The following is a 144179-nucleotide window of genomic DNA, read 5'->3' on the forward strand; positions in this document are numbered from 1 at the left end:
GGAACACCAGTATATATTTTTTGGATAACCTTTTTCACTCAACCTGTTAGAACTTGTGAAAAAAAATGTGTATATATATATATATATATATATATATATATATATATATTACACTTTGGTAATTGCATCTTTATCCAGGTTAATAAATCATTGCCTCCAGAATGAATAACAAAATAGAAAATCACCTTGCATAAAGATTATCTATGTAATTTTTGGTTTAGTAGCCTATTTATATAAGTATTTTTAAAAATCCTAGAGATTGGTTACTGAAAAAAAAAGACCCAACTCTGGGTTTCTGTGCAGTAAGAGCTTAATAATTGTCTGTTACATGCAGTTTTTCAATTCAGTTTTTGACAGTAATTGAATTTAGGCTTTTTGTGAGACACTATAGTACTTTGAAAAGAGGCTTCAGTCATGTCGGTGACAGATGGTCACTATTTATATTTATTTATGTTTATGTTTATATTTATTTATATTTATATTTATATTTATATTTATATTTATATTTATATTTATATTTATATTTATATTTATATTTATATTTATGAAGCCGGAAGGGGTGCCTGGATGGCTCAGTAAGTTAAGTGTGGGGCTTCTGATTTTAGGTCAGGTCATGATGTCACAATTCATGAGATGGCGCCCCGCAAGGGACTCTGTGCTGACAGTGTGGTCTGCTTGGGATTCTCTGTCTGCCTCTCTCTGCCCCTGTGTTGTTTGTGTGCGAGCTGGAGCACTGTGCTCTCTCTCTTTCTCAAAATAAATATTTAAAAATAAATAAATGAGGGGCGCCTGGGTGGCTCAGTCGGTTAAGCGTCTGACTTCAGCTCAGGTCATGATCTTGAGGTTTGTGAGTTTGAGCCCTGTGTGCGGCTGTGTGCTGACAGCTCAGAGCCTGGAGCCTGCTTCCGATTCTGTGTCTCCCTCTCTGTCTGCCCCTCCCCTGTTCACACTCTGTCTCTTAATAATAAATGTTAAAAAAATTACAATAAATAAATAAACTTTAAGAAAATAACAGGCAGGAAGATCACAAAAAATTGAAGTTCACGGGGCACCTGGGTGGCTCACTTGGTTGAGTGTCAGAATTTGGCTCACAGGATGATCTCTCTGTTCGTGACTTCGAGCCCCACATCGAGCTTGCTGCTGTCAGTGCAGAGCCCACTTTAGATCCTCTGTCCCCCTCTTTCTACCCCTCCCCTCCTTGCACTCGCTTTCTCTCAAAAATAAACATACATTAAAAAAAAAAAAAAGACTAAATTCTCCTTTGGTCCCACCAACATTTCCCTCTTGAGAGCAAAACATTTTCAGCAAGAAGCTAAATGCTTACCTACACATTTGTATAATGTCAAGAAATTAAAAAAAAAAAAAAGTGAAGTTCACAAAGAATTCACACTCTATCATCTGCAAGTTTTTATTATTGCCCTTAAATCCACATTTATGATAGTATAGAAAGTTTACAGTTTCCAGAATTTTTTTCCACATATATTATCTCATTAGATTTTTTTTAAAGCCTCTTAGGAACTAGAGAAGAAAGCTATTTATTTCCCCATTTTATAAGTAAATAGATCAGTTGGATTAATTTTTTAAAGTTCCCACAGCAAGTAAAAGCATAACTGGGCTAGATGCAGGGTGAGGATTTGTCAAACGTTTTTGCCCAATACCTATACAAAGAAATCACATTTTACGTGTGTGTGTATTTACTTTCATATATGTTGACTTTCATACATATTCAGGCTCTTTCTCTAACATTTTCTATTAAGAAAATTGTATTTAAAGAGAACTGGGTAGTTTTGACTCACAAAGTTGACCAGAGCTTCCCTGGTGTAGGGAAAAAACCCAGTGTTTTCAAATAGTCACACCTGAATCCCATATGTGTATGTGACTTTACCTCCCTAAGGATGTTTCCTAATTTGTAAAATTGGGATGTTACTAATACTTAACCCTACAAGATTCTTGTGAAGTTCAAATGAGTTAACATAAAGCACAGTATTCTATCAACTGTATGTAAGTTATAATTTACACTAATGTAATTATAATGTGGATGGTTTTGTGAGTGATAATTAGCTACTAATTTGACACAGTGGCAAAATGTGATTTTATATGTTTGTGGTTTTTAAAAATGCCTTTCATTGGGAGAGTTTAAAATGTTTTCTGTGTGCAGCATCTTAATTTCAGGCTACCCTTCTAGCTGTTGAAATGGCATTTGAAAAAGCGAGAAAAAAAAGGTAAGGATGTGGAGCGCTTCAACGATGTTTTGAGCAACGATGTCTTAAGTAGGCATTATGCTAAGTGATTCACATATGCACACTTCATTTTATCTTCCCAACAGTCTTAAGAAGTAGGTTTGATGAAATGTCTATTATATGCACAAAGAAACAAAGGATGACCTGAGCTCACAGTATGAATGGAAGAGTTGGAATTTAGACCTAGGCCATTATCACTATGTTATATTTCCTTCTTTTTTAGGGCAAAGAAGAAAAGCTAAGCCAACCATAAATCACTTTGAAAATTCAAAAGAATCAAAACTCCTACTACTCATAATACTTCCTATTATTCATAACTCCTACAACATTCATAACACCTCCCTCTCATACCATTAGGTAACTTAATCCCTAATAGGCATTTGAGCGCAGCTATTAAAACAAGGATTTTTTAAAAATATAATTTATTGTCAAACTGGCTTACATACAACACCCAGTACTCATCCCAACAAGTGGCCTCCTCAATGCCCATCACCCATGTTCCTCTCTCCCCACCCCCCCTTCAACCCTCAGTTTGTTCTCTGTGTTTAAGAGTCTCTTGTGTTTTGCCTTCCTCCCTCCCTCTCTGTTTGTAACTATTTTTTTCGCCTTCTTTTCCCCCATGGAATTCTTTTAAGTTTCTCAAGATCCACATACGAGTGAAAACATATGCTATCTCTCTTTCTCTGACTTACTTCACTCAGCATAATATCCTCCAGTTCTATCCATGTTGCCACAAATAGCAGGATTTCATTCTTTCTCATTACCAAGTAGTATTCCATTGTATATATAAATCACATCTTCTTTATCCATTCATCAGGTAATGGGCATTTAGGTTCTTTCCATAATTTGGCTACTGTTGAAAGTGCTGCTACAAACATTGGGGTACACCTGCCCCTATGCATCAGCACTTCTGTATCCCTTGGATAAATTCCTAGTATTGCTGTTGCTGAGTCATAGGGTAGGTCTATTTTCGATTTTGAGGAACCTCCACACTGTTTTCCAGAGCGGCTCCACCAGTTTGCATTCCCACCAACAGTGCAAGAGGGTTCCTGTTTCTCCACATCCTTGCCAGCATCTATAGTCTCCTGATTTGTTCATTTTAGCCACTCTGACCGGTGTGAGGTGGTATCTCAGTGTGGCATTGATTTGTATTTCCCTGATGAGTGACGTTGTGTATCTTTGCATGTGTCTGTTGGCTATCTGGATATCTTCTTTGGAAAAGTGTCTAAAAACAAGGATTTTGAATTCCTGCCATTTTTTTTTATCAGCTATGTGATACCTGGTTAATTATTTACCCTCCCCTGAGGTCTCAGTTACTTCATCTGTAAAATGGGTATAATAGCAGCTTGGTTGAGTAAATGAGATATTTACAAAGCATAGAGCATGACACCTTACATACAAATATACTTAATGAATGATAGCTATTACTGTATCTTAACCAGCCATCAGTAAGAGGTTTATGTTTGCAAGGCTGGCTCTGTAGAATGCTAGTGGATTCAGAAGGAAAGGTCGCTGTACTTATCAATTATATAGGCCAATAAAGAACAGTCACTTTTCTTTTTCCCCGTTATTCTAAAGAACACTGAGGAAGAACACTCAGAAATGATTGCCAGACTGTGCTAAAGGAGGTAATTCCAATAGTTTTTCAGTCATTCTGGGATAGAAGCCTTCATACTTGGTTCTGAGGTCTGAATTTTAGAGCGGGAGGGTGTCAGAAATTAACTTGTCCAAGCATATTTTTTAAAAAAGTCATGAATCTATGAATTCAAAGTAATGACTATATCTGGTTTAAAAATGGTTCAAAGGTGCAGATAATAAAAAGACACAGTTCTGAGTCCCATCCTTGTCTAATTCTTCAGATGAACTCCTTAAAAAAATTTTTTTTTACATTTATTTATTTTTGAGAGACCAGCACAGAGCCCAACACAGGGCTTGAACTCACAAAGTGTGAGATCATGACCTAAGCTGAAGTTGAGCCACCCAGGTGTCCCAGATAAACTACTTTTAATCTATTTAACTATCTCTTGCAGAATTGATTCCATGCCTCTAATAAAAGCTTACAGTGTCATTTCTTGGTTAATCAATAGTAGACATTTTAAAAAAATTTTCTTTTGTATTTATTTATTTATTTTTGAGAGACAGAGAGAGACAGAGCACCAGCGGGGGAGGAACAGAGAGAGGCAGACACAGAATCTGAAACAGGCTCCAGGCTCTGAGCTGTCAGCACAGAGTCCGAAGTTGGGCTTGAACTCACAAATCATGAGATCATGACCTGAGCTGAAGTCAGACATTCAACTGACTGAGCCACCCAGGTGCCCCAATAATAGACATTATTAATTGATTTTCTTCTATGACAGCTGAGGATGTAGCTCACTTATTCCTCCCCTAATAACCTTCTCCTTATATATTCCCAATATAAATTATGTTATTATCCTTACTACTTTTGTTTGGTTATATTTAAAACTTTTACACTTTTTATGTCTTATTTATGCCACTGTATGATGAAACTTTCAGTTTCCCATTCTGTAAAAGGAGGGTAAGCCCTATTCTTTTCCTCAGGAGTCCATTCCACTTCTACTTCCCAATTTCTAATACCTGGTTTACTTTCATATTCTCAGGACTTATCATGCTGACTTTCTATTTTGTAACTGTAACATTTTCTGTGCTTGGTCTATGGTTGATTCTGAAAGGTAAAAGTCAAAAGATAGTATTTACATTCTTGTGACTAAACAGTGGCCTTCGTTAGCAAAAGGCTCTTACTAGAGTAACTGGGACAGACTGGATCAGAAGAAATCACTGTCATCTTGAAACTATTCACCCTTGGCCTTTATGAAATCTGAGGCAGCATAATGTTAAAGCAAAAACTCTGAAGTTAGGTTGGAATCCAGCTCTGTCACTCTCTAGGTGTGTGATTTTGAACAAATCATTTAAATTCTTTGTTTTAATTTCCTTCAGCATGCATTAACTTATTAAGAGACAGGACTGGTGGGTGTGACGTTTCCACTGATTGAAAGAACACAAATGATATGAAGAAAATTCTTGCCACAAGCAAAGAAAAAGAGGAAAGTAGGCTTCTTCTGACCCAGGGGTTTATGGAAAAGGAGAGATAATAGCAGTGAAGGTAAGTATTAAGAATGTAATAACTTGACTTCGACTCCAACCCCTACCCCTATATTACGGTTTGTCCAGTTCCAGCTTTTATAATACCTATTTCTCTATGTTGTGAGGAATAAAGTTTCGTACAGTATTAATGGCTTTCTGTCGCACTTGGGATAAACTCCTAATTCCTTACCACAGACCATTAAGCCTTATATGATATGGCTCTTGTGTCAGGATTTTTACATAAAATAAACCCGACCATTGTAGCTTAGTCAATAGGGGCTTATTTTCCTTATTAACCCAGAACCACGCTATGCAGGACTGGTGCAACTACTTAAGGAAGTCATAAAAAACTCAGTCTCCTTCTTATACCCAATTCTGCCATCTATATGTGTGGCTTTTATCAATAGGATCTCAAGATGGCTGCTCCTTCTCTAGGAAATGTGCCCTCCCTTCAAGCAGGAATAAAGGAGGGAGGGGAAATTGTGAAGGGTTACTAGTTCCTGCTAAATCAGCCAGTCTCTTTTGCCCAGGAAAATAATGGCCTTCCTAGAAAACCCACACAGTAGGCTACCCACATTCTTCTCATTGGCCAGGAAGGGTCCTGTGGCCCCTTTAGCTGCAGGGAGCACAGGGAGGTAAGTTTTTAACCGGACACATTTCTACATAGGACATGGAAGAAGGGAGAATGAATAAATGGGTACTGGGAAGCAGAGAGCTATGTCCAGCATACTGGCCCACCTCTCTGGCTTCACTGCAGATCACACTTTCCCCAGTTTACTACGATGCTTTAGCACATTGACCTTTCTGTTCCTTGATTATGGCCAAGCCCTTTCCTGCCTTAGAGATGTTGCACTTGCAGTCCTCTCTGCCTGGAATGCTCTCTACCCAGCTTTTCCAGCGGCTGGCAGCTTCATGTCCTTAGGTGTCTCTCAAATGTGACCTCCTCAGAAAAGTCTTTGCTGACACACTTCTCCTGTAATATAGTTACTCCAGCCTCAATTATTATTTTACACAGTAAGTTATCTACTTCCTTCATAATATGCAATTCCTAGTTGGCTTAGTTATTTATAGTTGATTTATCTTCCCTAGAAAGTAAGTTTCATGAGAGCAGGACCTTGTTCATCTTGTTCCCAACTTTATTCCTGCCACCCAGGGCAGTGCTTGGTAAACAGTAATTAATCCATAAATATTTGTTATATAAAGAAATGGATAGAAAAAGGGGGAAACAGTTGGGATTATTTTTTTTGAAGTTTTAAGCTTATTTGAGACAGAGAGAGAGAGAGAGAGAGAGAGAGAGAGAGAGAGAGAATGTGAGTGAGGGGCAGAGAGAGAGGGAGAGAGAATCCTAACCAGATTCCACACTGTCAGCATGGAACCCAAAGAGGGGCTCGAACTGTAAGATTATCACCTGAGCCAAGATCAAGAGTCAGACACTTAACTGATTGAGCCCCCCAGGTGCCCCAACAGTTGGAATTAATAATCACTCTTATTTTTAGCATATGTAAAATTGATATCAGTAATTACATACACTGCTTTCCTATTTCAAAACATTCATTAGGTAGCTTAGTTGGTAAAGCTTCTGACTCTTGATTTTGGCTCAGGTAGTGATCTCACAGTTGTGAGATCAAGCCCTGTGTTGGGCTCCACGCTGAGTGTGGAGTCTGCTTGGGATTCTCTCTCTCCCTCTCAAAATAAATATTTTAAAACATTCTTTATTGAGGATCTTTTGCCTGTCTAACTATTGTAAGAAGCCCTTAGAGTTGGTATGTGGTTACTACATTAAAAAAAAAACAACAAAACCTTCACTTCTCTCTACTTAAGTTCTAATGATACCCATTTAATTTGGGATGTGGATAAATGGATGGTAATATAAAACAGTAAATATTCGAGATGGCATTTGGGTTCTACCCAAGAGTGGACTACAGGGCATGCTCACTACTCTAGCAGACTCTAGTACATGTCCCTGCAGGAAGGAACCCTGGAGACCCACTATCTGAGCTAATTATGGTACAGTCCTAGTACCAAGAAGTTGGTTTTGCTTGCATAGTTGTATAGTTCTTTAAGCTAAGTCTGCTCCAATCTCTCCTTAAGGAATGTAGAGGTAGAGGGGTGCCTGGGGGGCTCAGTCAAACAACTGACTCTTGATTTCAGCTGAGGTCATGATCTCAAGTTTTGTGAGATCAAGCCCTGCATCGGGCTCTGTGCTGGTAGTGTGGAGCCTGCTTGGGATTCTCTCTCTCCTGTCTCCCTGCCTCTCCCTAAAAAATAAATTAGAAAAAAAAAAAAAAGAAAAAGGAATGTGGAGTTAGAAAACCAGAGCTTGAAGAACTTTCTATGAGAATTCCTTCCTGTCTCTTGTTCCTGGTCAGAGGTTTTGCAGCGCACTGCCTTCTCTTCTTCTTAATGACATTTCAGAGGGGCTGAATCTTTTAAACAGAGCCTGACTAATTACATTTCCAGTTTAAGCAGAGTTTAATGGCTGTCAATGACAAGAAGGGCAAAATTTATCCGACCAGAGGAAGACATGTCCAGATATTTATTTTTAAAAAAGCAAACACACTTTAATAATAGTACTAGAAGAACTGCCAAAAAATAAACAAACCTAGATACTAGTTAAAGCAATAAGGACACATTTTATTCAGTAATACTATTGCATGAATGAACTCAACTTCCCTGAAATAGAAGGCTGGAGGGTGCTAAGGGAAAGACACTGAGGGGTGTTAAGGGGCTGAGTTGATGATTCATGTGAGTAGGCCACCTGAGATGAAAGAAACTTCTATCTTTACCATAAAAGGCAGCAGTGCAAGTTGAAGAAAGATGCCCACTAAAGTTAGGCCCTTACCCTTTCACAGGCACTGGGAACTAACACAGAGTTATCTCCCTGAATGACTGCATTTCAAAGTGAAGATTTCTCAGGTCCTTGAGGAAACAGTTCTGGCTGGTAGATTTATACATCACAAAGGTCAGGAAAAATATTCCTAACTCCAAGTCTAAAGAAACTGCTCTAAGAGAGGGGTCTAGGTTACTATTTGACTACTGCAAGGTTTTTTCCTGGAAGTCAATTCTCCTTAGCTTTTCCATGCAGGCATCTTAAGGGGGTCTCGGATTATCCTGCGGACAAAGCCTTAAACTGCTAGAAGCCATACTGGTTTCGCTGAGTCTCTTAGTGTAGAGGTTGTGATGGAGCTGTTATATGCCAAGAGTTCTGCATTCTGTAGTCATCAGAATACTTGTAAAAGTTTGATTAATCTGGTTTTTCAGACAAAACTTTACAATGTGTGTCTATACCACACCATTGAGATTGTATGTTATGTACTTAAAAGTTGACTATTTGCCACATTAATAAAATAGTGAATATAAAAGATGAAAGCCAGATTACAAACTGTTTTAGACAATCTGAATTACCAATTTTCAGCCTGGCAGTTTAATTGTTGCCCCTTGTTTGTGCGGGGTGTTGCCTTGTATTCCTGCTCCAAGCTGCGTTCTTGGCTCACAGCTGGTTTACTCTTCCACAGGTTTGCTAAGGTCACATCCGGCAAAGCCTTGTCAAACTTAGCATTTGCAGTCAACAACTTGGTGAAAAAGGAAGAGAAAGCCTTAGGTGGAGTGCGAATCTCTTAACTACCTCCTTTTCGGGCAACCACTTATTCAGATACTAGGTCCCCGATGGTTCACCACAAGAGCTGCTTGTAACTCCTTCCAGCCGATTAAAAAAAACAAAAACAGGTAAACAACGTTCAATCCCTTTTTTTACTTTTTTTTTTTTTTTCAACGTTTATTTATTTTTGGGACAGAGAGAGACAGAGCATGAACGGGGGAGGGGCAGAGAGAGAGGGAGACACAGAATCGGAAACAGGCTCCAGGCTCTGAGCCATCAGCACAGAGCCCGACGCGGGGCTCGAACTCACGGACCGCGAGATCGTGACCTGGCTGAAGTCGGACGCTTAACCGACTGCGCCACCCAGGCGCCCCCCTTTTTTTACTTTCTGCATTCCTCTCCCGCCCCCGTTCCAGCTCCCCATCTTCTTTTGTTTTCTCCTTTTTCTTGAGTTTTCCGGGTACATTTTCCCTCCGCCCAGCCCCAAGTACGCCTGCGCACACTGAGACGCCAAAGATCGCGAGCGCTGCGAGGTCGGCACTGTAGTTGCTTTACGGCGGGGTCGTAAAGTGCTGTTACGCACTTGGGACGCCACTGGGGTCCGCGTCGCTGCTACGCAGCGGTAGGCGCTGGGAGTGACCAAGCGCTCTGCTGGTTTGGTTGCCTGCGTCTCACTGTTGGAAGTGGGGGATTATTTGGGGAGGGCTCCTGGTTTTGTGTATTTTTGAGAAGAACGTAGATAGTCCTTTCCTGGAACGGGAGAGCGGCCCGGTCCTAGTGCCCGCTAATACTAGGGGCTGTGGAGCGGACGGAGGTTGTGGCCCTACCTAAGCGTGACCTCGCTCCGCGAAGCCGCCCGCGGGGCGCTGATGGCCGAACGCATTCTGGGAAAGACTTTAGCCACGGTGTCTCTCTCTGTGGCCTTGGCCTCTGTGACTGTCAAGTCCTCGGGCTGTTGCAGCATTCCGGCGTGCAGGTATTCCCCCTCCTAGTGCTGCTGGCTTCTCCTGAGCCCTTGCGTATGGGTGGGAACCAGCGTCCAGTGCTGCGGATTCCATAGGCTTTACTTGCGTCCAGGGTTTTTATAGTTGTATTTACGTTTTCAAAAAGGCTCCAAAATGTTTTATCTGCCTTTTGAGGAAAACTAGTGGTAGTGATATTTCTTGGTGTCTGATATTGAAACTTGCCATCCTGCCTAAGCCACCAACGTTATTGTTCTCCGAGAGTTTGGATGTGGTGGTGTCCCGTGTCACTTTTTTTTCGGATTAGTACTTAAAATATTATTAAAATTAATACATGCATAAAGCTTAAAGAAGTGAACAGTAGAAATGGTGTAAAATGAAAAGTATAAGTTGTCATTCCTCCCTTCCACCTCTTATTTCAAATGTAGATATCTTTATCTACCTCTTTTTCTTGTTTTACCAACTCGATAAATTTAGGGTTTTTTGTATCTCACACTGCCTCCTACGTTTTTTCTGTTTTTTTTTTCTTCTCTTAATTCATTCTCCAGTAAACACGGTGTCCTAGGTATTATATTAGGCACATAGTAATGAACGAGTTTTATGAGGCTGTCCCTCATTAAAAAAAGGAGTGGTTTAAAAAAAAAATTCCTGTTTGGCATGTCATGTTTCCTTTTGGCACAAAGAAATTCTCTTATATTCCCTCCCCGCCCCATTTTTGTCTTGTCCCTTTTTCTCTGGAACTCCTGTGATAGTTGTTGGACCTTCTGGATTAAATCTCTTCTCTTTTTCTCTCATTTTACATTCATCTTTTTGTACGATGTTCTTAGCGATTTTACTCAAATTTATCTTCCAGATTACTAATTCAGATTTAAGTCCTGTGCATTGTTAGTCATTTCTTCTATTGAATTGTAAATTTTGACATCCTTTTTTTTCCTGTAATTGCTCTTTTTAATAGCAGCCTTTTCTTATTTTATGGATATAAAAGTTCATGAATCTATAAAAACAGTCATCAAAATAAAAAAAAGTATCTTCTGTTTCTTGAATTATCTGTTATAGGTCATGGTTCTGTTAATTTTCAGTACTTTTGCCTTCTGTTTTTTCTCAAATATCTGGTGGACACAGGTTTTTCACTTATATTTTGATTCATGTAGGTAATAGATATTATTTTCTCTAAACGGGATGATTGATAGAATATTGGTGTCATGTGCCAGGGCACGTAGACTGGAAGGTTTCAGTTGAAGGTGTGTGAGCAGGTAACAGGTGGACAGGCTGGGAATCCTCCTCTTTCCCGTTTCTTCCAGACTAGCAAATTCTCTGCTGAGCATAGCTGCCTTAACTTTATTTCCTAGTGTGAACTGTAGTCCTATTAAGCCTAAATTGGTGCTATATTCTCTAACACCAATATTCACAATAGAGGTCCTAATCTTTCATTTTAACTTTTGGCTTTATCCCAGGGGCAAACGTGACTGTTGCTAACTTGTTATTTGGGGAAGGAGGACTGATTTCCATGTTACTGTCCCGCTGCCCATGACATTTGGGCCCACTTATTTCAAGCCTAAAACCTCTCAGCCCTCCTTTTATAGGAATGGCATCTCTCATTCACCCTCTTGTTCATATTTTCAAATATAATTTGTTTTACTTTGGTTTTTGGTCAGTATGAGTCCATTTACTGTCTATCTTCCTGAACAATTTCTTATTCACTGGTGGTATCCTATTCTATCTCCTACCGTGGGTTTTGTTGCCTTTTATACATCTTTATCACTTTTCAGTAAGTTTTGGGGAGGGAAGGAATAAACATCTATGCTTTTTATAATGTAACATGGGTCAACCAAACTCCTATTAAAAAACATAAAATTAAAAATTACAAAATATTCTAGTTAAAGACAAAAAATCAAACTGTAAATTTTTTATAAGACTGTTATTTACTTTTGAGAGACAGAGAGGGGGGGGGAATCCCAGGCATGCTCCATTCTATCATCATCAAGCCCCATGTGGGGCTCAATCCCATGAACTGTGAGAGCATGACCTCAGCTGAAATCAAGAGTCAGACACTCCACTCACCAAGCCACCCAAGTGCCCCCAAACTATATTCTTTGGAAGTGATGAATACTGTTTTTGATAGATGCTGCTAGAACAATGTAAAATTGCTTGGCAATTATTTTGCATATTTATAATGCTGGGAACCCTAGGTGAACTGGGCTATATCTAAAACTAGTGACTAATTACTGACTTTCAAGAAAAAGCCAAAAGTGAAGCCAACAAGTACGTGTTCAGTGTTGGTATCTTATATTGCAAGGCATTCTGGAAGAGATGTAAGACATTTATCATTGAGAATTTTACCACTCTTAATTTGGGCAAATCCAGAAAGTCAGAATTTTGCAGTTGATTTTTGTGATTTGCCTCAACGGTTACAAATGTCTATTTTCTAGAAAAAAGTGATAGAACATAAAGATGTAGGGAGTGGTTTCAAATTTCCCAACAGCAGCTATCAGTGACATGTGGAGAACAGTGTGTATTTTATTCCTGTGAAGACTTACAAATGTGTAACCTAAAAATGAAGTCAGGATACTGTAGCCTAATCTTAGGAGCCTGGAATTCGAAACCAACTTATTTGGGATTGCATCCTGATTCTGCTATCAGTTGTGTGAGCTTGGTAAATTTATGTGGTCTTTCTGGGCCTTGGGGGTCTTATTTCTAGAATAAGGTTAATAGTATCTAACCTTAGAGTTGTGAGGACAAATGAGTATATATTATAGCACAAGAACAGTAACTTGCACATAGCATGCACTATATACATTTAGTTACTATCATGGCTATTAGTATTATTGTAAATTTGCTTTATTTTATTTTATTTTATTTTATTTAAAAAAAAATTTTTTTTTCGTTTATTTATTTTTGGGACAGAGAGAGACAGAGCATGAACAGAGGAGGGGCAGAGAGAGAGGGAGTCACAGAGTCGGAAACAGGCTCCAGGCTCTGAGCCATCAGCCCAGAGCCCGACGCGGGGCTCGAACTCACGGACCGCGAGATCGTGACCTGGCTGAAGTCGGACGCTTAACCGACTGCGCCACCCAGGCGCCCCAAATTTGCTTTATTTTAAAGCACTGTATCGATGTTGTATTTCTTCAAGTTTGACCATTTTGGGAACTTTTTTTTGCTTTGTGAAATGAACTTTATAAGCTACTGAATTCTCACGTGCTTGGTTAGGTGTATTTCTTGCACCAATTCATTTGTATAATAAAAGAACCTAGGCTGTATATGTATATATTACATTTATTCTTGTTCTGTTTCCTTTTGGTGTATCATGTTTAAACTGTGGATATAGTAGCAGCTCAGCACTTCTCAATGTGGTAAGATAGAGTCTGAATTTTTACTGTTTTTTTACAAGTTTTTAAAATTAAATTTGTTTTGGAAAAGTAAACAATTAGGCATGTAAGTTTCTCTTGTCAGAGTGGGTAGCAGATTTGTGCTTGCTGAACAGAGAGTCTCATACTTGGGAAAGAAATTTGGTACTTGGTTGGCATAGACTGGAACAAAATCAGTGTTTCCTGTTCAGCATCTCATCAGTACTCTTACTTTACCCCTGAACCATGAAAAGTAACTAATTTTATAACAATTCATTAGATACTAGGGCTCCATATGTAAAATTCTGCCTTTTTTTTTTTTTTAAGTTTATTTATTTTGGGACTGAGAAAGAGAAAGAGCATGTGTGTGCACAGGGGAGGAGCAGAGAGAGAGGGAGAGAGAATCCTAAGCAGGCTACCCTCAGCATAGATCCCTGAGATCATGACCTGAGCCAAAATCAAGAGTCTGAAGCTCAACTGACTGTGGCACCCAAGCACCCCATATAAAATTTTTCTTTTTAACACACACATACCTGAAATCTGTTTGCCACTTTTGGTAAATACATGTGTTCCGTATCTGTTCCCTTTTATTGAGTATGAGTTTAGGGTGGGTGAGGAAGATCTTATTTTGAGAGTTCATTGTTTGGATTTCCAACGCTGTGGCAACTTAGGCATGTACAGGTCATCATAATCTGAAAATAATGATTCTACCACTTTTGTTTTTTTAATTTTCTTTTTAAATGTTTTATTTATTTTTGAGACAGAAAGAGACAGAGCATGAGCAGGGGAGGGGCAGAGAGAGACGGAGACACAGAATCCGACGCAGGCTCCAGGCTCTGAGCTGTCAGCACAGAGCCCAACGCGGGGCTTGAACTCACGGACTGTGAGATCAGGACCTGAGCTGAAGTCGGATGCCTAACCAACTGAGCCACCCAGGGGCCCCATGATTCTACCACTTTTAATAAAATTAGTCACATGTCAAGTATTCTCCCACCTCACACTCATGAATAGACTTTTACTGTTTAAGTTTTCCCTGATTGTTGGCTGTTTGACAGTACTTCACAGATGCAAGGTGAGCGTAAGATGAAATAGCAATTGTTTCAAAGTTTTTAAGTGGGATAAACGGAACAGTTGAATTACATATAAAGCTGTAGACAAACAATATGAAAGAAACCGTTTAGGAAGAAGAAAAGCTTGATAGTTTCTTAAAAAAACTAAATATACTCTTAGCATATGATCCAGCAGTTGCCCTCTTTGGATTTATTCAAATGTGTTGAAAAATTTAGATCCACACAAAAACTTGCATACTTACGTTTACAGCTGCTTCATAATTGCTGAAACTTGGAAACAACCAAGATGTTTTTCAGTAGGTGTGTGGATAAATAAACTGGTATACACAGACAATAGTATATTACTCAGCTCTGAAAAGAAATGAGCTCTTAAGCCATGAAAAGATGTGGAGAAACCTTAGATGTACATTGCTAAGTGGAAGAAACCAATGTGAAAGGGCTACATACTGTGTGATTACAACTACATAAGGTCTTGGAAAAGGCAAACCACTGGAGACAGTAAAAATACCCTTGGCTGCCAGGGGTTGGACAGGTAGGGGTGAACTGGCAGAGCTCAGGATTTTTAGCACAGTGAAACTATTACACTATAATGGTGGATTCATGTCATTATACATTGTTCAAACTAGTAAATGTGCTGAGAATGAAACCTAGTGTAAACTGTGGACTTTGGGTGATAATGTGTCATTGTAGGTGAATTGATTGAAACAAATCTCTTCAGTGGGGCATGTTGGTAGTGGGGGAGGCTGTGTGTGGGTGGGGTGTAGGTATAGGGGGTGGGGCTGAGGATATTTAGGTGTACTTTGGGCTCAATTTTGCTGTGAACCTAAAACTATTCTAAAAAAGTCTATTTAAAAAAGGGCAAGTAGGACCCCCTTGGCTACTTCTTCAATTTACACAGAGACAGGTAAATGGAAAATAAAACACATACCGCTCTTGTTAAAAAAGGTTGACAGAGTCTGGGCGCCTGGGTGACTCAGTCCTTTAAACATCTGACTCTTGGTTTTGGCTTAGGTCATGATATCACGGTTTATGAATTTGAGCCCCACATTGGGCTCTGTGCTGCCTGTGCGGAGCCTGCTTGAGATTCTTTCTCTCTGTTCCGTCTTCTCTCTCTCTCTCTCTCAACAAATAAACTTAAAAAAAGTTGACAAAGTCAGTGAAAGGATAGTGTTTCCAACAAGAATGGTGTATCAAAAGATTGATTAAAGGAGGTCTTGGGGAAATTTTGATGAAGGCTTTTAATATTTTTGCCAAAATTATCCCTTATGATTTGACTGTGAAGGTAAAAGCAAAGGTTGCTATATTATGCAGTTACATAAGTTTCTTAATTTTTTTTTTTGATTTTTTTGTTCTAAGGCTTAGTGTATAGATTTGGTTATAACTTATTGAACTATAATGTTGACATTTATTTTCATAATTTAAAATTTCATTTTAAAAGGTGAAGCTACATATTCAAACTCTTTTTCACTACAGTGAAAATTTGTTTGGTCTCTAAGTGGCCCTCTGTTACTTTCATGTGAGGAAGGACTTCTTGCATCTATGGTTGGCGGGGCATTATGCCAAACAAGGGATATAATGTTTAGCTAAAACAGGTGTGCTCCTTGTTCTCCATTTGTTTACAGTCATGTGGCACCCTAACAAGTGTAAAATCACAATCGTAATTCAATGAAGAAAAAGAAAATAGAGCTCTGATAGCATGTAGCAGGGAGAACTTATTTCTCCTAGTAGTTAACGAGGAAGACTTGCTTGAGGAAGTGAACTTAGAAGTTCACTGAAGGAAGAATGTAGGTTAGTAAGGTAGAGGAGGAAGCTGTTGCTGGTCAGTGTTATGCCCAGAATTCGTGATCCCCAAAGACCACCAGGGAGCCGAGTCCGATGCAAAAGCAAAGAGCCTTTATTCGAGCTAGCTCGAGCTCCATCCCCTACCTGCACCGACGCAGTGGTGAGATACCAGGGAGAGAGAGCGAGTTTCAAAAGGACAAAGGTTTTATTGGGGCCTGGAGGCAGTTGGTGAGGTAATGGCTATGGCCTCAGCTGATTGGCTGGGGAAGGGTCCGAGTCCTGTTAGGCAGGTGAGGGGGGGTTACTCAAGGGGAGAAGGTGTGGTCAAGGTGAAGGACACAGAACAAGATGGAGTCGGCCGGCGTAGGCCCACCCTTTCAGTCAGGCCATGTATGGAGAGGGAATGTGGGCGTTTTTAGGCACTGACAGGTCATTTGGCAAAAGCACAAAGGAGCGAGGTGGAGGGTGATAGGCAGTCCTTGTAGGTCAAGTTAAGAATTTAATTTTTGGGGGGGCACCTGGGTGGCTCAGTCAGTTAAGTATTCGACTTCGGCTTAGGTCATGATCTCACAGTTTGTGAGTTCAAGCCCCGCATCAGGCTCTGTGCTGTCAGTTTAGAACCTGCAGCTTGCTTTGGATTCTGTGTCTCCCTCTGTCTCTTCCCCTCCCCCACTCTCTCTCTGTCAAAAAATGAATAAATGTTAAAAAATTTAAAAAAAAGAATTTAATGTTTTAAATAATTTTTTTCTATGCAAATATAAATACATAAATTGACCTAAATGCATAAATGTGATCACTCGTACTTCCTTTTACTGGTATGTTTGGGTAGTTTTCTTTTTCTTTCTTTCTTTTGCTCACTTCCTTTTCTCCTCTCTTTTTCCTGTTGTTAAAAAGCAGAATTCAGCCAAGTAAATTGAGAGATCTAATAGACTTAATGATTTGTGAATTGAGCAGCATGGGGTCTAGCAAGTAGAGGGGAGTAGGGAGGTGTTAAAATGGAAGGTTTTTATAGAAAGGAAGTGGAGGCAAGAAGGTTATTAGCACAAGAAAAGGATTGTTCCAGCCTAGGTTGCTTTTCCTTAGGGGGTAGAGGAGGGGGTGTTACTTTGAGGATTACCTCGTCTACCTTTGGAAGACAGAGAGGGCCCAGGTGTCAGATTACCTCATTAGCTGATTAGACTGGTAAAGACTACATTTTTGGTGGAGGTTGAAGCTTCGATTAGATTAGGTATTAAGACTCAGTTTGAGGACTTGGCCTAAGTGACACCATTTTGGGCCAGTAGTTTTCTTTTTAACACTTTCTTATCCCTTCTTCCAAACCTCTTCCCTTTCAGAAAAAGGGTGAAGGGGAGAACCACCCCCCTGTTTTCTTCCCTCCACCTTTTCCCTCCTTCCCTTCTTCCTCCCTCCCCTTTACTTGTCTTTCCTTCTTCTACCCACATTCACACCACATTCTCTAACCCATATTAAGAACTTGATGATATGGATCCTTTTATATTATTCCCATGCTCGTGAAACAAATAGTATAGACATTTGAGTAGGCAAAATAATGGCTCCTAAAGATGTCCACATCGTAACCCCTGAGACCTGTGAATACTTTGCCTTATGTAGCAGAGAAGACTTGACACATGATTAAAGTTAAGGACTTTGAGATGGAAAGGGTATCTTGGCTTTTCCATGTGGGCACAATCTGATCATGAGTTAAAAAAAAATGGAAAAATGTTTCCAGCTGTGGTCAGGGAGGACTATACTGAAAAAGGATCAAAGAAAGATTTGTTGTGTGTTTTGAAGGAGGAGGGAGGGAACTGTGAGCCACAGAATAGGGGTGGTTTCTGGAAGCTGGGAAGGGCAAGCAAACGGATTTTTCTCTAGAGCCTCCAGAAAGGAATCCAGCCTTGACAACGTGTTGATTTAACATTGGGTGCCAAAATGATGCCGTTTTAAGTGTTGGGGTTCCGAGCATATGGCCAAGAAAGAATTCTTGAGACTTCTTTGGTGCAAAAAGGTGATTTTATTAAAGCACAGGGACAGGATCTATGGGTGGGAAAAGCTGCCCCAGCATTGTGAGGAGAGACTGATTATACACTTGGGAGTTGGGGGAGGTAAAGTCAAGGGAAGTTCCCAAAGGGATTTTCAAATGCTCAAAAAGACTCAAAGGATACTGGAGGCCTAGATTGTCCTGCTGAGGTTATTTTTCCCTCTAGCAAAGCCTTAACATTAAGATGTAGGGAGTTCCTGGAGAAATGTTATACTCTGCCTGCCTGAAGTAGTTGTTGATAGGCTGCAGGTTATCAGGAAATTTAATTTTATCTGCCATTTCTTTCTGCCTTTGTTTCCCACATCATTGTGAGACCTGTGTCTGACTTATAACCTGTAGAACTGTAAGATAATAATTTTGCATTGTTTTCAGCTGCTGAGTTTGTGGGAGTCTGTTATGCAGCAATAGAAAACTAATAACATTATGTACATACTCTTAAATATGTACTTATTTTTTGTTACTGCTTTTTAAAAATGGGATCATATTATACATACTATTCTCCATCTTGCTTTTTCTTTTCAACAATACCTTGTGAAAATACTGACAGGGGCGCCTGGGTGGCGCAGTCGGTTAAGCGTCCGACTTCAGCCAGGTCACGATCTCGCGGTCCGTGAGTTCGAGCCCCGCGTCAGGCTCTGGGCTGATGGCTCAGAGCCTGGAGCCTGTTTCCGATTCTGTGTCTCCCTCTCTCTCTGCCCCTCCCCCGTTCATGCTCTGTCTCTCTCTGTCCCAAAAATAAAATAAACGTTGAAAAAAAAAAAATTAAAAAAAAAAAAAAAAGAAAATACTGACAAATTACTTTATGTCATTATTTTTAATAGCTACTTAATGTTTAATCCATGGTGTGGCTCTTCTAAACCATCCCCATATTATTACGCATTTCTTTTACTTCCCATTGAACACTGCTGAAATAAGCATCTTTTATATATATAACTGTTTCGTTGTTGTTGTTGTTTGTGGGATAGATTACCAGGAATGAAATTACTGGGTTGAAAGATATAAATATATTAATCGTTGCCAGATTACTTCTGAGAAAGTCAGTAACAGTTCACATCTCTACCAGCAATATTTGGGAGGTGGTGTTAACCTTTTTGAAGGTTTGTCAGTCTAGTTGGTAAAAAGAATTTAATGTTACTTTAATTTTCATTTTTTCATTGCTAGTAATTATAAATCATCTTTTTTTTTTTTTTCAACGTTTTTTATTTATTTTTGGGACAGAGAGAGACAGAGCATGAACGGGGGAGGGGCAGAGAGAGAGGGAGACACAGAGTCGGAAACAGGCTCCAGGCTCTGAGCCATCAGCCCAGAGCCCGACGCGGGGCTCGAACTCACGGACCGCGAGATCGTGACCTGGCTGAAGTCGGACGCTTAACCGACTGCGCCACCCAGGCGCCCCTAAATCATCTTTTTAAAAAATAATCTTTTCATGTTTCTTGGCTCTTGGATCTGCTTTTCTGTAACTGTTTAGTCCTGTAATTTGCCCAATTTTCTATTCCAATTTAGCCTTTTCTTGCAATTTGTAACAATGCTGTATATTATAGATATTAATCCTTTGAATGTCATCTACATTACAGTCTATAGTTTGCCTTTCCCCTCTGTTGATTGAGTCATTAGTGCACAGCAGTTCTTAATTTTGATGTAGTCCAATTTATCTTTTTCTTTGTTGCCTGTGCTTTTGGTTATATCCAAGAAATTATTGCCAATTTTAATGTCATGAAAGTTTCCCTGTATGTTTTCTTCTAAGAGTTTTATAGTTTTAGGTTTTATGTTTGGGTCTTTGAACATTTTGAATTAGTGTTTGCATGTGCTATAAAGTAAGGGACAATCTTCATTTGCAGGTGCATGTCTCATTTTCCCAGCACCATTTGTTGAAAAGACTGTCCTTTCCCGTTGAATAGTCTTGGTGCCCTTGTTGGATATCATTTGACCATATGTGTGAGGTTTTATGTGTGAGTTCTCTGTTCTATCCCACTGGTCTCTATGTCTGTCTTTATGCCTGTATGATACTGTTATCATTACTGTAGCTTTGCAGTAAGTTTTGAAATTAGGAAGTATGGCACCTCCATCTTTTTCTTTTTCAGGATCGTTTTGGCTATTTGGGGTCCCTTGTTCCTGATCTTAGAGAAAAAGCTTTCAGTCTTTCACCATCACTCCAAAAAGTTGTGGGCTTTTCATATATGGCCTTTATTATGTTGAAGTAGTTTTCTTCTAGTTTGTTAAATGTTTTTGTGAAAGGGTGTTGAATTAGGACAGACTTTCTGCATTACTTGGGATGATCATGTGTTTTTTTCCTTCATTCTGTTAATGTGTATTACATTGATTGGTTTTTGTATGTTTAAAGATGCTTGTATTCCAGGAATAAATCCCACTTAGTCATAGTGTATAATCCTTTGAATGTGCTATTGAATTCTGTTTGCTACTATTTTGTTGAAGATTTTTGCATTGATATGCATCAAGGATATTGGTCTGTAGTTTTCTGATAGTCTCTTTGTCTAGCTTTGGTGTCACAGTAATAATGCTGGCCTCATAGAAAAAACTTGGGAAGTATTCCTTCCTCTTCACTTTTTTGGAAGAGTTTGAGTTTTAATTCTTTAAATGGTTCATAGAATTCACCAATGAAGCCATTGTCTTTCAAGCTTTTCTTTGTTGGAAATAAATAAGGTTTGGTATCACCTTTTAAAATTATTCATATAACCCTTTCAAGTTTCACCATCTGCCCACAATTTTTTTTTTCTTTTTTGGTTCAAGAACCAATCCAAGATCACTGATTGCATTTAGTTTTTCTTTTTCGTGTCTTTTTAGTCTGCATCTATCTGGAAGAGTTCCTCTGTCTTTCATGATGTTACCAGTTGAAAGAGTACAGACATTTACTCTGCAAGTTGTCCCTTGACCTGGATCTGTTCTATATTTCATGATTAGATTCTGGTCATATATTCTTGTGAGGAGTACCTCAGAAATGATCCCTGTGTACTTCTCAGTGTATGGTGTCAGGAGGCACAGGATGTTGACTTATTTTACCATCCTGTCACATTTTGTTTGTCTTAACCATTTGTCTCAAAGCATAGTGAGAGCAGGGGAAGGGAGCTGTCATCAGTTCACCATGTTCTCAGAATCCTTTTTCCACTTTAGATGTCATCACTTAGGGTCGTTAGGGAATTTAGCCTTTATTTTAAGAATAATGAGAAGCCATTTAAGTTTTTAGGCAGAAGACAGGAAACATTTTTGTGTATGCTGTGAGGTAGAGGTTCAGTTTGTTTTTGTATATATTTTCTACTTACTTCAGCTCTGTGCCTTTTTTTCTTTTAATGTTTATTTATTTTTGAGAAAGAGAGCAAGCACAAGGAGGGGAGGGGCAGAGAGAGAGGGAGACACAGAATCTGAAGCAGGCTTCAGGCTCTGCACTGTCAGCCCAGAGCTGGACCTGGGGCTTGGACCCATGAACCATGAGATCACGACCTCAGCTGAAGTCAGAGGGTTAACCCACTGAGCCACCCAGGCACCCCTCAGTTCTGTGCCTCCTAATGTTACTTTAAATTTTATTCTGAAGTTTACAATTTGTATATTCATTATAGTCTGACTTCAAGTAATATTACATTACTTCATGTACAATGTAAGAACCTGGCAACCTATATTTTCATTATCTTGTCCTTTGTGTCATCTTTGCCATACATTTTACACGTGTGTTAGACTGTAGACCATTTAAAAAAAATGTATTCCCTCACATCGACTTACAGTTTTCTTTTACATTTGTTTTTATGTAATTTTCACAACAAACTTCTCCAACTTTTGTGCTAACGAAAGTAAACCTGTTCCTTTTTCTCAGCTAAAAGAAATTCAGTGAGTAGATTCAACTAAGATCTAGCAATATTAAAAAAATTTTCATATTTGAAAATAATTTTCTCAGATGTTGGGCTTCCATACGTTGAAGTTCAAAAGTATGTTTTGGGGTCTTTGAATTAGGTTCTTTATTTTTTAATTTTAATTTTAAAAAATGTTTTAATGTTTATTTTTGAGAGAGACAGAGCATGAGTGGGGGAGGGGCAGAGAGCAAGGGAGACACAGAATAAGAAGCAGGATCCAGGCTCTGAGCTGTACGCACAAAATCCAACATGGGTGTGGACCGTGAACCATGAGATTGTGACCTGAACCAAAGTTGGATGCTTAACTGACTGAGCCACCCAGGTGCCCCATAGGTTCTTTATTTTTTCTATTTTGGTATGTATGTAAAACATTTTTCTTTTCTTTGTTTTTTGATTGTTTTTTTTTTTTCTTTCCAGAAGCTCATTTTTATCCTGTGGGTTTCATCTTAACTCCAACATCATGTCTAGTTCTAATGGTGCCAAAGAGAATTCACACAACAAGGCTCGAACATCTCCGTATCCTGGTTCAAAAGTCCAACGCAGCCAGGTTCCAAATGAGAAAGTAGGATGGTTTGTTGAGTGGCAAGACTATAATCCTGTGGAATACACTGCTGTCTCTGTCTTGGCAGGACCCAGGTGGGCCGATCCTCAGATCAGGTGAGCAAACTAGCCAGTGTTAGCTGGTAGCTGGGTGTAAGACGGAGAAGAGAATGATTGTATTTGTAAATTACCATTTTGATAGCTGAAAAATCATTTTCATCTAGTGCTTGACTTTGTTATAAAGCAGTTTCCAACATTTGGCTGGGATTCTTGCTAAAGCTAGACAGTCCATGTTTGCTTATTCTTTTGGGAGTTTTATGATCCTTCCAAAAAGGTAAATCTATTTTACTATGGAGATTTTTGTTTTATGAGGTGACAGGTAGTGGTATCTGTTTTCATTTGTTCTGTTTAGGTTATCAGTAGAACATCTCTTATTGTTATTTTCCACCATAGCTAGACTTGTATTTGAAGTAGTGAAAATATTTTTCAGAAATTTTTCAGATTACCAAGAACAGCATGATGATAAAATTGGAGTAATGTGATAAAATAGAAAAGGGATAAAGAAGAAGAAAACTCAAGCAAAAATCCTTTGACTGAATTCATAGAAGTACATTGATTCACATTTTCTATTTATGTTCTTTTTAATGAACACGTAGAGTGTTTAAATGTACTGAGTATGAACTAGGTACTGTACTAAACGTTTTATAAACATTATTTTATTCTTACAACTATTCTGGAAGATAGGGTTATTTGTGCTTTATAGAAAAACAAAACACACACAAATGGAAGCACACTAAGTTTGTCCTTTACATATTGTCACAGAGCTGCTAGTAGATGGTATAGTGTGGACTTGAACTCAGTCTGACTCCAGAATTCATGCTCTTAATCACTCTGCTAAGCTGCTACCCTAATTTTAGAACAGCTTTACAAATTTGATTCCATGGGAAAATTTATTATAAATGCCTCGAGGCATAATTTAGTCAAGTAAGTAAAAACTGTTGCAAGTTGGATAGATCCAGTATTAGTTCTAGGTTAAACTTTACTATGTGACTAGATTTTGACATACAGTTTCCCTATTTTGTTCAAAGATGTGTTTGTCATTTTGTGATACTACTTGGATTTTAATTAATCATGAAGCTAATCTGTAGAGAAATTTGTAGCTTTAATAAGTTGCATTTTCCCCATTTTGAGTATTTACATATTTGCACATACATTATACATATACATTATACACAAAATTGATGTTGGTAGGGGTGCTATATAGTGTAAATAGAGGAAGATTGCATACATTTTCTTATTTTTCATTCAGCTTAATTTTTAAGAGTTGAATTTATATCACCATCTAAAATCAAGCTTTACTACCAATATTAATATTTCAATTATGATTATGTTCATGTTTTTTTTTTTCCTCTGGTGAATTTCTAGAGTCCCAAGAGCATTGTAACCCTGGCTGTATAATTTCATGATTTTTACCATTTAATTATTTTTTATTTGTGTGTTAGATGGAAGATTGGTTAGAAGTTTTGAGAGAGTTTTTGGATCATTCAAATTGGAAATTATTTCCAAAATAGAGCAGAAATATTTCTATGTTCTCTTAACTGATATTAAAGCAAGGAAAAAAGTGAAACTTCTGTCAGAACCACCTATGAATTATGTAGTGCTATACAACTCTTTATTCACTATCAACACAGTTATATCAGTGATTTTGTAATGGTGAGGAAAGTAGTATATTTATGTCTACTTTGAAAATAAATATTTTTTAAAGTTTATTTTGAGAGAGAGTATGAGCAGGGGAGGGGCAGAGAGAGAGAGGGAGAGAGAGGATACTAAGCAGGCTCTGCACTGTCAGCACAGAGTCCGACATGGGGCTTGAACTCAGGAACTGTGAGATCATGACTTGAGCTGAGATCAAGAGTTGGATGCTTAACCAACTGAGCCACCCAGGTGCCCCAAAAATATTTTTATTGAGGTATGACAAATGAAATAAAATGCACACTTAAGTGTGCAGCTATAGCTCAGAACAACTTTTTATTTCTATAGCTGTAACTACCATCCAGATTAAAATTCAGAACATTTCTAACATATAACATTGATTTTAATCTAGATCATAGTTATTATGAAGTTTTGGGGTAAATTCACGGTTTTGTGGATTTATTTGATGAAAATATTAACCAGTGTACATTTGAGGAAATTAAAATTACTTTGAGACCGTAAAAACATCAAGATATCACAGAGAATATTATTTCTGGAAACCACATAGGAACCATTAATTGCAATATTGTGCCCACAGACAATTCTTCCATGCTGATAAATGATGTAGACTTTTTTTGTACCGTGTGGGAGGAACTGTGGTTTCTCTGCCTAGTCCTTCCCAGAGGGATTATAATATGCATCCTTGTATTGTAAGGTGTTTTGGTTAACTTTTTTCTTTTTTTTCCAGAAACTGTTTTGAAGGACTAAATGGATTTGTAAATGAAAACTAACTCTTAAAAATTTTAGTTTCAGGGATACTTTATTATAAATAACAGGCTGACTGGCGTTAGTAAGCTGTTGGTAGTATTGGGCCATTATTTCTTATTTTGCTTTGGTATTCTTATTACAGTGAAAGTAACTTCTTTCCCAAGTTTAATGAAAAGGATGGGCATGTTGAGAGAAAGAGCCAGAACGGTCTATATGAGATTGAAAATGGAAGACCCAGGTAGGTACTGGGGATGGATATCTTACAATAAATAGGTCTTCAAAAGGTAGAAAATGTAATTAACATTTATTGAGTGTTTGTGTGTGCCAGACAATGTACAAAAGAATTTATATATGTGATCTGATTAAATCATTACAATAACCCTGTGGGTGGATATTTTTAGTTCCATTTACAGATAAGGAGAGAGAATGTAAGCAATTTGCATATAGTAAGTGGCAGAGGCAGTATTTGAGTGCATTTTTTTGTAACTCCACTTTGAAGGTAGAAATAATTAGTTGAATAAATTAACAGAGGAAGGATTGAGAATTGTATGTTTATTAGTTCTTTGTTAAATTTATTAAATTAGTGCCTTAAACTAAGAATTTACCCAAACATGTAAGAGTAAAAATAAAAATAACCCAGTAATTTAACATCAAGATTCTTTCTGTACTTTTAAAAATGATTTTTATACACAACTCCAACAATTTCCATTTTCCTTAAGACATTATAAAAGTTAGGAAAAAATGTAAAAATTAGCATGCCCCAAATAAAACAAAGAAGGATCAGATTCTGTAATCATGGTTTTTGTCTTGCAAAAATGTTGCAACTTGTATTCTTCCTTCCTCAAGGACAAGGCAATGATCTGGCTTCTCTCACCACAACCTGGTCCTTTAGTTTTGCTAACTCTTTCTTTGGTCATAATTTCACTTTTCTGTCTTTTTAAGTCAGACCTTCTTTGCATTTGACTTATTCCTTAGGTTCTTTTCTGGATAAAAAAATATATTAAAAGATATTTATCCATGAAAAAGGATAGGCAGCAAAGGCAAGACAGCATGTTGTTTTAGTCAAGAGTCTAATGGAAACAATTCTAGCTTGCCTTAGTAAAAAGTGAACTTTAGGATTATGGGGTCATCTCAAGCAGTCCGAAGTGTAAATGCAGCTAACTTTAGGTAGAATTGAAAATCTGTCTCTGCTTTTCTTTCTATGTTGCCTTTATTTCTCTTTCACTGCAAACAACTTTCTCTGCTTCTCAGACTATAGGGTAGTCTGTGTGTCTTTTCCATAGTTTCTGATTTACCAGTTATAAGCTTGGTCATCTATAAAAATGAACTTTCACTCTTTAAATATTGGCTTTGATCATTTGTGTTCAGGGATGTATACTTATTTGGAATAAAACATAGTTGCTGGCCACCCTGCCCCTCCTCCTGTGAATTTGAAAAGTAAAATTATTGTCACCTGGGCAGGTGCCTTGTCTTAATTGAAAGTCTTGCTGATATATTTTTGGGTCTAGTACAGTATAAAAATTCATTCAACTTGAATAACAGTCACAAGGAAGACCAGAATAAAAACAGATGGCTGACAGGGAAAATTTTGGCTGTTTGTGTATTTACTTTCATATATTGGGAGGACAAAAGATATAATCTTAAAAAGGTAAGATTGTAGATTAGCGCATTTTACTGGGACATAATGAAAGTTGAACATTTAAGGAATATTCATTGGAAGAAAATTACTCAGGCCTGAGTGTTGCTATGTTCACCTGACAGACTTTTTAACATTGGGTTGTGCTAGTGGTTAAATAGTTGGCGTTTTTATAAAATTGTTTTCTTTAAAACTTGAATTTTGGTATATTTGAAATCTTGAAATATTGAATACTACTACCTCATTATATGCTACAAGATATATATTATTGGTAATAAACATCCAGAACCCACTGAGAAAACATTTTCTTTAAAAAGTAACAAAAATAATGGAAAGGGTTGTATGAGATGAGAGTAAGAAAAGGGGATGTTGAGAAGTGGAGAGAAATGTGGGTATCTTGAATGATAAATCATCATTGTTGTAGAGCTAGAGGATCATTAGGTGCAGACCATTCATCTGCCCTGTTGTAAGAGTCCAGTAAGGTGTTAGTTTGAATTTACGAGTATACGTGAAAACTGAAACAAATTCTCTTATAGAACAACTTCAGAAATGAGATCATCCTCCTGGATCAAGCCCAAAGCTTAAGACGTGCACAAAAGAAAAGTTAAATAACAGCATAAGGAAATGTGTGATTTTAGTGGCAGATATGTGATAGCGTTCCTGGATTTGGGAGGAGATACTATTTCCCTCTTATTGCACTTACTGCCTTCTTTTGGGCCATGTCAAGTTGGGTTTAAAAAGATGAACATATTCAATTGATTTTCTATATTCTTTTCCCAGAAATCCTGCAGGACGGACAGGACTGATTGGCCGGGGGCTTTTGGGGCGATGGGGCCCAAATCATGCTGCAGATCCCATCATAACCAGGTAAGAATGAAAAAAACCATTCAATAGCAAAGAGCCAGGTGATTGGAGAAATATGGACTGTAACTATGTGTTTATACACACACACACACACACACACACATGTATGTATGTATATGTACACATGTATAAATATATGCGTTTGTATACATATATGTACATGTGTATGTATATGCTCATAAGCGCAAACACTGGAAATGTATGTTAAAAAAATTTTTTTAATGTTTTTATTTATTTTTGAGACAGAGAGAGACAGAGCATGAGCAGGGGAGGGGCAGAGAGAGAGGGAGACACAGAATCTGAAGCAGGCTCCAGGCTCTGAACTGTCAGCACAGAGCCCAATCTGGGGCTCGAACTCACAGACTGTGAGATCATGACCTGAGCTGAAGTCGGACGCTTAACTGACTGAGCCACCCAGGCGCCCCTTGAAATGTATATTTTAAAGGGTCTTGATGTGAAATCATACTGATGTGATACAAGTGTAAAGTTGTAGTTTGATATGAGTAGTTATCTGAACAAAGTTAATTCACATAGTGAATTTACTGAACATCTGTTTGTTCTCAAAATTGAGTAGGTGCTTTGGAGGATATAAAAAAAATAAAAGAATTCTATGTTTCAGCTCCCTATCACAGAAGAGCTATGGCTTCATTTGTAAGATGAAAAATATGAAATAAGAAAACGTGTCAAGGTACAATGGGTGAGACAGTCTGCTTTAAAAATTAGATTAGATGTGGGTTGTGATGACGGTAAACTGGAACACCGAAGAAAGGCATTATGAAGGAGGCAGACTTGAGCTGAACTTGAAGCTTGGATAGGGGGACAACAGGAGGCCTAAGAAAAAAAGCTTATAGTAGTATCTATTTGAGTTTTTTTTTTTAATATGAAATTTATTGTCAAATTGGTTTCCATTCAAAACCCAGTGCTCATCCCAAAAGGTGCCTTCCTCAATACCCATCCCCCACCCTCCCCTCCCTCCCATCGCCAATCAAACCTCAGTTCTCAGTTTTTAAGAGTCTCTTATGCTTTGGCTCTCTTCCTCTCTAAACTCTTTTTTTTTTCCTTCCCCTCCCTCATGGACTTCTGTTAAGTTTCTTAGGATCCACATAAGAATGAAAACATATGGTTATCTTTCTCTGTATGACTTATTTCACTTGGCATAACACTCTCCAGTTCCATCTACGTTGCTACAAAAGGCCATATTTCATTCTTTCTCATTGCCACGTAGTATTCCATTGTGTATATAAACCACAATTTCTTTATCCATTCATCAGTTGATGGACATTTAGGCTCTTTCCATAATTTGGCTATTGTTGAAAATGCTGCTATAAACATTGGGGTACAAGTGCCCCTATGCATCAGCACTCCTGTATCCCTTGGGTAAATTCCTAGCAGTGCTACTGCTGGGTCATAGGGTAGGTCTATTTTTAACTTTTTGAGGAACCTCCACACTGTTTTCCAGAGCAGCTGCACCAGTTTGCATTCCCACCAACAGTGCAAGAAGGTTCCCATTACTGCACATCCTCACCAGCATGTATAGTCTCCTGATTTGTTCATTTTGGCCACTCTGACTGGCGTGAGGTGATATCTGAGTGTGGTTTTGATTTGTATTTCCCTGATGAGGAGCGACGTTGACCATCTTTTCATGTGCCTGTTGGCCATCTGGATGTCTTCTTTAGAGAAGTGTCTATTCATGTTTTCTGCCCATTTCTTCACTGGATTATTTTTCGGGTGTGGAGTTTGGTGAGCTCTTTATAGATTTTGGATACTAGCCCTTTGTCCGATATGTCATTTACAAATACCTTTTCCCATTCCATTGGTTGCCTTTTAGTTCTATTGATTGCTTCCTTTGCTGTGCAGGAGCTTTTTATCTTGATGAGGTCCCAATAGTTCATTTTTGCTTTTAATTCCCTTGCCTTTGAGGATGTATCAAGTAAGAAATTGCTGCGGCTGAGGTCACAGAGGTTTTTTTCCTGCTTTCTCCTCGAGGGTTTTGATGGTTTCGTGTCTCACATTCAGGTCCTTTATTCATTTTGAGTTTGTTTTTGTGAATGGTGTAAGAAAGTGGTCTAGTTTCATCCTTCTGCATGTTGCTGTCCAGTTCTCCCAGAACCATTTGTTAAAGAGACTTTTTTCCATTGGATATTCTTTCCTGCTTTGTCAAAGATTAGTTGGCCATACTCTTGTGGGTCTAGTTCTGGGATTTCTATTGTATTCCGTTGGTCTATGTGTCTGTTTTTGTGCCAATACCATGCTATCTTGATGATTACAACTTTGTAATAGAGACTAAGGTCTGGGATTGTGATGCCTCCTGCTTTGGTCTTGTTCTTCAAAATTACTTTGGCTATTCGGGGCCTTTTGTGGTTCCATACAAATTTTAGGATTGCTTGTTCTAGTTTCTAGAAGAATGCTGGTGCAGTTTTGATTGGGATCGCATCAAATGTGCAGATAGCTTTGGGTAGTATTGACATTTTAACAATATTTATTCTTCCAGTCCGTGAGCACAGAATGTTTTTCCATCTCTTTATATCTTCTTCAGTATCCTTCATGAGCTTTCTATAGTTTTCAGCATACAGATCTTTTACATCTTTGGTTAGGTTTATTCCTAGGTATTTTATGCTTCTTGGTGCAATTGTGAATGGGATCAGTTTCTTTATTTGTCTTTCTGTTGCTTCATTATTAGTGTATAAGAATGCAACTGATTTCTGTACATTGATTTTGTATCCTGCGACGTTGCTGAATTCATGCATCAGTTCTAGCACACTTTAGGTGGAGTCTATTGGATTTTCCATGTATAATGTCATGTCATCTGCAAAAGTGAAAGCTTGACTTCATCTTTGCCAATTTTGATGCTTTTGATTTCCTTTTATTGTCTGATTGCTGATGCTAGAACTTCCAACACTATGTTAAACAACAGCGGTGAGAGCGGACATCCCTGTCGTGTTCCTTATCTCAGGGGGGAAAGCTCTCAGTTTTTCCCCATGGAGGAGGATATTAGCTGTGGTCTTTTCATAAATGGCTTTTATGATGGTTAAGTATGTTCCTTCTATCACGACTTTCTCGAGGGTTTTATTTAAGAAAGGATGCTGAATTTTGTCAAATGCTTTTTCTGCATCGATTGACAGGATCATATGGTTCTTATCTTTTCTTTTATTAATGTGATGTATCACATTAATTTGTGAATGTTGAACCAGCCCTGCAGCCCAGGAATGAATCCCACTTGATCATGGTGAATAATTCTTTTTATGTGCTGTTGAATTCGATTTGCTAGTATCTTATTGAGAATTTTTGCATCCGTATTCTTCAGGGATATTGGCCTGTAGTTCTCTTTTTTTGCTGGGTCTCTGTCTGGTTTAGGAATCAAATGAATGCTGGCTTCGTAGGATGAGTCCGGAAGTTTTCCTTCCCTTTCTATTTTTGGAATAGCTTGAGAAGGATAGGTATTATCTCTGCTTTAAATGTCTGGTAGAATTCCTCTGGGAAGCCATCTGGTCCAGGACTCTTACTTTTGGGAGATTTTTGATAACTGATTAAATTTCTTCAGTGGTTATGGGTCTGTTCAAGCTTTCTATTTAATCCTGTTGGAATTTTGGAAGTGTGTGGGTGCTTAGGAATTTGTCCATTTCTTCCAGGTTGTCCAGTTTCTTGGCATATAATTTTTCATAATATGCCCTGATAATTGCTTGTATTTCTGAGGGATTGGTTGTCATAATTCCATTTTCATTCATGATTTTTTCTATTTGGGTCATCTCCTTTTTTGAGAAGCCTGGCTAGAGGTTCATCAATTTTGTTTATTTTTTTCAAAAAAACTCCTCTTGGTTTCATTGATCTGCTCTACAGATTTTTAGATTCTATATTGTCTATTTCTGCTCTGATCTTTATTGTTTCTCTTCTTCTGCTGGGTTTGGGGTGTCTTTGCTGTTCTGCTTCTATTTCCTTTAGGTGTGCTGTTAGATTTTGTATTTTGGTTTTTTCTTATTTCTTGAGATAGGATTGCAATGTATTTTCCTCTCAGGACTGCCTTTGCTGCATCCCTTTGCATTTGGATTGTTGTATTTTCATTTTCATTTGTTTCCATATATTTTTAAATTTCTTCTGTAATTGCCTGGTTGACCCATTCATTCTTTAGTAGGGTGTTCTTTAACCTCCATGCTTTTGGAGGTTTTACAGACTTTTTCCTGTGGTTGATTTCAAGCTTCATTGCATTGTGGTCCAAAAGTATGCATGGTATGATCTCAATTCTTGTATATTTATGAAGGGCTGTTTTGTGACCCAGTATGTGATCTATCTTGGAGAATGTTCCATGTGCACTCGAGAAGAAAGTATATTCTGTTGCTTTGGGATGCAGAGTTCTAAGTATATCTGTCAAGTCCATCTGATCCAATGTATCATTCAGGGCCCTTGTGTCTGTATTGATTCTGTGTCTAGGTGATCTATCCATTGTTGTAAGTGGAGTATTAAAGTCCCCTGCAATTACCACATTCTTGTCAATAAGGTTGCTTATGTTCGTCAGTAATTGTTTTATATACTTGGGGGCTCCTGTATTCGGTGCATAAACATTTATAATTGTTAGCTCTTCCTGATGGATAGACCCTGTAATTATTATATAATGGCCTTCTTCATCTCTTGTTACAGCCTTTAATTTAAAGTCTAGTTTGTCTGATATAAGTATGGCTACTCCAGCTTTCTTTTGACTTCAGTAGCATGATAGATAGTTCTCGATCCCCTCACTTTCAATCTGAAGGTGTCTTCAGGTCTAAAATGAATCTCTTGTAGACAGCAAATAGATGGGTCTTGTTTTTTTTTTTTATCCATTCTGATACCCTATGTCTTTAGGTTGGAGCATTTAGTCCATTGACATTCAGTGTTATTATAGAAAGATATGGGTTTATTGTCATTGTGATGTCTGTGGGTTTCATACTTGTAGTGATGTCTCTGGTACTTTGTCTCACAGGATCCCCCTTAGGATCTCTTGTAGGGCTGGTTTAGTGGTGATGAATTCCTTCAGTTTTTGTTTGTTTGGAAAACCTTTATCTCTCCTTCTATTTTGAATGACAGACTTGCTGGATAAAGGATTCTCGGCTGCATATTTTTTCTGTTCATCACATTGAAGATTTCCTGCCATTCCTTTCTGGCCTGCCAAGTTTCAGTAGATAGATCCATCACTAGTCTTTATTTGTCTCCCTTTATATGTTAAAGCATGTTTATCCCTAGCTGCTTTCAGAATTTTTTCTTTATCCTTGTATTTTGCCAGTTTGACTATGATATGTCATGCAGAAGATCAATTCAAGTTACGTCTGAAGAGAGTTCTCTGTGCCTCTTGGATTTCAATGACTTTTTCCTTCCCCAGATCAGGGAAGTTCTCAGCTATGATTTCTTCAAGTACACCTTCAGCACCTTTCTCTCTTCCTCCTCTGGAATCCCAAATATCGTATATTATTGCGTTTCATAGCATCACTTAATTCTCTAATTCTACCCTCATACTCCTGTATTTTTTTATCTCTTTTTCTCAGCTTCCTCTTTTTCCATAATTTTATCTTCTAATTCATCTGTTCTCTCCTCTGCCTCTTCAGTCCACGCTGTGGTCACCTCCATTTTATTTTGCAGCTCATTTATAGCATTTTTCAGCTCCTCCTGACTGTTCCTTAGTCCCTTGATCTCTGTGGCAATATTCTATGCTGTCCTCTATACTTTTTTCAAGCCCAGCGATTAATTTTATGACTATTATTCTAAATTCATGGTCCATTATATTGGTTAAATCATTTTTGATCAGTTCGTTAGTTGTTGCTACTTATTGGAGTTTGTTTTGATGAGAATTCTTCCGTTTCATCATTTTGGATAGTCCCTGGGGTGGCGTGGAACTGCAGCACACTTCCCCTGTGCTGTCTGGAGTAACTTGTGTTGGTGGGCTCGGCCGCAGTCAGACCTGATGTCTGCCCCCAGGCCACTGCTGGGGCCACAGTCAGAGTGGTGTGTACCTTATCTTCTCCTCTCCCAGGGGCAGGACTCACTGTGGAGTGGTGTGGTCCTTGTCTGGGCTACTCACACACTGCCAGGCTTGTGGTGCTGCTTCGATGGGATCTGGTGTATTAGCCGGGGTGGATCCGCAAGGTGCACGGGGGCGGGAGGGGCAGACTCAGCTCGCTTTGCCTTCGGTGGTCCGCTTTGGGAGGGGCCCTGTGGCACCAGGAGGGAGGCAGACCCGTCAGAGGGATGGATCCACAGAAGCACAGCCTTGGGTGTTTGTGCGGTGCAAGCAAGTTCCGTTACGGGAACTGGTTCCCTTTGGGATTTTGGCTGGGGGATGAGAGAGGGAGATGGTGCTTTCCAGCGCCTTTGTTCCTTGGCAAGCTGAGCTCTGTCCTGCAGGGCTCAACAACCTTCCCTCCTGTAGTCCTCTAGCTGTCCTGCTGTCCGAGCAGTGCTGTTGACTTATGACATTCCAGATGTTAAGTCCCGCTGACTGTCAGAACACACTCCATCCGGCCCGTCTGCTTTTGCAAGCCAGACTCCGGGATTCTACCTTGCCATGCAGGCTGCCCCTCCGCCACCCTGGCTCCCTCCCGCCAGTCCAGGTTGTGCGCACCGCCTCTTCACCCTTCCTACCCTCTCCGTAGGCCTCTTGTCTACGCTTGGCTCCAGAGAATCCATTCTGCTAGTCTTCTGGCAGTTTTCTGGGTTATTTAGGCCGATGTGGGTGGAATCTAAGGGATCAGCAGGACGTGGTGAGCCTAGTGTCCTCCTATGCTGCCATCTTCCCCCTCAAAATCCTCCATTTGAGTATTGAGGGACAATGAAAGGATCAGGTGGTCGAAGCAGAAAATTTTGTAGAATAGTGGGTAATCAAACATGTAATTTTTATGCAGTTTTATTGTGGAGAATATTACAATAACAAAGTTTAGGAGTGTTAAGGGGAGCCCTTGAAGATTTCGGAATAGGGGACAGGCATTCTCTTCCTGAGGTAAATCTATCTGGTAAGCCACATCATATTCAGAAGGCCCCTTGGTAAGCATGAATCAGAATAAGGAAGGCAGGTGAATCTTAGGTTTAGATGGACTTGACCATCTCCATAGGAATCATCTTTTCAGCACGTCTGGAATATTCTGTCATCTCTGTCATCCTTTTAATTTTTGTATTTTTAGGATTTCTTCACTGACCAACTCCATCTTCACAAATAATTGTCACTTTGCTTTAAATAATGCAAATACCCTCAATATTTTTATTTTTTAATTTTCATATTTTGAGGGTCTTCCTTTCTTTCAGGAAACTTTTTCTCTGATCTGAGATCCAGTAATGATTTCATAGGTTAACCCTAAGAAAACAGCTTAATTCCCTTATTTTCAAGTTACTGGAAGAGGCACCAGTATTTGTCCCATCTTATTCTCCTTGGCCTTTCAATTTCCCTGACAAAAGAGGTCTTTACCCCACAGCTCACTCCAATTTTCTCCTTCCTTCCTTTCTTGCTTCCTTCTGCCCAGCCATCTACCTATCTTATGTATAGATGCTTATGTATCTACCTACTAACCCACATATCCATTTAAAATTCCTTTAGAGGGGCACCTCAGTGGTTCAGTTGGTTAAGTGTCCAGCTCGATTTCGGCTCAGGTCATGATCTCATGGTTTGTGAGAGATCCTGCTTGGGATTCTCTTTGTCTCTCTCTCTCTCTCTCTCTCTCTGCCCCTTCCCCCTGTGCATGCATGCTATTTCAAAATAAATAAAATTACTTTAGAAACTTTATGGTTTAAATGAAATGGGAAGAGTTAATATACTTTTAATGAATGTAAGTAAAAAATATTAATGACAGTATCAGTTTTGTTTCCAACTTTGGTAAGGCTGGCTAAAATCAGGAAGGCGTGAAGCATTTGAAGTAGAAATGCCAGTAAGGGGACAAGAAGCAGAAAAGGGAAGCTAGACACTTGGAAGTTAGCCTTTCATTAGCTTATCTTTATCTCTGGTGGGCCAAATACATGGGAGTGTATGTGGTGATTGGGTTGCATTGTTTTGAAATAATAGACTTTTTTGAGCTTAATGCGGCCATTATACAACAGCTTCAGCAATAGCTGAAGACTTTGAGAGGGTCCAAGGCTATGGAAAAGCCCACAGATGGCAGAGTCTAGCTTTCACCTGTACTGTTAGGTTGATGTCCTTTATTACCTCAGTAACGCATATATTGACCTATGAGTTGGTGTAAATGAGTGAGTGGCAGTGGAAATGGAAGGAAGAGAAGAATGTAAGATGTTAAAAAGGAAGCATCAACGAGGCTAAAGCACATTGTTAAAAAGTATTGCTCTCCTCTGCTAGGTGCTGTCATCAGTTTTTCCATTTGTTTCTCACACAACTCCTCAAAGTAGATATTAACATCTCTGTTTTATAGATCTGAAAATGAAGACTCACTGGGGTTAAGTGACTTGCCTAAATGTTTATGTCGATCTGAAATTTGAGTCCGTGGTATTTGGCTCCAGATATTATACTTTTTCTCTTTTATACCAGTTTTTCACTAATGAGTAATCATAAGAATCATCTAGGCACTTTAAAGATTCCATTCCCTTTTCTTTCAAGTACTTCATGATTCAGAACAGCTGTGTATAGTGTAGTTTAACAAATGCTCCAGGGAAAGTGTTAAATGTTTCTGTTCTCAGGGACCTCTCCTAGAGATTCTGTGGGTACAACTATCTGATGTTCCTTTAGATCCTTTAAAGTGAAAATGAGGTGGGAAGTGTTGATACATTACTGTGAGTAAAGTCAGATCCATAGTTAGTGGTATTCTCATTTTCTTTCCAGTTTTGGTGAGACAGGAAGGTGTGGGCCATCAGAAGTGGGGAGGGAATATCAATAGTATTTAGAAATAATCTTTGGCATTTAACAAATGTTAATGAGGTTCATTAATTAAAATATACATTATTTCCGTTATATCAAGGATTTTGTTTAAATTTGGTAATAATTTATTTGATGATAAGGTTTTGGAGTGATGGGGATTGGAGCTAATGGTCAAGAAAGAATTCTTGAGACTTCTTCAGTGCAAAAAGGTGATTTTATTAACACATGGGGTTAGGACCCGGGGGCAGAAATTGCTGCCTTGGGACCTCTGAGAAGAGACTGGTTATGTACTTGGAAGTTTGGGGAGTAAAGTGGGGGGGGGGGAGTTTCCAAAGGGATTTTCATATGCTGAAGAAGACTCACAGGATCCTGGAGGCCTAGCTGTTGTCAGCTAGGTTGTTTTGCCCTCTAGCAAAGAATTCACATTAAGACAGCAGGGAGTTCCTGGAGAAATGTTATACCCTACCTGCCTGAAGTATTTGTCAGTGGGCTGCAGGTTGTAAGGAAATTTAACTTTATCTGCCATTTCCTTCTGCCTTTGTTTCCCTCATCATTTGGTATTTACAATAAGGAACAAAAGAAGAAACTACTCTGCTTGGTAGTTCTTAAATGAGTGCAAAATGAGTGTAAAATCTGAGAAGGTAAACAGGTTATGTGACTGTTCATCATCAGTCTGGCCCTCTCTAGCCCGGCAGCGCCTCTCCCCCAGTCCTGCTTCTCCCTGTGCTGCAGCCTCAACTGGCGGCATGTCTGTCTTGGTTTTCCCAGCTTCTCTAATGTGATGTATATATAGTAGGTGCTGGTAAGTGTGTGAGTGTACAGAGCATCTTTCACCTTCTCACACCCTCCTCTTACCCAATTAGTGTAAACATTCTGTTTGTTTGATTTAAGTAGACAGTATGGTGATTAAGAGTGCAGATTCTGGAAGCAGATTGTCTGGGTTCAAATTTTGGTTTATACCACTTAGCTCTGCAGTCTTGGACAAGTTTAATCTACTCTGTGCTTCATTTTCCACATTTGTAAAATAAAGATAATAATGCAACTACTTTATAGGGTTGTTTTGAGACTTAAATGGATAAATACATGAAAGACTTAACAGTATCAGGTACATAATAAGTGCTATAGAAATGGGCCTTAAGAAGTAAAAGTACCACGTCTACCTTCATTCCTGTTCTCAATCTTGTACCTGGATCATGGTGATGAGGTTTTGGGGTGATGGTGGGGTTCAGAACTCATGGCCAAGAAAGAATTCTTGAAGACATCTTTGGTGCAAAAAGATGATTTTTTTAAAGCACAGGGACAGGAACCGTGGGCAGAAAGAGCTGCACTGGGGTTGTGAGGAGTGACTGGTTACATACTGTGGAGTTGGGGGAGGTAAAGACAAAAGGGAGGCCTCCAGAGGGACTTCAGTGTGCTAAAGAGGACTCCTAAGATACCTGAGGCCTTGCTGTTGTCAAGCTAAGCTTGTTTTCCCTCTAGTAAGGCATCAACATTATGACTGCAGGGGGTTCCTGGAGAAATGTTATACTCTGCATTTGCTTCAAGTATTTGTCAGTGGGCTGCAGGTTATAAGGAAATTTAATTTTACCTGCCATTTCCTTCTTGCCTTTGTTCCCCACATCACTGTGGAGGGGAGGGTGATATTAGGGGCTCCAGGAAACTGAGTCTAGGTTTCAGAAGATTAGGATATTGATAAGATTGCCTTTTTCTTGTAATTTACTAAGGTATTTGTAAACTGATAGAGACTCCTGTCCTGCATGACTGTGATCTCTAACCATTTGTTTTCTTTCTTTTGTTCTTGGGCATCTAGGAGTGCCTGAGGAATACCACACATATCCCACTTGGGGGGGGGGCGGGGTATGCTAGCTTGTACTTTGCTCTCAGCTTGCCTTATGCTTCCTCATCAATGGTAACAGTCTTCTAGCCTCCAGTCTTGCTTTCTTCCCAACCAGCCTCCACACTTTTGTCAAAGTGAGTGAGCTTTCTAAATACAAATTGCTTATGGTTTTACCCTGCTTAAAAATATTCTTTGGCTCTCTAAGCAGATGAATTTGATGAATTCTTTGCCTACTCATCTGGCCTCATCATCCTTCTTTCCCTCTGTGGTGCCCATGGTGCCAGACCCCACCTATAGATTCAGTTTCTTGAACATATTATCTTATACCTTTGTTTCTTGCTCATGTCATACCTATGTCTGGCATCCTTAAAAACAGATGCTGTCTTCTTGTACTAATTATTCTTTCATTTCTATTAACTGTCCTCATCAAATTGTCACTCTCATAATTTATTCACTTACATGTCTAGCTCCACCCCTAGACTATGAGCTCTTTCAGGGCAGGAATTATGGGTTAGATATGGTAGTCAACCACTATATAAAGAAATTTGGAAATTTATTTATTTATTTATTTGCAGGAGGGGGGAGAACTATTTAAACTCATTTAATTTCATTGATTCTAATTCAAAGCAATGATTAGATCATAGGCTTTCTTTTTTGGTTTAGTACTAGAGGTTCAAAATCTTTTTCTTTGCCTAAGATAGTTTTAGAACAATTCTTAAAATTGGGTGTGGTGGGGGTAGAGAAGGGAAAGGGAGATGTATCAGCATCTCTGGGCAAGAGGCTATGGTTAGAAAAAGTGCATTCTTGGGGCACCTGCCTGGCTCAGTTGGTAGAGCATGTGACTCTTGATCTCAGGGTTGTAAATTTGAGCCCCATGTTGGGTGTAGAGATTACTTAAAAATAAAACCTAAAAAAAACTTTAAAAAAAAAAAGTTCGTTCTAAAATTAACATAACCATGATACTTTTTTTTTTTTAAGAGAGCTTGAGTGGGGGAGAGGGACAGAGTGGGGGGGGGGGGGGAGAGAGAGAAAATGAATGAATGAATCCTAAGCAGGCTCCACACTGAGTGGAGTTAGACCTAGGCTTGTACGTTGGCCTTCCCACTTTGAGCTGAGAATACAGAATTCAGAATTCCACTGAGTGTGGAGCCTGATGCAGGGCTTGATCCCATGCCCTGGGATCACGACTTGAGCTGAAATCAAGAGTCAGATGCTCAAACAACTAAGCCCACCCATGTGCCCCACTTTGATACTTTTTTAAAAACTAAAGGATAGAGTGAGGTTTTTGTGTTTTTTTTGTTTTTGTTGTTTTTTAAGAAAGGGCATAAAGATTGAGAAGCACTACTGTTGAGACCAGCTGAACTTGTATTGTGTAATCTGCATTGTGTAATCTCTGTTTTGATAAGAGTGACCCATTAAAAGGAAATATTACCAGATCTCTTATATTAAAGTGATTCTTAAAAAGGATCCTTCGACTATGTTTTTAAGTTTTATGACCCATCCTCTAAATTCTGTTCTGCTTTTAAACTTTTTTTGACAATTCTTTAATAAAAACTACTTATATTCTGAATTTTTATTACAGAGAATATCTTTTTTGGAAAGTAGACATCTGACTTGGTTTGTAACAGTGCTCAATACAGAATATTTCTTTTTTTTTTTAATGTTTATTTTTCAGAGACACACACACACACACACACACACACACACACACACACAGCATGAGCGAGGGAGGGGCAGAGAGAGGGAGACACAGATCCAAAGCAGGCTTCAGGCTCTGAGCTGTCAGCACAGAGCCCAACGCGGGGCTCAAACTCACGAACTGTGAGATCATGACTTGAGCCGAAATTGGACGCTTAACCAACTGAGCCACCCAGGCACCCCAGGATATTTCTAATACAAAATAATTTTTTTGGTAAAACTAGCTGAGAGGTGAATTTATATATACTCTTGTTATAAAGAAAAATACATCGTTATAACTTTGTCTCAAGTTTGAGATAGATCCTTATTCTTCAAAATCCATTATGATTTTATATTACTATTTACAGGTGGAAAAGGGATAGAAGTGGAAATAAAATTACCCACCCTGTTTCTGGGAAAAACATCTTACAGTTTGTGGCAATAAAAAGGAAAGACTGTGGAGAATGGGCAATCCCAGGGGTAAGAATTAAAATTAAATTAAAGTTCTTTTTAGCTTCATTTACTGCAAGGTTATTGTATGTAGATCTTTATCCTCCATTTATTTTCCATTCCTTCACACTTCACTTAGTAATTCTTTTGTCATTTATCACTGCAATGAAGTCTGTCAATAGCAAGTGTAGGATAATACATCAAGGCTGTTAGAATTTGAGTCTAATTATAAAGCCATTGGAAAAGAACATGGACTTTGGAGTTAGACCTAGGCTTGTACGTTGGCCTTCCCACTTTGAGCTGAGAATACAGAATTCAGACACTTACCTTAAATTTTTAAAATGTTTATTTTTTAAGTAGTCTCTCCACCCAGTTTGGGGCTCTAAATCACACCACTGAGATTAAGAGTTGCTCTACTGACTGAGACAGCCAGGTGCCCCAGAACTTTCTCTTTAAAATTTACATAATTATATCTACTTAATAGGATTAGTATCGGTAGCATATAAAACACCTGGCATAAAGTAGATATTCATACATGTTGGGTCCCATCTCAGAACTCAACCCCTACTTCCAAGTCCAAGGTAAGACTGTTAGCATTGGTTTATTGAATTCGCATTAACTTTAGACATAAAAAAGATAATTCTTGTTACTTTTCCTTGTAGTTAAAAAAAATTTTTTTTAATGTGTATTTACTTTTGAGAGAGAGAGAGAGAGAGAGCGCGCAAGCTGGGGAGGGGCAGAGAGAGGGTGGGGACAGAGGATCTGAAGTGGAGGTAGAACTCACAAACTGTGAGATCATGATCTGAGCCAAAAGTCAGATGCTTAACCAACTGAGCCACCCAGGCACCCCTCCTTGTAGTTTTTAAAATTTCTGTAGTATCATCAGGAACAGTTGTACCTTTGTTGAGTTCATTTCAGTGGTAAATTTGAAGTGGCTTTTTGAAATGTGTATGTGTGCAACAGAGGGTTTTATATTTTATGCCATATTGTGAAATGAAGATAATTTGAAAAGAGGATGATTCTTATACTGCTATCTGCAAGAATGGTTGTTTTTTTCTTTGTAGGATAAAAATGGATTGGAAATAAAAATCCCAGGTGACTGTAATAAAAGCTTAGGTTAATTATTGTGAGCCAAATTGTCAAACTTCACCCATGCTTAGTGTAAAACACGGTAATGATTTCATCGTAGGATTTTATATTTTTGTCATCTGAAATTCTGATCAGTAAGGAAGTGGTTGTCCCTGATGTCATATTGAAAACCATTCATCTAATCAGTATATCTTGAGATCTGTTTTTTTGTCAGCTGATATATTAGACATTGAGAATATAACAGAGCAACATAAACATCCCTGTTTTCTTGGAGCTCACATTCCAGTGGGGGAAACAGATAATATAAAATATGTTATTGTATGTTTAAAGGTATAAATATTAAGGAAAAAACTGAAGCAAAGAAGGAGACTAGGAAATGTTTGAGAGTTTGCAATTTGAGATTAGAGTGGTTATAAAAGGTCTGAGAAGGTAACATTTAAGCAAAGATTTGAAGAAGGCGAATGAGCGATGCATGTGGGTATCTAGGGAAAAGCATGTTGGACACAAGCAATAGCAGGTACAAAGGCCTTAGGTGGGATTTGTTTGGCATGTCCTAGACACTGATTCAGGAGGTCAGTGTGGCTGGAATGGGATGAACAATGGGGAAATTTCGGCTTGCTATATTCCATCTTGCCTCCAGGCCTTCCTTCCTTAGCTTGAGTTTAGAAGATACCAGGAAAGGAGTCTTATTGGCTCAGTTTACTATTGGCTAACCTTGGACAAATTACTGCAAATACATGAGATACCCTGATTGGCTACTTCTACTAGAATCAAATGGTTTAGAGAAGAACATATCACAGGAGAATGGGAATCATGATTATGGCCAGGTAGAACAATGTGTCTACTGCATCACCCAGGAAATATTTGTTGAATGAATTAAAGCTTATTACTTTTTTTTTTTTTTTAAATAATGTGGCTATTAGGGGATGGTGGACCCAGGAGAGAAGATTAGTGCTACACTGAAAAGAGAATTTGGTGAGGAAGCTCTCAACTCCTTACAGAAATCCAGTGCAGAAAAAAGAGAATTAGAGGAACAGTTGCACAAACTCTTCAGCCAGGAACATCTAGTGGTAAGAAATGGTGGTTCCCATGAAGGATTTTAGCCTCATGGATTAGTGAAAATTCCTTAAAAGTTCACCTGGAAATCTGATAGGTAAAACCTGTATATTTGAAATACATATTCATAGAAACAAATTATAGATCTTCACTGTGAATAGATTTCTGCTTAAACTTTTATAGCCCAACTTTAGGTCAGTTACATTTATTAGAATACACTTTTTTCCTCTTAGTTTTTTTTTTTTTTTTTTTTCAATGTTTATTTATTTTTGGGACAGAGAGAGACAGAGCATGAACGGGGGAGGGGCAGAGAGAGAGGGAGACACAGAATCGGAAACATGCTCCAGGCTCTGAGCCATCAGCCCAGAGCCCGACGCGGGGCTCGAACTTACGGACCGCGAGATCGTGACCTGGCTGAAGTCGGACGCTTAACCGACTGCGCCACCCAGGCGCCCCTCTTAGTTTTTCTTTAGACTAGATGTGAGCCAACGTGACACTGAACACACCCATCCATCTGGAAACCTTTTAAAAAAACTTACATAAATTTAGCTCTTTTGAGAGTACGTTTACATTTTAAATTATGTTATTCAGAGTTTTCCTGGTTGATAACCATTTAAGTCTTATGTTTTGTCTACATACCCTTTGTGATTTAAAAAAAATCACCTTATAAAGTATATGTGTGCTGGTAATAAGGAAAAAGAGTTTCTTTTTTGCTGGCTTTTGTTTGAATTGCTTTGTTTTCTTTCTAGAATTAGGATTTCTTATTTATTTACGTTCAGCCTTTTGGGGTCATGTTTGTGTTAGATGGCTAGATCCAAATCTTTCCCTATATTAATAGCTTAAGTATTAGTCTTTACTAAATTTATTTATAGATCTTCTTTTTTAAACTAAAAAAATCTATCTTTGTATGTCTGAAACTATAATCACAGAAATTATATATACAAAATATACTTATATATAATCGCAGAAAAATACTTATAGAGCCTTTAAAAAAGTCATATGGCCCAAATAAGACTATTCTCAAATTATGAAATTAGAGTCTGAAGAGTTGAGGGTTTTGTGAATTTTAAAGCTGACCTTGAGAATACTTATCCTAGGAAATTTAAAACAAGCATGTGGAATGTTACATGAAAGTTTCTATGATACTTACATTTCACTTGTGAAAGGTGAAATAAGGAGTCACTTATTATCAAGGGGTTTTAAAATGGAGCTGAGAGGCCTTTAAGAAGGTGGGACTTCCTCACCAGGTGGAGCCCTGATCTTTTTAACTGGGCTAAACCGCAAATACTCCAAAGACTCTACACAAACACCTGCAACTTGCTACAAAAGGGACTTGCTTAGTGATAGCCTTAGCAACCAATTATATTCACTCAAGATTAGTTTTCTGCAGCAACGCCAGTCAAAATTCTTTGAAAACAACTTATACAAGCATTCTCTTTCCATCTTAAAAACCTCTCACTTTGCTCCCTAGTGGGACACTGGGTTGCTACCCACATCTCTGTACCCAGAATTGCAGTTCTCTGATCATAAATAAATGCTTAATTATTGCCTCCTGACAATTTTAGGTTGGCACTTTTTTCTTATTGTAGTAAAAAAAAACATGACATATAATTTACCATCTTAACTTTATAATGTACAGTTAATTATATGCACACTGCTTTGTAATAGGATATTTACATTTCCGATGTAGCAGGCATCTGCTCCCCCCATTCGTGTTTGTACACTTTTTTTGTCTGCTTCCTTTTAAAAATAGATATATAAAGGATATGTCGATGATCCTCGAAACACTGATAATGCATGGATGGAGACAGAAGCTGTGAACTACCATGATGAAACAGGTAAACTTGTGTTTATTAAACTGACTTGATAAGAGGCACTCTGGTATTTGCGGAATGAATTCTCATCAAAGAGCAATTTCCTTTTCTTTTTTTTTTTTTTAAGTTTATTTATTCTGAGAGAGAGCATGAACAAGCAGGAGAGGGACAGAGAGAGAGGGGGAGAGAGAATCCCAAGCAGGCTCTGTGCTGTCAGCAAACCATGAGATCATGACCAGAGCCAACACCAAGAGTCGGCTGCTTAACTGACTGAGCCACCCAGGTGCCTTTCTTCTTTTAGAAAGAGAGTGCAAGCAGGGGGAGAGACAGAGGGGGGGGGGGGGAGGGAGGGAGGGGATCTCAAGCAGGCTTCATGCTCAGCATGGAGCCCAATGACGGGCTCAGTCCTTCGACTCTGGGATCATGACCTGAACTGAAATCAAGAGTTGGCTCCTCGACTGAGCCTTCCAGGTGCTGCAGCATTTGCTTTTTTAAAAGCTCTTGATAAGCATTGCCAAATTGTCCTACAGAAATAATCACTGTTGGGGCGCCTGGGTGGCGCAGTCGGTTAAGCGTCCGACTTCAGCCAGGTCACGATCTCGCGGTCCGTGAGTTCGAGCCCCGCGTCAGGCTCTGGGCTGATGGCTCGGAGCCTGGAGCCTGTTTCTGATTCTGTGTCTCCCTCTCTCTCTGCACCTCCCCCGTTCATGCTCTGTCTCTCTCTGTCCCAAAAATAAATTAAAAAAAAAAAAATTTTTAAAAAAAATAAAAAAAAGAAATAATCACTGTTGGGAATGTAAATAGACTAAGAGCTTTATTTTTAATTTTTTTGATAATTATAAAGATTTTAATAAATATATTTATTTGTAAATATAAATATTTTCATTTATGATTTCTGGTTTGGTGTCATGGTTATTTATTTGGGGGGGGCGCGGGGGGAAGGGGCAGAGGGAGAGGGAGAAAGAGACTCCCAAGCAGGCTCCAAGTTATATGCCCAGAGCCTGATGCAGAGCTGGATCCCATGTTGTCTGTGCTATCAGTGAACCATGAGATCATGACCTGAGCTGAAACCAAGAGTCAGACACTTACCTGACTGAGCTGCTCAGGCACCCCCATGCTTATTTTAGAAAGGTCCACTTAAGAGTGTAAGATGAATTGCCAATAATTGTTTTTCTTTTTTTTACATTTAAATCTCCAATCCCTCTAGAACTTCTTTTGATGTAAGTTTCATACTCATTTAATATGAACTCTTTTTTTTTTTTTAAAGCTAAAGCCAATATTCTTACTTTTTAAAGAGAAAAGCTTCCTTACTGGTGCCTCTACTTAAAATTTAGCAATGTGGTTAAAATTTGGGCATTTGGAAAATTTGGAAGCTTCTAGTTTTTAATTCCCTGGGGCACCTAATACAATAATGATTTAAATTGTTTTCAGTAAGAATACTTGAAGCTACAGAGTTATGTTGAAAAGGACATAAATAAATGAATTACTTTCTCTTGGTGATGTTGTGCTTTGGCAATAGGTGAGATAATGGATAACCTTACCCTAGAAGCTGGAGATGATGCTGGAAAAGTGAAATGGGTGGACATCAGTGATCAACTCCAGCTTTATGCCAGTCACTCTCAATTCATCAAACTCGTGGCAGAGAAACGAGATGCACACTGGAGTGAGAACTCTGATGCTGAGTGTCGCGGGTTGTAGCCTCATCTCTGTGTCAGCCAAGTGCAGAAGAGCACGTGCTGAAAAGAAGGCGGTACCACAGAGCTCATAGGATAGATAAGGGGGGCAGGAACGGTCACTTGGAAATTATTTCATTCACTTTCAAAACTGCTTGCATTTAGAAGGTTTTAATCAGAATAAAATTAGTAAATATGATGAAATGCAACACATAATTTTCTGCTTTCCAGTCAGAAGAAATATAAACAACATATTTTTTATGTATTCTATTTAAGCATGGTTTAAACCAAATCGAAACAGCTGATGCTCTTTGAAGAACCATAACCTGAATAAAGATAAATTTAGGGTCAGCCATTACTTCTGCCTTCCATGTTAGTTCTTTCTTTTCTTTTTTTCCTGTTGATCTAGGGTCTGAAGGATGTTTCTGGCATAAATATCAGGCTCCTTTAGGAGAACACTGCCAGTGTCTAACCTGTCTTTAAATTATTTGCTTTATGTGATCTTGTTGAAGCTGATTTAAAAAATGAAAACCTTGTTTTGACTTCAGAATTACCAGTTTATTGAGGAAATTTCAGTTTATTGAGGAAATTGATCTTGTTAATAAAGATCAATATCAATGATCAGCTCGTGTTCTCATTTTTTAAAAACTCTGAATTTAAAAATATGTCCTGGAAATTAGTAATTTAAATTGATGTATTTATTTCACTCTACTGTAACTGTATGTATCATAAATAAAGTAAAAATACATGTTCAGGGGCACCTGGGTGGCTCAGTTGGTTGTGTCCAACTCTTAATTTTGGCTCAGGTCATGATCCCAGGGTTGTGAGATCGAGCCCCATGTTGGGCTCCACACTCACCATGGAGCCTGCTTGGGATATTCATATTCTCTCTCTCTCTCTCTCTCTCTCTCTCTCTCTCGTCCTCTGCCTCTCTCCTCCACCCAAGCTTTCTCTAAGAAGTAAAATAAAAATAAAAATAGATGTTCAGAAAGGATTGAAATGAGAGAGGGAAGCCTTTGAGAGTTAAACATATTATTTGTTAGGAAGGGAATAAGGATTGGAATAGGTTTTTGAGAGGCCCACCATTAACATTATAATTCCCAGATAAAGGAAAGAGTTGTTGATGTTCTAGATACTTAGGGAAGAAGAATGAAAATAATACTTGTCTTAGTGGGCATGTGTATCACATCCTGGCTAAGATATTTATTGAGAAAATCCCATGATATTTACTCCTGTCAACCTTGAGTAGGGACCATCATAATTCCGTCTTCATTCTAGTTGGGTTACAGATGGGGCATCTGAAGAAAAGGAGGTGTAAGGGATAGAGACATGGTGGTTTCCTTTTCTTCACATATTTGAAAAAGGTATTAGGCTTATTCTGTAGCTTGAGAACAGAACTTGGGCTAATGTAAATCAAAAGTCCCCTCAACCCCTGCTAAATTTAGTGTCAAAGCTACTTTTACTTTGGTGGTAAACCTGAACTAAACTGACAGGAAGCTTTTTCCTCATTAGTGCGACTTAAGGTTTGCTGAGAAACATTAGAATGTTTGATTTCCAGATGCTGTTTCAGACCCCTCTGGAAGAGTTACAAGGTTTAAGTATGGTATTAATTTTCTAAAATCCATAAAATCCTGGTCCCTGGTATGTAATAAGGGACTTGTGCTTGACCAGGATGACCCGCTCACTAGCTGAGGGGTAGGATGGCCTTCTCCCAGAATCAGAGTTGGATTCTACTTTTACTGTTTGGCAGGAAGAGACTGCTTTTTCCTGGCACTGAATAGAATTTTTAAAGCTGCTTACAAAAGCTCTTGAGAAAGTTTGAGCAATTCCCTGAAGGTCAACATTTACTTACATCTAATAGTGTTGAAACATTTAAATTGACATTAGAAAAGATAGTAGGTAATATTTTATTTAAAGAATGATTAAAGTACATGGTCTATTGATAATGAATTCTTCATGGCATTTTAGAGTTTTCTCTGGAACATTTCTAAAGTATGCAAAATTATAAAATAGAAGTAATCTTCTGATAAGTGTTATAAATATCCAGCATCATCTATAATAAGAAAAACCATATTAAAATTTTAGTTGAAGACCTTTCTGGAGGAATATTTGTTCCTATATCACTAGGTGGTATTGATGCCATATTTGCTTTTCTTATATTTTAGGTATAAGGAAGAATACTCTGAATACTTTTTATCTAAAAATATTTTACTATTTAGTAAAATAGTAATAACAGATACCATTTACTGAGTATCTACATTATATCATGCAATCCTCACAACAATCCTATGAAGTTAGGTGGTATTATTTCCATTTCACAGGTGAAAATGATCCTTCTAAAGATTTTCCCAAGGTTATTCAGTAAGGGACGGAGCTGGGATTTGAATCCTGGTCTGCCAGGTTCCGAAACTTACTCTGTATTGTCTACTAAGGTCATGAAGCTTTGATGATTTGTTGTGTTAAGTCTGCAGTTTGGAAGATTATATATTATTTAAGCAGTATTCACGTTAACAGTAACACACTTAATGGTTTATGACTTGACTTTAAGGTCACAGCTGATTTAACTAGCATCACTGTAACTGTTTGCATAATTTGAACCCAAAGAGAATTTACTTGATAATATCTGAACCTAAGGATATGTGGTGGCAATTCGGTGTTTGTCTTGCCAGCATTTCAGACTCAAATGGAAGCATATGCTAAACTTGTATAGTAAGAACATAACAATCTAAAACCTGAATATTTGGCACTTGAAAATTCCAACCACTTTTAGAAGCTAAATGCTATATTTTCTTACAGTATAAGAAACGGTGGTTGGTATTATTTTCTAACATATTTGTGAGGTTTTAATAAACTGATTTAAAAATACATCATTTGAAGGAAGCATTTATAATTTAAGTAGGCTAATTACTGCTTTCATCAGTATACCTTTCATCATGCTATTAATTTATCAATATGGATGTGACCTGAGACTATTAAACTCCTAAGATAAAAAAAAAATTAAATATATAGTAGTACTTGGAAGATATTTCGAGATTTTACTAACCTTAGTATATAACTTCTGACATAGGAGGGAGAGAATTATCTCTGCCAAAATAAACAATACAGATTACAGTTATTATATGAAGGTATTCTTGCCATAATTTCTTCTTTGCTTCCACTCACATCTCCCATCTTATGGTCATTTTATTGCTGATGGGTTAGTATTCATACAATCATGTGTATTGGCAGATAGAAAATAACATGATCCTGTTACATCTTAAATGGTGATAAATTGAATCCTCAACTGGGTTTTTCTGCAACAAAGCACTTCGCTTCTCCCACTTGGCCTTTGATGGCCTGATAAGAGCATTTGATGTGGTAAAAAATACTAAGTAAGCATTTGGGGGCAATGAAATGTATAAGGAGGAAAACGGGTGAAATCCAATTTCTTTCTCAAAATTGGGACTCAGAATATTTTGACTCATTAGCTTCTCTCAAGGTAGATTAACATTAATTTATATATAATAATTTTGATTGACATTAATTCAGATATTTAAAAAAGGAATATATCTTTTGTATGTATTTTCAATTAGCAATAATCGTGCCTTGGATAAACTTCATTGGCTATGATATACCCACTGCACAAAGCTTATCTTTTGTATATATTTTAAAGTGAGAACAAACTTGGATGAGAATCAAATAAGTCTCAAGATTTGTAGCCTCTCCATCCAGCAAGCTGATGCTTTGGTGTTAAGGAGATGTTTTGCCTTGCCTTGAAATGAGGCCATTTCTAGATTTGGTAGTTTCACAGCAGACTTTTCTCACTGCTTACTATGAATTGTCCATAAAACAAAAACAAGCTTGAGGAAAAATTTACTGTTTGAAATTTCTTAACATTGCATATACTTCGTAGGCTGAAATTTTGTCAAATACCATGGCATTATGAAAGTACCTTTTTAGACCTGCAGAAATTCTGATCTAAATTGTTTAGAGTTTATAACTCAGGAGCTCTAATTTGGGTAAGTCAGTTGGGTTTGATTCTGCCATATATTTTTATAGTTGAGGAGAGTTATTCTTACCTTTCCTGATATTAAATGTCACTTGTTTTTATCAATATAATCATAGAAATAAAGTCTTACCCCAAAGAAGCCCTAAAAGATAAAAAAAAAAAAAAAGACATTACCCTCAGTCCATTAAATAGGTTTATACTTTATAATAACTTAAAAATTAATATGAGGGGCGCCTGGGTGGCTCAGTTGGTTAAGCATCACTTCTGCTCAGATCATGATCTCGTGGTTTGTGAGTCTGAGCCCCGCATCCGGCTCTGTGCTGACAGCTCAGAGCCTGGAACCTGCTTCAGATTCTGTGTCTCCCCTCTCTCTGCCCCTCCAGTGCTCATGCTTTGTCTCTCTGTGTCTCTCAATAATAAATAAACATTAAAATTAATATGAACTTACCTCAAGTTCGTTCAGAATAGAAGTGATTAACTGAAAGAAGAAAAATCGATCAATGCTAGTGCTGTTAATGGGTTTATTTTTTAACATATCTGTAACTTAGCACACATATAAGCTAGAAGATTTTCTATATGAAAATTTGTTTTTATTGAAAAATGAATTCCATTTTATTTAGAGGTTTATTTACATGATATAAGATTTTAAAATGAATGTGCAATATCTAGATTTAAATTCCCTTAATTCACAGAAATATCTTATTGTAATTGTATTTACTGTATCTAAAGAATAAAAACTTGAACAGTTAAGAAACTCACCGTGTACATATCCATGCAAGTGCTAGGTTTCTTGAAGTATGAAAATTCCCTATGTGAATGATACTTGACCCAAAATTTTAGGACAACTATAAATACTTGGCTTCAAGAGTTTGTTTACACAAGCGGTGTCACTTGTCACTGGAAAAGTATTGCTTTGTAGCTTCCACGGGTCCTTCTGTCGTAACAGACTGGCAGCTTGCTCAAGGAATTGACCAGTGAAAGAAAGTGAATCCCTTCGTATTTGTAGAGCTGTCCATCCCGGTGTGTATGCAAGAATATGTAAGTCAAACACTGTCCCAATGTTTGCTTAGGCAAGAACAATACCTGAGGTGGTGTTTGTTTCTTAAGGGTGACTCTTCCTGCTTTCTGACTTAACTAGGATTCCTGGGAGAATCCTGGGCTATGAAGGTATGGCAGTTCTAGAAGTTATTCTGTCAGAATTCTTTCCAGGATATAGGTTGTGGCCAAGAGTACTTCTAAAAATTTTCCAAAAAAGAAAGTATAAATAGGTATTAAGTGTCCAGATCTGGTAATGTGAATGAGTATCTGAGGAGTATATTTGCACTGGAAGAGACCTGGGAGGTAAACCGATACCTTTACCCAGGGTCACACAGCTAATTTAATTGTAAAAGATTTAAATCAAGAGAGAAATTAGAATCTAAGAGAGGTTTGAATCTAGGCTTTCCAACCACAGGCCAGTGCTCTTTCTGCAGGTTTTGATATAAATGTGAACTTGCCAATTTTGTAATCGTTAATGATTAATCATTGAAGGCAGTTTCCTAAAACATTTTTCGTTAGAAATATGCTAGAATTTTTATTGTCTCCATTTGGAAATGGACTATAACATTGCTTCAACAGAGTGGATTATGGGAAGAGCACTAGCACTTGAACTCAAGAGACTTAGGTTCTTATTGATTAGACTCAGAAGCTTGTTTGGTCTCAAGTTTCTGGGACACTTAAATATTCCTCAAGATGGTTGGCTTTAAATAGTCTCAAATCCTGAAAAATTTTATCTCCGGCACACAAATGATTTAGGCCTGAGTTTCTGACATTTTTACAAAATACTGCCATGTCCCTGATTCTAAGATACCACCAATTGTAAAATGTACCATTTTAAGTGATAGTATTTTAAAGAAAAAAGAAATCTTAGAATAAATGTATCTGTTGTGAGATGTGTCTTGATTTCAGAAAATGTTTAAGTATGAAAAGTATGTTTTTAGATAAGGAAATGGAATTTTTCAGTGTTATCTTTTGTAACTCCACTCAAGTATTTCTCCTCTGTTTTCATGAACTAATATTCTGAATAACTTAACTGTATCAATAAAGGGCCTTATTAAATAATTGAATTGTGTGCCTTTCATCCAAAAAAAAAAAAAGCAGCATTATCTATTGGAACTTAGCTTTGATAATCTTTAATGTATAATGTGTTTATGCTAATGCTTCATTAGTGAAGAAATAATCAAGTCTTTTTCATTTCTCCAAAAGGAATTTATTCTGTAAGTCCTAAGTCTTTTGACTCTTCACTTTCACCCTCATCAGTGATGGAAAAGGTTGTTTTGTCAATTTATAGTTTGTATGAATTGAATAATGAATGTAGAACTGTTTGTAGAATGTAGAAATGAACTGAGATTGTTTTTTGACTTTGAATTTAACAGCTGTGATTTATTTTGTTTCGAAATGAATTAGACTAATAAAGACAGAAATTTTTATGATGAGCTGGCCTATCTTATAAAGGGAGTTGAATGTAATATGTTTATGAACTTTATAGATTAACAGGACAGATATATTTACCGTTATAAGATCATGAAGTGTCAGGACCTAGAATAAAGGAAACGTAGTTAAATAATCAGGGAGTTGTAATTCAGCATTTTAACTATCTTTTCTATGTTATACATTTTATATTACCTTGATTAATGAACACATGCTTTTCAGAATTCTTAGATTTCTAAAATTATGGCATTAAGATTCATATTCACTAATATAGTACCCATCCTCCCTTCAAACCTATATTTCTGGAAGCATATAGTCCACATTTTCTTTTGTGGTCTCCAAACATAGCAGGGACTTCTCGGAAAGATCATTAAACTTAGGCTCACTGGGTTGGAGCAAAGACTATATTTTAGGATCACTTCCTTATGAAAGAAATACTTTAATAATGTCATTCCCTATCATTGTAATAGTATCATTTAAAAATTTAGTAACAGTATGCTATAATATATACAACATAATTTTTGGTTTGTGACTAAGTCAATCTCGTCATGTAATTGTCCCTCCATTCAGCAAAATCCTGTAAAAAATGAAATCCTTTTATAACACGACCATAACCTTAAATCTAGTTCAAAGGATTCTAGGACAGATTCCATTTCAATAAGAATGTATTTTTCTCTCATTAATGGCAGATGTAAGCATAAGGTTTTAGAGGTAAAATGGGCTTTATAAAGAATTCACTGTTTTATACTTTCTTAAAGGAAACTTTAAGTATAATTACCTGATTTGGATAATAAGGAAAAGGAAAAGGAATCGGAATCTACAAAAAAAGGAGGAAAACAAGTGAAGTGTGAATAAAACAATTTTGTTTTAGCTTTTTTCCTAATTTACTTACCCTTCCATCCATCCATCCATCCAGTATTTATTGCCAGCATATATATATGCTCTCAACGAGCCCACCTTCTACTTGGTGAAGCTTAGATTCTAATGGATTTTAAATCTTTTTCTTTTCTTTCTCAAGAGATATGCTTCTTTTGCTTCATTAGTCAAATCTAAAGCCAAAAGGAATCTGTTTGATGTGTTTGATAATTCTTGCAAATTCACCACCAGTTTGTCTACAGTAGTTGATTCTTTGCTTGCTTTTTAATACTACTCTGCCATCTGGTGGAAGGAAGAGTTTCCACTTCAAATGCTAGGGATTCTTTACTGCCACACAGATTTACATAAGATGTTAACAGAGACTCTTATATTCTAATTATAAACCAAAACTTCAGAATTTTTCATTAATTAAAAAAAATATTTCTGGATTTCAGTCAAAACAACAACAGCAGCAACACCACCACTACCACAAAAGGGAAACAATGCCCCGCCCCTTGACTAAAACCAAAATGACTAGCAATTAATGATAAATGCAAGTAGTCAGAAATTTAGTGGCTAGGATTCAAGTAGGATACGTGAAAACATTAAAGGGAAAGACTTCCACTGAGGACCTCAACTTTAGTGACAAATTTCCAAAAGCCTACTTAAAGTTGAGAAACAGTTTGAAATTAAATACAAGCAAAAGGAAGGTGCTTATTACATTTAGATATAACACTATGCAAAATCATGTTTATTTTAAAAATAGGTGGTAGACAAGAAGTTAAGCCAGATGCTATTTTAAAATGTGTGTGAATTTTTCACAGCATCATTGCTTAAATACTGTCCAAATTTAACATGTCTCCAATCTGTGTTGCAACCTCATTGTACTGATCATTCTTCTCCCAAACTGCCATGTCCTCAGGTCCCTCAGATACATTTGCTGTTCTCTCTGCCTGCAGTGTGCCCCCCCCCCCCCACCCCTCATGATCTGGCTCAGATAATGTCTCCTCTGTGAATGAAGTCTTTGACCCACAGCCTAAGCCAACTTTGTATTTGCACCTAGAAGTACTTATCAAAATACATTTTTACATTTGTGAATTTTTTCTCATCAGATTGTGAACTTATCTCATAATTTTTGTATTTCTAGCACTCACTATAGACCCTATCATGCAGTAGACACTCAGTAAATATCAATTGAATGCTATCTGTCTGTACAAATGTAAGTATTACATATAAAGTGAAGGAAATTCTATTTGTATATTTAGCACTGTTCTGGGCTTTATTAAAAGATGGCCAAGAATCCAGACATTAGGAAAGATTGGAGAGGATCCAGCAGAAAGAGCAAAATAATTATACTGTCTGACCTGTGGGAGAAAGCTGAAAAAACAAAAACTTTTTAGAAAAAAGTAAGTAGCAAGATGATTTAGAAAAAGAACAGGTATTATAGAGTTTAGTATGTCCTTCATGAAGTGCAACTAGGCTCATCACAGTCAAAGGAAATTCAGTATAAACACCTTTTTGATGGCAAGTATAGAAGGACATTGAAAGAAGTCACCAAAAATTTTGGGGAAAATTTGCTAGCTCCTTGTCACACTCCACCGCAGGCTATGCGGGGAGAGGGTGTGAACAGCTCGTGCCTGGCAACATGTGAAAGCCCCAAATTTTAAATTTAATAACTATCATTTAACTAATAAGTGGTTTTTTAATGTTTGTTTGTTTGTTTGTTTGAAGTTTGAGAGTCCCCAAACCCATGTTTACCAAGGGCAGTTGTGGAAGTGGGGGAAACAGGATCTGAGGAAAAAATGATGGTCCTTGTGGCGGGTAAAAACCAAATCTCTGAAAAAAAGAGACATGATGCCAGTCATTTCAGACAACTGTAAACTTTTAAAATGATGAACATGTCATTTGAAAAAAACAACTAGAAGTTTACCTGTCCACTGGAACTTCCTCCAGATGGTTCAAGCTTGTAAAACAGCACCGGCAACAAGGTAAAGCAACATATGGCAAGACATTATTTATTACAAAGAGATTTGATGAGAATAGGTAACAAGCCACTATTGAGCGTTACGCTGGTCAGTGGTGTACCTTCACTTCTGAAATGAAAAGCAGTTGTGTATCCAATGGGGAAAGGTTGAATTAATTTTGTCCAGTGATTTAGAAGGTGTACTTTTGGCTTTTAAACGTATTTCCAAATGATGTTTTTATTTACATTTCTTAAGAGTAATTACATGTTGCATGCCTCTTTATCTTCGAATCAACAATGATCTCAATTTCATTCTCAGCATTTAGAAGTTCTAAGTGAAGAGCATGTAGAAATGTAAATTTAAATTTGGAATCCCCAAACACAAAGTTTGAAAGCTCCCTCACTTTGAAAGCTCCTTTGTCAAAAAATGTGCAGGAAAGAGGATTTCTTGTCTACTTGGTGCCCTCCGTATTCAGACTGTAATCGACACAGATCACACTCAGAGATCTCATTTGTATAGATGTGGAAGGCACGGCTATAGTCAGCATGAGATGGTTTGGGGTAAAGGCATTATAATGAAACCCAATTTAAACTACATAACTAAGACCCAGGTCACTGTGGAATTTGAGTTCTAGCTTCCTAAATTTATTTGAGAACTTCCTATTTTCCAGTTAGGACTCTTATGTGCTTTAGAAACATTTTTATTATCTTTGCACTACTCTGAGGTAGTTCTTATGACTCATTTTACAGACTGGGAAGTCATGGGTTAGTTAGTTCCTTGCTCAAGGTCACGTGGTTTACAGATGCTATGTGGAACTGAGATTTGTGCTGAGAAGACCACTGGGCTGAGGAACAGTGATAAATTCCTGATTCTATAACTTCCTTGGACTCTACCTTTCTCTTTTGTGAAAGGAAAAGATACAGGATATGCCTCCTAGCCCAGAAATACTATCTCTAGAATGGAAATGGAGTGGAAAATGGAGGCGATGTACTCACAGGGATGGGCAGAGCAGCGGCAGTGCTCAAAAGGCCAGCCAAGAGGAGAACTTTCATTCTGAAGGAAGAGTCTGGAATTAAAGGGTTAGAAGATTTTTAGTTTTTTCTAAGTCCCATTCCTGTTGTAAATAGGCTGCTTAGTTAGAGGTATTGCAATAGTGGTCAGGCTAAATTATGCCTCAATTCAGGTTTTGTAAGCCTAGAACAGAGCTTTAAAAAACTTTGGATGCCTTTAGACAAGACATGCATTCTCTGGCTCATAACATTGCATACACTTCATACGCTTCCTTATAATCTCATAGTTCAACATACTTGTTTGGCCTCTGAAGTTATTTGAATTTGCAGTCTCTACCCACCAATCTCCACCACCACTGTTGCATCATGCTTAGTATTGGGGACATACCACCAGTGGCTTAAATGAGATTTTTTTTTTTATAATATACACATAAATCCACCTTAAGCTTCTACCCCCATGAGACTTACTAGACCTTTACATAGCCTGGATGCTGTTACTGACAATTATAATTTCTCAAGGAGAAAATGATACGGGAAAAATCTTGTAAGGCAAATGGGTTGGTAGAGAATAGCACAATATGAGTGGATTCAATAAAACAAGTAAATCAGTGTGGTCTTTACTGGCCAGTAGATTCTGAAAGCAAACATTTTTATGGTCTTAAATCACATTTAATTCAAATTAACTTACCATATGAATTTCAAACCCAACCACTGTACTCTGGAATTAAATTTTGAAAGAAAAATCAAACCCATCATATTCTCATTAAGATTTGTCCCCAGCATCGGAAACAAGGTATATCTCTTTATAAAAGTCACTAATATAAAAGTCAACTAATTTAGATGTATTTTAAACTCAACTATGACTTACCTTCATGCTATTTTACTTTGCCTGAATTTGGGCAACTTACCTCCCTTTTCCTTCTTTTTCACGTTTCTCCTTTATGTTTTTCTTCCTTTTGGATCCAAACCCTTGAATTTTTTTGTGTGATAAGTGGGCCTATTAGAAATCATTAAATTACCCAACACAAGAATATTTTAACAGTCTTCTACTTAGTGCAATAGAATCAGTCCAAATTATATTGTATGTCTTTGTAATTACCTTTGCTTCAAATGGCCCTCGGAGCAATGAATTCAAGGAACAGTGTGATCTTCTAGAACTGTATGCCCATCTAGTATTTAAGCCATATTACTAATACCTTTATGGTCATGGGCAATATGAGTCACAAGGTTTAAAGCTAAACTGAATAACTGGTTGCAGACTAAGAACTCCAACTCCTCAGGTATCTCACACAGAGAGAGGCTTAAAGACTGATTACTGAGAAAATAACTTCATCTCCTTAGTTGGGATCAGAGCAACATCTTTATCACAAATAATCCACAATTAAAATTTGTGGCTACCAAGAATATTACAGTGTTTCTACAATATATCATCTAGGGCAGCTATACACAGGGAGACTTAATGGACAGAAAAATTAAAGGTTCTAGAACTTTCTATTTTAAATACCATTTATTATTTCAAAATGAACTTTCAAAGAAAACATTTTATTTTATTTTTTTTTATTTTTTAACGTTTATTTATCTTTGGGACAGAGAGAGACAGAGCATGAACGGGGGAGGGGCAGAGGGAGAGGGAGACACAGAATGGGAAACAGGCTCCAGGCTCGGAGCCATCAGCCCAGAGCCTGACGCGGGGCTCGAACTCACGGACCGCGAGATCGTGACCTGGCTGAAGTCGGACGCTTAACCGACTGTGCCACCCAGGTGCCCCTCAAAGAAAACATTTTAAATAAACAGGTAGTGTCTTTAGAATTAAAATCATTTTGGGGCACCTGGATGGCTTAGTCAGTTAAATGTCTAACTTTAGTTCAGGTCATGATCTCACAGTTCCTGAGTTTGAGCCTTGCCATTGGGCTCTGCACTGATAGTGTGGAGCCTGCTTTAGATTCTTCGTCTCCCTCTTTCTCGGCTCTTCCCCTGCTTGTTTGCTCTCTCTCAAAAATAAATATTAAAAAAATAATTAAAATCACTTTTCACTATTCTAAAATGTTTAAAAATGGCAACTTAGGTCTAATCACCTCCAAATATAATTTCACCATTCCTGACAAATTCACAAATTTACAATTGTTATTGGTTAAGACCTCATGACATTTCTTTGCAGCTACACATAAGAACGTTTTAAATTTTGGAATAAGTTCTAAAATTATTTCCCTAGTTGGAAAAATTATAAATACTTATATTTTGGTTAATCAAACTGAACTTAATTATTTTGAAATGACATGGTGTGATATGGTCTAAGAACAAGTGACTCAGAGCTAAGAAAAGACATAAATAAAATTTTGAGGTTAATCAGAGAAAATTTTTCTGATAAAAAGCATACTCTTCCATAAGTTCCTTCAGATGAAATTCCTTGAGGTACCTTGTCTCAGTGACTATCAAGGCTCTTAACAACAACAACAGCAACACATTTTTGATTATTTGAAAAAATAACAAAAGGCAATTGCATTGATATCTTTCATTTCAGATAGGAAAATATGTTAAAAAATTAAAAAAAATAAAACATAAATAAAAAATAATTTATTTCCTTATAGATATTGTAAGTAGAATATAGAAGTTGACAGTTTCTTTTACTGCCTTGTTTCAGACCTTAGGAAAAACTCTATTATGGTATCTTTTATTATTTTTGTAATCTAGCCCATACTGTATTAATAGTTACCAAAAAAGAGCCCTAATGAAAACACAAAGTTTCTCTTATGACACAATTTCTTGCTATAAAATTGCAGTAGTAATATTTATCTCTGACTACACTGAACATTAAGACACTTCAGAGCTTTCTGTCTGTGTTGTCTTTACCCTTATTTTGAGTATATGAGACACGCAAAAAATTTGCAGGACCTCCACTTCCCCTAACACACACGGACAGCTGCACAAGAGCTAGAACCAGATGTACCAAGCAGTGCATAATCATCCACATTTTAAACTGAATTTGGTAAAGAGCACTTGGATTTATTTTTTTCTGTTTGAAGTTACATTATGACAAAGGACATTAATAAGCATCCACCATTTAATAACTGAATATTTGTTTCCCACAGGAAACATCTCTCCCAACCATACTCCTGCCTTTTTTTTTTTTTTTTTAAGTAGTAGGGTCTAGGGAAGCACAATTATAATTTGAAGTGTGAGCCTTGAGTTGGTCTTTCACATATAGCTGTTTAAATAAATGACTGGAAATAAACTTGAGTAAGCATTTGGATTTTTATTAGGATATTAAGATACTGACAGTAATGCACATTAATGACAAAAGAGCATTATTCCACTTTCTTGAAGTGTACATGATATTACGAACAAAATGAATGCAGTATTTTCTTCAAGTTTCATAATTAGGAAGTATCTCACAAACAGATGTAGAGAGTGTTCACAAACAGCATACAGGATTTTGCATATGTAGACTTTATTTTAAAGTTTAATTCCAAAGTTAATGTTAAATGCTTAGTGCATACACTGTCAGCAAGCCATTACTCTTATTGTCATCTCACACATGCAAAAGTTTTGCTAAATATAAATCTACAAGTATCATGGATGCATATATTTTCAGGAGTGGTCAGGACAGAGAAGGATACTGGAATGTTAGAATTCTTTCAAATCTTAATTCAAAACAGGAGATTTTCATCTATGTCTTCTGTAAAAAACAAAAACAAAACAAAACACATTTTTAGAAAACAGCCAGAGTTGTAATATAAACAAACAATGATAGAACTGGGGGATTAGAGAAACTATCTAATAAGACTTACAGGATAGTTCTCAAACCTGATAGGGCATCAGTGCCACCTGTGAAGCTTTTATTTATTTATTTATTTTAAAGAGAGAGAGAGAAAGGGAGGGAGGGAGGGAGGGACATAGGGAGGGGCAGAGAGAGAGGGAGAGAGAGAGAGAGAGAGAGAGAATCCCAAGCAGGTTTTGCACTGTCAGCACGGAGCCCAACATGGGGCTAGAACCCATGAACTGCGAGATCAGGACCTGAGCCAAAACCAAGAGTCAGACGCTTAACCAAATGAGCCACCCAGGCACCCCATCTGTGAAACTTTTAAAAAGATACCATATGGCTTCACTTATATGTGGAATCTAAAAAACAAAAAGAACAAACAAAAAGCAGAAACTGATGGCTGCCAGAGGGGAGGGCATGGGGAGATGGGCAAAACGGGTGCAGTGGGAGGTACAGGCCTCCAGTTATGGAATAAGACACAAGCATAAAAGGCAGAGCATAGAGAATATAGTCAGTGGTATTATAATAGCGTTTTATGGTGACAGACAGTAGCTATACTTGTGGTGATTACAACGTAACGTATAGACTTGTTGAATCACTATACTGTACACCTAAAATTAATGTAACATTGTGGGTCAACTATACTTCAAGTAAAAAAAGATATACTCTCAGGCCTTACCCCTGGCCTCCTGAATCAGAATCTCCAGGGGTGGGCCAATGGCATGTACACATCTAGAAACTCCACTGGTAGTTCTAAATGTAGGGTTGAGAAGCACCAATAGAGACCTAGCCAAGAAATGCCAAGTATACTAACCTATAAAGGTTGCTAAGATATAACAGAAATAAATAGAAGTATAGGGTCAGTTAAATCGAGTTTCCAACCAAGTAATTGTAAAAGAACTTGTTGCCACACCTATGGACAAGAGAACATCCTTTAGGGGACATGAGATCACTCTTACCGGTATGGCCCACCCTCACTCAAGCATTGTTGAACAAATAGTTAAACAGATTAACTTGAAGCATATGAGTAACTACACTGTCTGGGACACCAGGTAATTTTCCTGCTCAGTGTAAGTCTTACACAAGAGTAGGAAAGATTATGAACTTTGGTATATTTCCTTTGAACACTGGCTTCATTTGTAAAATGAATATTTTAGTCTCATTATTTATAAATTTACTTACTGTTGTGCTCACACTTTTTGCCTTCTTTTCATTGTTTGGATAAGAGATGTCCTTCCTTGACTTTAGGCTAATCCTCTGCCTATGCCCAGGATCTCTTCTGGCCTCAGAAATTCTCCCCCTAATTTTACTCTTTTGTTTTTCTTTCTTCTTCTTTTTTTAATTAAAAAATTTTTAAAAATTAGGCTCTGCAACATAGGGCTTGAACTCACAACTCTGAGATAAAGAGTGGCGTGCTCTACTAAGCCAACCAGACAGCCATGTTTTTCTCATATCCTCTATCTTTCCTTTTTTACTGGACCCTTCCCATGAACATGCAAATATGCTGCATAGCCAGCCTTGAGTGCATGGCACTATGGGGACCATCAGTAAACACTTGTTGAATGAATGAATGAATGAATGAATGAGTGCTCAAGCTTATTTTATTCCCAGAAATGCTTCCCTCAACTTTAAACCCCTTTTTAGTTCTTTCCTGTCTTCAAGCAGCCACTCTTTACCCTTTCTCATCTATTGTTTCTCAACCTATGGAATCTGGCCTCCATCTCTACTGTTCCATCAAAGTTGCTCTTACTAAGGCCACCCAGGATGCCCTTATTTCTATGTAAAAGGAGCGTTCTTAGTTTTTTATCTTACTTGACGTCTCAGCAGTATTTGGCACTGTGATCTCTTCTTCCTCTTCAAATACCTCTTTTGAAATGGCACAATCCTGTTTTCTTCCTTCCTTTCAGGAGACTTCTCATTCTCCTTCATGAACTCCTTCTTTCTCCTCTATCCATTATTCTTGGTTCCTTTGTGTTCAACCCTAGACCTTTTCCCACGTGGCTCAACACATTTTTGTGGGGGAATTAATTCCCTTCCATAGCGTTAATTACTTTCCGTATGCTTGTAATCCTCAACTATGTACTTACATTCCAAAATGTTGCCTTGAAAAGCTGACCCATCTATTCATGTATCTACTGTTCATTGTCTCCCAAGTACTTAAAAGTTCACATCATAAATGGAAGTTATCATCTTCCCAAAATCGGCTTCTGTGCTTGTGTTTTCTGTCTCCGTTCCTCTGTCTCTTTGCCTGGCCTGAGCCCAGAACCTGGGTGTCATATTTCCCTTTGTCTCTATCTCTCAACTGTCTGTTCCCTGCCCCCACATATTTCCTAGCAAATACTTATTATTTCTATATTATATACACCTTGAATATGCTTATATTCTTGAATATATCATGTTTATATTTTTAAATGTTATCTTGAGTGTGTTTCTTTTTCTTTTTCCCCACTGTAACTGCTCTAGTTCAAGTTCTAATCAACTATGCCTGGATTTACCACAGGCAAATCAGCCAGTTCTCTGGCTTCTCCACCATGTAACCAAAAGAATCTTTCTTAAGTACAAATCCAGTGAAACCACTCCCTTGTTTAAAACACTTTGGTGATCCTCCAGTACTTTTAGGATAATGTCTTTAACTGGCTCAGTAGGACCTGCATGATCTGACTCGTTTGCCTATGAGTCTCAGTTGGAGGGTTTTTCTCAAGATTAATGTGGAATGGTATGTCATGAACACCAAATAAATATTACTCTTCTACCTTTCAATTAAACCCCACTTTTACACAGAAGGAAAATGAGACTTGCTGAGGTTAAGTGGTATGCCCTGACTCACATAGCTAACTCATGACAGAGCTGGATATTAGAGCACACCTAGCCCAGATAAAAGGCAGTTAAAATTCAGAATGGCCGTGGCTAAAATTTATCTTGTCCTTTCATGGATTTCCCAGCCATGAGGGAAGGAAGGGCACGCTTACAAATAGAGATTTTGTTGTGTTTTGTTTTCCCTAGCTACAGCCCAAAGCAGTAACTTGTTTGCTTGTTCTGACTGAATATTAAATATCTGCTTTCTTGGTTTACTATGTGATAATTCTTTCCCTCCTTCAAAATAATGTAATCATGGCCAAACCACAGTGAACAAACAAGATCATTAGGAGCTTTTGGAGTCGCTGAACTTCAAGCCCTTCCTGCTCCTCCCAGACAACCACCCAGCACAGAGCCTGAGTGAGCCTACATGCTGAAGAGCTGCCAGAAGTTTCAGAGGAACAGTGAAGCACAACTGGTTTCCTTAAATAAATGGACTCTGTTCAAACTCGATCACTCTGTTAAAATCAAGTGCCATATAAAAGGGCACACACTGGGGCGCCTGGGTGGCTCAGTCGGTTAAGCGTCTGACTTGGGCTCAGGTCATGATCTCACGGTTTGTGAGTTCGAGCCCCAAATCGGGCTCTGTGCTGACAGCTCAGGGCCTGAAGCCTGCTTCAGATTCCGTGTCTCCCTCTCTCTTTACCCCTTGCCTGCTCACACTCTGTCTCTGTCTCTCTCTCTCAAAAATAAACATTAAAAAAAATTTATAAAGGGCACAATATATCCTGTCCCAGCTACGTTTCCCCCTTTTGATAATGGTGGGGTGGAGGGAGTGGGGCAGCTGTACTTGGGTACACTTTGTATTTTTAACATGGGAATTAGGAAAGTAGTTTTAGCCATTTTGGGGAATATATTTGAATTTATAAGTACTGTACTTATGGAATAGACGTTAGAAGGGAAATTGGTATTATTTATATGGGTCGGGGTCTTAACAGCTTATTAATTTCCTATTAATGCTAATAGGGTATAAATAATATGTCACAGCTTCTAAGGCCTCTTCTCACACTATAGCAGGAGTTGGTCTGTGTGACCAAATGAATATGGCAGAAGTATGTCACTTCTGAGATTAGGTTACAAAAGACATTATAACTTCAGTCTTGGGTTCTCGCTCTCTTTTCTCTCACAGATGCCAAGCTGTGAGCAGTCCTATGGAGAGGACCACATGGTGAGGAAATGGAGTCTTCCAACAGTAGCCATGTGGGCGAGTTCAGAGGAGATCCTAAGATAGAACTGTCCAGATAAACAACTCCTAGATTCCTGATCCTTGGAAACTGTGAACTTGTAAGCTTCTAAGCTTTAGGGTAATTTGTTATGCAGTGATAGGCGACCAATATACAGTACTTGGTGGTTACAAAAATATACATTCTTTGCTCCTTACAGTTGTGCTTATTTCACAGAATAATATTGTAGAGGCAAAGAGCTAACCCTTTCTGCTTACCTATTTATCAATAAGTACTCAATACTCTCAGCTTTCTTTATAATTTCAAGGCATTCTACATATCATGAAGAATATATATATATATATATATATATACACACACATATAATATATATAAGAATACATATTACATATATAAGAATATATATAATAAATATATTCATTTTTAAATGTTTGTTTAATTTTGAAAGAGAGAGAGTGTGAGTGGGGTAGGGGCAGAGAGAGAGAGGGGGACACAGAATCCAAAGCAGGTTCCAGGCTCTGAGCTGTCAGCAGAGTCAGATGCAGGGCTCAAACCCATGAACCATGAGATCATGACCTGAGCTAAAGTTGGACACTTAACCCACTGAGACACCCAGATGCCCCATGAAGAATATTTTTAAAGTGAATGTCATACAAGTTGACTCCTTTTAAGACATTCTGGCCTTTGATTAACTTACTTTTCATGATTGGTTGGCTGTACATTCATCCTACTTGTATGTTGTGAACATAACATATAAAACCTCTGCTTTAGAGGTTGTTTACTGTTGATTTACATTGTGCAAGCAGTTTTGAGTGCTCATTTTTTGAGAATCTTTCAAATCTTGATTATTAAAAACATGCTTGCTAATAAAAATCAGCTTTAACTTAGGAAAACAAAAGGAAGTATGTTAAGACATAGACTGGCAAAACAAATATCTAAATTTAAGTTCCTCCATCACAGGGAGAAAGAAAGAACCCTCTGATTATTGTTATTCTTGCCACTGAAGATGCAGTAATAGATTGAAGGCATAATATCTGGACACAACTTGTGATATGAGGCCCAATCTTTAGTGAGTTGGTAACGAATTCTAAGATTTTTCTGACATCTCCCACTGGCAGAATCACACTTATTGTTTTACTCTTCACATATGATTTTTTAAAGTTTGGACCAATAGTCAGGTTAAGAAATGACATAAAATCCCTCCTTCTTCAGAAGGGTAGCACAGCTCTCTGGATTGACATCATTTTCTCAGGCTTAGCCAACTGCTAAGAACTCAATGTTGCGATCCCCTAAGTATTCCCACTTTTACTCTCTGAAAAAAAGAGTATCATCAAGGGAAGTATGAAGTAACCTTGCAATGACAGCATGTGCCCTGAGGAAGTCCCACCTGGGATGCTGCCACCTTGCTGTCCCTAGGTGTCAATCTGAGCACATAGCAGGACCTCTCCAGGAGGGCTGCAGGCCTTGGTGCTCTCCTGGAGAAGAGGATACCCCTTTCCCTGACTGATGATGAGTTTACCTTCTTTAATTCCAAAGCAGTGGCCCCACTCCTTCAGGGTGATGTGCTTATCTTTGTTGGGATCACACTCCTCAAAGAAGCGAGTTATGCAGTGTTCCATGGGCACCAGAGATGCTCGCAAAGGAGCAAGCTCAGAATGTGTTAAGACTCTGCAATAAAATAAACGGTGGTATATTAATTGCCAGTTTTTATATGAAAGTTAACTCTTAGGATAACCAAGGCATTTTTCTTCCACAAGATTGCTAGGAATGCCAAATAAATAGTACACTCATGAAAAGGCGCAAAATTATGGGTAAGATACACAGCACTTGAGATGTCACAAAGTTTCTTTCCTCACTGGGAAGTACTCTCCTGCCAACTTAAATTTATAGGGATGTGCCTCACCCCCCACCAACAATCATGTTTGTACAGCCTGACTCTTACCCACTGACCATTACCCAATTGTACATATCCAGATGTAAGCACTTGACCTAAGCTGGGCCAATCAGAACATCTTGGGAATTCAGGATTAAGAATGAGAAGGAATTTAAGGAGTCTCTGCTACAGGCTGGGTCCTAATATCTAAACTTGGGAAACATGGTGTGGCTATCTTCAAAGCAGTTTTGTGTTTAGACACCTAACCACATTTGTTTGGCATGTCAGTGTTCTAAAACAGAGGTGGAAACTTCCTAGATTTGTTTAGAAGTATCTTTGTATAGATAATTAGACATTCTATCAGGGAGATGACCTAGTAATGTGAAGGTTAAGAGTTTTTACCTGTCCATAGGATGTTGGTCAAGTTCACCAAACTGCCAGTGCACAGGATACACATACATGTGGTAGTTTTTCTTAAAGTCCCGCAAGAGAAGGTCAATGGAATGGTCCCCAGCCAACAGCCTCTTTTCATCCAGGTAAATCTTCTTGACCTGGGATTAGGAAGGGAGAAGATCATCAGAGAATCAGACAAATGTAATGTAATTATCACTGGTAAACTTTACTTGAAGAGTAACAGTGACATGACAGAGGAAAACAAGCCCAGGCCATCATGAGACCGAATGAAATCCTTTCTAGTCAACACTATACAGACTTTCTTATTTCTACACAGAATAACAGCCAACGTTAAAAAATACAACCTGTGGTTTTTAGAAGATATTTAAGTATTTTTGATCTTTCTTTTAACCGAGTACTGTTCATCACATTCCTTAAAATTATGAGAAGGTTTTAATGAAAAGGCCTGAAATGACCTAGGCAAAATTGTTGGTTAGTGAAAAGTCCCAATCACCACATTGGCATACTCTTAATTCTCTAAGTATTTCTGTCCAGTGTCTGATCAGAATCAGCTGTGTTGTGACACCATTTGGTCAGCCCCATTAAAATTTCCCTGTTTTGCATCTAATGCTCTCAAGACTTTCACTATGATGTATTAAAAAGAGAGGATAGAAATTATTTCTGGGCAATGCATATAAAACTCTCAGCTTATGATGTTACTCATGAACTAATTGGAAGCATTTAGAACAGAACTACCCATCTCCATGGTCACATCCACCAACTTCTCTCCTTGTTATCATGGATGAACTTCCTGTGCTCTGAATATAAGCCCAACCCTTCACTGGTGCTCAGAAGCCTACCCCTTTCCATCTCCTCAAAACCACCCTATGGCAGTTGGGTACCTCTTCTATTCCTTATTAGTTTTTACCATCTTTACTGGGATCCTACCAGAAGCACACAAACATCCTCTACTATCTCCCACTGGTAGATGGGATTCTTGAACTCACATTCCTGTCTGGCTGCCACCCATTTCACTTTTCCTCTTTCTAGCAAAATGCCTTGAATATATTGTCTATACTTGGTGCTTCCACATCCTTCCTCCTATTCTCTTTTGAACCCTGTCACTCAAGCTTTTCTTCTCTCCAATCTGCAGAAACAGCTTCTGTCAATGTTAACTCTGTGACCACCACATGCCAAATCAGTGCTCAACTCATTCCTCATTTTACAACCTGTAAGCAGCATTTGACACAGTTAATGCACACCTTCCTTCTTGTTTAATTTTTTCTTCATAGCATGTTTCATTCCACCTGACATGCCTTATATATTTGCATATTTATTTACATGTTTATATATTTGCACGTATGCTCATATTTGCAATATGTCTATAAACATGCATGTGCGTGCGCGTGCGCACACACACACACACACACACACTTATTTGTTCAGAGTCTGTCTCTTTTCCTAGGATGTTAGCTCATGAAGGCAGAGATTTTTCTTTGGTTCATTGCTGTATCCCCATCATGTAAATCAATTCCAGATACACAGGATGCACTCAATAGCTATTTGATGAGTGCATTTTCCCTGAGAACTTCTGGAATGAATATTCTGCACTTTTAAATCTTAATATATTACTGACATTGCAAATAAGGGATTTCTCTTATATCATAAATCTGTCTGGTCTATGAGGGCAAAAAGATGTATTAAAAATCTTTTAAATTTATTTAAATTTATTATTAGATTTAAATAATATGTTTGGGCCTGAATATATAAATGCTGAATGGAGGTTCCCTTTGCTCAACCAGGATTTGCTCTGGGGTATGAGGTGAAGAGTCCTTGCTCAGGCCACTGCCCTTTGGACAGGAATGGGGTGGTTTGGCCATGTCTCAAGCCTTGTGGCATGAATGGTGACCACTACTGTTCTGTTACTGCATGTGAACTTAGCAGGTGTGGCGAACCAAGTGGGCTCTTGCTGATATGCAGGGGGAGGTAGGCCCCTTCTCCCCTCCACACACATACCCTTTTTCCTTAGGCTCTGTACATAGACACTTGGGTAGTTGACCTGTGGATAACTTACTTTATTTCTCTGCTTCTCATTTAGATATCCACCGTGTTCAGGGTTTGGCTCATAAAGCTGCATGAGAATATTCTTGAGCCAGTCTCTCATCCTTAGGGGAAACTGAGTCACTTCAAAGTCTGTACAAATAGGAATAGCTGTTCCAAGCAGAAAGAAAATAGATTTTAATCTTTGGATCTTACTCCTATCTTATGGCACGTCCTCATAACAGAAAGCTTAATAACATCTGGTGACTGACGGTACGCTCACTGTCCCACTGTCACAGCAGTGGGTCCTTACACCTGGTGGCAAAACAGAACTGCCTGTGGTGTTTTCAAAACATACCAGATGCCAGCTTCCATTCAAAGACATTCTGATTTGATTGGTCTGGGGTAGAATGTGGGCATCAGGATGATTTAAAAGTTCCAAAAATAATTTATTATTATTATTATTATTTTTTCTTTAAAAAAAATTTTTTTAATGTTTATTTATTTTTGAGAGAGAGAGAGAGACAGAGCATGAACAGGGGAGGGGCAGAGAGAGAGGGAGACACAGAATCTGAAACAGGCTCCAGGCTCTGAGCAGTCAGCACAGAGCCCGACGCGGGGCTCGAACTCACGGACCGTGAGATCGTGACCTGAGCCAAGGTCGGACGCTTAACCGACCAAGCCACCCAGGCGCCCCCCAAAAATAATTTTGATATGCAGGTGGGTCTGAGAACCACTGCTCTAGAATCAGAAAGTTGAAATTTATAGGTGGAGGGTAGAGGCTGCAAGAACTATTTATCAGGAGAAAAGAGAAAAAAGTGGAAATTAGATTATCCTGTGGTAACAATGTTAAATCTCAGTGACTTAAAAGAACAAAAACTTTTAAATTTTTTTTAGTTTTACTGAAATATAATATACATACAACACTGTTTAAGATGTACAGCATAATAACTTGACATCCATATGTTGTGCAATGACCACCTCACTATCACCTCACTAGCTACAAAATTTTTTTCCTTGTGATGAGAACTTTTAGGATCTACTCTTTTAGCGACTTTCAGATATACTATACAGCAGTGTTAATTACAGTCACTGTGTTGTACATTCAAGGCCAATACAAGTTGACAGGAGGGCTCTGTATACAGGACCACACATATGCTAGCTCTTAAATGCAGCTGCCCAGAACTCACATGGATGATTTTTGTTGAAATTTCACTGGACAAATCAACTCATATGGCCACATCTAACATCAAGAGGGCTGAGAAATTTAATACTCTTGTGTGTCAGGAAAGACAGGAGAACTGGAAATATTAGTAAGCACTGCTAATGTGGAGAATCACTTAGTGATAAGGAGATCCAAACACAATTGAGAGTATCTGGGGGGAAGAAGAGCATTAAAAAAAAAAAAACTTCTAGAAGAATATATTGTCATAAAACTTCTTGGCGGAGACTTAACGTACATTGGAAAAAGGACAAGTAATTTAGCAAAATTCCAATGATTCATTTCAATTATTAAGTGGTAACATTATCATAGTAATTCTGAACCCTGGCTGCACCTTAGAATTGTCTAGGTTACTTTAAAAACAAATGAAAAAGCAATGTTAAAGCCCCAACCCCGTCCAATTAAATCAGTCTCTTTTAGTTAAGGCTGAGGAATTATTCTTTTTATTTTTTTTAAGTCTCTCTAGAAGATTTTAATGAGTATCCTAGGTTCAGAACTACATTAGCCTTTTTCATTTGCATGTGGGAGTATGTATATAGATTATTCAGATATGCATAGATTCACCCCAAATCCTCTCAGCAATGGTGGTTGGCAAGAGTGGCAGAATCTTACATTTGCAGGCTCCAAAATAATCCAGTTGTAGCTGGTGCCCTTTTTTGGTTCCCTCCAGCTTACATTTAGTAGCAAACAGATGACAGGAGCTGGCATAGGTCTGATTGTCAGTGCCACAAACCTAGGAAAGACAAGCATGAGAAAAAGCTCATGTTTCTTTAAAACTTTTTTTTGAAAAAAAATTTTAATGTTTATTTTTGAGAGAGAGAGAGACAGAGCATGAGCAGGGGAGGGGCAGAGAGAGAGAGAGACACAGAATTTGAAGCAGGCTCCAGGCTCTGAGCTGTCAGCATAGAGCCTGACACGGGGCTCGAACCCACGAGCCTTGAGATCATGACCTGAGCCGAAGTAGGATGCTTAACTGACTGAGCCACCCAGGTGCCCCTTGAGCTCATGTTTCTGAATGTACACTAGGAAAATACTCTGCTTCTTAAAGCTCATAGGCAGACTGATCAGTTGTGCTGAGCCAGGTAAGTGAAGTTATTAAAATCATAACTGCCTATTTGCTTAAAAAAATCAACTAAATTATACCAATGGTGATGACAATCTAGCTCTTGATAAGTTCAGTAGAATGCAAACTGCAGACTTTTCAAGGATACAGTGAGTTTTAAAATGAGTTCTGAAGATATCAATGCCATTATTACCTTTTCAAGGTACAGTTGAAATTCCTTATTTTTGCTGGCATTTGTTCCTATTCAGTATTATTTCAAGTATTAGATGATAACTTGGACATTTTTTTTTGACAAACATTTCAATTGCAAGCCACTTTCATCCAAATCACTAACTACTTGGGGCCCCTTAGAGACTATTTTGTAGAATACTTACTTGGTCAAGGAGTTTTGTAGGAGGACAAGTCACTGAATCTTGGCAAACACAGTGGGGTTTTCCCTGTTGGTCAGCTTTACAGATGTGTCCTCTTTTACACTGGAAGTTCATGCAAGAATCTGACAGGAAAGATTGAACAGGAAGCATGAGCAAAGCTAAAATGAGTATGTAACCTCAAATTTATCTAGACATGAGCTCCATTTTCACTAATTAAAGAAAATTTGGGAAAATATTAGAAACCATTCTAATGGACATCTTAATGTTCAGATGGGACCCTCTGACATCAAACTGTGTTACACAATAGTCTAGATTTTCTGGGCAGTTTGAATTGGGAATATAAAAAGAACAAACAGCTCTTCTTGGCCTGCCTACAATGGTCATAGTCTGAAGTCTATAATTTAAGTTGTGCGGGTTGGTCAGAAGTTAATAAGTCATGAAAATTTTGTGTTGAAATTTAAAATCTTTGTGATTGGGGTATGCCATTGGGAATTAGGTCTCAATTAAATACAGGATCTAAATTCACTAGTAAGTTATGGATTTGAGAAAAAATAAAGTAGGAGCACCTGGGTGGCTCAGTCGATTGGGTGTCCGACTTTGACTCAGGTCATGATCTCGCAGTTTGTGAGTTCAAGCCCCACAATGGGCTTGCTGCTGTCAGCACAGAGCCCACTTTAGATCCTCTGTCCCTCTCTCTCCCTGCCCACCCCCCCCATCTCATGCTTTCTCTCTCAAAAATAAATATGACGTCAAAGAGAAAAAATAAAGTAGAATGAATTCTTCTCAGAAGCATAGGATTTAGGAAAGAAGAATTCTAGCTTTCATACTATTACAAGACTTCCAGTTTGTAAACACATTTGCCCATAGTTGTGTATAAAATGTATGCTAGAGAATGTCAACAGTTTATGAGAACATTTCTGTGGGGAGGATGTAAGAGAGGAAAAATTCTGAGAAGCAGTGACAAATAAATGATGGAATGGGGATAGCCTAATGCGGCCATTCCATTTCTTCCTTGATACAGTCATGAGCAGCTTAGCTTGGACTCACCAGTACCATGTACCATTCTGTTGTCTTCATATGAACTTTCACCTTCATTTGGTAGGCTCTCTGTTTTCTTGGCCTTTATAACAACAAGAGCAGAAGCTGAAGTTTATTTACAGGAAAGCCATTACATAATTTATATTTCCAGTGTGTGTACCTTCACAAAGCTTTTCATACCCAAATCATTTCAGATCTCAAAATGATACCAGCCATAACTGTGGAAATAGACAGTAACCCTTTGAGAATAGGAGCCATTTGTTTCTTCCTCAACTGGATTCAGTGCTGTATCTCTGGGGATTATTCAATAAAAGTTGGAACTAACATCAGGAGCAAAGCTGGGACCTCCCCTTTGGATTTTGGAATGGTAGAAATGTAGTATTATCATGTGATTCTATAGTTAAGACACAATTACATCAGTAACCTCTATGGAGCTGTTAATAAAGGTTTCTTACCAGGTTTCTAAAGTGTAATAAAACTCCTACCTTAAAATGGCAGGAGAGTTCTCAGTAATCAAGGTCACTATTGACCTTGGCCACCAAAAGCTGTGTCAAGTCCTCCTAGTGAGTGGCTGCTGGCGTTTTGCCTGAAAGCTCCAAATGATTAAGCAACCAATGACAATATGCTTCTTCCCTACTCCCACTCTGTTGCAGTTTCCTGATTATCATTTTGGTGTGTATTTACTTAAAATTGGAGCTGAAGTCTTTATTCTTCATCTTTATAGCTAAATCAACAAACATTCCTGGATTTCTTATTACATTAGAGACATTTTGCTAGACCTTGGTGATCTAACCTGAATATTACATGGCATCTACTCTTAAGACATTAGAGCAGTAGTTGTTAGTGTTTCCCATCCCTCATATCTGTCAGAATTTGCCATTTTAGTTAGCTCCAGGCACTTTCAACTGCCTGTATCTGCATCTCTGTGCCTGGAAAACCATGACATCTATTTGGCCTGCTCAAAGGACAGACTGAAAGTGCTGGGGAATTAACACCTCTCTTAGCAATTCTCAGTCTGTACAAATGCCCCAGCTCCCTCATTCTCCAAATGGGGTAATTCAGAGGAATGTGCTTTACATGGCTTTAATGATATACCTTTGATTAGCTTCCTTCCCTTCCTGATATCATGTCCCATTCCTCTTTGTTCCCTGAATTTCTCAAATAAACTACTTAAATCCAGGCTCTGCTTCTAGGGGAACCCAAATAAAATAGGCACTTTCAGCCTGGTGATGGAGAGCAGAGGAAAATAAATAATTTTAATACATTTTAGTAATGTACTGGTAGAGATAGGCACGGGAGACTGAGAGCACAGAGAAAGGTCATGGCTATTTCTTTATAAAGCTAAGTGCTCTATCAGACAAGCATCAATGTAAAGAATCTCACCCCTTGGTATTCTCCAGGTTCACTGGCATCTACATTCCCATTTTCACGTGCTCTTTCTTTTTCTCTTTCTCTTTCCTCTTCATATTTGAGGTGATAGAAAATGGACTGAGATCTTTCAGTCTCCATGAAGGCCTCACTTGGGATGAATTCGTAGTCATCAGTTGCATCGTGTCTGGGATCATCATCACCATCATCATTAGCCCCATGGTTTCTGGGCATGGTGTTACCATCACCAGTAGGCTCCACGAGCAAAGCCTCAGAAACAGTCTTTTTATCCATCTCCTCATGGTTGCTGGTAACTTCAGGTTTTTCTTCTTGGCTCTGCCATTCAGCATCTTGGCTGTGCTTAGTAATTTTTGATGCACTTTCTTCTTCCATTTCTGCATTGGAACTGTCCTCTTCTTGTTCTTGGTTACCCTGCTCAAATTCAGCTTTCTGCATTTTGCTTACTTCAGTTGGTTCACTGGACTTTTCCAAAACATCATCAGATTTGGTACTATTTTCATCCTCCTTGCTATTAGAATGCTCCTTGGGAAATTCTCTCTCCCTTTCTTCGTTATTGTTGTGGGTACTGACTTCACCTGGCTCTTCTTCCCCTTCCTCTTCTCCATTGGGGATATTTGGATCCTGCTCTTGGTTTCCTTGATCATTTACATCTTGGCTATGTTTGTTGCTCCTGTTCAACTGAGAATGTAATTCATTCATTGGTTGTTCTTGTTTTTTTTCTGTTTTTGTGATGCTTTCTTGTTGGTTAATATCTACAATGGAACTAATATTAGGAGCAAGGAAATCAATGTTCTCTGGGCGTTTTTTCTTTTGAGGCTCATTCGTATCTTCTTTTAGGTCCAATGTACCTTCAGATGGTATGTACTCCACATTCTCACTTAAGTCACTTTCACTCTCCTCTTCATCCTGTAACCCGAGCTCTTGGCTATAACTCTGGTCCTGATCTGCTGACTGGTCCTGGCTTTCCTCCTTTGGCTTTAGTACTGAAGATTTTTCAGCCTTACAAGAAAAAAAGTTTACTCTTGAAACAATTGGTAATGGAATATCTACATCATATTTTAATTCATAAGCTAACCTTTAGTGTTCATTATTTTTTTCACATAATATCAGGTAAACTCATATACAATGTTCCTCGCACTTTATAGTTGCAAGTTTATAACCTGAATTTGAATTCTGTGGTATGAAATTATATAGCACCTTGGCCAAAGGCATAAAACTCACTAATTTTCACAGTCCTTTTGATAATTGGAGATCACTGATACGATAATCATCTTTTAAAAATTAAGCTGAGGTGAGAATGAGGTAATATCCTTAACTATGCTTTGAAATTGAGACCTTTGGAAAAATTTTAAATTATAATCGCATAACCATGTTACTTTTACCTTATGGTCGGGATGGTCTTCTACAGGCACTGCAATTTCCTTTTCATTTTCTGCATCTTCAACCCTTAACATGGGGATTGCAGTGTTGTTAGGTGTTACTAACACTTCAGCCTGTTGGATGGAACTCAAGGAGTCAGCAGTTGGTTTTGGATGATTAGACAGGAACCTTGCATTTGTCTGAAAAAAAGTAGAAATTGGCTCATGTTATTCACGTCTAGATGCTGATGTCTAAAATTTCTAGCTACTCCTTTATCGTCATCATTCTTAGTAGCACTATGGTTCATACATCACATCAATTAAAAAATACTCTCTAGAATTTTTAAGAATACAAGCAAATGGCTAGATTATAATCTTAGGTGAAAACAGACTCCCAAACATATTTAAGAAAAAGTTATGTATGCAGAGACTGGGTGAAAATAGAGCAAAGATTATTTCAATAATTGTCACCTTTGAGGTTTGGAATTATTTTCTGTGCTTTTCAAACTTAAAAAACATTCATACTCTGTAATTTTAAGAACTGTTGTTAGCAGAAAGTCAAAGTCAAATTAAATTTACCAAAGATATAACTCTGTACATTTTCTTTTTAAATTTTTATTTAAATTCTAGTTAGTTAACATACAGTGCAACATTCATTTCAGGAGAATTTGGTGATTCATCACTTATGTACAACACCCATTGCTCATCATAAGTGCCCTCCTTAATACCCATCACCCATCTAGCCCATCCCACACCCACCTGCCTCTAGCAATTCTCAGTTTTTTCTCTATAGTTAGGAGTCTCTTATGGTTTTTCTTTCTTTTTTTTTTCCCTTCCCATACGTTCATCTGTTTTGTTTCTTAAATTCCACATGAGTGAAATCATAGGGTATTTGTCTTTCTCTGACTGATTTATTTCACTTAGCATAATACACCGTAGCTCCATGCATGTTGTTGCAAATGCCAAGATTTTATTTTTTTTGATGGCCGAGTAATATTCCATTGTATATATAAACCACATCTTCTTTATCCATTTATCAGTCTATGGACATTTGAGCTCTTTCCATAGTTTGGCTATTGTTGATAATGTTGCTATAAACATTGGGGTGCATGTGTCCCTTCGAATCAGTCTTTTTGTATCTTTTGGGTAAATACCTAGTAGTGCAGTTACTGGATCATAGGGTAGTTCTATTTTTAAATTTTTGAGGAACCTCCATATTATTTTCCATAGTGGTTGCATCAGTTTGCATTCCTACCAATAGTGCAAGAGGGTTCCCCTTTCTACACATCCTTGCCAATACCTGTTGTTTCTTGTGCTGTTAATTTTAGCCATTCTGACAGATGTGAGATGGTATCTTATCATAGTTTTGATTTGTATTTCCCTGTGATGAGTGATATTGAGCATATTTTCATATGTCTGTTAGTCATCTGGATGTCTTCTTTGGACAGATGTCTATTCATGTTTTCTGCCCATTTCTTAACCGGATTATTTGTTTTTTGGGTGTTGAGTTTGAGAAGTTCTTTAACATTGTACATTTTCCCAAGTTAAATTTTAAAAAAAAAATTTTTTTTTCAACGTTTATTTATTTTTGGGACAGAGAGAGACAGAGCATGAACGGGGGAGGGGCAGAGAGAGAGGGAGACACAGAATCGGAAACAGGCTCCAGGCTCTGAGCCATCAGCCCAGAGCCTGACGCGGGGCTCGAACTCCCGGACCGCGAGATCGTGACCTGGCTGAAGTCGGACGCTTAACCAACTGCGCCACCCAGGCGCCCCTCTTAAGTTAAATTTTAAGTATTCACTGATAAATAGCAGAAAAGATTTAAACCTTATTAAATATTTATTTTCTTAACACTAGCAGCCTTATATTCATCAAGAAATCTTATGATAAATATTTTAACATAGAACTAATTCAAAAACTGTGTGAAATAGTACACTAAGTCTAGTTAGGAAGAACAGCAATGGAGTATTATTTCAACTAGAAGGATGGCTCTATTTCTAGCAAGACTGAAGGCATAGATGAAGAACTGGCAGTGATACATGATGGAGAAGTTTAACAACTGACCTAGAGATTAAAGATCTTCCTTCAAGTCTTGACTCTATCAGCTATCTATCTGTCATTTGACAAATTGTGAATCCTACCCTATCATCTGTCAAGGTGAAGTGAGCAGAAATATCAAGATAAGTTTATGTATATTAGTCGTTTGTAAATTATAAAGTAACCAAGTGAAAACTGACTATTGCTAGAAGTAATATCCTACAGTGGTAATACTATGAACTGTCCAATACTGTAAGCAGGTATTCACTACAAATCTTTCTTACAGAGATGCTAAGGATACTCATGTCAGGCAGATCAAGGTATAAGCACAAAACCAGATTTTATTTGCATTGACTTGTCTTTACTCTATTAGCACATTCTGTTGTACCAACTGTATAATATAAGGAAAGACATGGAGTTCAGGGTTCATTTTAGATGTGGTTTGCTCTCTTGCTTATCACCTTTTCAACTAAAAGGAGTAATAACATTTGAAAAAATTTCCAAAGAAGCCATTTGTAAGGGAGAAAGGATAAAGAATGGTGGCCAGTTTGGCAGGTTTCCAGCAAGGGCATTATGGAAGGCAAGGGATGGAGGAGATTTTCGGCTTATTAGTAGAGAACTGCTCCCCCTCTGCACCCTTCCTCCTCTGCTCTCCCTCTCCAAGCTGAAAGAAATGCAGAAGGACAGCAGCTTATCTTCTTTCAGAAATTTTCTGCAATCAAACTCTGTTTTATTATTATTCCCACATCTATAACACCATACCCTCTGGAAATGTGTGGAATCCCTGAACCACACAGAATCCACTTACTTCCGTACAATTCAGTCAATCTGGGAAAATGACACAAGATTTGTAAGAGGTAAACCCTATGGGAAGATATTTAGCTTTTTAGTGTTTGACTGGATCTACATAACAAATTGTCCCCAAAAGAAAACCTTTAAAATGTGTCTATATGTAGATGTGTTATTCAAACATTTGGTTCAAAAGCATTTTTGATGCCTGTTTATATACTGGGCAACAGCTGCAAGGGAAAACACATTTTTAGGAAAAAACAATGGGTCTGTGGGAGCTTCTTTCTGTGCTGAACATAATTTATCCCACTTTTGTAATTGCAGAGGACATGTATAATTTCAGTTGGAATAGCTCCAGCTACTAAAGCACAATTCCTAGGAGTGGTCATAAATTCTGTTTTCTAAGAAATGCTTGGTCTGGGTGGCATGATGCTGGTCTTTGCGGACACATCTGTCAACCAAATGTTAGCCACCAGCTATCCAAAAAACAAGGACAAAATCTTAGACATAGTAGAGACGGAGGAAGAGAAGGGATGAGAAAAATTACTTTGTCTATTTAAAGGAGATTGATTCCTCCATTTGGCAAAAAAGAAAAAAAATGGCATAAATCCTTTAGCTTGATTATGGATGATATGGATCATTTGGGAGACATCTACATGATCATCCAAGCCATTAAAAACAACATTAAAACAACAACAATAATAACTTTCAGGTTATTTTAAGGCTGCTGACATGGTCTCAAATGATTCTGATTTGTGTGTGTCTGATTTACTGCTGTGTGAATGGTGGTGCCAGGATATCTGATCATGAAGAAAAGAATGTTCTAGTTCTGTCTATTATCAGCATGTTTGCTTGGAAAGTACCCCCTCCCCAACCACCCCCAAGGACGAGTTAGGAGCCAATATATGATTATCATACCATTTCCTGGCCCTAACCCACTGGTTCTTGTTTTATTACAGACTCAGAATTGATCAGCCAGTATATATTTGATCTTGAAGAAAATGCTGCTAAAGAGTATGGGTGTGCATTCCCAAGACTTCTCATACTAATTTCTTAGGTTTCTCATACTAAGTGATAAACTTCCAAAGGAAAATTTATTTCTTCCCATTCTCTTTGGCATTTGGGTCCTGGAAGATCCCCTTTCTAATAAATTATAATCAACATTTTCAGATTTATATTTATTGTATCTTGTAGAATCTGGTAGTTCTGAAGGAAATATTCTTTCAGAAAGTATTTTATATCAATATTTTGAGTCATTCATTCTCTGCTTGGGAAAAAATAATATTAAAACAAAAAAGAGAATTTCAAACCACTATATAAACACATTTTCTTTTAAATGGAGGATTTCTAAATTAAATGTAGGAAGGAGAGATGTAATAACAGAAAAAAGGGTATTTACCGGTATTGCAGTTGCAGTTCCCAAAATGTATAGGAGAAAAACTACAGTCTTCATGCTTTCTAGGCCTGCGAACGAAGAAGATAATTAGCAGTGGTGGGTAAAAGTTTCCTTGTGAAAAATTAAAAGATAATCTTCTTAGCAAATAATGAGCTTGATACTGACCTTTGTATTTAAACGCGATTACTGTCTTTACAGTAATGCCTTTACAGACATGTGAACTAACATGTCTGGAAAGATGGATTTAATGACAGTTTTTATCCAGTTGTGTCTGTGAGAATGACTCCTTGATTTTTTGGCCCAGCTGTGTTTGGGCAGCACCTATCTCTGTTTTTGACTGTGTTTCCATGAATAAAGATGCTATGCAGATTTAAGTCTTAAGATTTGTGAGTGTTCACAGTAAAGATAAAATCGACAAAGTGAAGTAATATAGTTTGTCAGGTTGGGATAAAATAGCCTGCCTCTTTGGTGGTGGAGAAACCCATACATTCAATGCAGAGTTTTAGGAATGAGACATTGTACTGCCTAAAGTGGTCATCAATGTTCAGCTAATTTATAAGTCTCACATTGCAATCTGTGGGTTGGTGGTGGCCTACAGATGGGTTTGGTTTGGCAGGCACTGTGTATTTTATTTTATTTTATTTTAATTTAATTTAATTTAATTTTATTTTATTTAATTTTAATTATTATTTTAAGTTTATTTATTTTGAGAGAGAGAGCGAGTGAGTGAGTGAGCGAGCAGGAGGGGAGCGGCAGAGAGAGATGAAGACAGAGAATTCCAAGCAGGCTCCATGCTGTCAGCACAGAGCCCGACATGGGGCTCAAACTCACGAACTGTTAGATCATGACCTGAGCCAAAACCAACAGTTGGACACTTAACTGACTGAGCCACTGAAGTGTCCCAAAGCATTGTGTATTTTAAACTAGCATTTTAAAATTCAGAGGTTTCATGCAAAAACTCAGATTTGCAGTTTCTCTTGAACCAGTGGGCCTTTTAGCAACAAAAGGTCTTCATGGCAAAGCCGGCTGGTTCTGAGTAGAGACTGTCCTTTGTAAGGGATGCTGGCATTTGTACCTGGTCTGTTTCACTTGTTATTTGCCTCGAATTTGAGTTTCGTTTGTTCCAAATGAACTTTCTCAGTTTAGAGATGAGGCAAGCAAGGCTCAAAGAGGCTAAGTAAATTGGCCTCCAGGGGAATTTTCTTAAAAGGAGTGAGCTGTATACATTTCTCTGCAGAGTATCTCTAAGCCTAGTAGTCCAACTCCCACTGGTATTAGGAACAGAGTTTTTAGTCTTTAAAAGAGATTCTCTGGATCGCCTAGAAATAGATGTCTCTTTTTAAGTTATTTTTTGCAATCATAGTTTTATACATAAATGTATAAATCTATAGAGCTTTAAAAAATATTTTGAGGTTTATAAAGAAAGTGAGTTCTCCTACTGAAATAGAAATATGTGTATATTTCTAAACAAATACTTAAATGGATATTTAAAATAAATATATATTTAAAAATACATTAATGTCAAACATTCTGTGATTTAATACTGTAACAGCTATCACTTCACACACACACACACACACACAAATGGTCCCTTCCTAAAATAATTACATCACAATTGCTATTTAAATCACTATTTAACATTTATGACAATGTGCATACTCTTCATAGCTGAGTCAACTAGTAATTTCCTGTGTTGAATCATACTTACATTTATTTCTTGAACAATATTGTGTTTTGTCTGGCCCTAGAAATTGCCTCCTCTTTTAATGTACTTTTCCAGGTACATTTATTCTTCCCAAATTGTCCAACAAAATTTAAAAGTTCATTTTAATATGCTAACAACAACGACTACCACAACAGAACAACAACAACAAACCCATAGGGGATCCCCAAGCCCCATTTTCCTCACGGACATGTCCCTCCCAGGTGTTGGCTCTCTTGCTCCATTTGACAGAAGCCCCCCTCCTCCCCCTCCCCAAGCAGCTACCCTGCTTTCCTCCTGGGATCTCTAGTTACCACCACCCTGGGGATCCCCCTTGCTCTTTTCTTGTGTTTGAGTTCTTGCTTCCTGGATCCCATATATTTTTCTATCTTGGTGTTCTCCCTCATTTTTATGGAGCACATACTCCAGAAGCTTCCTGAGAAACAGTATATAGGAGACAAAAGTTTTGAGACTCTGCATAGCAAGAAAACATGAGTATTTCATCCTTCACTTGATAGACAGTTTGACCGGATATAGAATTTTAGATTAGAAAAATTATTTTAACGTTTATTTATTTTTGAGAGAGAGAGACAGAGAGTGAGAGCAGGGTAGAGGCAGAGAGGGGGGGGGGGGAACAGAGTTTCCGAAGCAGTCTCTGCTGCTGAGAACAGAGAGCTTCATGAGCAACTTCAACTCATAAACCATGAGACCATGACCTGAGCCAATGCTTAACTAACTGAGCCACCAAGCTGCTTCTAGATCAATTTTTTTTTTCTCAGAATTTCAAAACATGATCCATTTTCTTTAGTTTCTGGTGTTGCTAGTAAGAGCACCAGTGTTGGTTTTTCCCATTTTTTAAAAATGAGAACTGTTTTTTTTTTCTTTCTGTAAGCTTTTAAGTTTTTGTCCCAAGTTTTAATATTTATCTCTAGTATTTTAAAATATTACCAAAAAAACACACCAAAAAACCCCAAAAAATAAAATATTACAATATCTGCCTTAATTTGAATCCTTTTAAATTTACTTTAGGCACTCATTAGTCTCTTTGAATTTGGAAATTCAACTGTTCTGAGAGATTTTAATATGTAATTCTTTGATAATTTTTGTCCCTCTAGTTTTTTGTATTTTCTTTCTGGAATTCATAATAGTTAAATGTCGACTTTTGGGATTGGTTTTCTAATTTACTTACAGTTTTTGTTCTTTTTTTCCATGGTTATATTATTTTTGGAAACTTCCTTAATCTTTTTTTTCCTTAATCTTTTTAAAAAAAATTTAAACGTTTATTTATTTTTGAGACACAGAGAGAGAGACACAGCATGAGCAGGGGAGGGGCAGAGAGAGAGGGAGACACAGAATCTCAAGCAGGCTCCAGGCTCTGAGCTGTTAGCACAGAGCCCGATGCGGGACTGTGAGATCACGACCTGAGCTGAAGTGGGCTGCTTAATCGACTGAGCCACTCAGGCGCCCTGGAAACTTCCTTAATTTTATCTTTCATCTCTACTATTGGTTTTTTAAACATTTTTTAAACATATTAAAAACATTTCAAACATTTTTAAACTTTCAATTTCTGATTTCCTGATGTTCCCCTCTTTAATATTATCCTCTTCTGTTTTCATTAGTGTGATATATACTCTTATCTTTTTGAGGATATTAATTAAATATTTTAAAATTTTCCTTTGAGTCCTGCATTTTCTGTTTCCATATTATCCCAGTTTTTCTTGTATATTTTGGTCTTTGATTTTTATGTTAAAAGCTTTTCTCGAATGTCCAATGTCTTTGGTTGTATGGTAATATTTAGTAGCAAGTCACTACACAGCCAGTTAGACATTTCATGGGCAGGGCTTGACACCTTGGAGAGCTACCTTGGAGGGGCTGAGATAGGAACCTAACATTTTTGATGTGGTGCCCTCAATGTCATTGTCAGATTTTTGTTCTTGGAGAGATTTTTTTTCTAGAGAAGATCTCCATACCTCCAACCCCAGGGAGTGGGTAAAAGCCTGGTTGCTACATTCTGTGAGGTGTAGGAGTGAAGGGACTGTAGGTCTCTCAGTGCAATATACTGACTCTCACTCCCCAGATTTCTGTATGGCACCATATCCTCCCCCATCCCCACCGCCTGTCCCTATGGTGCCTATCTAGAGCCCAGGACCAGAGAATAACCTTCCCTTTTCGTTAAGGTTGAAATGGGGAGTCCTCTGGCAGTAGACACAGAAGGAAAGATCTGACATCTGTTTATCTGACAGGCTTTCCATCAGTCCTCCTGGTTTCAACCTCTCCCCTTACCTCAACTTTCAAATGACCTGGTACTTCCAATTCTTGAAACTTTTCTGGGTTTTGCAGTGTGAACTGTCTTCTTTGTCTATGGTACCCTTCTCTGAAAATCCTTAGATTTAAGCTTTCCCTATTCTTCCAACTGCTTGCTACCTTCTAAAAATTTGCTGGAATCTTTTATCTTGTCACCTCCTCTTTTTTCTTTGTTATTGTGAGTTTATATTATTATTTCTCTTTTTCTATCATTATACTGGAATTTTAGCAGGGAGTGGCAATATGTTTCATTACCCCATTTCAGTTTTTTAAATCTTTATTTTTGAGAGAGAGAGAGAGAGAGAGAGAGAGATAGCAAGTGGAGGAGGGGCAGAGAGAAGAGGGAGATGCAGAATCTGAAGCAAGCTCCAGGCTCTGAGCTGTCAGCACAGAACCTGACACAGGGCTCAAATGCATGAACCACAAGATCATGACCTGAGCCGAAGTCAGATGCTTAACCAGCTGAGCCACCCAGCACCCCTTCATTACCCCATTTAATCAACAGATTATTTCCATTTCTTCATCAGATTTATATCCCCATTACTACCACTACTACTGTTATTACTGCTGCTGCTGCTGCTTCGAGGACACATAGGAATTACTATGGGTCTGTGTTCTAACTTCGCTAACAAATAAAGATTTTATTGAAGAAAAGGAGCCTACAGGTACTAGCACAGACTTCCTTATCATGTTAGAAAAAATAAAAACACTCTTTCACCTATCCTTCTATTCAAACCCCCGAGGGTGGGCCGCCCAGACTAGGGAACAGTGTGTTGGAAGAACGGAGATTAAGTCTTGGGGGAAAAACTCAAATCACATATAACCTTATAACACCTTAAAAAAACTAATCAATTCCATGTTTAATGAAAGTAACATGTACTCAGCTTGGAGACTTAAATTTAATTCCTCTAATGGACCCCTCTGAAAATGACTGTACATAATGTCAGAAACTCAGAATACTGACAGTGGCATGTGTGTTCCATTTATATCTCGAAATAAACATTTAGAAGTAGTAATGATGTGTAACAAATACTGGAAGTTTATATTATCAAAGTGCCTTGTGTTTATCAAACAGATTTACAAATGAGATATTATCTTATTTGAACTTTGCAACAACCCCATGAAGTGGGAGATGAAGAACAGGACTAGAAAGGCTATGACAGGATAGGCTGGAAGTTGGAAAGATGTTAAGAAGGGAATCGGGCTCAAACTGAGCTTTCCTGGCTCCAGCTCTGGTGCTTTTGTAGCAATTTTGCAAATAAAGACCTCTACCTCTTACACACAGATGTAGGGAAGGAGGAAAAACAAAAAAAAAACAAAAAAACTTCTGAACAGTACTGGGAAAAATTTGGAATTCACTTTGAGTTTTTAAACAAAGCATTCCAAAATGTTAAGGTTTAAGATTTTGCATACTTAGTAAATACATTTTTTTGTGTTGAGGAAAAAAGTCTTATCATAGAAAGTTGGTTGGGTTATTTGATATCAAAAGTCCCTTTCAATGCTTTTTTAGTTGAAACAAGGCAAAAACATAGAAATTCAATTTCCTTTGAATGAAGAACATGTTTAAATAAAAATATATAGCAACTCCCTCTACCCCACATTCTAACACTTCAGGGATATTGAAAAACACCTTGGAATCAAAAAAAGCATGTAACTGTCAGGAGAGCTGAATTCTGGCTCCAACACTGTTCTTAACTGGCTAAGAGGCCTTGGATAGCTTACCCTTTCTTAGATACAATTTCCTTAAGTGATGAACAATGAAGCAGATGACCTTGATGATCCTTTAGCTTTAGTATTTTATAATTCTAAAATTGAAGATAATTCTATGAATTTCATGAACCATAAACTGCTGCTTTTTTCTGTAAACTACTAAATCCACTGAAAATATATTCATGATTTTATTGTATCAAAATTAAATATATTATATTATGGTATTTACTGCTTTGAGCATATAAGTGGTATCTATTTCCTATCTTTATTATTGATGATAATTTAAAATATTTTATTCTCTCAGTGAATGCTAATGTAAAAAGTCATTGAAAAATGTAGTTTCCTTCCTCCATATTCAGAATTTAGCATTCATTCATTTTATCAGATTTATGAAACTAAATCGTTTATATTTTATTAAAAAATTTAAAAAAAATTTTTAAGGTTTATTCATTTTTTAGAGACAGAGACAGGGCATGAGTTGGGGAGGGGTAGAGAGAGAGGGAGACACAGAATCCGAAGCAAGGCTCCAGGCTCTGAGCTGTCAGCACAGAGCCTGATGCGGGCCTCAAACCCACTTGTGAGATCATGACCTGAGCTGAAGTCGGACGCTCAAACAACTGAGCCACCCAGGTGCCCCTATTTAAAAAAAAATTTTAATGTTTATTTATTTTTGAGAGAGAGAGAGACTGGGAGAGGGTAAGAGAGAGAGGGAGACACAGAATCTGAAGCAGGCTCCAGGTTCTGAGCTGTCAGCACAGAGCACGATGTGGGGCTCGGACCCATGAAACGTGAGATCATTATCTGAGCTGGAGTCAAAAGCTTAACTGACTGAACCACCCAGGCGCCCCTATAATCATTTATATTTTAGATCAGCCTATACTGTTTAATAGAATAGTTTTGGAAAACTGTAAAAATATAAAAGAGTACAGTTTAAAAAAATAGTACATTTAGTGCAGGGATTCTTTATCTTGGCACTGTAAACATTTTTGGGTGGGTAATTCTTTGTGGTATGTAGGATGTTTACAGTATCCGTAACTTCTACCCACTAGATATCATAGCAAGTCCCCTACCTGCCACCAGCTATGACAACCAAAAATGTCTCCAGATATTGCCAAGTATCTCCTGACGATAAAATTGCCCTGACTGAGAACTACTAGTTTAGTAGAAGGGGAATGGTGCTTTGGTGCTTTGCCGACTATGTGATCTTTGGCAAATTACTTAAGCCTCTAAGCCTCAAATTCCCCATCTAGAAAGGGGATAATGTCTGTGATGGTTAATTTTATGTGACAACTTGACTGGGCTGCAGGATGTCCAGATATGCCGTTAAACATTATTCCTGGGTATGCCTGTGAGGTTGTTTCCAGGAGATATTGGCATGTCTATAGTATATCTATAGCATATCTATAGCAGATCTATAGCATAGATCTATAACATATCTATGCTAATACGGCATACGCTATCTAATTCAGTTTTGTGAAGATTAGAAGAAATAATAGTTGTAAAACTGCCTGATACCCAGGACACTCAATACATTTTTATTATTTTTTCTCTCTTCTTTCATAAAAGTCAAATTGTGATTCTTTTTATTTTTGAAGGAAATAAATTGTTTATTAAACCAAGAACCATAAAATACCCAGGAGTAGACCTAACCAAAGATGTGAAAGATCTGTATGCTGAAAACTATAGAAAGCTAATGAAGGAAATTGAAGAAGGTACAAAGAAATGGAAAAACATTCCATGCTCAAAGATTGGAAGAATAAATATTGTTAAAATGCCAATACTACCCAAAGAAATCTACACATTCAAATTGTGAATCTTGAATAAACAACTCAGAGCCTCAGAAAATAATATAAGTTTTGCTGTGAGGTCAGAATATTTTTTCCAGTGGAATATTTAAAGTCTCTTTTGCCTACACATTTACCAAAGTTCCTTTTAACTTCAGTTTTTCCTACATTCATCACAAATGACAATGAAATTAGGCTAAGAGACTGTTACCACATTTTCTTATAAATAAAGAGGAAGCAAGAATCATCAAAAGTGTTGTGGGTTTCAAGACTAATTTCCTTTGATTTTAGTTTTTATAACAATATGTATAGTTAAATTTGAGAAAACATTGCCCTTTAACTTGATCATAGGATCTCATAAATTCCCTTCACTTTCTTGAATCTAATGCAGCTGAATGAATCAAGAAGAAACACATGTCCAGTTGGCCATAATGTGCATCACTCATTCACTCTTTTATCCATTAAGTGCTTACTAGACATTGCCTAAGCACAAGGCCACATAGTTGTTGTTGTTTTTTTTAATGTTTATTTATTTTTGAGAGAGAGAGAGAGAGAGAGAGAGAGAGAGCAAGCAGGGGAAGGGCAGAGAGAGAGGGAGACAGAATCCCAAGCAGGCTCCATACCATCAGCACAGTGCCTGATGCAGGGCTTGAACCCACGAACCATGAGATCATGACCTGAGCCCAAACCAAGAGTTGGATGCTTAACCGACAGAGCCAACCAGGCACCTCTGTTTTTTTTTTTTTTATGTTTATTTTTGAGAGACAGAGAGAGATAGAGATTGAGCGGGAGAGGGGCAGAGAGAGAAAAAGAGAGAGAGAGAGAGAGAGACAGAATCTGAAGCAGAATCCAGGCTCTGAGCTGTCAGCACAGAGCCTGCCGCAGGGCTTGAACCCACAAACCATGAAATCATGACCGGAGCCGAAGTTGGATGCTCAACAGCCTGAGCCACCCAGGTGCCCCTACAAGGCTACAAAGTTTCTGTTTGAAGAGTTAAAAAGGAGGAAATCAAGGAAATCAATGATTTAGTATAGTGTGATGTCTACCTAATGCAACAGAAACAGAGATAAGAAGCATTTAAAATTAGATAGTTAATATTACTAACATTTACTAAGTCTTAGGTGCTAAGTTATAGACACTGCTCTGAGGGCTTTGCACATAATACCTCTTTAATCTTCACAATGATCTTATGAAATAGCATTTTGTTTTCATCATTTTACTAGTAAGGAAAATAAGGTTAAATAACATGTTCATGGTTACACAAGTGGCAGAGCCATATTTGAGACCTGGCTGTTTAGTTTTATGTCTGTGTTCTTAACTACTATGCTAATTTGCTCTTCTATAGAAAAAGCTTTCAGAGAAAGTAATTCTTGACCTGATATTTGGAAAACCAATCAGTGGTAGTTTGCTGTCTCAAAGATGGAAAGAACCCGGAGAGTCGAAACAGTATAGATGAAGGTCCAGGGACATAAGATAGCAAACATTTGAGTCACTAGGGTGTTAATAGGGGAAGTAGAAGGAGATAAGGCTCAGAAACAAGGCAAATCTTTGTGCTTTAAACAAGGAATTCCAATTAAAAAGCTATGAAGTCTCAATGGATGACTGTAAGCTGGGGAGTGGTATAATCAGGTTTGTATGTTAAAGAGGGAGACAGACCAATGTGGAGACAGACCAGTACAAAGACTTACTAAAATGAAATTGCAATATCACAGTGAGAAGTGGACAGACCTTTAAATTTTGGCTGTGGTCTTGGAAATGGAGAAGGGATAGATCCAGCTTGTACTGTCTTGTGAGAGCCAACTGTTAAATTTCTAGGAGTACTGGGAACTATTAAACAAAGCCACCACTAAAAATGACATTATATACACTTAATTATATTAAAAACAAAGGAAATAAATATTCAAAACTCATCACTTCATACTCATTTTACTACATTTTGCTGTTACTTACTCTCAAGGTTATTTATGCCTGTTATATCTGTAGGTGGAAATATTTTATAATGTGTGCTACCATGCATCTCTTCCCAGTTCTGTTCAGTGATGTCATGTCTGACATCAGTAGCTTGAAAACAGCCATGGTGGGATGATTATAACATGAAAATCATCAAATGCCACCCAACAATCTCTCTATCCCCACCCCATCCTGCCCAAAGCTGGTTATTAAACATTTACCACTGGAGACTTCTGAGAACTATTTAAAGGCAGAACAGATAAGCATTAATGACCAATTGGACACTGTGGGAAGAAGAGAAGGAAAAGTCTTGGGTTATCACATTTATAATTTGGGCAGCTGGGTAAATTTATCACCAAGCTAAGGGATTATAAGAGAAGGATCTGGTTTTATTTTTGTTTTTTAACTTTTTAATGTTTATTTATTTTTGAGAGAGAGAGAGAGAGAGCGAGCAAGCATGAGTAGGGGAGGGGCAGAGAGAGAGGGAGACACAGAATCCAAAGAAGGCTTCAGGCTCTGAGCTGTCAGCACAGAGCCCAACATGGGACTTGAACGTACAGACTGGGAGATCATGCCCTGAGCTGAAGTCAGAGGCTTAACTGACTGAGCCACCCAGGTGCCCTGGGGAGGAGAAGGATCTGGTTTTAGAAGAAAGATGATGAATTAGTTTCAGACTCATTGCATTTGAGTAGAGACATACTTGGATAAATAGGTGTGGAGGTAAGCATAGAGCTTGGGGCTAAAGTACAGTTTTGGATGCTATTACTATCAGAAACCATACAGTGAGTAGAGCAGAGGGCAGGAGCCACAACCCTGGTGAGTAAAGACCATTAGGTAACATTAGAGGATTAGAAAAGGTAAAGGTACAAAGGATGAGGGAAAGGAGAGTCACATAAGAAAAAGAAAGTATTAAATGTCATAGAGAGGTCAAAGTAAACAAGGCCAGTGAATTATCCATTGCCTTTGCAAATACAGAAGTTATTGGAGAGTGGAGGGAGAGTAAGTTTGGTGCAATAGTGTTGGTATAGGCCAGTCTGCAGTGACTGGAGACTGTATAGACAGTGATGTGATGAAGACAATGAATGTAGATTACTTGTTTAAGATGGTTGGCTGTGAAAGGAAGGTAAGATGGTAGCTAAGGGGGGACATGTGATCACAGGAAATTTTTATTTGTATTTAAATGTGGTCATTAAAGCATTTTCTATGCTGAGGGGAAAGCATAAGTAACGAATGAGAAGAAAAAGGGAGAAAGGAGATTTGCTAAACAATGATAACCCCAGTGAACCACAACTTCTGGGCTTTATGCCCTGTGACTTTGGCCTTGGTCTTGTGACTTGTTTCAGCCAATGGAACATTAGCAAACATGATGCCAGCAGAGGTTTAGTAAGTACTGGCATATTGGGATTTGTCTTTCTATGGAAGTCATTTACCATGCTGTAAGACAGTTTGGGCTAGAGACAAGTTTGGACCACTGCATGATAAGTGGCCACATAGAACCCTGGAAAATGACAGACTATCTGGGATGGTTTGGCCCCAGCTGAGCTCCCAGCTTGCTGGAGACATGTGAATGACTCCAGACAAAAATCACCAGAAGAACCACCAGGGTGAGCCCAGTTCAGATTGCAGAATCATGTACAAATAAGGGGATTGTTTTAAGTCATTTAGTTTTGGGTTGGATTATTATGCATTAATTGATAACTGAAATGGAGAAAACAGAGAAGCTGCCCAAGTCACTGTGAAGACAATATTGCACAGTGATTAAAGACACAGGCTCTGACACAGGCCTTCTGGGCTCACTACTTAATTTGCATAATCTTGGTTAAATTTTTTAGTTTTGGGGCGCCTGGGTGGCTCGGTCAGTTGAGCATCCAACTTCAGCTCAGGTCATGATTTCAAGCCCCACATCGGGCTTGCTGCTGTCAGCCTGTCAGTGCAGAGCCCACTTTGGATCCTCTGTCCCCCCTCTCTTTTTGCCCCTCTCCTGCTTGTGCGCACATGTGCGTGTGTTCTCTCTCGAAAAATAAATAAAACATTAAAAAAATTTAGCTTTTTTGAGTCTCAGTTCTTCATCTGTACAATGATGAAGTGAGATGACAGAATTTCAGGAAGCCTTTGATAAATATTTGCTGGTCTAATATTAAAGCACAGGTGGAGGGTTTAATTTTGAAGAGAAGAGGGATTCTTTGTTCTTTCAGACAGAAGGGAGGAAGGCTTAACTATAAGGATATATTGAGGCAATGCCCCAGGAATTCATGAAGTTGGACTTAGCTATACCTTTTTTACATTTATATAACATTTCACAGTGATAAAGTACTTTCTTTATACTCTCTTCATTTGATCCAATAAAGAAAGGAAGTAGACAACATTTAACTATAAAGAACCAGAAGCTTAAAGAATCTGAATTACTTTGCTAAATGCAAGGCTTAAGAGGTGAGCAAGGACATTTGCAATGACACGGGTGGAGCTAGAGTGTATCATGCTAAGCAAAATAAGTCGGAGAAAGAGAAATACCATATGATTTCATTTATGTGGAATTTAAGAAACATGAACATGGGATAAGGGGGCAAAATAGAAGGAAGCAAACCACAAGAGACTCTTAATTATACAGAACTGAGGGTTGATGGGGGGAGGTGGGTAGGGACTGGGCTAAATGGGTGATGGGTACTAAGGGGGGCACATATGAGCACTGGGGTGTTGTATGTAAGTGATTAATCACTAAATTCTACACCTGACACCAAATTTACCATATATGTTAACTAATTAGAATTTAAATAAAACTTCATAAAAAAAAGAGGTGAACAATTAGAATGCACTGCTTTGGACTCTGAATTCAAGATTCTCAAATGGCTGCGGAACTGGCTGCAGACAAGAAATCAGAGATTCGGGCATTGCGCCCTGGCTCTGCCAAGTACTAAATACTACTTTTGAGCAAATTACTTAATCTCTCCAAACTTCATGTATAGAATGAAAATAACAATTCCCTGCAATGTCAAAGAGAGCCATCGAGGGGCACCTGGGTGGCTCAGTCGGTTAAGCATCTGACTCTTGATTTTGGCTCAGGTCACAATGCCACGGTTTATGAGTTCAAGCTCCGTGTCGGACAGCACGAAGTCTGCTTGAAATTCTCTCTCTCTCTCTCTCTCTCTCTCTCTCTAATAAACAAACAACTTAAAAAAATGGGAATCATTGAGGTGGAGAAGCTGTTTGCAAACTCTGAAGTAACAGGCACATGTAAGTAATTATTATTTCCATTGCCCTGCCTTGTGCATCTCATCAATATTATTATAGTCATTTATGTCTTCTATTAAGTATGACATAAAGGAAATGAATCTTCAGTGTTCCTTTGCTTTTTCCCTCCATTGTTCCCTGTCTTCTTCTCCTTGGTGATCTCAAACTTCCCAGGAGACCTAGTTCCAAACATGTTTATGTTTAGTTCACGCGTTAAAAACAAAAACAAACCTGTCCTATATAACACATATTTAAGTTCTAGTTTTCTACATGCTTCTAATCCATACTTAGGAGAAAAGGATATTCCTGAACTAATGTCTTCCTAGCCTCAGGTAAGAGGTATTTTCACATTGGCTTTAGCCCATAGGAGGCTACCACAGTGCTGAAAATCTTGGCATAGCTGTGGGAAGACGTAATAAGACTTGGAGCGAGTATAGAGTTTGTCACATGACCTCTGTCAGCCAACTGTGCAGGTTTTTTGACCATCAACTCAACATCTCCTATGTGATCCCTGATTATTGACTGTGTCCAGGATGGAACTATTTTTTAAGGGTCTCATGTTTATTTCCATCCTGAAAAAACAAAATATGAAGACAGAATATAGCTGTGTCATTTAGAATGACCAAAGTGGGAAATCACCCTGAATTTTCACTTTTTTGTTTTGTTTTGTTTTGTTTTAAAGTAGGCTTCACATCCAGCGTGGAGCCCAATGTGGGGCTTGAACTCACTACCTGAGATCAACAGCACTCAACAGACTGAGCTACCCAGGCACCATTCAAATTTTCACTTACAAAGCAGATAACAGTGTTATCTTCTAAAGACTGGACCTCGTGGAACAATCTAGTATCCAGAATGTAGAAGGCCTCGAGTTCTTGTGCTGTGTCCTATGTTGTCCTTCAGACCAGTCTCTGGGCATTTTTGTCTCACTGAGCTAATTGTATTTGCCACACACTGATCAAAATAATTTCACAGCCTTTAGCTTATTTTAAGAACTGAACAAATGTGCTGATTTGTATAAATAAGACAGAATAGAGAACTTTCCTGGAAAATGAGAGATATTTTGAAAATAACTGTCACACTGAAGACTACAGGGAGGCTTAATTAGCTGATGCTTGCAAAGTACTTTGAAAATGAAATTCATGATGTCCTTGCTAAGTATGATGAATACCATTTAATCTTGGATAAGTAAAAAGTCACATATTTTGAGGCATTCAAATTTGGTGTGCACTGTCTACAAAATGCAGAATGTCCTTTTTGTAGAAAGAACAAATAAAACTCTTGGTGAAAAATGAAGAAATGAGACAAATTTTTGAATACAAAGTTATTAGTCTTGAAGACTTAAATATGGAGTGTTGATGTGAAATTAGATCGTTATTTAGCCCAATTGAATGAGTCTATCCAGAGACATTGGCATGGCTGAAAGAACACTGGTATAGAATTGGAATCTAAGTTCCAGACCTGAACTGCATCTGCCAGCCAAGAGACTTTTTTTATTTTTATTTTTTTTAATGTTTTTATTTATTTTTGAGATACAGAGAGACAGAGCATGAGCAGGGGAGGGGCAGAGAGAGAGGGAGACACAGAATCCAAAGCAGGCTCCACGCTCTGAGCTGTCAGCACAGAGCTTGATGTGGAGCTCAAACTCACGGACTGTGAGATCATGACCTGAGCCGAAGTTGGACGCTTAAATGACTGAGCCACCCAGGCGCCCCACCAAGAGACTTTTTGTCAAGTCACTGGTTTCTTCATCTACAAAGTAGGAAAAATTATAGTACCTTTCCTATTTACCTTCTAGGGTTGTTTTGAGACGCAATGTGACCATATAGTCATTTGATGATTTCACCTGTAAAAAATGAAATGAAGGGTATCATTTCTTTACAACATTCATGAGGGAAAAATGGCTTAATAACTCCAATAATTAATGCTTCACTGAGACTTTAACTCATCCCTTTAGAGTTCTTAAGTGTTTTCTTTCTTTCCTTTGTACCACTGTTTCTTTTCATGGGTCTGAAGAGGTTAGAGATGAGAGGTGATAAGGAACTTTGAGGCGAGCCTTTTTCCTCTGTTAGGAGCAGAGTGTCTCATTACCAAACTTTCAGGAGAACCTCATTTGGAATTTTAAAAGATGATAGCTAGACTGCATTTTATAGGAATGGCCTTTCTGGGGAAATGTAGGATTTGACATTTCATATGCCTGAAGTTCTTCTACTGGCCAGCCCATGCAGCATGGAAACAAACAGCCAGATGAAAGAAACATTTAGCACGGCAGAAACAGGTCTCCCCATTAAGAACCAAACATCCATGAATGTCAACAGCTTACATGGGTAGCTGTTTTAAGACCATTTCTACCATTTCTTATTTAATACACATAAACATTACAGTACAGTGAAGATGACTGTAAATTCTTTGCTGTTCCTCCTGTAAAGAGGTGGAATCTAATTCTCTTCCTCTTAAATCTGGACTGACTTTAGTTACTTGACCATATGATTGAGGCAGAAGTGATGTCTGAGGACTCTGGAGTTTGGCTCATAAGAAGCTTTGGCATTTTGACCTAGATCTCTGGGATATTTGTTTTGGGAGGCCTGATCTTCTTTGTAGGAAACTCGATCCACCGAAGACACTGTTCAATGGTGCCTGCAGATTACAGCTTTCCATCTGTCTTTGCAAAGGCATAGCATATGTGAGCACAGCCACCTTGGACCCTCCAGAGTAGCTCATTTGCTATTTCAGTACCTTCGAGTGACCTGCCCAAACTCCACACCCACACAAGCTTGAGACATTATGAAATGGTTATTGTTTTAAGTCACTAAGTGTGCAAGCAGCAATACATAATCGGAATATTAAATATCTTGAGTGAAATAGCACTCAGGTATAGTCAGTAGGAGTAGCATCACTTATCTTCACCCAAATATAGTTTTATTGAAAAAGTAGGCTTTGGGGCATCTGGGTGGCTCAATTGGTTAAGCATCCAACTTCAACTCAGGCCATAATCTCGAGGTTCATGAGTTTGAGCCCTGCCATCGTGCTCTGTGCTAATAGCTCAGAGCCTGGAGCCTACTTCAGATTCTGCGTCCCCCCTCTCTCTGCCCATCCCCTGCTCGCTCTCTCAAAAATAAACATTAAAAAAAAAGAAAAAGATTTTTATCATTGACTATTATATATAATAATATACTAGCTTTTATTTTTTGAGATTTTACTATATGCCAGGTACTACACTAAACGTTTCATCTATGAATCATCCATGTATTCCTACCTATTGCCTCATCTCTACCTCAAGGCATATCCATTCAGTGAGAGCTTCCTGAGCTCTGGACCACTGTGACCAGTCAGGGATGAGGAGTCATGGAAAATGGAATTATTTTTCAGGGACATTCTCAAAGATTTCTCTCTCTCTCCAGCTCAGGAGAAATGAGTACATTCTCCCTCTTCTATAATGTGTAATTGAAAGATTACTTTAATTATTATCTAGAGGATCTCACAGGCTTATCTTAGTCAAGGCTGTGTAATAGCCATGTTTCCACACCTCTTCATCATTCCTCTCAGATCTCCTCATCTGATTGTACCACTCATCACTCACTAATCTCACTGGGTCTCATTTCATAACTCTGTATAGGATGGAGCCATGGAGGCTGTGCTCTTTTCTTTTCCTCAGGCATTTGCCAGCCCTTCTGAAAGTTTCCACTGTTGCCTTTGTTAAAAATGATTCCAACAGGCTAAGAGAGCATGAAGATCTGAGCAAACATGGTGTCTTTTTTTTTTTTTTAAGATTTTATTTTTAGGTAATCTCTACACTCACATGTGGGGCTCAAACTCAACAACCCCAAGATCAAGAGTCACACACTCCACTGACTTGATGCCATTGTAAACATGGTATCTTGAAATCAGTTACAGGTTTTTACTGACCCATAAACAAGGTCAAGTCTTTTTTTATTTTTTTGAGAGACAGAGAGTGTGTGCAGGGAAGGGGCAGAGGGAGAGAGAATCTTAAGCAGGCTCCTTGCCCAGCGTGGAGACCAACATGGAGCTTGAGCTGAAATCAAGAGCTGGGTGCTTAACTGACTGCACCCAGGCGCCCCAAGGTCAAGTCTTCTGACTTTAGTAAATCTCAGGCTATGATTCCTCTGGTTCCTATCATATCATATAGATGATATATATAACTGAAGCTGAATCAAGTATAGTAAAAATGCTTTGCTTTTGGAGCTGTTTGAGAATGGTGTAGTGGGAGAAATTATTTTGGCCATATTTATTTTTCTTTGCTCAGATAATATTATGATAAATGTCTTTTTATTTCTTCTTTCTCTGTGCATGTAGGGTTTTCTCATACTTATTTTTTTCCTGCCCTCATCTTTTTGTATATCATTTGGGGTAATAGATACTTGAGTGTGGCCAGAGGTGGATATACTACGAAGCTAAGAAGCTTAAGCTTTAGAGCTCCTCACTTGAATGGGCTCCTTACAAAGTCCTACACTTAATTTTGATTTTTCTATTTGGAAAAAGAAGTCCCCACACATACAGCAAACTTTTGGTTCACAAATTCTGAATCTACTCCTGAGTATGACTTACCTGAAGGCTTGGGGCATTTGTCATATTGCAGACTTAATAATATCCGAATGGTTTGCTTCATGTTGTTAATGGCATGACAATTCACCTTTTGAAGCCTAGCCCATGATGTGATCAGACATATTATTCCTATTCTTTTTCTGCCTTTAGTTCTTTTCTCTACCCGTCCCCCCTCCTCCCAGTTTATTTTATTCCCTACGTCCCTGGGATTATTTTCCCCTGAATGCCAGGTTCTTAACTTTCTGCTCTGACTATTCTTATTTGAATTTCCCTTATTAGTTAAACTCTACCAGCATAATATAAAACCTCTTTGGATTCAATGGAAAATGTCTCCCTTTTGTTAATAGAGTAAGTTGGTTGTTAAGCTCTGCTAGTTGGGAGAGGAATTTCAAGTGCTTTCAGCTTTGTGAATGTACCAAGAACTATTCACTGGGGTAGTTCTCTTCCAGGATTAAGAAAAACAGTAAATCATACCTAAGAGCAGTTCCAAGTAGCCTCATTCTCATGGTGTTGGGATCTGCTGGGGAACAATGGTGGGCTTTGATGAGTAGTTCTTGTGTGAACCACTAATGAAAGCACTCACTCCAAGTAGAAGTCCCTCCAGGATTCAGCACATGGTTGAAGCTTCTCATGTGCTTTGGCGAGGTCCAACACATTAAACAGGGAGAACAATTGCTTGCCCCAGTGGTGCAATGTTATTCATTACCTGTCTTCTCTGAAAGAAGCAGATACAATAACCCTAATGAATTTTATGGTTGAGATTTGAGGAATTATTTGAAAATAGGGTGAAAAACCAAAGCATATTTAGGCCTTCAGAGAGGAAGCTCCAAAAGATTCATTTAAGCAAGGAGAGGACACAGCTGGTCTACAGCTGTTTTCTACCTCTCCCACACTGGGAAAAGATTCTTTCCCCCCAGAATCTAGAAACCTTCCATTTGTTCCTCCAGATGCACACCATATCCACTCTCCACTCTTCTCCACCCTGAGCTATCCCAGGGCCTGTGAATTGCATCATCAGGTTCTCTTGCCTGATGGTTTCTGTTGGGTACAGCCAGTGGAGTGCACTGCAGGAGAAATTTGGGCGAAGGAGGAGAGCAAAATCAAGGTATACATTTTCTCAGTGCCCTCTCTGTGACTATGTCCCTCTCCTGAAGGTCATAGCCCCTCTCACCTCTCAGTGATCCTCTCCATGCAGCATTTTCTGTCTGGGTTCAGAAAATGCTCCCTCCCATGGTATGAACAAATTTAGTTCTCATCAGTCTGTTCTTAGAACCCCTTGCAGGTTCTCTATACCCTGCCCACACCTTGATAAATAATCCCATTATACATTTTCTCAAGTCCCCAAATTCAATTTTTTTGGCCTGGATCTGTCATTTCCTTCCTGAAGCCTTGACCACACAACACTTGATTCAAAATTTAGGATTCATGGGTTTGGATATTTTCAGATCCTTTGCCAACAAAGCTGCCTCCTGCTCCCCAGTGCTGCCCTGTTTCAAGTCTGTCCAACAGTTGCTGTGGGGATCCACTTGGAACTTTTGTTGGTATGAAGATTATTCGATGCTAAGGGCATTTGAGATTAAACAGATGCAGAAAGAAACCTTCTTGGAGCTTCCTTTATCTGACCAAAAGCAGAAACTTCTGAGAAATGAGACATTGCCATGAATTCCCTCTTGAGGGCAGATTGTACTCCCAGGAGAGAGACCAAGAGTAAACCTACCACAAATTCCTCTCCAGGAGAGTTTTGTGGCCACTTATACTTGTATAAACAAACATTTTCACAAAGTTTCTTATCTCCAGTTTGTTCTAAAAACCCTTGTCTTTGCTAAAAAATCTTTTGTCCTTCTCACAGATGCTGTTTCTTCCCCTACTCCTTCCTTTCCCCTTTGAAGTTAGCTATCTATATAAACCTTAAACTTGACCTGCTTAAGGAGCCAGCTACTTTTGTTGGCTTCTGTGTGCATATGAATGAACTTTTTTCTCCTGTTAATCTGTCTTTTGTCAGTTTAATTTGCAGACCCCAAATACTGAATATAAGAGGGTGAGGAAAAGCTTTTTCCTCCTCTACATTGCCTTAGATGGGGCACATTTTTCTTTTTCTTTATGTTTATTATTGTTAATTTTTGAAGTAAGCTTCATGTCCAGTAGGCTTCAATCCAGTCAGCTTCATGCCCAGTGTGGACACTTAACCAACTGAATCACCCAGGAATCACCATGTTTTTCTCTTTAAATGTAGCATAGCAGTCCTCATCTTTGGAGAGAACCCAAAGCTACAAGGTATTCAAATGTGATCAGCACTCAATAAAGATGATTTTGCTGATAAAATCACAAATTTTGAAGGGTGAATCAAGGAGTTTTAGAAACAAATATGGACAACTAATTCTGGGAGTACCTATGGTTTTTTCACTTTATAGTCCTCTCCCATTTTTCTTGTCATGCAATCTCTAGAATGTTGACACCAGGATTAATCTGAAACCTTAGAAAGTAAGTTAGTCCCTCTGCTCTTTTCCCCTCCATTATGCAGTCTTTTCTATGCCAAAGGATATCCAACTCATTAGTTCAGTCTGACTAAACATTTTAAACACTGTTCTAAAACCATTGTTTTTGGGTGGTTAGTCCTGGAACATGTAGAAATTTGCCTAATCAAGAGTAGTCTAATTAGCCAAGTTGAAACAAAGTTGTATTTTGGATGAATAATACTGTACAAGGGAATCTGTTGTTAATTCTTTTTGGACAATGACTATTTTTGGTTTCATGACACTAAAAATGTACACACCACATTCAATAACTAGGCTACAGATCTTTAGAGCTATTAGCCCTATTATCATGATGCTGTGAAGTGTGAGGTGAGTCAGCCACCTCCAGCCATGACTATAACCTCAAACCTTACTGTGGCCACCATCCAAACACAGAGGATTTGAGAAAAATAAAACAAAGAACCAAACATATAGTAAACATAGGCTAGATTTTTGTCCGTTACCTTGTGGGAAAGAAAAGAAGTCAATCATATCCAGAACTCAGACTATAGTAACCTTGTATGTTTCTACCCAGAGTATTTTTCAAATTATAAGAAAACATTTGCTTTTGAAATCAATCACTTTAAATTGTTTTCAGATTACAAGGGAACATCAATCAGTTGATTTTATCAGTGAGCTAATGCTGTACTCCTTCCCTGCCCCCATACCTAAGAAGCTACTAAAATGCAAGATCACTGGGAGTACCAAGGTTGAAACCAAAAGCGTTCTTAGTTTAAAACAAAAGCCTGTAGTATGTTCCTTTACCTATATTTTAGGAAATTACTGAAAAGTTTTCCTGGAAAGAGCTTAACTTGCACTCCACTGTGAGGTCCTTGAAGGCTACTATTATGTGCTAAAATTGGGGATCAAGAAAGAAAAAGAGAGGGAAAGAAGACACTTGGGGTTCAGCATTTGTGTTTTGATTCTTCTGAATTCCAACAGAATGATGCATTGATTTAGAGTTAGCTCAAAGTTGTTTGGTCCTCAATGAAAGGTTGAGAAAACCCTGTGAACTAATGGCTTGAGAGTTAAAAATGATTCAGTGGGCTAAGAGAGCATGAAGATCTGAGTAAACATGTGTCTTAAAACCAGTTAGAGGTTTTCACTGACCTACAATTACACATATATGTGTATTATATACACATACACATATATATACATATATATAGAGAGAGAGAGAGCGAGAGGGAATAGATGATTAGGTAACTGAGGTTGAATCAAGTATAGTAAAAATGTTTTGCTTTCAGAGGTATTTGAGAATCTTTAAATGGTGGATTTTATACTTCTTTATGTACTTATATTAACTTTATGGGTGTAGCACTTTATCTGAAACTAGGGTGAACTTTATCCTGTTAAAAAAACCCACTACTCCATATATATCTGATTAAAAACCTATTAGATAACTGGATGCTCCTTCTAAATTGCCCATGTTTTTGGATAAGCTGAAAACCTGGATTTTATACATATTCTGTGACTATAGTGATTGTGTAGACTGATAGATATTCGAATGTGGTTAAATTTTATTGTTTCAGCAATTATAGACTTATGCCAGGTACTTGTAAAATAGTATTTTCACAAATGACTATTTTGAGAACTGTCTCTGTTTATCTCATTCAGGTTTCAGGAATTTGGGTGACACTTCTGTAAGCAGCGCTGCAGTTTCTCATTATCCTCAAGTGAACAGGTGGCTGACACGGTGGCATAGGAGGTCAAAGATGTCAGGAACAGATTATAGGAGGATATTAGATTAAATAATTCACTACTTTTTTTTGTTGTTCATTTAACATATTCCAAATTCAATAAAAAAAAGTCATCTTGCTGATGATGAGGGACCATAAGGCAAGCAGAGGGCAAAGCACAAGCTAGCACCAATTCCAACCCCCTCCCCCCCCAGGGTGGGATGTATGCTACATTCTTCAGGCACTCCTGGCTGCCCAAGGACAAAGGAAAGGGAAAGAATACCAATGGTTAACTGATAGAGGTCACAATCATGCAGGACAGGAGTCTCTATCAGTTTACAAATATCTTAGTGAATTGTAAGAAAAAGGCAATCTTATCAATAGCTTAACTTCCAGAAACCTATAGACTCAGTTTCCTGGAGCCCTTAATATCACCCTCCCCTCTATAGTGACTCGGGGAGCAAAAACAAGAAGGAAATGGCAGGTAAAATGAAATTTCCTCATAATCTGCAGCCCACTGACAAATACTTGAGGCAAATACAGAGTATAACATTTCTCCAGGAACCCCCTACCATCTTAATGATAATGCTTTGCTAGAGGGAAAACAACCGCAGCGCAGCTCGACAATAGCAAGGCCTCAGGTATCTTAGGAGTTCTCTTTAGCATATCAAAGTCCCTCTGGAGGCCTCCCTTTTGCCTTTACCTCTCACAACTCCACAGTATATAACCAGTCACTCCTCACAACCCCAGTGCAGCTCTTTCTGCCCATGGGTCCTGTCCCTGTGCTTTAATAAAATCACCTTTTTGTACCAAAGATGTCTCAAGAATTCTTTCTTGGCCATTGGCTCTGAACTCTCATCACTCCAAAACCCCATCACTGAATCAAAAATATGTGTCTGGAGAGAGGCTCAAAATTTGCTTTGGTCAACTAATGGATGCTTGAGAAAATCCCCAGAAACTCCAGCATCAGATATGAAAATATTTTTCCTTCTTATGAGAATGCGAGTAGTAATAGATTATGACCACTGTTCCTACTCCAGCAAGTGAAGGTCACTGCAACCTTTCTGCATAGTTGCCTAAGAGAAAGCAGAACACAGTCATACCCGCTGCTTGAAGCCCCTTTATTTGGCTTCCTTTTGTATCAAAAGGATTGGCTTTCACCATGGGAGAGGTTGTAATTGGATTTTACCATGAAAGGAGGTTGTAATTAGATTTCTCAGCAGGTCTACAAGCTCCCTCCCTGGAAAAACAAGGAAAAGGGGCTGGTTATCCTTTCCTCTAGCTGGGAAGGTAGCCCAGCTAAGCTTGAAGGGATTAATGAAAGGCACAGGCAAAGTAGGCCATGTGTGTATCATCCAACCCCATATGATGGAGCGAAGACCTCTCTGGCCTCTAAGACCAGTGTTTGGTCCTTTAGATTGAGGGTGGAAAGCAGTGCATGCGATAGGTAAATATTGCTTGGACACTGCATTTGGTGTGGAACATTTCTAAAAGGAACCCTCTGACACTCGGTCTATCTTTTGATGTCCTGCGATTTCTATCTCCCAGAGAAAGGAAGGGCACCTAAAGTCTGGCACTCCCGAGAAGCTCATCCTCCTTCTAGATTTAAGAGTGAACTTACACAAACTTACCAGAATATATTTTGGGTACTCTGATTCGTTTTGAGTTCTTACCTGTAATTGGTTGCATTTCAGTTTCTAGGGTATTTTCTAGAAGTTTAAATTAGAGTAAGATTGGGTCAGAGTAGATTTTTGTATTTGATTTCTTTTTAGTTTCTAAAGTTTTTTAGAACACTAAATAAATTTATTACTTTAAAGCACTAATTTAAATTTAAACTTAAAAAGATAAGTCTTCTTTTCGAAGTTCTGCTGTCATCTTGCTGCTTAAATCTACCTACTGTAACCATTTTTCTCCACCTGGCACTTCTCGTGTCACTACCTCTTCTTTTTATATCCCTTCTCTTTTCTTTTCTCTTAAGCATTAACAAGCTCTCTGACCAATGAACTAGTGTAAACAGCTATCCATTCCTCTAAAAGGAGGAACAGGCTTGGAGTCTATTCTTTTCTAGCTCTTCTATTGGTTATGTAAATGACTCCTTGGAAATGTTAGTGCTGGGAGTTATTGTTTGAAGTCTTTTTAACTGAACTTCCCTCTTGTTGCCTGGAGTTACCCAGGCAGCCGAACTGCCCCCTTTCTCCCTAGATGTTGGCTTCTTCTTAGGCAGTCCCAGCCAAACTTACAAGTCTTCCTCCTTCCCTTCTAGGCCAAGGAAACTAAACAAACGTTGCTTCAACACTTTTGGTTTTCAAGGCAGATTATGATTACTTGATCTGTTCATCTTACCTTGTCTAAAGTCCAACAAACTGAGAAAGACACACCATATATCCTAGAAAAAGGAGAGGTTTGCATTGACCATTTTCCCTATTTTTCTTCTTACTATTGGCATATCATTTCTTAGAGTATGCACATCCATGCTTCTAAATAAGGCTAGGTATATCTTCTGTTGGATTCATTTATATCAGAGGAAGCCTGTAGGCTGCTATTTTTAGTAATTATTTTAACTGTGGAAAAATTTCCTTTCAGGGAAATGTAGTAAACAAAATGATTATCATGGTTATTTCATAATCAATCACAAACAGATCATTTTCCTTCACCCTGTCTTTACATAATAGTCAAAGCTTTTGTTATTAGAGAGCAAACCCTTTAGTCACATTTTGGCTAACATATACATATTGTTACCCGATCCAGAGTTAACACTGATGCTTCAGGGCTTTTAAAGTATTAATGAGTCTCTTAGGAGAGCTCTGTAGCTTGACATTAAAGTCATCTGAAGGATTAAAAAAGATGTTCTTCTATTTTGAGTTCTCTGCTGAGTCACCATCTGACATCAAGGTGACCCAGCCCGGTGAATGATAAAGATTTTCTGGAGCTTTGACCTTCAACTCACCGTCATCCTTCCTAACCAAACCTACTACAATCATGTGGGGCTGAGTGAGGGATAAACACGGTTTATGTCAGTTGGGGCACTGAGTCCAACCTGGTTTTGACAAGAGTTCAACATGAATCAAGCAGAAAATAAAAATGCTTAGTGATCAGGGAAGAGGGTATTGTGGAGAGTTGCTTAGGATTTGCATCTCCCATCACTCTGCTCTTTGCTCTCAGAGGAGCTGGCCTTCTCTGTATTCCTCAAATAGACCATGATCTCACTTGCTGCAGGGTCTTTGCACAAGGTGTCACACTGTTAGAATTCTCTTGCCAGCACCCACTTGCCCCAATCACCACACATACACACACACACACACACACACACACACACACACACAAGCATACACAAGCACACAGAGACACCACAGAGTAACATCTATTTAGCCTTCAGATCAAAACAGCCATCAGTGACCTTCGGCAGAGGTCAGGCTCCTTAAACATACTTTCTTAGAACAAAGGTGCTTTACCCTCTTAACACTTATTTCAGCAGATGATTATATACAATACAAATTCAAATATACTGTGACTTTTTCATCCCCCAAATTATGCTATAAAAAAGAGGGATGTGCTTTATATTTTAGTGCTTCCGAGATCTCTCACATTAAAGACCACTGTCTCAATGACTTCATTTTGAACAACAAAGTACTGTTTCAGGAAAACAGCCTGAAATGATCTCAAGCAATGCTTATTTTTGTCATGCTTAAGATGGTCATCTTGACAATAAAAAAGGAGGTAAAGATATTTAAAGCAGATTTAGTAATTATTCGTGAGGTATGACTTCATTATTGCAAGTGTTAAAATTGCAGTTTTAGAAAACCACACTTTACAAACTCAAGTGTTTTCAAATAAGCCTTGAAAGAGGGCTGGAAAAAACAAAGAAGTAATAAATAGAATGAGAATTTATGCTTAGGGATCCAATTTGCAGCATCCACAGATTTTTAAGAAGTGTGTTATAAACAACTTGCGGAGGACTGATGATGCATTAGTCTGTACTAGATAATTACAGAGTGGATTCAGTGAGTAGATCTTAGGTATCCTCTAAGTACATATTACAATTTACTACCCGTTTGTGCATTTAGGTTGGCCAAGGACTTTGGCTGAGAATCTTTTCATTAGAAAAATAAAGATGGCTTTGTATTCAAGGTCACCTTATGTTTGGGCATAAGCACTTTTTATTAATGTGATGATTTACTTAATGACAGTCTCCCTAACTACACAGTAAGTGCCACTAGAGCACAGCCCTCTCTATATTCACTCCTGCAGCATCTCTGGCATTTCTCATGGTATAGAACATTGAAATGCATGAGTCGTTCAAGACATAAGATTATTTATTGACATAATTGCATGGTCTGGAAAACACTGGAGAGACTAAAACACTAAGATGCTTTAATGCAAAGCATCTTAATAAAAGATGTTTTAATAACCTTTTACTCTGTTAATCAAGATGAGAATTTCCTTTATAAATGTAAAAACCCTTATTTATTTTTCTTTAGAAATTCAATGGTTCACATTTATACAATGATAATTCTGACGCCTATATTCATTACAGTTTACTCATTGGGAAATTCCAAGTTCAAAACAGCTAGCTCTGGGGCACGTGGGTGGCTCAGTCAGTTGAGTGTCTGACTCTGATTTCAGCTAAGGGTCTTGGGATCAAGCCCTGCACTGGGCTCCATGCTGAGCGGGAAGCAGAGCCTGCACTCTCTCTCCCCTCTCTCTGCCCCTCTACTCTGCCCAAGCTCTCTCTTAAAAAAAAAAAGCTATTTCCATCAAAGTTGGACATAGCGATGAGAAGTATTAAAAGACTATTAAAAGTATTACAAAGTATGAAAAGAACTACTACTTATTGAGCACTTACACACATCATTTCAGTTAATCTGACAATGAATTAGCTGTTACCCCCATTTAACAAATAAGGGATATAGGGGCCTGGCAAGCCTAACAGCTAACCTTGACCACTGGTCACATACTGTAATGAGAGCCTTACACTATCTCATTCAATCTCCACAACAATTTCATGACTATTCTTATCTCTGTTTGCAGATGAGAAGACAGAGGCAAAGAGTGTGTAAGGTAAAACACTAGAGAGTGCCCGGATGCAAGTCCTGGTAGACGCCCCAGAATCCCCCTGGATAACCACTGTACTGTGGTGCATTGCGAAGATGGGAGGAGCCGGCAGGAACTCAGAAAATGGATTTATTCTGGGCTGTGCAGTATGTGCTTTGAAGTGAGGTTATTTCTATCTCTCTTCCTTTGCCTTCCCAGTAGTTCTCCCCCCGCACTCCAGAGTAAACTGGTCACTGTTTTAGTAGCTTTCTTGTTCATTTTCTTAACACCTATTCATCGAATCTCTAAAGAAAACATTTAGCTACTCCAATTGGTGTACATAGTTGGTTGCATAATAGGAAGGAAACAAGCCAAGACTGGAGACTTCATTTCTAAAGAAGGATTTTAGAGCAGACTAAGAGTTATTTCACAGAGTGGGTCATGAAACTCAGTCTCTCTATACCCTTTCATCGCTATGACGACAGGCTGCTCCTGCTACATGTAGCCAGAAAAAGCAGCTGACATTTCAATGCTAGGAGCACAGGGGGAGAGGTTTACAAAAACAAAAAACAAAACCCAAACCCTTTCGTTTGAATTTCAGTTAGAAAGGAAAAAATACCCCTGGAGCAAGTCAAAACCCCTATTCTTGCCTTTAGAAAAGATAAGAAAGGAGAAATGTTGGGGGCCTTCTCCCCTGTCCAACTAGGCCAATAAAACAGAATCAACTGCAAAGCAGCATTTCATCTCACTCTCTTAATGGCAATCTGAAACAGAAAACTCCCTTTGGTTTCATTTGACTTGGTCCTTAAGAAGAAACTAATTGATGAAGCAGTAAAGACTCACAGTAATAAATACTTCATGTTGAGCACCGCCCCCCCCAGGGGAGTAGAGTAGATTCAGATTTATTTTTCCATTCCTTTGGATAAAAAAAAAAAAAGACAATTCAAAGAATATTTCCTTCTCAATCCCCAATTCTGTTATCAGAAAAATCATTTCAAGTGTATAACTGAATACTTTCTCACGCTGTGCCACTCTGCCAGGTGCTACACTTGGTATTTTAAAAACATCTCATTTAACTCCTACAACAACTGCACTTGTGGGTATTATTATCACTGCTTGCTTAATAGATGGGTAAACTAAGAAACCTTGAGGGAAAACTGAGAGTAAATTCCTTTTTACAGAGTTCCAGTTGGGACACCTAGGTAGGGTGGTGTTTTCATTATTAGCTATGATTAACTGATTGCTTCATGTGCACCAGGCATAGGGGTTTTCTTGACTTAATTATCATAACAAATCTCTGAAATGGCAAATAATTTTATGATCCTCATTTCCACAGATGAGGGGACTGAGGCTCAAAGACTCATTTGTCCAAAGTCACAGATCCTGGTAAAGCCCAGGTATAAGCCACGTCTGTGTGTTTCCAGAATTCATGATCTTACTTTATTACACCATCTCCTACAATTATTAGAGACCGCACATTCTGTCCCCCAGAGTTCTGTGTACCTTTTGATGCCCAACACAAAAACCAGGCCCAGGTGGTATTACCAGTGCAAGCTCAGCCTTTGGCAGAAGATGCCCTGTGGGCCTTGTGTGAACCAGACCCCAGCTTAGCTGGGCATCTCTTGGGCAGCCAGGTCTACTGGGGAAGTTCTCCTGGATTTATGGGGCCCCTTTCCCCTTCACTGAAGGCTGTTCCAGAAGGACATGTAAAGGAAAAGGGCACCTGAAGTCTTTTAACAGCAGTTGTTTATGTTTTTCTTGGTGGAAAAAGCATAAACAAACAAATGTTTGTATACTGTTATTAAATGGAATAAAAATAATAGTCAAGAGAAAATGAAATGAATAGTGTTCTGGAGTTGTCTAGAGACATCACTGTTCATTTCATTCTTGTCATCACTATTTATTTTTATGTAGTTGATAAGTGAAGTTGCACATGAGAAAGTACTGGGGATTGAACCCCAAAAGACCTGGAGAAGAAACCTCAGGAATTGCTAAATAGGTGCACAGAAATTCCATAAAAGGAAAAAGGCAAGATTCATGAATAACATGTACGCATTCTTTTTAAAAATTTGGGAAGTAGCATTAGTTGATTGGATGGTAAGTAGATGAAACAGACTGATTGCTCTTCTTTGCTAGATCTGGTTGAATGAATAGAAATATAAACTTAAATCTTTCCTAAGAGGGGTGTCCTTTTTTTAAACAGTCATGGTTAACAATAGTCACTACCACCAAAGTTTAGATGAATAAGCTCTGAACTCAAAAAAAGTTGGTATCCAAGAGAGAGGGGAGAATTTATTAAAAAGATTTTTGCTGAGTTGGATCGAGTGAACATTTCTATTCAGTGCAGTCAGGCAGTGGGCCAGAGGAAAGCTCAGACACAATGCCAAGGTGACATATTTAACCTCTTTGCAGATTAAAGGCAGTGCAAAAGAGACAGTCTTTTCTCAGTACCGCTTGGTTATAGTATCAACAGCTCCCATCTACAGTTGAAAGGATGGTTTTCTCCTGCAGGGGGACCTCTAATACCTAGGAGGAATGAGTGAGCATGACGTACATTATTGTTTTATTCTAGTAGAGCCAGAATGATAATACCGTATGATATAGGATTTGCCATAATCTCCTCAGCTCTCTGGTTTCCCTACCTCCTTCCCTCCCCAAGTAGGACAACATCAGGAATTAGAGAAATTTTATGTGTGTGCACCTTAAAAAACAATGGAGGGAGACAAGAGACAGCTAGTCATAAAAGTATAAAAGGGAATTAGGAAAGGAATAATAGTCATAATAACTAAAAAACAATAAAAGAAGATTATAGTAGTGCAGCAATTTTCCTGCCTTTTGGAAAAGCAAAATGTTCCATGTCTATATTGCTGGTAGGTACACACTGAGACAGTGGTGGTGATGAAATAATTTCAGATAATTTAAACATGGAAAACATACATGTTACTTTGATTTGAAAGTTCTTTTTTAAACTATTTCCCTTATGATTTACTTAATATACTCAGTAAAATATTTCTATAAAACACACTTCCAGATTCAGACTTCACCAAGATCTGAATGCTAATCTGGCCAACAACAGTTCTACATTTGTGTTCTTGGTCTTCATTAAAACCATCATTTATTACTACTAACTATATAATCTTGAAGAAGAAAAGGAAACATGAATACAAGAGTTAAAATTTCTTACTAAGTAGCTTTTCTGTAAATCACACAAAAGTTTTTTTTTTTTTTTTTGTAAATAAATGGCTTTGTCCTAGGAAAAAAATATTAGACATCTTCATTGGATCATGCAGTGTAGTATAACAAATGCCATTAGATGATACAGTAAACTTATTAAAATTTACCTTCAGGTAGGTGGCTGGACCCAGAGCCTCGATACAAAATTGCAGTTGAATCCTCTCTTTGCACACAGCCAAGAAATAAAAGTTTGACAAATACCCAATACACTTTAAAAAATCTCTTCCCTCATTAGCTCTGCTTCTCTGCCCAGACACACATTCGAGTCTGTTGGAGTTGAAATTCTGCTGCTCTGTCAACTAGTCAGGGTCTGAGGTGACAGACAAATGTGGAGGTTGGCACTGGGGGTATTTCAGGCTGTCATCGTTTTTGTTGCAGATTCCTGCAGTTCTCCGGCAGGCTGGCCTCTCCGAGGGCGCGAGGAGCTTTCCAGGCAGTGCAAGCCAACAGGGAAAGAGCTCATTCTGCCAGAGAGACTATGGGGTTAACAGTCCTCCCCTCAAGCTCTTGTTCTCAGAAGCTAATAACTTGGCCAGAAGAGAAGCACGTGGCTCTTCATGCTTTTTTTTTTCCCCCTTTTTCAAACAACTCTAAAAGCAAGCAGGATCCCTTTTTTGGGGATTTTTTATTTTAAGACTTTGAAAAGAAACTCTACTGTTGTTTCTTAAAGGAAATTGAGGGGGGGTTAAGGAAGGGGAGTAGAATAATTGCAGCAGATGCATTTTTAAATTTTTTAATTGGAAACTGTCTCACGAATATACTCTCGATTTTAATCATAGCAGGGTACTTCAGATACTTCAAACTTTCTTTAAATGACCTTCAGGGATTTATGTATATATGAAGCATCACTCATTCATATTATAGATCACTTGTATGCTGATTCAGAAACCTTTGCGGTTCACAGACTATTATTCTCCCCACACAACTCCCTACTAACCGCCCCCTCCCCCCATATAATGACTGATCTGTTAAGAAACTTTCTCATGAAATAGACTCGCGTTATGCATTTATTTTTGACTTGGCATTCTGGTTGTTTGTTTGTGTCTAATCTGTTCTACTGCTACTCTCACATTTATTGTACATTTATTATGTGTCAGACACTGTGCTAACAGTTTGTTATGTGCATTATTTCAGTTGAGTCTCACACGTTTATATGAGGTGAGTATGCTCCCATTTGAGGGTGGTGTAGTATTAAGTGACAAAGTCTGCATGTTTTGAGGCCACACAGCTTGAGTTTACATCCTGGCTTCACCACTTCCCAACTATATGACCTGGGACAAATTATGTAACCTCTTAAAGCTTCAGTATCCTTATCTATAAGATGGGGGATACAAATATGGGGATGAGAATAATATCTATCTCAGGCAGTTGTTCTGAGTTTTAGGTAAATACAAATGCACAGAAACACCTCCTGTCATCCAGCAGATGCTCAAATGTTAACTATTGTGGTTTATAGGAGGAAACCTAGGCTTAGTAGCTGAGTGATTTTTCCAGAGTCTCCAGCTCGTAAAGGTAAAGAGTGGGATTCCAACCCAGCTACCTTGGCCAACTGCTATGCTTGTGTTACTCAAACTGCAGGCTATAATACCTCCTTCTGAGTGAGCTGTGAGTTCCTTGAGGGTAGAGATGTGCTCCTTCTTCCTGGAACAGTGCTTTGCAGACTGTAAATGCTCCATTAACTTCAAATGAATGGTTATAATTTAATTTAGATTTTCTACATTTATGCCAAAGTCAGGCCAAAAGCAAAACAATGACAACAAAACTAAACAAACACCCCACCTACAGTTGTAGGCAAATATGTCCTCAGACAACTGTCTCTAGCCACTTTAGGAACATTTGCCCTATTTATTTGTCAGAACACCACAAAAGAAAGGTAACAATAATTATCTCTGTTTTGCAGTTGGGGAAATTTGGAAGCAGAGGAAACTGGGCAATTTGCCTAGGAACCGAAAACAAGTCACCGCGCAGCTGGGAAGTGTCTCACGACTCTACCATCAGGATTACTTGTTCCTAACGGCCTTTGCAGGCACAGGATGAAATGACGTGATGTCCTTTTGCCTCAGACAATGGGATGTTTTTCCTTAGCCAAGGTCTAGGGTGTAAGCAGTCTCCTCAGAGGCAGGATCAAAGGAGTGGTCTGTGTTCAACTTTGTTTCTCTGCCTCTGTGCACATCTGGGTCTGAGAAGTGGAGGAGACAGAGGCACCATTTTTCCAACAGTTCCCGAGGGCCACGGGGATGAGGTACTATTGCAGGGTATGTAGGATAAGCATTTCTGAAGATTTTCCCTGGTTTGGCTATGGAAATTTTCTCTGGAACTCAAATATTGACTTCTTATTCTAACCACATTCCCTATTTATTTGAGATAGCTTTATGAGATTGATTTCAGGTAATTACATCAATTCACTGAGAATGTAGGGAAAGTTTGAGCTAGAGGACAATGGAAAAAAATGTGCTCAACAAAAACACTTTTTTCTAATACTAAAATTGATATTTTACATTTCTATGAAACGATCGAAGTGAAATTTCTTAAGGAATCTATATGAACATAAAAATAATTTGCTTAATGCAAACTAGATCTCTTAAATGAAAATATGCGATTTATCTCTTAAGTGTAAATATATAGCTACAGAGTTCATTTGTAGGTGGCAAATCTTGAGAATTTTGACTGTGTTTCTTATAACCAGATAACAGAGTATTATTTTTTTTAATAAAAAAAACTTTGAATTTACAATGTCTTTTAAGTATGGCTTTATTTTAGGAATGTTCATGGGCAGATATCCAAACTCTTATTGTTTCTAAGGCTGTCATTTCTAAAATAGTTTACAGTGCATGAAGCTGAAGACAATAAACCTATAATATCCACCTAACAGATGGAGCTGTAGGTCGGATTTAGAAACTCACCCAGCATCTTGGGGTACTTGGGTGGCTCAGTCCATTAAGCATCCGAGTCTTGATTTTGGCTCACATCATGGTCTCGGAGTTTGTGAGTTCGGGCTCTGTGCTGACACAGAGCTCTGCGCTGACAGTGTGGAGCCTGCTTGGGATTCTCTGTCTCCCTCTCTCTCTGCCCCACCCCCCTCAAACAAAACAAAACAAAACAAAACAAAACAAAACAAAACAAAACAAAACAAAAGCCAGAGAAACTTACCCAGTGCCTAAATGTGATTGGAGAACTTTGACAAATAAAGAGAATATCAATTACTACATATGAACTGATCCATATAATATCAGCATTGGTCAAAAGGGTCTCACAAAAGCCAACGTCAAAGTTTTTTTTTTTTTTTAACTAAGTGCTAAGTGCTAAGATTCCTTTTGAGAATCTGACAAAAGCTGTGGGCAAGCTCCTAAAATACACTTATGAATTACCCACCCCCCCCAGGGGTTCCATGAACTTAAGAACCTCTGATTTAGGTAAACAGAGAACACATTAATCAATCCTTAAGCACTGAATAAGCTTTTTTGGTTTCTGGGTGATGTGAGAGAAATACAGTTCCTGACTATTAGCAGTCTAAGACACAGGACATGCATTCATTGTCAGAAAGGAGCATGATTCCTGTGGAGTAGTGGAGAGCTCCACGTAGGAAGTGAGTATGGATGAAGGTAGGAAGTGCAGTGAAAGCAGAGTTTCAATAATTATTTTGTCCAGGACCTGGCCTGTAGGACTTTCCTCCTTCCATGTATTAATTTGCTAAGGCTATCGTAACAAAATGGCACAGACTGGGTAGCTTACTTGCCTAACAAAAATTTATTTTCTCACAGTTCTGGAGGCTGCAAGTCCAGGATCAAGGTGCTCACTGGGGTGGTTTCTTCTGAGGCTTCTCTCTTTGGCTTATCGATGGCTATCTTCTCATTGGTGTCCTCACATGGATTTTTCTTTATGCTCACACAATCCTGGTGACTCTTCCTTTTTTTAAAAGGACATCAAGGGGGCGCCTTGGTTAAGTGTCCGACTTCAGCTCAGGTCATGATCTCACGGTCTGTGGGTTCGAGGCCTGCGTAGGGCTCTTTGCTGGCACTTCAGAGCCTGGAGCCTGCTTCCGATTCTGTCTCCCTCTCTCTCTGCCCCTTTTCTGCTTGCTCTCTGTCTCTGTCTCTCTCAAATAATAAACATTAAACAAATTTAAAAAAAAAAAGGACACCAGGGGCTCCTGGGTGGCTCAGTTGGTTAAGGACTCTTGATTTTGGCTCAGGTCATGGTCTCACAATTCATGGGATTGAGCCCCATATCAGGCTCCACATTGACAGCTTGGGATTCTCTCTCTCCCTCTCTCTCTGCAACCCCCTCTCCCAAATAAATAAATAATATTTAAAAGGATACCAGTCATATTAGATTAGAGCTCCATCTTTAAAACCTCATTTACCTGAATTACCTCTTTAAAGGCTCTATCTCCAAATTCAATCACATTAGGGATTAGGGACTCAACATGTAAATTTTGGGGAAGACACAATTCAGTCCATTAACACCCCATTATCTTTCATACCTTTATATTTAATTCCCTAAGGTTTTACTTCTGGAACCCATACTCATTTCTCAGTTCTGTCTTAGCTACTGACTTCTTGTGACATTCCCCTACCTCCCAGCACTACCATCATATCCTGGCCCTGAACCATTTCGGATCTCTCAGCTGTCTTGGTCATCAACCTATTGGGTCAATTTCTGACCATGGGTTTTTGCAGGACGTTAGCCATCCTTTCCCAGCCTGGCTCTTCTATGGGCTTAGTCATACTCTCTATCTGGCCTTCAGCAGAGGCGTGACTTACGGAAACAATAAGCAAGAGAATAGCAAAATATGCATAGTATTTTGCTAAATATAATGCAGTTAATGTGATTAACTGCTATTTTTCTCATAATAACTTTCAAAGCAAAAGGAATAAAAATAAAAGGAGAAAGACTGGCTAGGGTGAGGTGAATTTTATGTCAGTCTAAGCAGTTTGGCTTTTATTCATTAGGTAAAAGGGAGCTCTGGAAGATTTGACCCATTTAAGGTTAGGAAGAAGAGGATGGAACAAACATAACATACTGTATCTAGCAGGCACTTGACTGGCTTAGTTGGTGGAGCATGCGACTGTTGATCTTGAGTTGTGAGTTCGAGCCCCATGTTGTTTGTAGAGATTACCTAAAAATGAAATCTTAAAAAAAAAAAATAGTATCTATCAGGATAGGTTGAGCCGCAATAACAAATATCCCCAAAACATCAGGGACTTGCAACAAATGTTTATTTTTCATTCATGCTACATGTTTACCGTAGGTCTATTGGAATTGCGTTATACATTGCCTTCATTCTGGGATCCAGGCTGATCAATCAGTTCCCTTTGACGAAGAAAAAGAAATATGGCAAACTACGCTTAGTTTTAAAGCTTTTGCCTGAGTGTGATACATATCACTTCTGACTACATCTCATTGACCAAAGCAGGTCATGTGGCCACACCTGAGCTTAACAGCATGGGGAAGTATATTCTTCCTACAGAGAAGAGGAACTATAGTCAAGAAAACCAGAACGTAGATTTTAATCAGAATGGAAAAATAGGATAGCCCACTGAAAAAAGTATTAGGAGAAAGGAAGAAAAGAAAATAAAGGGGCAGAAGTGAAGTTAGAAAAAAAGGGGAGAGGATAAAAAGGGCAAGGGAGGAAGAAGAGAGGGGAAAATAAGAGGCAGCTCTACAGAAGACACAAATAAATAACCAAGAAAACTGAGACAACAGAAATAAAAGGGGTTAGATTAGGTTAGAGAAATACCAATCAGATGGTTCTATGAAGTTTTAAGAGTTATATATTAGTTTTCTAGCTCTGTCATAACAAATTACCACAGATTGGGTGGCTTTAAATAGCAGAACTTTATTTTCTCAAAGTTCTCGAGATAAAAGTCTGAAATCAAGGTGTCAACAGGCATATGCTCCTTAAGATGGCTTTAAGGAAGAGTCCTTCCTTGCCTCTTCCTAGCTTCTAATGGCTCCCAGAAATCCTTGGCATACGTTGGTTTGTAGCAGCATTTTATCAATCTCTGCAGCCATCCTCACATGACTTTGGTCCCTGAGTGTCTCCTCTTAATCTCTGTGTGTCCTATTTTCTTTCTTTCTTTCCTTTTTTAAATGTTTATTTATTTTTTCAACGTTTTTATTTATTTTTGGGACAGAGAGAGACAGAGCATGAACGGGGGAGGGGCAGAGAGAGAGGGAGACACAGAATCGGAAACAGGCTCCAGGCTCTGAGCCATCAGCCCAGAGCCCAACGCGGGGCTCGAACTCACGGACCGCGAGATCGTGACCTGGCTGAAGTCGGACGCTTAACCGACTGCGCCACCCAGGCGCCCCTAAATGTTTGTTTATTTTTTAGAGTGAGAGAGAGGGGCAGGAGGAGAGGGGCAGAGAGAGAGAAGAGGCACAGAATCTCAAGCAGGCTCCAGGCTCTGAGCTGTTAGCACAGAGCCCGACGTGGGGCTCAAACTCATGAACTGCGAGCTTATGACCTGAGCTGGAGTTAGACGCTCAAACGACTGAGCCACCCAGGTGCCCCTGTCCTATTTTAAGTATACCAGTCATTGGATCTAAGGTCAGTTCAAATCCAGTATGACTTCATCTTAACTTAATTACATCTGCAAAGACCCTATTTCCAGGGGTGCCTGGGGGGCTCAGTCAGTTAAGAGTCTGACTTTGGCTCAGGTCATGATCTTGTGGTCTGTGAGTTCAAGCCCTGCATCAGGCTCTGTGCTGACAGCTCAGAGTGTGGAGCCTGCTTCAGATTCTGTGTCTCCCTCTCACTCTCTGCCCCTCACCCACTCACACTCTGTCTCTCAAAAATGAATAAATGTTAAAAAAAAATTAAGGGGCGCCTGGGTGGCTCAGTCAGTTGAGCGTCCGACTTCGGCTCAGGTCATGATCTCACGGTTTCTGAGTTCAAGCCCCATGACGGGCTCTGTGCTGACAGCTCAGAACCTGGAGCCTGCTTCAGATTCTTGTGTCCCCCTCTCTCTCTGCCCCTAACTCACTTGCCTCTGCCTCTCTCCCAAAAATAAATAAACATAAAAGAATTTTAATAAAAAAAATAAAGACGCTATTTCCAAATAATGCCCCATTCACAGGAGCCAGATGTTGAGACTCAAACGTATTTTTTTGGAGGGAACACAATTCAAGCCACTACCAGGTGGGTTGCAGATGTGACTCTAAACTGGGTGACCAAAGGAAGGAGGAAAATATGATTAGCGGTAAAATTCATAATGTAAAATAATTTCAGAAAGAATATATGAGACATTATGTAAAGCAGAAAATGGTGCCCTAACAGCATCTGCATGCTTTTGCAATATCACATTTCATTTTATTACTTCCTACAACATCCCTGGGTGGACAGGTAATAGAAAATGGCTAAAGTCCGATTAAGTAAAATAAATTCTATGAGACAAGTAACAAATGATCTGTGATTGTTTGGTTTTTATTCTTCCCTGCTGACATTAACAAACCTGCAAAAACACATGTAACTCCTATTTGTGATTAAATTCTAATCTCTGTTCTGTAGGTTCAGTTTGAACTTAGTTTCATGCACTACTGAAAAATCTGGACATGTACTGAGGGATGAATGGGGTGGGCCCTTTAGGAGGAGCCAAGGATTTTTTGGGAAAGACTCATTCTAAGGGAATAGGAAGCTGGGCAGACAAGATTAGCTCAATTATATAGCCAGGGGAGTGGTGGAATACAAGAAGATACTGGGGGTTTGGTTCTAGACCACTGCAATAAAGCAAACATTACAGAGTAAAGCAAGTCAAATACTTTTTTTTTGTTTCCCAGTGCACATAAAAGTTATATTTACCCTATGCTATAGTCTATTAAGTATGTGATAACATGCCTTAAAAAATTCATATACATTAATTAAAAAATACTTTATGGCTAAAAAATGCTAACCATCACCTGAGCTTTTGGTGAGTTGTAATCTTGTTGCTGGTAGAGGGTCTTGTCTCAATGTTGATGGCTGCTGACTGATTAGGGTGGTCATTGCTGAGAGCTGGGGTGGCTGTGACAATTTCTTAAAATAAGACAATGATGAAGTTTGCTGTGATTAATTCCTCCTTTGATGAACAATTTTTCTGTAGCATGTGATGCTGTTTGATAACATTTTACCCACAGTAGAGATTCTTTCAAAACTGGAATCAATTCTCTGAACACTGACACTGATTTATCAACTAGGATTATGTAATATCCTAAATCCTTTGTTGTCATTTTAATAATCTTCACAGTAGATTCTTTTTTAAAAATTTTTTAAGGGTTATTCATTTTCCAGAGACAGAGACAGAAAGTGAGGGGGAGAGGGGCAGAGAGAGACAGAGACACAGAATCTGAAGCAGGCTCCAGGCTCTGAGCTGTTAGCACAGAGCCCTACGCAGGGCTCAAATTCATGAGCTGTGAGATAATGACCTGAGCTGAAGTCGGATGCTTAACTGACTAAGCCACCCAGGTGCCCCAGTAATCTTCACAGTAGATTCTATCTCAAGAAAACACTTGTGGGGCACCTGGGTGGCTCAGCTGGTTAAGCGCCCAACTTCAGCTCAGGTCATGATCTCATGGTTTGTGAGTTTGAATCCCACCTCGGGCTCTCTGTTAGCACAGAGCTGGCTTCAGATTCTCTGTCCTCCTCTCTTTCCGCCTCTCCATTGCTTGTGCTCTCTCTCAAATAAACATTAAAAAAAAAAATAAAAAAATAAACCACTTGCTGTGCTCATCTATAAGAAGCAACTCCTTGTTCATTAAAGATTTACCTTGAGAGTGCAGCGGTTCAAAAAAAAAGGTTTGTGAAAATAAGAAAAATTTTATGAGAATTACCAAAATGTGACACAGAGACAGAAAGTTGTTGGAAAAATGTTGCTGATGTGATAAATGGTAGCTTTGACTTGTGGTCAAGCATGGTACAATGTATAGACTTGTGGAATCACTATGATGTACACCTGAAACTAATGTAACATTGTGTGTCAATTATACTTCAATTAAAAAAATGGTGCTGACAGACTTGCTCAACACAGGGTTGCCACAACCCTTCAATTTGTAAAAAAATGCAGTATCTGCAAAGTGCAATAAAGTGAAGTGCAATAAAATAAGGTAGGCCTGTATTTTATTTCCCTTAGTTTGTGTGTGTGTGAGTGTGTCTTCAATGTTCTATTTTCTATTTATTTATTTATTTATTTATTTATTTATTTATTTATTTATTTATTTAAATTTATATCCAAATTAGTTAGCATATAGTGCAACAATGATTTCAGGAGTAGATTCCTTAGTGCCCCTTACCCATTTAGCCCACCCCCCTTCCCACAACCCCTCCAGTAACCCTCAGTTTGTTCTCCATATTTGTGAGTCTCTTCTGTTTTGTCCCCCTCCCTGTTTTTATATTATTTTTGTTTCCCTTCTCTTATGTTCATCTGTTTTGTCTCTTAAAGTCCTCATATGAGTGAAGTCATATGATTTTTGTCTTTCTCTCACTGACTAATTTCACTTAGCATAATACCCTCCAGTTCCATCCACGTAGTTGCAAATGGCAAGGTTTCATTCTTTTTGATTGCCGAGTAATACTGTATTGTATATATATGCCACATTTGCTTTATCCATTCATCCATCGATGGACATTTGGGCTGTTTCCATACTTTGGCTATTGTTGATAGTGCTGCTATAAACACGGGGGTGCATGTGTCCCTTCGAAACAGCACACTTGTATCCCTTGGATAAATGCCTAGTAGTGCAATTGCTGGGTCACAGGGTAATTCTATTTTTAGTTTTTTTGAGGAACCTTCATACTGTTTTCCAGAGTGGCTGCACCAGCTTGCATTCCCACCAACAATGCAAAAGAGATCTCTTTCTCCGCATCCTCACCAACATCTGTTGTTGCCTGAGTTGTTAATGTTAGCCATTCTGACAGGTGTAAGGTGGTATCCCATTGTGGTTTTGATTTGTATTTCCCTGATGATGAGTGATGTTGAGCATTTTTTCATGTGTCGGTTGGCCATCTGGACGTCTTCTTTGGACAAGTGTCTATTCATGTCTTTTGCCCATTTCTTCACTGGATTATTTGGTTCTTTGGTGTTGAGTTTGATAAGTTCTTTGTAGATTTTGGATACTAACCGTTTATCTGATATGTCATTTACAAATATGTTCTCCCATTCCATTGGTGGCCTTTTAGTTTTGCTGATTGTTTCCTTCGCTGTGCAGAAGCTTTTTATTTTGATGAGGTCCCAGTAATTCATTTGAATTCATTCAAATTCCCCAGAGGGATTTTGCCTCTGGAGACGTGTTGAGTAAGAAGTTGCTGTGGGCAAGATCAAAGAGGTTTTTGCCTGCTTTCTCCTCACCCAGCTTTCAATGAATGCAAGTGCATCCTGGAAAGAGGGTGAGGCTCTGGGTTTAAATGGAACAAGCCATTTAATCAAATCTCTTGAAAATCCAGGGCATAAGCAGCTTTGCTTTCATACCCATGTGACTCAGTGCAATGCAAGCCCAGTAGGCTTCAGTGTATGGATGACTCCAGAGCACACAGAGTTACTTTGGCATCTCAGTGGCACCAGCCACAATAGTACACAGTGTAGACCCTCAGGGGGATGGAGGTAGTGATGCTGACTTGCGGTGACAGTGCTCAGCAGAGGCAGAGTCCTGATAAGGTCGGTGCTGTTCATCAATGATAGTGATGCCCTTTAGAGGTTGTGGTGTCTGGAAAACATAGTGGAACCCAATGGGGGTAGAGGACATGGCTGGTGAGAGGTGGCTCAATCATGGGCCTCAGAGCAGGGCTTCTGATCTCATACAGCTTTCCAGGCAGTGACTAACCCCCAAGGAGCCATGGCAAGAGATTATGGAAATGGGAGACATTATGTGATTAACTGGGAATCTAGGAACAGATGAGAAATCTGGGAGATAATGATTGAGCATAACTTAGTGATGAAGAGCTGAGTTTAAAAAGTAAAGTTGAAATTCAAAGAAGTAAAGCTGCAGTGGCTTGAGAAAGGAAATCTGAAATTGTTTCAGATTATTCTCAGGTTAATAAAAATCTATACCTGTTTTTATGTGGCCCAGTTCATGATATTCTTGCACCTGTTTAGCAGATTTTCATTTAGTGGTTATGAGTTCTGTCTTTTTGTATTCTTGAAGTCCTTCATCATAATAACAAGAAATATTTTTTCTTTACTCTTTCCTCCCTCCCTTCCTTCCCTCCTCTCTCTTCCTTTCTTCCCCGTTCCTTCCTTCCTTTTCCTTCTTCCCTTCTCCCTCCTTCCTTCCTTCCTTCCTTCCTTCTTTCCTTCCTTCCTTCCTTCCTTCCTTCCTTCCTTCCTTCCTTCCCTCCCTCCCTCCCTCCCTCCCTCCCTCTGAGAAGTTGTTAATCAACATTGAAAGATTCCAAAAGAACCTAGTCTAATGGTACTTGGCTAAGAATATGGAATGTCAAATGCATTATCAAGGTGCAAGACACATATATCTGAGTTCCAGCCCAAAGAGTTACATTTAGGTACATATATCCATAGCTTTGATTCAGAATTGGTAAATTCTAAAATGCCTGCTGTCTTCTCGTACCTCCAATCTTTTGTGCCCACTTCCTCATCAGGTGCTAGATTATCAAAGGACATCAGAAAGACTTGATAGGATCTTGCTAATCACTGATGCCATTGAATACTACTAGAAATAAATTCGACTACCTCTCAATCTAGATGACACCAATCAAGCCCTCAGAGGATTGAACACATGTTCAAAATCCTTCTTCTCTCTGGAGGAAGTAGTAGAGAATTGATGAGTCAGACCTGAATTCAAGCACTCGCTCTGATGCTTCCTACTTGTGTGACCTTGGACAAGTTACTTAGCCTCTCTGTGTTTCCATGTCCTCTTTCATCTTTCAAATGAGGATGATAATAATGCCTACTTCACAGGGTAATTTCAAGGAAAAGAGATGATGTTTACATAGTGCTTTGTCTAATGCATGACTGGACTAGGGCTCAGTAAATAATAATAATAAAAAGATAATGATGATGATGATTAAGGCCACCAATAAGAAAGCCAAACACTGCTAGAGATTGTCATGGAGCCTCCTACAAAAAGAATTAGAATGCCTCCTCTTTTCACATGAACTGCTAATATCCTCTGTGAGGGATGAAACACATCCTTTTAGTCAAGCTCTGCAAACACAGCAGCTGCTCACATCAATCCCTGGAGTCCTGTGCTGTTGTCTTTTCTCAGACAGAACACTCATTGAGTTCGGGGGAATTTGGGCTGGCCATGCACGAGCAACATGAGCTAGGTTAGCCGCACTCTCACTCTGGCCTCACACTGGGAGAGACACAGAGCCCAGGCTATCGAAGCACCTGGTGTTCAGATCTCTTGTCTAAGTTGAGGGGCAGCTGGATGTCTTCATGCTTCTGTGCATTTGACTTGCAGGATGTGTCTTGTTCACCAACACTGAAGTTTGCACTCAGGCCTTCTCATGGGTGAGGTCACTTTGCTGGTATTAGCCCAAAACCACCCTCTTCCAAATCTGTCTGATGTTTTTTTGGCTGCAGTGGTAAGTTCCCAGAGCAAGATGGTTTAGACTAAGAAGTACGGCTTGTGTAATGAAGTAAGTGATCTTATTCTGGAAATTTGTTCTGGTGGTTGTGTTTTCTTCATGGTTTTGAGCAAGGACATCTGTATTTTTGTCAATATTTTGGCTATGAAAAGTACTGGGTTTGTTACAGAGCTTTCGTGTGGTCTGTACACATGAGCATTGGTGATGCTGTGACTGAGGCTCAATCTCTCACAAATGATAAGCAAGCAGATTAGAAATGGTTAGAGTCTACACTGGCATTAACTGGTTGGCAATTCAGATGGAGACAAAACAAATGATTTGTTCAATGTCCATTCTCTCTAGTATTTCTCAAATATTCTTTTCAATATCACTCTCCCAAGGGGTCCTTTGAACTTTTTTCCTGTGTCCCCTCTCCATGCAATTGTAATACCACAGATATTCTGTATATCCGGTTATGTACTATACCCATAGCTATGTTTTATATATTAAAAAAAGGATGCTTTTGTCCCTCTAATGAGCCAATTTTGCCCCCTTGACTAACGAGCCTCACTAACTGACTGAAACACATCTCATGCTTAAAAGTACAGTTTACTGTGGTGTAATCAATTGACTATCAGAACTTATGGTTGGAGAAACTGAGTCATTCCTATTTTTCTGTTGAACTCTATATAGTATTTATAACAGAATTCATTACTCTAAAAACTTTTATGGAAGAACACACACAGAATAACTTTGGAGACATTATAGTTGACTTTCTGAGGAAATCTAGTCAAAATTTTCATAATTATAATTTTTTTCCATCCAATTCAGCACTTCTCATATTGTATGTTAATAGTTGGTGAGATCGAGAAAAAATAGCAGGGGAAAGATCTCTTGCAAATGTCCTTCTTCTTATCCTGTGATCATATTCCTGATGAAAGTTCTGGTCTCCTCACATCCAACTGTTGTCTCCCTCTGGACAATGCAAATTTCATTGCCACAAATGCAATTGCCCTCATGGATCAGGAAAGTCACATATACTAAGAAAGAAGGTCAGAAGTAGGAAAACCACACATCCCAGACAACGATGACTGGCACCTGACACCAGGCCTTTGTGTTAGGAAGACAAGAAGGAGTCCTTGGGACTTGGGAGCTGGAAAATATTTGGTCCACGGAAAGATGGTAGTTGTTACTCAACTCCTGTAGTCTTACTGTCATGGGGAAATGACAGTCTGCTGTTGCCATATCATTTTAGCATTTTAAAATTTTTTTTTTTCAACGTTTATTTATTTTTGGGACAGAGAGAGACAGAGCATGAACGGGGGAGGGGCAGAGAGAGAGGGAGACACAGAATGGGAAACAGGCTCCAGGCTCCGAGCCATCAGCCCAGAGCCTGACGCGGGGCTCAAACTCACGGACCATGAGATCGTGACCTGGCTGAAGTCGGATGCTCAACCGACTGCGCCACCCAGGCGCCCCTCATTTTAGCATTTTAAAAAGAAGCCAGAAATCTGAAACTTTCTGTGATTATTAAATATTGCTCAACACTTTTTAAGCCAAATAAAACAGGTCTATGAGCTGGATTGAGCCACAGAACACTAATTTATGACCTCAGTTCCAGATACTTCCTCCCTTACCAATCCAATCCATCTTGAAGAGAATTTTAAAAATTTAATCATCTCAAAGCGTAATTCACATCACATCCCTCTCCTACTTAAAAGCTCTCAATAACTTCTCACTGCCCACCAAGTCAATTCTAAACTCACGAGCCAGTTGTTTAAAGCCAACTGCCATGTTATACATTATCTTGCCATTTACTTAACTGAACACCAACATTTTCTTTTCTGCCTCTATGCTTTTCCTTACGTGGTTTCCTCTGCTGGAAATTTCCATGCTTAAACCCTACCAATGCTTAAAGGTCCAACTTAGATGCTTCCTTTCCAAGAAGATTTCTCTGCTATTTCTGATAGAAGTTATTCTTTATCAGGGTGCCTGGGTGGCTCAGTAGGTTAAGCATCTGACTTCTGTTCAGGTCATGATCTCATGGCTCATGGGTTCCAACCCCGCATTGGGCTCTGTGCTGACAGCTCAGAGTCTGGAGCCTGCTTCGGATTCTGTGTGTCTCTCTCTCTCTGCCCCCTCCCCTGCTCATGCTGTGTCTCTCTCTCTCTCTCTCTCAAAAAATAAACATTAGAAAAATTAAAAAAAAAAGTTATTCTTTCTCTGAACTTCAATAGCATTTTTTAAAAGAATTTCTTATTGTGGTAAAATATACACAAGATGAAATTTACCTACTTAACCATTTTTAAACCTACAGTTCAGTGATATTAACTGTGTTTATAATGAGCAACCTTACTACCATCTGTTTCAAGAACTCTTTTCATCTTGTAAGGCTGAAACTCTGTACCCATTAAACAATAACTCCCATTCCTCCCTGCCCCCACCCCTGGCAACCACCATTCTACTTTTTGTCTTTATGATTTTGACTATTCTAAGTACCTCATCTGAATGGATCATACAGTAATCGTCTTTTTGTGACTGCTTATTTCACTTAGCATAATGTCTTCAAGGTTAACCCATACCATAGTATGTGTCAGAATTTCCTTCTTTTTCACAGCTGAATAATATTCTGTTGTATGTATATACCACATTTTGCTTATCCATTCATCTGTCAATGGACTCTTGGGTTGCTTCTATGTTTTACTTATTGTAACTAATGCTGCTGTGAACATGGGTGAACAAATATCTCTTTGAGATCCTGCTTTCAATTTTTCAGTATACACCCAGAAGTGGAGTTGCTGGACCACAGGGTAATTTTACTTAATTTTTTTTGAGAAACATACTGTTTTCTACAGTAGCTGTACCCTTTTACATTCCCAATAACAGTGCACAAGGATTCCAATTTCCCCACATCCTTGACAACATTTGTTATTTTCTTTTTGCATAGTAGCCATCCTAATGGGTGTGTGGTAAATAGTATATTATCTGAAAAGGTGCTTGGAATACCTGATGCAGAATAAGTGCTATATCCATATCTGTCCTGCAGTAGAATGTGTTGGTTCCGAAGAAGCAGCTTATCAACAGCAAATTAAAGTTTTTTCTTTGGCATTTATCACTCTTCATCACATAATATAGATATGTATGTAAGTCCCTTCTCCCCTCCCAGGTACTATTTTAAGACAGGGATTATTTTTTATATGATTCCCTACAGTGGCAAGTACTCAATAAATATTTGTAAAGTGAGCATTTGTGATGTTATTGATTGCTTCATCCACCAGATCATTCCTCCTCACACTGCCCCAAAGTTCCAAATCTACAAAAGTGCTACTTGAGGGGGACCAAATTGAGATAAGGCATATATAATTAAGGAAAGGTAATGTGCAAGAAATGATCAGGTCTCTCATATATTTGCATTAAATCCTCTATCATTTCAGATGTTGAGCCTTTAAAACCTTTTTAAATGTTAATCATTAAAGATTTAATACAAAGTCTAATGACTCTTGTTTGGAGATGTTGTTAAACATCCTGCCAATTTTTAAAAACTGGTCTGACATTGAGAAGGATTAAAGAATGACTGATTCTCAGGTTCCTGACTTGAATAAAGGAATTTGATTTCTCATTTGCCTTTCTACACTCCTATGTATGAGCCGGTATACTTCCAAGTGGCCACAAGAGGGGAGTATCAACCACTGTCATCTTTCACAAATGAGTGACTTGATGAATCATTCTTTCTCCAGCTGAATGCATGCTTGATTCTGAACAGTCAATTAAATAATCATACTCCTTTCAGCTGATTGTCAAAGAATGAATGGGGGTTTGCTCTTTATGTGTTCACAGAGCATATAACCTTCAACTTTCAGCTGTCTAATCAAACCATAATACTAATTAAAAGAAATATTTCTGGAAAGGGTCTGAAGGACATACAGTCCCTCTCTCTCTCAATTCCACTAATGTTATTTCACCTTTGCATTAAACCAGACCCTGAGAAAATTGTGTTCTTTAATTACCTTGTTTTGCCCCATTTAGAACTGTTTATATGACGAGGGGCACCTTGGGTGGCTCAGTTGGTTAAACAACTCTTGCTTTTGGCTCAGGTCATGATCTCCCTGTTTCGAGTTCAAGCCCCATGTCAGGCTCCACACTGACAGTGTGGAACCTGCTTGGAATTGTCTCTCTCCCTGCCTCTCCCCCCATTCACATGCTTTCTCTCTCAAAATAAGTAAAAAACTTTTAAAAAAAGGAATGTTTATAATGAATTGTGATAAGCCTAGGATAACATGCCAAATCACAATTTGATATAATCACTCGAAGAACGTATAAACTATACACTGAAAAGTACTATGAAGGAGAGTAAGCTTCATAGCATGAAAGTGTGTAACAGGAATACTGAATTTAATTGGGAAGAAGTGCTCTTTGAACATGAGGATGAATATAAGTTACCTGAGTGAAAGGGGATGGGGCACAGACATTCCTGCTCAGAAGGGCACAGTGTGCATTCGGCAGCTGGAAGAATTCCAGGGGGCCTCAAGTACAGGTAAAGAGGCCCTGTAAATGAGGAAGGTATGGAGCAAGGCTTGAGAGGGCAGTGAGGTTTTGGTGGCTTTACCGAGGCTTCTGTGTTACCCTCTATCTCTTGTCTATGTTATCCTTTCCTAATAAACATATTTTTGTGGAACAAAATGGGGTATAAATTAAAAGTTATTATTCTAGGTTGCATTACAAGCTGGCTCCATCAAACATTACATGAAAACATTTTCCCACATATATCACCACCAAGGTTTGCTCAGGTCCACTGAGGCTCATTACAGACACAGGTGTGCTGGCCCACTCTGAGTGAGCCTGTGGACTTGAGAACACAGACTGGCTTTGCTCTCATGGCATCTGGAGGCTCATGCTATTCGTGCTTTGCAGCACATCCAGATCAAGAATTAGAGTCTTCTTTAGACATTAGGTTTACTGACAATTTAGAAAGAACAAGCCTGCTTTCTGGTTCTGTAAATACTACCATTAGTTAGTTCTTAAAAACACTTCAGGAATAAACAGGCCGAGTGAATAAAAAGGCGGTATTTTATGTCGCTTTTTGATTATAAACCTTCATTCTGTGAACTTTGCTGAGGATTAGAATGTGTTAGTTAAAGATTCCTAGAGGAAACCTCTATGGTTAGGCAATTTTGCCTTCATCTGTTGCTTTTGTTCCCAGTATTAAGTTGAAACAAGGCCTTAATGAGGACAACACAAAACATATCAATGCTGCTTATCTTTTCTATGCCCAAAAAAGGCCGATTTCTGGGCCCTTACTAGTTGTAGTAAAACACGTTCCATTAAGTGAGAGTGGTTACAAGTAGGGTCACTTATTCATTGTGCCTTAACCAGACAGAGCTCTTTCTCGATGCTTCGATTCACACCAGACACACTATTGCCACAGGACTTTAGCACTGGCTGCTCCCTCCACTTGGAATGCTCTTCCTCTCTGTAACCACAAGCCTGACTTGTTCACCTCCTTCTAGTTTTTTTTTTTTTTAATTTTTTTTTCAACGTTTATTTATTTTTGGGACAGAGAGAGACAGAGCATGAACGGGGGAGGGGCAGAGAGAGAGGGAGACACAGAATCGGAAACAGGTTCCAGGCTCCGAGCCATCAGCCCAGAGCCCGACGCGGGGCTCGAACTCCCGGACCGCGAGATCGTGACCTGGCTGAAGTCGGACGCTTAACCGACTGCGCCACCCAGGCGCCCCAGTTTTGTACTGAATGTTACCTTCTCAATGAAGCTCACTTGATCATCCATCCTATTTAAAACTGGTGGCCCCTTGGGGCGCCTGGGTGGCTCAGTTGGTTAAGCCTCTGACTTCAGCCCAGGTCATGATCTCACCATTGGTGAGTTTGAACCCCGCATTGGGCTCTGTGCTGACGGCTCAGAGCCTGGAGCCTGCTTAGGATTCTGTGTCTCCTTCTCTCTCTGACCCTCCCCCACTCACATTCTGTCCTCTCGCCCCAAAATAAATAAACATTAAAACTGGTGGCCCCCTTGAACTCCTGATTCTTTTTTCTCTATTTTAGGGGTTGACAAACTGTGGCCCATTGGCACACAACCATCTTCATTTTTTAATATCTTGATTGTGGCCAATTCTGCCCTAAAGCAGCAGAGTTGAGAGACAATGTAGACTGCAAATTGCATGGTAGGTTTTTAATAACTGTTGAATGAATGAATGAAGGAATGAATGAATATAAAGTGCTCCAAAAAGATTAATTATGGTCATTATTATTTCAGTATATCCACAACTTTTCAAAAGGGAAGGATATATATTACCCCAGCATATATTCCCAACCTAACATGTAGACAGTTGTGACTACCACAAGACTTCCTCACCTATGGTGGGAAGCGTGCTTTTACGGGTTTGTCTCTAAGCCTTATATACCTGCCTACTTCCACTAGAACACCTACATGATCCTAAAATAAACACCAGAGGAAAAGGCTTTTTTATAAAAGTAAACATCTTTTGCAGCTCTAAGACATTTGGCTTTTGTTGGGGAAGTACTATTTTCAGGTTCAGACAGAAGAAGGTCTATTTTTACACTATAGCCAGACAAGACTTAACTATTGAGCCAAATGGGTAGGTGCATTTTCAAACTATGTCTTTATTTCACTTAAAAGAAGAGGGGAAGGGATAAGCTCACCTTTTGATCAAGGAAATAAAAGATTCAACCTTCCAGTTCCTTCAGTAATTGATAAAATTTTTTTCCATGTGGGTTACAGTTCTTGAGCACATTAACAAACACCAATTTGTATAGTCTCTTATCTATGCAAAATATTCACAAAGTTACTGCAAAGGCATTAAGGTTGGAACCCATGTAATCAGAATTCTGAAAATCTATTTTTTATTTCTGCTTTTTAATTGCTACTTCAGTTGTAGTTTCCAAAAGCACAGGTGTATCAGCCTCCTTATTGTTTTTAGGTAGTTTTGGCGGGGGGTGGTAAACATGAACTAAGAGTTAGGTGTGGCAGAAGTGGATCTTCCATGATAGCCAGCCTCAACTGGGGATGATTCTGCATCTAGCAAAATCTGGAGATATTTTTAATTGCCATGACTGAGAAGGTGTTACTGGCATGTTAGTGTAACAGCATCAGACAGGGGTGCTTCTAAACATTCTACAATGCCCAGAACAGGTACCCCTGACTTCCCAACAAGGAATTATCTTGTTCAAAATGTGAGCAGTGCCAAGGTTGAAAAACCCTGTCCTATAATATAGTTAATACTTTTCCTTTCCCTTTCTAAGCCATTTGCTTTCTTGCTGCCTTAGTGATGTCATCCTATGCAACCTAGGATTAATAACAGGTGTCTATTTCCTCTATCACTGGGAGAAGATAATGACTGTCCAATACTGCAAATCATTCAAGCATTAAAAATCCCTAAGGAAGGGAATTATTACTACTCATTAAGATTAAATAGTATCTCTAGATTTCATGGCTATATTGATTCAGGGCTGCTTTTTTAAAATTTAAATAATTTAGAGAAGCTTAAAATGTCTAGTTAGTGATCCCCTGTGGGGTCATAGAGAGAAGGTCACAGAACAAAGGGTGCAGAAATCCCTTTAAAAAAGCCATAGCCAATGTGTTTCCTCTTCTAGGTCTCTTTGTGGCTGTTCTATTCCAGACTGTCTCCCCTCTCTGGATCCCTGCCTCTGACCTCTCTGGCTTCTTCCTCTTCCTAAAGGATAGTTTTGCTCCAACCTCTTATTCATTTCCCCTTAATTTGTTGAGTATTTCATCAACGATCTTGTTTTACTCAAGCATTCCCTTGGGGTCTCACCCTTCACTCAAGTAGCTTACTGCGTTTTTCCTGAACAAATATAGTGTCTTAACAAGATAAATTTGGATGAAAAAATATTCTCTTCTAAATAAATATAAATCTAAATATAAATATTTCCCCTTGAATACTTAATAATTTTATCTCATATAGCCCTTCTTAATTAGGAAATGGATAAATAGTAATTAACATAAAAAAGAAAACCAGAGCAAAGAATTACTTCATTTATTTTAATTTGGGGCTAAAAAGAGAACACTGTGGCTTTAAACAAGGTTCCTAATGTCTAAGGCACCTAAATCCTTAAATTGTTATTGGAAGAAACTGTGTTTGTTTTTTAATTTTATAAAAGTCTTGGGTTCATGGTGACAGAGGGCTGGCATAGTGGTAGTGGCTGCTATGTAAATGGAGGACCCAAGTGGTAATCTTGAAGGGTCAGAACACCCTATGTTCAACACAGATTATCTTCTCACAAGAGTTTATGCAAACTAAAAGAATATTATGTGAACTTCTACATAAATGTCTAATAGATTTTTAAGGGGAGGTTAGTGATTAGGATATAACACAAGGCTCTTCTACTCAGCAAGTTGGAAACATGTTAGATGTAGAAGATTGAGTTGACTAGGCCACTGGTCCACCCCATTATGTTATTTCTTAGGTTTCTATATGTTTTCTTAGAAGAGGAGAAATATTTTGTCTATATCAATTAAATTTAAGAGAAAATGTAACTTATTTTCCATTTGCACCCAATTTAACATCCAAAATCCTTGCATTGGTTTATAAGGTCTAGAGGATATGGCTACCTCCATCTTGCTAACCTCATCTCCTACTCTCCCCTCACTCACTCACTCTGTTCTAGAACTCTGCCTCCTTGCACTTCCTCAAACTCTTCAGACACTCTCTGTCTCAGGACCTTTGTACTTGTTCCTTATGCCTGGAATGTTCTTTCCTAGTTTATCCACTTGCTTTCTTCCAAACTCAAGTCTTTGCTCTACTTTTTTCTCATTGATCACACTATTTCATATTTCATATTTCAAAACACACCTTTGCCTTCTCCCCTCAGCTTTGTTGATCCTTCTTCCCTACTCAACTTTTCTCTGGTTTTACACAGTATTAATAACAAACTAACAAACGAAATAATGTACTCATTTATAATGTGACTTATTTCCTACTTGCCTCTGTTAGAATATTTCTCAAGGGCAAGGACTTTTGTCTGTTTTGCTCCCCAAAATATCTCAAGAGCCTAGAACAGTGTCTGGCTCATAGTAGCCATTCCATACATATTTATTGAATAAATGAATGGGTTGGTTAAACATAAGCAGGGACAGAGAGCTCTAGTTATGGCAGTGGTCTCTGTGAGGAGGTTGCAACTCTCAAGAGGGCAGCTTGTAGACACCCTAAAACAAGGACAGAAGGAAGACAGAGGTAGGGGAGAGGGGGTAATGTGTATTGTATTTTACAATCTTTTTCTAGGGTTGGCCTTGCTGATGGATATCTGAGGAATAGGAAAATTCTTGGATATAGGTGCTCATAGGCAGCTGTTTCCAGTTGTATGTAAGTGTTGTGTGCGTGTGTGTGTGTGTGTGTGTGTGTATGAGAGAGAGAGAGAGAGAGAGAGAGAGAGAGAGAGAGAGGAAGGCATTGCAATAGTATGGCTAAGAAACTTCCTGTCACTCACTTGACCTCTCATACCTTCCACCTCCATGCACTCAACCAGCATGCTGATACCTGCAGCGTGCCATCTGGTTTTATTTTTATAGTCAGACAAAGATGACAAACTCAAGACATCTTTGGATATAACCTTAAATACCTCTCAGGGCCACAGTGAGACAAAACAACTTCATTTTTACCAGACACAAGACAAAGATGACTCATCAGACAAAACAAATCTAGTTTTACAAACCCACCTGCTCACTCCTGGGAAGCTGTTTTAATGTGATATTCCAGTGTGCTCCAGCTGAATTAGAAGGCAAAATGGAAAGTTTATTAGAAGACTAAAAGGTCACATTAGTTTACGCTTTCTTCCCCAGTATGAGGATTCTGCTAGTGAGCACAGCTCTGAGCATGAGCTCTGAATTACGAATCAGACTGCCTGGGTCTAAATCTCATTCCATTACTTAAATGGCTATGACTAAAGTTATTTAGTCTCTTCATCCTCAGTTTTTCCCATTTGTTAATAGTATTGTGAGATTATCGTGAGAATAAAATGAGCTGATATATATGTAGAGTGTCCAGCAAGGCTGAGCAAAGGGTATCTCTTAGGCATACTGTATAATACAGGCAGTCAGATTGCCTATATTAAAATCCTGGCTTTACTACTTTCTTGCCTTGCAACTTGGGGCAAGATACTTCACATCACTTTGCTTCAGCTTCACTTTTAAGGGAAAAATTACTGCAAAGGAGAATTCAACAAAACAGTTTAGGAAAATAACTTCTGAAACACCTGACACACAGCAAGTGTGCAATAAAAGGCAACGGTTATTACTCTTACCACTACAATTACTACCACTACTATTACTGTTACTGCAACCACAGCTGATGCTGCTACTACCATATTAGCAATGTGAGAAGGCTGGAAAAAAACCCATAAACTTTTACTTTCATAGAGACTTTGGTTTACAGATTTTGAAGACATTTTCTCTCACCTTCCTATCCATATTCCTTTGTTTATTCCTGCAGTGCATTTATCAAAAGAAATTGGTGAATGTTATCTACCAGAATAAGGGGATGCACTTCAGATTCTAGACTCTAGAAGTAGGCGTGGAGTTCCTTGGATTATAATTTGAACAGCATCTTTGAGGGCAAAAGTCCCTGTTTTCTGGTTCATTTTATTTGGAACTTGACATCCTGAAAATAATGGAAGGAACAAGGAGCTGGCTGTAACTGAGGAATAACTGGTCACTCTGGGAGAGGCAGAAAGTTCTCTATGAATATCTGTTTTGTCTTTCTCTAATATTAAAATTCCTGAGTCATAGTTGGGCACTCTGATTTTTAGTTGGAGACTCTATTTCCCAGATTTATTTGTAGCTAGCTGTGCCCTTATGACTAAGTTCTTGAAATAGAATGGCAATAGAAGTGATATGTACGACTTCCAGGTTACACCTTAAAAGAAACGAGTAATACACATGTCTTCTCCTTTATTTCCTCTCACTACCTGGGATGTACAGGGGTGTTAGAGCATCTGCTTTAGATCCAGAGATGGAAGGTTCTTAATGAGGATGGCACAGATACCCTCCCAACATTGGATTGTCTTATCTCTGAACTTTCACATGAGAGACAACGATAAACTTCTATATTGTATTAGCTGCTAGACTTCAGGATCTCTTAGCCTGTAACTAATACAGCCAAAATAACTCAATAAAAATGGCACTCTACACAACCACAATCATAAAGGAAGACAATGTCATACTGCTTGAATGTAATGAAAACATTTTCAGAAAGGAAATACCTCAGTCTTTCAGGTAGATCATTTTATTTTATTTTTTTTATTTATTATGTTTATTTATTTTTGAGAGAAAGAGAGTGCGAGTTGGGGAAGGGCAGGGAGATGGAGACATAGAATCTGAGGCAGCTCCTGGCTCTAAGCTGTCAGCACAGAGCCTGATGTGGGGCTCAAACCCATGGGTGGCGAGATCGTGACCTGAGTCGAAGTCAGATGCTAAACTGACTGAGCCACCCAGGTGCCCCATAGGTAGATCGTTTTAAATCTAAGAGACTACATTAAGTTTTGAACTTCAAAGCATTCTCCAAGTCTTTTTCTCATAACAGTTATGTCTGCAATGGTACCAATTACCAGTGCTCTTTGGGTTTGTGGTTAGATACTCTTTTGTATGGTTAGAATTCAAACAAATGCTAATGTTATTATCTACATCGCCTTTATTTAGGGTTTTAATGTATTCAGTTCATGGATTAGAGTGGTGCAGACACCAAAGTAAAATAGACCCTAAAATTTAGGATAAAAGACAACTATATTAAAATGCCAGTAAGAAGTTGATACAATCACATCAGGGAATGACATGCTCAAGACTTACAAGCCTGAATCATTTACTGTATGTACTGCTTTTATGTTTAACAAAATCTTTAAAGAAAATTACATGCTAAGGTTGTGACTGATTGTTTACAAGTTTAGAATTATCCTCTGATTTAGTAGTTTACTGCTCTATGAGAGTGAGTTTAAGCATCCTTAGGAAGTCAGTATTTTAATTTATATATATATATAAATAAATTATATATAAATATATATATAAATGTGTGTATATATATATATACACACACACACACACACATATATATATATATACACACACATTCAATAAATATTAAAGTATATTTGACACAAAATGCTACATTAATTTCAGGTATACAGCATACTGATTTGACAACTCTATACATTACGTTATGCTCACCACAAGTGTAGCTACCCTCTGTCACCATATAGCACTATTATAATACCGTTGACTGTAAGGAAGTCAATTGTAAAATGTAATAACCGAAAATTAGTACAATTGGGAATTGGCATGTTAATGGAAATTGAAAGAAGCAGGCTCATGTTGCAGTGTGAAATCCAAAAAAAGGTAAGTGACTCTGCGGTAGAAAGGAGATTAAAAGTAGACCTTTTTCTTCCACACAGTCATGGCCAAAGGATGATTTCATCTCACATACTGTGATTATGATTCATCAGGGAATATCTAAAGCGAAGGCAGCCTTTCATCAGGCTAGCATAGCTTAATAAAAATGCCTGTAAGAACATCCACATCCTGTCCTTTCCTTCTGTAAACATTTGCTCTGAGGTTTGCGCTCTTGGATCGACCCACCATGCCAGAGGAAATGGGTACCCTCTCTCTAGGCCAGGTTTGCCTGATATCGTTACAACTAATTTTCTAGCCTGCAGATAGATCTTTTAGAAGTTCTTTTGACATGGCTCAATGCCTATGTATCTTTTTACTTCTAAGTCAATGAGTAAATGAAAGTTTCTGAATATTTAGATCTGGGACCAGATCATTAATCTCATCCATTAGATTCAGTCTGGAATAGCTATCCTTGAGTTCGTACCATCACATGTATTTTTATGCTAATTTTATTTCTGGGGGAGTACTATTCTTAATAATTTAAACAGTACTCAATTTTAAATCAGACAAAGGAAAGACAGGTAATATTGATCTTAAAAATAAATGATTACCCCACTACGCACTAAGTAGCCTGAGGGAAAATACTGATTTAACACCAAATGCTGACAAGAATACAGAGAAACTGGATCTTTCACACATAGTTGGTCAAATACAAAAGCAGACAATTACTCCAGAGAACGTTTTGCAGTTTCTTAGAGAATTAAACATATACTTAACAATCTAGCAATTGCCCTCTTAGACATTTATCCTAGGAAAATTAAAACTTACTCTCATAAAAATCTGTATACAAATTTTTTTAGCAACTTTAACTGTGATAGCCCTAATTAAAAACAACCCAGATGTCCTTCAAAAGGGGAATGAATAAACAAACTGAGGTAAATCTATACAATGGAGTACTATTCTGAAACACAAAGATATTATTTATATACACATCAACTTGGATAAATCTCAAGCCATTATGCTCAATGAAAAAAGCCTAACTCAAAATATTAGTTACTACATGATTCCACTCTTAAAATAGCAAAATTATAGGAATCAGATCAGTGGAGAATAGATCAATGGGGTTAGGGATGGGGGAAGAGGGAGGTATGACTAGGCATCGTGAAGGAGTTCAGTGGTGATTAAATCTATATGCTGATAATATTTCATAGAACCATACAATGGGAGTGTATGTGAAAACTAGTGAAATTTGAGTAAATTCTATAGTAAGAGTATTCCTGGTTTTGATAATGTACTACAGTTAAGCAAAATGTTAGTTTTGGAGAAGCTGGGTAAAGGGTTCATGGGACCTCTCTATACTATTTTTGCAACTTCTTGTCAATTTATAATTATTGCAAATAAAAAAATTTAAATTGATTATATTAACTCACCAAGTACTACAGTTTACTTTTTAATCTACTTATTTTATTTTATGGGAAGTAATGCAAGGAGGAGCAAGAATGTCAAACTGCTTTAATCAGAACAGTTCTGCTTTTTATCTGTTTATTCCTATGGGAAGATTTCTTATGTAGACACAGTTCTTGGGATACAGTCTGAAAACCACTTCTAAAAAGTTATAGACATTTCTTGAGACAAAACCAAATCATGTACAATAATTTAGTTTTTAATCAAGAAAAGTAGGTATGCTTTAGAAGGCATTTTGATTATTATTTATGGTAACAAAGAGTTATAGCTTCCAAGGGAAGCTATTATAAATAGCCACATATTTTAGACATGGTATGAGACCTGGTTTGTTTGTTATGAAATTACAGATGCTGACGTTAACCAGAGCTAACATGCTGCTTGTTGCATTGCAGGGAAATGAAATTGTTGGTGGACTTTTCCTAGAAGTCATTTAAAACTGGCAGTTAGCTGGTAGAGCAGTGATTTTTCAATCTGAGATCCAGTTAGGCAAGACAAGAACGGCTACAAAACTACTCAGCTTCGGGGCGCCTGGGTGGCGCAGTCGGTTAAGCGTCTGACTTCAGCCAGGTCACGATCTCGCGGTCCGTGAGTTCGAGCCCTGCATCAGGCTCTGGGCTGATGGCTCGGAGCCTGGAGCCTGTTTCCGATTCTGTGTCTCCCTCTCTCTCTGCCCCTCCCCCGTTCATGCTCTGTCTCTCTCTGTCCCAAAAATAAATAAAAACATTGAAAAAAAAATTAAAAAAAAAAAAAAACTACTCAGCTTGGCCTAATGTAGGATTTGTTGCCAATATAAACTGCACCTCTAAATATTCAAAAAAATCTTTATTTGCTCCCATGAAATGTTGCCCTCATGCAGGTATTTTGGACAGCAGAGCAGTTTGAGGTGGTTGACAGCTGCCTCATACAGGGATGTTTCTTGAGGCACCTGCAGAGGCAAAGCTTTCCTGGTAGGATCTGACCAGATGTGGTTTGGACCCTTCACTCTACATGCCCAACATACCTACCCAGAGCCCCAGTAAGTTTCTTACCCCAGTGACCAAAGCCTGATTACAGCTGTGGTGCTTAGACACGGCCTCTGGGGTAATTATAGAGTTGGCCTTGTGGTTGTCTTCCAGGAAATGGCAAATACCACTTGCCTTAGTTGGTCCCGGCAGACTTCACTCGGGGACAACAGGAAACAAACTCCATGTAAGGGCATCCTGTAGCAGCTGCTACTTTTTGGCAGCTGGAAGGTAGACATGTTCTCTTTCACCATCTCCGTTTCCCCTTCCTAAATCAATTTGAGGCTTGTACGTATACGGTGATCCTTAAAAGGACCTACACTGGATAATTGCTTTTGACCTTCCTCCACTTACTCGGACTCTGAGAATGTTTTTGCAGCTAACTTTTTCAACTCTATTATCTTACTGCCAAGTGTCCTGGAAAGTTCTTCAAAGAGTTTTCTCTGCTTTCATCATTTAAGAGAATAGTAGCTTTATTAGCTTGGGGCCAAAAATGGATTTAAAAAATATAATTAGTTCCCAAAATTAAACTTACCAGCTGCAGAAACTCAACTCTTCTCTGAACTGTTAAATTTGGATGCAAACTGTGAAACTGCAGCAGGAGCATGCTGTTTGATGGGGGTGGGAGGGGACAGGTCACATAGGGTCTTCTCAGGTGTCCTCACCATCTCTTGTCCTTGGGTACTTGTCCCATTTCCCTACAGCAAGAGGAATTTGATAGGGTGTTGTATGTGAAAGGAAGCCATAGCAGGAAAAGTTTTGGAATGCCATGGAGTATTACATGGCCACTAAAAATAATTAATTTCCAGCTAATCCAAATGATTTTCTGCAATTCCCACAATAATTCAATTATTGTTGCGTGAGGAAAACAAGATACAGAAGAGTGTGATACCATATGTGGTACACAGAATTGGTCTCTCTTGCTTGCAGGTTATACATTTGGCAGGTGCAATAGTTAAATTAGCCGTGGCGAACGGGAGCATGTATTGGGCATATGCATAGTCTCTCTCCCTGAGACAAAGGTATTTCATCCATTTTCCCATTGTGCTAGCAATGGGTGGCTGATGAGAGGATGAATAATGTCACCTGGCTGAGTCATTTTTGTCTACTTGGCTGTTTGGTACCCCTTCCATGTTGGTTGATCTTGGGTAGGTGTTACATGTTTTCAGGCTCTTTATACTTCATGCTCATTCTCTAATGTTCAACTATCTGCCTACTTCCCAGGTTTCCTTTTTCCTGATATTCCAGTCTTTCTCCTTATAGGCCCATATAGTGGGTTTAAGTGTTTCCCCCAAATTCATGCCTACCTGGAAACTCAGATTGTGACCTTCCTTGGAATTAGCATCTTTGTAAATATAATTAGTTAAAAATCTTGAGATAAAATCATACCAGATTTAGAGTGGGCCCGAAGTCCGATGACTGGGGCTCTTATAAGAAGAAGGGAGGATACTGAGAGGTGCATGGAGAAGAAGGCATTATTGACAATAAAGGCAGAGATTGGAATGATGAGTCTACAAGCCAAGGAATGCCAAGGATGGCTGGTGATTACTGGAATCTAGGAGAGTGGCTTGGTATGGTTTTGTCCTTAGAGCCTCCAGAAGAACTAACCCTACTAACACCTTGATTTCAGATTTCGGGCTTCCTTGAACTATGACGGAATAAATTTAAGCTGTTTAATCTGCATGGCAGCTCTAGGAAATGAGCATAGTCCCTGACCAGCTGGCCAAGCATCTGCTACTATCCAAGAGTCCATGTATATTCTGACCTTTGGTGGTTTCTTTCTTCACACAAAATGGATAATTAGGTATACAGCCCTGAAGCTCTGCCTACTGGGTGATTTCCCTTATCACTATGTTTCAAGGGTATCGCTTAAACATTTATGATAGCTAATTTCTATCATACAATAAATTTGACATATTAAACTAAAGACTTCTGACATGAAAAGGTATCCTTAAGAAAGCAAAAAGATAAATGAAGACAAAATATTTGTAACACCTTGGCAAAGAACTGATAGCAAGTATACAAGATATCTATAAGGTAATAAGAAGACCACAATGAGATACCATTTAAAACCCAATTAGTTAACTGAATAAGTCTAATATAATCAAACACTGAAGATGATGTGGATAAGTAGACTGGCTTGTACTTTGCTGGTGGGAGTACAAATTGGATGAACTACTTTGGAAAATAATCTGGCATTATCTTTTAAAATTGGAGATTCGTGGGGCACCCGGGTGGCTCAGTTGGTTGAGTGGCCTACACTTGATCTTGGCTCAGGTCATGATCTCATGGTTTTGTGGGTTTGAGCCCCATGTTGGAAAAAAGTAGAAATGCCCATGCTCCCCATGTACTGCTCCTCTAAAGTAAGAACCACTGATAGAAAAGAATTTAGAGAAACAACTTAATAGTTGAAGTGTTGGAAGTATAATGGAAGCATTCCCAAGTTCTCCAACCTCTGGAATTAACTTTTTCTTTAATTTACAAACCAAGTGATCTAAGTCACATTCCGCATACAATGGGAAATCCAGAACTTTCTCCAATGATCCTGTGACTTGCTGTAAAAGAGATTAATGTTCTTCCAGACATTTGTTACTGAAGTTTCCTGCTTCTGCAGAATTCTGGATCCCCACTCACTTGTATTCTCACTCTACTGTGTGAGTAGCCCTCTCTGTGCTTACTTTCTCTTCATTCACTCAAGTACCACTAATATATTTCACCTCCACTCCTGGCTCTCCCTTTCCTTTACTCTATCTCATTTTTTGCCCTAGAATTTATCATCATCTGGAAAATTATATATTAATTTCATGGGGACAGAGACATGGTCCGTTCTATTTGTTCCTACATCCCTAAGTGCTATTCCACATGCAGAAGGAACTCAATAAATATGTGTATGATGAATGAATGATTGAAAACTTTATTATTATTAATGATATTTATTTAATCTATATAGCAGACTTTTACTGTGAGCTTTGGATAATGGAGGTTACTTAAATCAGATCTCAGAATAAGAAAACAATTTAAAATGAAACGCTACACATCTCTTTTTTCCTAGCTCCCAGATCATTCTCAACAGGGAATTTCTCGCAAGCCTTTCTCCTTAGGCCATGTTTGTGACCTTCTTAGGCCTTCTTTCCCTTGACCTTTTAGGCCTTATCTTGTCCCTCCTCCCATCTCAGGTCCAGAGCTCTTCTTGCTTCCAATGCTGATTCAATCAGCAATGTACCTACACAATCAAAAGTCCAGTTGTCTTTCCAATACTTGGTGCGTAAAATTTGATTAATCATAATCCTTGGCCCTTGACACGGTCTCAACCTTGGTCCAGGCCTGGACTTTATTTATTTATTTTTTTGTTTAGTTATACATTTGTTTATTAAATAAATACCTGTATATGCACCACGCAGCATGAAAATGAGAACATTCATAATTTCTAACATGTACCTATATTTTCCTCCCTATTTTATACCCTGCCTCTCTACAGAAGTTTTCCAAGTACCTCTGATTCCTGACAATCCCCTCCTCCAATCCCTCCTACCTCTGTTGGTGAACATTTCTTACATACAACTGTGCCTCCTAGTTTGGTCATCGCAGGGTAGCCCAAATAATCTCAGGTTATACAATTGTAACAAAGTAATAAATAAATTTTTTTATTGACAACATATTTAATTTAAAAAACCCAGAATTTGTTTAAAAACAATAGTGTTGTTAAATGAAATGTGAGAATCCTCAATGCCTTAATTTGAAAATCACTCCGTTAGAGTCTTTTTTAAAAATCAATTTTTGTTCCTCTTTAATAACAGCTCCATTTTTCCTGACATTGCTTGTTTCCAATATATTGGAACTGAAACTGGACAAAACAGTTAGATGAATGTTGAATTAAAAGTCTCTTCTTTGATCTTTCTCTGTGTGTGTTTAATTTACTGAATGTTTACCACATGCCAAGAATCATCTTAAGCACACTTGTATGTATTATTTCATTTAATGTTCACAATATCCCCATGAGTTACATGCATTAGTATCCCTACTTACAAATGCTCACGCAACTAAGTACAGTAGTTTCGCCACCAAGGTTGTCTGACTCCTGAGCCCATGGCTTCAATTCATTTACAATACTATCTTCAGTAAATACCAATATATTTAATAGAAAAATGTCCTAACATCACTCAACAGGAATCAAACTAAAACACATGAAATACTTTTTCTCATAGGAAAGTGTAGTTCCTATTGATTCATCATTTTAAACTTTCTTGTTAAAATGCTTCAAAAAAACACTACCTTTAATTTTCAAGATCTTACAAGTTTATGATGATCAGCTCATGAATGCTAGAAGAAAAGATGATTCATTGCTGCCCAAATTAAAGTGCAGCAGGTTCTTAGTGAAAACCTAAGTCCCGGGTTAGTTAAGGACTAAATCTAAATGCCACATAGAATATGTCCTTTTATTTTTAGGGCTCCAGGAAGCAAAGATATCCAGGTACTAGAACATTACAAACACTCAGTAGGTTTTGCCAGACAGCATAACTTAAGCATCTTATTTTTAGTAAAAAGAACTCAGTCTTCGTGCCCTACAAATGTCATATAGTTTGCTTTCATACCATGTTCTTTCGTCTATGGTTATTACTTACTTCTTAGGTACACAGATAGAAACTTTTGCTAGCATGGAATGAAACTTTTCCAAACTCCTATTTCCTTTCCTTACCACATTCCATAGTAAAACAATAATTTTTTTAAAAAAAAATCTCAAGTTGCTTTTCCTCTTTCTACAGCTATTTTAGTATTTCCAGGATTTCAAAGCATGTGTTCACACACACCCCACCCCCTACAATCCCTATATTAAAAAAAAAAGTTCTGTGAGCTCATAATTTCTCTATTCTGAAGTTTTCCCCGTAAGTCTTGTAACAGAGTTATCCTTAAGGACATAAATAAGATAGGCTGTTTACAATTAGTTAAATCCAGGTAGTTCTCTTTCGTCATTAACAGTCTCTAGTATCCCTGACATCGATGCTATGAAACTTCTAATCACCAAGACATTAAGAATTGGGTCCCCCAAGGCAATGTAGATCTTGTAGATTTTATTTCATTTTGAAACAAAACAAAAATTTGACAAAAACCACTAACCCTGTGGGGCGCCTGGGTGGCGCAGTCGGTTAAGCGTCCGACTTCAGCCAGGTCACGATCTCGCGGTCCGGGAGTTCGAGCCCCGCGTCGGGCTCTGGGCTGATGGCTCAGAGCCTGGAGCCTGTTTCCCTCTGTGTCTCCCTCTCTCTCTCTGCCCCTCCCCCGTTCATGCTCTGTCTCTCTCTGTCCCAAAAATAAATAAACGTTGGAAAAAAAAATTAAAAAAAAAAAAAACCCACTAACCCTGTGATGCATGCTAACTTAATTCCATTCTGTTAAAACAATGCTGATTGGGGCCCACTGAATTGATTTCACAACCCATAATGAGTGATGACCCACCCTTTGTAAGTCAAGTGTCCCAAAGCGTGGCATCCCAGGCATCACGGGACTGTGGCTTTCAGAACCTGGACCATACGTCAGAACTACTTGTAAAACTGCAAAAGTATGAATACCCAGGTCTCACATAGGACTTATTAAATCAGAATAGCCAGGGAATTAAGAGGGAAGTTTCTGAAACTTTTCACTTGACAGATTTGGGAGTACAGTTGGACTGGGGGAGTGACAAGAATGAGTTCACTTGTCACTAAGAAGTGAGATCAGTGAACTGCAGGGGTAGATCCAGGTTTGGTAGAGCATGAAGGTTGTACAATTTTGGAGTCCTTTTTAAGAAACAATACAAATTAAGTAGGAAAATAAACATTTCTGTAGAATGACAAAATAAAGCACAATAAATTACAAATAGTATTTTATCTATTTATTAAGTTTTTATTTAAATTCCAGTTAACATACAGTGCAATATTAATTTCAGGTGTAAAATTTAGTGATTCATCACTTCCATACATCACCCAGTCTCATCACAACAAGTACACTCCTTAATACCCATCACCCATTTAACCTATCTCCCCATCCACCTCCCCTCCAGCAACCCTCAGTTTGTCTCTGTATTTAGGAGTTTGTTTCTTGGTTTCTTTTTCCCCCCCTATGTTCACCTGTTTTATTTCTTAAATTCCACATATGAGTGAAATTATATGGTATCTGTCTTTCTCTACTTGACTTATTTGGCTTAGTATCATACTCTCTAGCTCCATCCATGTCACTGTAAATGGCAAGATTCCATTCTTTTTGATAGCTGAGTAATATTCCATTGCATATATATACACCAAATCTTCTTATCCATTCATCAGTCAATGAACACTTGGTCTCTTTTCATAATTAATAAAATTGACAAAACCCTAGCCAGACTTATCAAAGAGAAAAGGAAAAGGGCCCAACTAAATAAAAATCACAAATGAGAGCAGGGAAATAACACCCAGTACCACAGAAATACAATTACAGTAAAACCTTGGATTGTGAGTAACTTGTTCTGTGAGTGTTTCACAAGATGAACAAATATTTCTAATAAATTTTAACTTGATAAATGAGCCATGTCTTGCAATACAAATAGCACATGATGCCAAACATGACATGATCACAACTGAGCCAATGGTTCTTGAAATTCGCTTTGATATATGAGTGCTTTGGATTACAAGTATATTTCCAGATTGAACTATGCTCACAAATCAAGGTTTTACTGTATAAGAGAATATTATGAAAAATTATCTGCCAACAAATTGAACAATTTGGAAGAAATGGATAAATTCCTAGAAATATATGAACTACCAAAACTGAAACAGGAATAGAAAACTTGAACAGACTCATAAGCAGCAAATAAATGGAATCAGTAATCAAAAATCTCCCAATAAACAAAAGGCCAGGGTCAGGTGGCTTCCCAGGGGAATTCTATTACATTTAAAGAAGAATTAATACTTATTTTTCTCAAACTATCCTAAAAATACAAATGGAAGGAAAACTTCCGAACTTATTCTCTGAGGCTGTCATTACCCTGATTTCAAAACCAGACAAAGGACTCCACTAAAAAACAGAACTATAGGCCAATATCCCTAATGAACATAGAAGCAAAAACTCTCAACAAAATACTAGCAAATCAAATCCAAAAGTACATTAAAAGAAGCATTCACTATGATCAAAAGGGATTTATCCCTGGGCTACAGGGGTAGTTCAATATTTGCAAATCAATGTGATACACCACATTAATAAAAGAAATGATAAGAACCGTATAATCCTCTCAATAGATGGAGAGAAAGCATTTGACAAAGCACAACATTCATTAATGGTAAAAACCCTCAAAAAGGAGGGATAGAGGGAACATACCTTAACATCATAAAGGCCATATACAAAAAATCCACAGCCAATATCATCTTCAATGAGGAGAGACTGCAAGCTTTTCCTCTATGGTCAGGAATGAGACAAGTATTTTCACTCTCACCTCTATTATTTAACATACATAGTACTGGAAGTCTTAGCCTCAGCAATCAGACAACTAAAAGAATTAAAAGGCATCCAAATCAGCAAGGAAGAAATCAAACTTTCACTATTTGTAGATAACATGATACTCTATATAGAAAACTCAAAAGTCTCCACCAAAAAATTGCTAGAACTGATACATAAATTCAGTAAAATCACTACATGCAAAATCAATGTATAGAAATATGTTGCATTTCTATACACCAATAATGAAGTAGCAGAAAGAGAAATCAAGGAATCAATCCCACTTACAACTCCACCAAAACTAATAAGATACCTAGGAATAAACCTAAAGAGGTGAAAGACCTGTCCTCTGAAAACTATAAAACACTGAAGAAAGAAACTGAAGATGCCACAAATAAATGAAAAAACACTCCATGCTCATGGATTGGAAGAACAAATATTGTTAAAATGCCTATAATACCCAAAGCAATCTACACATTTAATGCAATCCCTATCAAAATACCACAAGCATTTTTCACAGAGCTAGAACAAACAATCCTAAAATTTGTATGGAACCACAAAAGACCCCAAATAGCCAAAGCAATATTGAAAAAGAAAAGCAAAGCTGGAGGCATCACAATTCCTGACTTCAAGTTATATTATAAATCTTATTTTTTTTAAGTTTATTCATTTATTTTGAGACAGAGAGAGAGAGAGAGAGGAAGAGAGAGAGAATGCATGCATATGAGTGGGGTAGCGGCATAGA

The 144179-nt window shown here is 38.3% G+C and overlaps 2 protein-coding genes and 1 pseudogene across 6 annotated transcripts; 1 reads left to right on the forward strand and 2 right to left on the reverse strand.

Annotated features, from left to right (window-relative positions):
- Positions 1-8949: 8949 nt before the first annotated feature.
- NUDT9 (nudix hydrolase 9) lies at positions 8950-64167 on the forward strand. 5 transcript variants are annotated; one of them, XM_047091093.1, is made up of 8 exons: positions 8950-9068; positions 22414-22653; positions 25139-25234; positions 27413-27499; positions 40194-40305; positions 42288-42434; positions 44174-44258; positions 45754-46680. In XM_047091093.1, the coding sequence occupies exons 2-8, from the start codon at positions 22457-22459 to the stop codon at positions 45930-45932; spliced, it is 903 nt and encodes a 300-aa protein (XP_046947049.1). In that variant the 5' UTR covers positions 8950-9068; positions 22414-22456; the 3' UTR covers positions 45933-46680. The 5 variants fall into 5 exon arrangements, with proteins under 5 accessions (XP_046947049.1, XP_046947048.1, XP_046947045.1 ...); XM_047091092.1 differs by lacking the exons at positions 8950-9068; positions 45754-46680 and adding exons at positions 9534-9916; positions 63939-64167; XM_047091089.1 differs by lacking the exon at positions 8950-9068 and adding an exon at positions 9534-9916.
- Positions 49413-49536, reverse strand: LOC124521351 (uncharacterized; annotated as a pseudogene).
- SPARCL1 (SPARC like 1) lies at positions 59552-79019 on the reverse strand. The gene is made up of 10 exons (XM_047091088.1): positions 78966-79019; positions 74765-74941; positions 73377-74381; positions 72003-72075; positions 70959-71077; positions 70134-70254; positions 68334-68470; positions 66269-66417; positions 65513-65661; positions 59552-59869 (listed from the first exon to the last, which is right to left on the reverse strand). Exons 1-10 carry the CDS (start codon positions 79017-79019, stop codon positions 59841-59843), a joined length of 2013 nt encoding a protein of 670 aa, XP_046947044.1. The 3' UTR covers positions 59552-59840.
- Between the last annotated feature and the right edge of the window lie 65160 nt (positions 79020-144179).

This window comes from Lynx rufus, unplaced genomic scaffold (assembly GCF_022079265.1).
Source record: "Lynx rufus isolate CCGP_SWC_20201006 ecotype Redwood Valley unplaced genomic scaffold, mLynRuf1.p SCAF_3, whole genome shotgun sequence".
Classification (NCBI taxonomy): Eukaryota; Metazoa; Chordata; class Mammalia; order Carnivora; family Felidae; genus Lynx; species Lynx rufus.

Excerpts from the sequence above, each read along its gene's own strand:
- NUDT9 (XM_047091089.1), top strand. The coding sequence starts at position 9,810 with ATGGCCGAACGCATTCTGGGAAAGACTTTAGCCACGGTGTCTCTCTCT. Across the intron at positions 22,654-25,138 it reads TGGGCCGATCCTCAGATCAG|TGAAAGTAACTTCTTTCCCA; the intron begins GTGAGCAAACTA and ends TTCTTATTACAG. Across the intron at positions 42,435-44,173 it reads TCAGCCAGGAACATCTAGTG|ATATATAAAGGATATGTCGA; the intron begins GTAAGAAATGGT and ends TTTTAAAAATAG.
- SPARCL1 (XM_047091088.1), bottom strand. The coding sequence starts at position 79,019 with ATGAAGACTGTAGTTTTTCTCCTATACATTTTGGGAACTGCAACTGCA. Across the intron at positions 74,382-74,764 it reads AAGACCATCCCGACCATAAG|GCTGAAAAATCTTCAGTACT; the intron begins GTAAAAGTAACA and ends TTTTCTTGTAAG. Across the intron at positions 68,471-70,133 it reads TTATTTTGGAGCCTGCAAAT|CTATTCCTATTTGTACAGAC; the intron begins GTAAGATTCTGC and ends TGCTTGGAACAG.